At 47.5% G+C, this 144179-nt stretch overlaps 2 protein-coding genes across 2 annotated transcripts in view; both read left to right on the top strand.

Annotated features, from left to right (window-relative positions):
• LOC119462280 (thromboxane-A synthase-like) overlaps positions 1 to 11408 on the top strand; it is a 56154-nt gene extending 44746 nt beyond the window's left edge. The window contains exons 14-18 of the mRNA XM_037723623.2: positions 1645 to 1753; positions 3807 to 3895; positions 5320 to 5460; positions 9871 to 10036; positions 11331 to 11408. Coding sequence (XP_037579551.1) covers positions 1645 to 1753; positions 3807 to 3895; positions 5320 to 5460; positions 9871 to 10036; positions 11331 to 11408 — 583 coding nt within the window. The remainder of the gene's footprint in view (positions 1 to 1644; positions 1754 to 3806; positions 3896 to 5319; positions 5461 to 9870; positions 10037 to 11330) is intronic.
• A 25104-nt stretch (positions 11409 to 36512) lies between these two features.
• Positions 36513 to 126101, top strand: LOC119462279 (thromboxane-A synthase-like). Its single transcript, XM_049673235.1, has 15 exons — positions 36513 to 36622; positions 62528 to 62605; positions 81178 to 81274; positions 94238 to 94290; positions 95505 to 95601; positions 98100 to 98225; positions 100165 to 100399; positions 103096 to 103235; positions 106367 to 106499; positions 109147 to 109237; positions 109658 to 109766; positions 113594 to 113682; positions 122742 to 122882; positions 124447 to 124612; positions 125276 to 126101. Exons 2-15 carry the CDS (start codon positions 62529 to 62531, stop codon positions 125351 to 125353), a joined length of 1632 nt encoding a protein of 543 aa, XP_049529192.1. The 5' UTR covers positions 36513 to 36622; position 62528; the 3' UTR covers positions 125354 to 126101.
• The last annotated feature ends 18078 nt before the right edge of the window (positions 126102 to 144179 follow it).

Raw genomic sequence — 144179 nt, 5'->3', positions numbered from 1 at the left:
GGGCAAAACGCCGATGGCGTCGACAACAGTTCTGCGTGTTGCTGATGCTGCTGCATGTCCAAGTTTATACAGCTGATAAAGCTAATATCATTACTCCGTATAGCTCTCTACAAGTTTGCTATCGCAATCGATGCTTCGCCTTTCAGGTGAAACTGCGACAACTTTTTTATACAAATACGAATTTGGTGCCGCAGCTAAACGTCGCCTTCCCTCCCTCCCTCCGGTCCCCCCCAACGCGCTTTCGCGCGACGGAAGAAGTCGCGTTCGCTCTCTATATATGGTGATTGTAAAGGAGGAAAGAGACGCTTAATTCTGCAGCCCTTCAGGGAGCACGGCGCAGAACGCGCGTTTGCTCTCCGACGTGCGTTCGCTCTCCGTGAAAGCTTGCGTCCCTCGCGCCCTTTCACTCTCACATACAGCGTCCGGAGCGCGGCGACGATTTCATCGCCATTGACGTCATACGGAACCTCACGGCGACGGCGACGACGACGCCGACGGCAGAAATCCGCTTTGGAGTGTCCATATAATTGCTATCGCAATAAAATGTAGCGCAGCGTTATGGGGTAAGCGTAGTATTCTCAGCCCCTCAGAAAATGTGGCGTTTGTGTGCTAGAGCAATGAATGTGATTGACAGGGCATCTAACTGCAGCCCTTTTGTCTGCAAGATTGAACATGAGTAGGCGTCAACCACTGTCCCCTGCGCCTGCGCAGTGGTGTACGAATTTTCTTTTTCTTGTGGGTGTGTATACATCGGTCAGACGGCTAGGTGTATTAATGTTCGGCTGAACGAACATTAAAAAATTGCACTTCAGATGGTTATTCCCACGTGGCTAAGCATTGCAATGATTGTAAAAAAAAACTAAACAAGAAGCTGGCCTTCCACGTCTTAAACAAACTAGAATTTTGTACCGTCATAGGGACCGTAGTACTAGGGAGCTGTTTGAGACATTTTAGATAAAAACTACACGTGGGTGTGTAAGCGAACCTTCGGTGTCACTCGCTGATTGCGAGTTAGGGTTTTTAGATGGTACTGTGTGACGTCAACTTATCGATGGTTGTATGGCCAATCAGAAGTATTCATTTTTCCTCTGTATATATGTCATTTTCACCCATCAAACATTCAGTTGTCAGTCTGCGCACGTCTTGTCTGCCTCGTCTTTGTCCGTGAGGGTTAGCGCAGTTTAAGTATACCATGCAGGTTATACAAGTAGCATACATGATGAAACACATTCTCACATCCAGGATTTTTTTTACACATCCCTTCGGCTACTGATGCACTTCACCGCGACGCACCTGCGCAACTCTGTGGGCCGCATTTAAAAAAATGATACTTCAAAAGACCGCCCGAACTTACTTTCGATTAGCAATATCGAAAGGGCTTGCGCTTCGAATAGCCTGGGAATTTACTGCAATAAGTCGTAACTTTTAGCTGCATCATGACCGGGTCATGGTCAGGATTAAAACACTAGAATATAACCCTCCGCTGAGTCAAATTTATGGCAACTGTCATGATAACATTGATAAGTTCAAGTAAGACTGGCCGTGCCAAAGTGTACCAGAACATCATGTACCTTTTTTTATTGCTTCCACCGACCCATGTCTGTTTCTCTGTAATAATCATCTGCCGCAATGACTCCATTATAGGTTCGAGACTACGAGCAATACAATGTCCCTGGTGACGCATATGCTCATACATCATCCGCAAGTTCAAGAAAACGTGCGGAATGAGTTGCTCTCTGTCCTGGAAGATGACGTACGTCACAGCCTGTCATTTTTTGTTTCCGAGGCTAGTACATAAAACGCACTTGCATGCATTGCGGAAGCTTTAGCGTGCTATGGGTTAGCCACACTGTCTGTTAGAGCAGAACAGGTGCGTTTATAATTTCTACACCTACTGTTGTCAAAGTCTATCGCCTTTTCTATGCTCCAGTTATCTCGTCATAAACCTAATGGATGGTGTCTAAAAAATGGCGGCCATGACGTGCTTCCGGCTCCGTAATCAGTTTTGGTGCGCACAACTGGCAGAAGTATAGCACTGCTGTAAGTTGAGCATGTAACGCGCATAACATTTTTAGTACCAGCGGGTGAGGACAGAAATTGTCGCAGTTTCACCCGAAAGGCGAAGTATCAGTTGCGATAGCAAATTAGTAGAGAGCTATACGGAGTAAGGATAGTAGTTTTATCAGCTGTATAAACTTGTACATGCAGCAGCACCAGCAACGCGCAGAACTGTTGTCGGCGCCGTCGGCGTTTTGCCCGCGTTCGCAACGAACGCGCGCGGCGTTTTTATATAAATGCGCATTTAGTGCCGCAGCTAAACGTTGCCTCCCCTCCCTCCTTCCTGTCGCCCCACAGCCTTTCGCGCGACGGAAAAAGTCGCGTTTGCTCTTTATATATGAATAGGAGGAAAGAGAAGCTTAATTCTGTAGCGATACAGGGAGCACGGCGCAGAACGCGCGTTTGCTCTCCGACGTGCGTTCGCTCCCCGTGAAGGTGCGCGTTTCTCGCGCCCTTTCACTCGAACATACAGCGTCCGGGGCGCGGCGACGCTTTTCATCGCCGTTGACGTCATGCAGAACCTCACGGCGACGGCGATGACGGCAGAAATCCGCTTTGGGGTGTCCATATAATTGCTATCGCATTAAAAGTAAGACGTTGAGAACACTATGCGCAACCCATAGATCATTGTTTTACTAACGTGTCTCTTTCCGTACTCGTCCGCTGGCACTTTAGAAGTTATGCAAGAGGCATAAGCCTTCCAGATTTGCGTCTCTTACTCGGAAGGAATCGTCGCTGGGGCGTTGATTATGACACCACTTGTTAGGCGGTAATAGCGTGGTAATCCTGACACACTTAAATAGCCTATTTTCTTATTAGGCTGATTGACACACTAAGCAATGTGGAACAAGTCTACGACAGGAAAGAGCATCTCTTTCCTTTCCTGCTTTTACTTCGGATTGTTTCGCGTCCGATTATACAGTAATGTGTATGACACAACTAACTCAGCAAGAACTATTGATACATTTTCCTGCTGAGGACAGGGGTTGAGATTGCATAGGTTTGTCAACAGCCAACAGATAACAGCGGCAATAATGTGAGAAGGTTCAAAGAGTATTTCACAGAGATTTGGCAACAGGTACTTGACAAGGAGACACCTTGTAACATAGCACACACACCACACGCGCAACCAATGTTGTTAGTCTGGTAGACTAAGCACAAACTCTGCACATTTATGTCTTAAAAGAAAATTAAAATACCGGTGACAGGCGTTTATCGGTCAAACACTACGACTGATGTAGAAGAAAAAGGTAGAACCCTGTAGAAGAACATGTTTGTGGTCGCAGTAATTGACGTCAGAGAAAGACGATTAGCGCGAATAGTTGAACTAAAAGACGTATGAGATCACCTTCTATGGTCACGACCATGACGCAACATTGTCTTTTCCGTTTCAATGAACAGTTTTTTGTGGACGTTCTTCTTCTTTTTTCTGGAGTTTTAAGTGCCAGGACCAGTTCTGATTATGAGGCACGCCATAGTGGAGGGCTCCGGATTAATTTTGACTTCCTGGGTTTCGCATGCAGCACCTTGCTAATGCCGTCTTTATGATATACTCTCTTGGGAATATGGCGGCTAGAAAAAAAAAAGGTTCCTGAAAAACGGATGCTCACTTAACCTTTGTCGTAAACTAAGTTATCTAAGTATTACTGTATCCAATCTCCAGAAGCATTCAGGCTTACGCAAACCATAAGATGCGGTACATGATAAATGCAAGGACGTATCGCAATGCTTGCTTCTTTACCTTCCAGGAGCCAATCACGTACAGCACCATTCAGAAGCTGCCGTACCTGAACTGCGTCATTCTAGAAACCATGCGGCTCTACCCTCCAGCCTTCGCGTGAGTAAAGCGGCGTAAAACGGGAGGCTTGCTCAATAAGCCGCGTTACAAGTACAGCAACTACAACGATATTCACACCGGTTTGCGCGCTTGACGTCTTTTAAGCAGCGTTGCCCAATCGTCAAGGTCCTTCGCCTATAAAACAGTGATCGCATTACATTTTTCCTCTGATAGCTTTTTCTTCAAGTGCGACCGGGCTGTATTGAATTCACAGTTAAAGCTCATTTGCGTGCGTGTGCTCCACCATTCCTCTTCCATTTCTTCCTGCTTCTCCCTACAGTGCAAGGCAGCAAGCCAGATACAGCGTGGTTAACCACCCTGCCTTTCCCTATCGTCTATATCTCTGTTTCGTGCAATGACATATATGCTCACAACAGTGGCTCGCTAAATAACTGAGTGTTACTCATCCTGCCAAGCCAAACTAGCTTTTTGAGATGAGTGCCACATGTTGATGATCGTGATTCCAATAATATTGACACGTGTACTTGTTTATCTTTCTCGGGTGACCGCGTTGCCCAATCATCAACGTCCTTCACCTCTAAAACAGTGATCGCATCGCATTTGTTCATTGAGAGCTTTGAGATGACCGCCGCGTATTGATTATGATTATGATTTCCATATCATGACACATACCCACAACGGGGTTTCTGCCAAGAACCGTGTCCACGTGTTGATTATTATGCTGATGATTTCAACAAAACGGTACATATCCACAAAGGGGGGTTGGGCAAAACGCGGGAGGTAGATATTGTGCCAGCGCCAACTATCTCATTGAGATCATTGCCGCGTGTTGATGATGATTATGATTTACATACTGTGGAACATACCCACAACGGGGGACCGGCCAGGAGGTGGGAGATACATTTAAAACGAATGAGAAATTAAGAAACGCAAGCCTGTATAAGATTTGTCACATTGTGTAGCACGGGTCCACGAGAGCCCATGGCGTGCGCAAGTTTCCTTCACGCCAAGGACGCAAAAATGACAAGGGCAAATTTAAAGCATTTCATTGCCGCTTCTCGAAAGCTTCGTTTCACAGAGATTTCAACCTGTGTATTGGATCTACATAACTTTCTCGCTATCATTAGTGTTTGAATCATAACCCGCCGCAGAGGCTCAGTCAGCTAAGGCGTTGCGCTGCTGAGCACGAGGTCGCGAGATCGAAACCCGGCCGTGGCGGCCGCATTTCGATGGAGGCGAAAGGCAAGAACGAAGGCAAAGGCGTTGTAGGGCACGTTAAAGAACCCCAGGTGGTCACAATTAATCCGGAGCCCTCCACTATGGCGTGCCTCGTAATCAGAACTGGTTTTGGCATGTAAAATCCCAGAAAAAAATAGAAAGAAGAAAAAAAAATAAAGATCACCTGCAACAATTGCACATCTATTGTCGCCTTTTTCATTATTATATTTTTTCCTGTGGCATAGGTTTGTGACCCGCGAAGCTGTGAGAGACAAGCAGTACGAGAAGTTTCGGATTCCGGCTGGTACAGTTGTCATGACAGCCGTTGAGTACATCCACAGGGATGCGCGACACTGGGAACGCCCGGATCAATTTGACCCAGACAGGTAGGGCTGTCCTCGACTGCACTTTGATTTTTGGACAGTGCGTACAACAATTATACAAAAAAAAGCCGGCAGATCCCGCGCCCTGCGGGAATCGATGTTATGCGAAGCAGTGTGCGGGGAGCCTGCCTAGTTAACAAAACGACCATGAGAGCACCAAGACGCAGGGGGCTCTTTCATGACCTACATGACACGCATGTCATGACTATCATGTCATGAGTCCTCAGGAGTCCCCTTAGCTACACCTAAGAGACCTTAAGGGGAAAGCCTTAGTCATGCTCATAACTATGATTTCTACCATCATCCTTTAGTGTTTCCTTCACTTAATACCCACGTCCGAACCCATTTCAGTGGTTTTTGAGTGTTAAACTTTTTCACTGGGTCATTTTCATGACCTACATGACACACATGTCATGACATTTATGTCATGGCCTATGACTTATGTTGGTCATGCACTTCTGTCATACTATGCCAATTTTGGCAACTACGAAGTTAACGAAACGACCATGAGAGCACCACGGCTTAGGCGGCTATTTCATGACCTACATTACACGCATGTCATGATATTTATGTCATGACATATCATTTATGCTCGTCATATACTCTTGTCATAGTATGCCAATTTTGCTACATACCAAGTTAACTAAACGATCATGAGAGCACAAAGTCGTAGGCGGCTAGATAGATAGATAGATAGATAGATAGATAGATAGATAGATAGATAGATAGATAGATAGATAGATAGATAGATAGATAGATAGATAGATAGATAGATAGATAGATAGATAGATAGATAGATAGATAGATAGATAGATACTGTCAAAGTAGCAAATGTTTACCTAGAAATGCTTCGCATTTAAAACAAAACAAGGAATCTGTATCACTGTTGCGTAATGCAACATGCAACATGGTGTAATGCTCCGTCTATAACAATAATTAATATTTTTACAAATTGCCCGTGTAAAACGCCGACTTTTCTTTATTGTTGAGGAAAATATTTTGTTCTAAACCGCAAGGACTCGGTCTGTGCTCTGCTATTATATGAAACGTATACTGTACCGTGTAGTGCCGTATAGTACCTGGTAATGTGCCAAAGGCCTGCATGGCTAGGAGATGTGTATAGGTGAACATTTCGGCTGCTGCAAGACTTTCTGTACAAATTCAAATTCAAGTTTTGTTTGTGCAATAGACTTTCACATATTTGAATACGTGTTACATACTGGAGGAGGTCCCACAGTCGCTGGCTGCACAGTAACCTCCGATAGTTATAAACACAGTAGAAAGCATAACCTTCAACGACAAAACATATAACAAAGGAAGTTACAGCATGCAGCAAAGCTGCAACAATGCAAGTACTAATGACAAGAACATTATAATAAGTTTTCCAATGAATGGAATTAAATGCAATGAAAGCTTTAATCATTAATCAAATATACAATGCAACGCAAAGGTAAACAAGAATTTGATACAAGGGCAATGACGGGTATAACAACTGAAAGCTCAGGGGTGTGAGTAGGAGTGGACATGTTAACAAGTAATAGGCTATGAAAGCAAGAATGCAGTAAAGTTTAGTAAATGCCTAACATGTACAAAGACGAAAAACAATTCAGAATATAATGGAAAATATTTTAGTCATGATGAAAAGGTACGATAAGCAAGAACAGCCACATTAATTCTGCCTCCAACATTACAGTTTAGTGTTGTTTTTATAAACGAGTGGAATGACTGAGATGATTTTATTAGTGGTAAAATTTCGTTCAAAAATGAAATAATGAGAACAGAACAATTGGTTTACCGTAGTTAGCGCGTTTTTCTGGAGGAGGAACTTGTTACCTCACGCAAACCTATAGTATTGTTAGTATTGACGAAACTTGCTGCTGGAATGAACAAAATCGGAGCTGAATTCTTGCAAGTTCTGAACAAAAGTATACCAAAATTGTAACTACATAGTTGATTGACTGTCAGAATGTAACTTTCATAAAGTAGTTGTTTGTGGTCAGTATAGAATCGGAAGCAACATTATAGCCTGAATTTGCAATGTTTGTAATGACATCTAGTGTGAACTGTGTGAACTGTATGTATTTCCACAACACGATATAGCGTAAATAATATGACAGCGAATAAACGAATAAACCCGGAAATGTGCAGTGATCATCAGATATTGATGCAGACAGTAATACTTCTTGGACAGAAAATCAGGTCTACCTCTTCAAGTTGCTTACAAGCATGCATCGACATCACACTTCTTTGAAATTAGTGAGTTCGTTCTTTCGGGTAACCAGTCCCCTAACAATACACGAGCTTAGAGCAAGTAAGCCGCTTTTGTTGCTATTATTTTTCACATAGAAAATTGGAAAGGTAGGCCTGTTCAGGGCCGGCTATCCCAAAGTGGCGCTTTATCTCGCAATAACTGATGCGCAATATTATTCAAGTACGCTACTCCGCACACCTCGCCTGACCTAACCGAGCTCACGGACCTCAGACTGGAATTGGGTATAAGGCATCTACACCTAAACTGCAGTGCCACCAGCTCTGACACCCTGAGCTCCTCGTATCACCAGACTTTCATTTCAAGAGAAAGAGCGCGCAAAGAAAGGGACAAGGCAGAGATCTTAACCACAAAGGCGTCTGGTTGGTTAGCCTATACCCTGTGGCAGGGAAATTAAGGAATAAATCTGTCTCTCTTTCTCTCTCTCTCTGCTTCTAAAGTGGCACGAGTAGGATGTGTGCCATCTTGTCCAGGTCTAGTTACATGTGAGGGAAAGTCCGGTTAGGGAGTTTCACAGTATCCTATGTTGCTTGAGATTTTATTACACCGGAATTTGCTCGTTAGTCACAGTGGTTGTTCAGTGGCTACGGCATTGTGAGCCGAGTACGATGACACCGGTCAATTTTTAGCTGCGTTTACATGAATGCGACAGTGGCGCATCGCATCGCATTTCTAGCGCATCGCATCCATGTAAACAGTGGTAATGCGCTAGGAAGGCGCATCGCATTAATGCGCGAGGCGATGGTAGATTTACGCGCGGGAGTCGACTCACGCACGTGGTGCTACGTTCTCGGGAGAGTTAATGCGCTACATGTAAGCGGCGTCGCATCGCCTTCCCAAATGCGCATGGAAATGCGATGCGCTACTATCGCATTCATGTAAACGCGGCTAATGGACGTGTAAAAAAAACTAAAAAGAAACCACTCGTCTCCTCAGCTTTTGGTCCATGCTAAAAAACACAAGTTGTTAAAATTTCCCAGGAGGTCTGCACTACTGTGTCTCTCACAGGCCCCACGCTGCTTTAACAATTCACACACAAATGCATCAACTTCGAAATTGCTTTAGGGTTAGCGCTCAGCTGCCGCTCAGCTTCCTCGGAGTCAATGACACTATTTGTCCTTGTTTCAAATCTCTACAATACAATACATTGTTTGCTTTGTTGAAGACGGGAGAACAGATGACGGGATGGTAATGCTACTAACGTCTAAGGAAGATAACAGAGTTCAAGGGTGAATTGTTTCTTAAATTAACATATATCTGAAATATTTAGAACCAGCATTTCACCGGGATATCTAAAATGATACATCTAACCTGAAGTCATGTGTATCCTTAGCATCAATAAGACAGATCTTTAGCAATCACGAAGTGGACTTCAGTGTTGAAGGCACAGCGGTGATTTTTATTATCATTACTTTTTGATTAGAAAAAAATCCTGCGAATCACGGTCATAAGAAGCGTTCTAGGTGCAATGTCAGAAGCTGCGAATGGCGGCGCGAAATGCATGATGATGATTATTCAATTCAATTCAAATTAATCCAATTCCATTTACTGATTCTTTTTTACATCATAGGAAAATACACAAGTACACAATGATGATGACAATTTAATGTAGCTTCACGACAACAACGCCATCCGATTGTATATAATAAAACTGGGAAATCCGGTTGAACAAAAGAGAAAGCCCGAAATCTTATTGTAAATTAAGAGATGAGGTAGCAGGATGAGCACTGATTACTTCGCGACAAGGTTATGTTCACACCGAGGTATACTAGATCATTCGCATAGTATGTACCGTAAGCCGAAGTGCTTTCCCATTGACCAACACACATCATCCACGAGTGACCGTGAACGTACAGGGTAATGACGCCACTATTAAATGTATCAGTGATCCTTAAAATACGTGCGCGCGAATTTCGGCGCGATAAACTTGGCGAATCATGAAAGGGAGTTTGCTGTTGAGGCGAACAAAAAATTTATTGCGCATGAATGAAGCAAGGAAAACAGACAGAAACAGTGGTGCTTTTAGAATAACGCATTGAGAAACAAATAACAAGCTGAACAGAACTTGTGCGTTCAATCGTGTCTGTATTCGATGCCCACCAGCTGCACCCATTTCATCGTCCAATTTGCTACTTTTCCCGCAGGTTCCTGCCCGAGAACAAGTCGCGTATCAACACCATGGCTATGCAAGCTTTCGGTAACGGCCCACGCAACTGCATCGGCATGCGCTTCGCACACATGGAGCTGCGGTACACGTTTGCGCACATACTGCGGAAGTATCGGCTCGAGAAGACCGAGAATAGCGAGAAGGTGGGTGGATTCTAAACGTGCCGGGATGAACGAGCGACATCTTGCTAGGGCCTATATAATGACAAGATGGTGGCCAAGTTTCTGTTCAAGAATGCCAAGTTCAGAAACGCTTTTATTGCGTAGCCCTCCAACAAACCTATGTGACAATTACTGCATTTCAAACAAAATGTTAGACTCGATTGCCTTATTCAAGTAGTTTTCATGCATACGTTCGGATATTTTGCAACTGCACAAAGAGTCTCAAAGTTAGAACCGAAAGCATATTTATTTATTTATTTATTTATTTATTTATTTATTTATTTATTTATTTATTTATTTATTTATTTATTTATTTATTTATTTATATTGCATACACGAGTCCAAGCAGGACTGAACGGACAGAAAATGCAAATATAGCAGAGCACAGAAAGAGCGCAAGCGTTGAAAAACGAAATAACTAAATTTTCTAACACTTTCATAAATGCATCCAGACCTAAAAGATGCATATAGACTAGACATTTCTGTTTTGTTTCCCTTCAATAAAATACGAATTAAAATTCCGCAAACTGCCCATCAAAGGGAGTCTTTCTTTGTTATATATTTATTGCGCAAGTACGCCCTGCGGCACGATTTACATCCGAGGGCGACTATATTGCACTGAACTGGCTTACTGCACCTGCGCGTGAGTCACATATCTAGCGCAATAGCTCAGGTAAGCTGATTTTTTTTCTCTCAATTTAGACTACCTGTTACGTCCTGGCACCAAATATCAAGGTATCCGATTTTCCGGATATTCTCACGCTATACATACATTCTAACCAATAGGACAAAGATTTGCTTTAGCTGGTCAGAAGTGTAAACATACAGACCACATGAGAGCTTTCTGTGTAAGCGTAGTATCACAAGGACATATTTCGGTCCCTGAACTCACCGGCATATGTCTCAATAATTTCTGTCGCGTTTTTTTTTTTCTTTTTGTCACACCGCTTTCTTTTTTCTTGCTGGCTTTCCAGGTAAAAAAAAAGTGACAAATACCTTCATGAGGCTTTTCAATGCGCACCAGAATATGACACAGGACCATTTTTACAAGTTAGCGCTCTTTGGTATTCGCTTGCCGGCACCGGGAATCAAGCTCGTGACCTTGCCCTCAATGCACACTGGACCACCGCCTTATGTAACCAGGCCATATTATGCGCGTTATTTTAATCTATAAGTTGTTGTTTTTTTCTTGAATGCCATTTTGGTCCCGTCATCGACAACTGAATACAAAGCCGTGAACCGTTTGTCTCGCACAACGTTTTTTTTTTTTTCACAGCACCCTCCGAGCATAGAGATGAACCCGATCATCCTGAAGATCAAGAATGGCGTGAAGATCAAGGCTGTTCATCTGTGACTATACTGACCGATGGAAGCACCAAACTATGAGATGTCATTGTGACAAAGAAACCCTTGCGTCGCCGAACTTTCGTGTGGTGTTGGTCCATTTTAGTGCGACGAGCTTGGAGTTATGGGCACGTCAACGCATAAAAAAAATCACATTTTTACATCTATCGACTAAAAATATAGTACGCACGATTGTTAAGGATTTTGAAGCTGCAGCGGCCATCGATAGGTATACAACCATCTATCTATTTGTTACTTAACTACAGTGGCAGTTTGCAAAGCTTCATTGATGATGCGTTAGAAGCCAGCTTTATTTTTTTTCCCGAAAGCAGGATGCCTATAAATAACTGTGTTTAGCTTGCTTCATTGACGATGTTACTTTTAAATACAAACAGTTTGGGAAAAAATTCATTGTTTTTGCGTATCAGTAGTGTAATAATTTTTTACCCTGCTTTTTCAATATAACATGTGTCTACAATTGCAAGTATACATAATACGATCTCCACATCATTGATAGCATCGCGTATCTCGCCTAACCTGTGTGTCACTCACGTAACGAACGAGAATAACAAGGATTCATATTAACTGTGCAGCAACACAGGCACTAAGAAAGAACAGACGGCAAAAGCGCAAGCTCCGAACTGGTTTATTTCAGGAGAAATGTGACACGTCAGTACTCCATCGTCCTATGACCACCCTGGTGGTGAACTGAAAGCCACGACGAAAACGTCGATGGAAAAGAATCGCTATCAACTATTGACTAGGTCGAAGTTACACAATTGTTAAGGAACTTCAATCGGCATCTCAACACGTGCTGCTCAAGAAGGCAAATTGTTTATCTGACAATGTGATCGAGGGCTGACTGACACATACGTCACCCATGTTTCTGCTATGAAACGCCTATGTGATTTCTCTGTTCGATTTTTGTTTTGTCTATCGAGAGGATGCGCGTGTTCGCAAGCGAAATAACAAGAATAACCGCGGGGCACGATTCTTTGTCGGTTACAACCCCATGAAGCAAGGAGACAATGAAGCCAACGAGAAGCATCGGGAAACTGAACTGTAATTTTTATTTTATATATTGAAACGTGGAGTAACAAAGAAAGTGAAAAACTAGAGAGGGCGAAAAGACAACTTGGCGCAAGTGGAAACCAAACCCCCATTCTTCGCATCATGCGTGCAGTGTTTTGCCATTAAGTTAGTACATGCCTATACTCCTTCATCATTGGAATGACCGGAAGTACAGAATGGAAAGCCTGTGGGTGAGAATAAATGATTGAGCACTTTTCATACGATTGTCCTCGTTTCATCTATGCACACAGAAAAGCGCTCTGCACTGCGCTTGACAGGCATGACAGCCGTCTCCTACTGAAAAACAGAATTCTTGGACCGTGGAACCAGTAGACAGTAGGCCAAGTAGCTCTAAAAGTGCTGCGGTTTCTTTAAAGCATCGAGGCTGATTAAAAAAATATAGACCTTGTCAGATAGCTTCACTCTGCTTGTGCAGACATATTTTTCTTATATCCTCTCTCTCTCTCTCTTTTTGTCCTAATCGTTTCTACCATTTCCTCTTCCCCTCAGTGCAGAATAGATAATCGGAACGTTAATCTGGTTAACCGCTCTGCTCTTTATTGGATATATGCATGTGTACTTGATTAGCACTGTGAGTGTTAATAAGCGGCACTGTGGGCCAGCCTGGCTTATTGCCACCGGTGACGGATTTATGCATATGAGTACTGTACATGTGTAATCTCTTTGGAAGTAGGCCGGTGTTATACCACACCTAGAGAAATAAAGATCCGTCAGAACACATACTCGGTTTAGGTTGCTTCTTTAGGCAATTTGTTTACGCAGACCGCCATGATACTTCGCCTCTAATATTAGGCCTAACGTGACACGTTTGTGCTTCTGCTGCGAACGGCCTTGTGGTTCGAGCAGACTGATGACACATACGCTATGCTTTCATCATTTGTGCAACAAAAATGTGCGCGACGCTTGTTGATAATGTTGTTACAGTGCGTCAAAGGTAGTGGAGCCGTTTGACCCCACTACCTTTGGCCGTTAGGCTAATGTGCCGACATAGGCCTGCGTTGACGCGAGCACACCATCCGATTTGTCGTCGGCGATACGACAGATAGTCCGGGAAGAGCTCCTCCGGTGCCACGAAATCGGCCGTTGTCGTAGCGGCGACTCTCGAGGCAATGAGCCCGGACTCCCTCCTGCGTCGTGGCAACCCTCTATTAATGCAGCGAACGTGGACGATTATAGAGCTGTGCTTCCGCCTGAACCCACAAACCGGTCTCGCTTCATCAACGAGCAGCAGCGCCGCACTTCTTATCCGGCGCAGCGGTATACCGTACCACTTATTCAGGGTGCAGAGAATAGGACGATCATGACCGATACCCCATGCTCGCTGGCGGAAATGAAGGCTTTGAGCAGCGCCGTGAATTTCGGCATCCTCGTGTGTGATACAGTTGCGGGGTCCCTGGCCACATCGCCCGGTTTTGCGACCGCCGCCGACCTTTCCGAGAAGAACGTTCACGAGGGACGTACCAGTGAAATTATCGACCCTTTTCCACGTCATGGCATCTACGCCCGCCAACCAATCGTGGACATCGTCAAGGTAGCTTCCGGAACCCATCACCAGCCTCCGATCGCAGCTTAACGCCACCGCCTGCCTCACGTGCTACGCGGTCTCCATCGCCGCGGCGTCGCCTACTATCCCCACCACCGGAAAACTAGGTAGTGCGGCCGATGGGGGGTGAGGTCGCTGGATACCTTTCGCTGCCAACCGACATTCCTCTGCCAGTTTTCATGCTGAAAAACAACGTTCACGTGCTTGTTGACGATATACCTACAATGGCTCTTGTGGATACTGGGGCAACAATTTCCGTGATGAGTGTAAATTTTAAGGCCCTACTGGGACAAAAAGTTATGTTTTCTTGGAACAATATTTCCAAATTTGGGAGTGTTAGTGATGACACACAGTGCCCGGTTGGTGTTCTTACTGCGGATGTGTGTTTGTATGGCAAAGTATTTACCACTGACTTCGCCGTTATTCCTCGATCCACGCAGGTTGTTATTTTAGGCATCGATTTCTTGCAGGAGTGTAGGGCAACCGATGACTGTCGAAGTGGAGAGCTTTCAGTACAACACGAGGTTATGACAGAACTCGCCACGTCAAGAAGGTGCCTTTTGTGTTTCTGAGGACATCGTCATTCCCCCACTATGCGTGATATGCGTTCCGGTCATTTGCTCTGGTACCAACCCTGCCACATTTGATGCCGCAACGGAGCCTCTTCATTCGGCCTGTGTAAAGAAGAATGTTTTAGTTCCGCATTGTTTAGTGTCGGTAGTTGAAGGAGATTCTGTATCATGGACAATGAACTACTCGGCCCAGCCCATACTTCTCCCTTCTGGCATGACGCTCGCTCTCTTCAAAGAAGAGACACCGGCGTTACTGCCTGTACTCGAAGCTGCAGACGAGTTCCTCCATCCCTGCCCATCGGACTCGAAACTACTTCAGGTGTTGAGCAAGTCGCTCAGCACGAGTGAACGCTACACGTTATTGGATGTTCTATCCAAGCACTTGCAAGTGTTTGACTTTTCACAGAGTGACCAGACGTTCCAAATTCAGACGTCTCGAATACGCCATCGTATAAATACCGGATCAGCGCACCCTATACGACAGAAGCCGTACAGAGTATCCCCGACTGAGCTCAAGATAATTGGCGAGCAAGTTCAGGAAATGCTGCACAAGGGGATAACTCAGGAGTTTGTGAGTCCCTGGGCTGCACCTGCCATTCTGGTGGAAAAGAAAGATAGTAGTTGGCGATTCTGTGTTGATTATCGGCGGCTAAACAACGTTACCAAGAAAGATGTCTATCCACTTTAGCGTATAGATGATGCCTTAGACTGGCTTCATTCGACTTCTTACTTTTCTTCTGTAGACTTGACATCCGGCTACTGGGAAATCCCGATGCATGCCGAGGATAAGAAAAAAAACGGCGTTCGTAACACCCGATGGACTTTTTGAATTCAATGTCATGCCGTTCAGCTTGTGCGACGCACCCGCCACCTTCGAACGATTCATGGATAATATTCTGCATGGTTTAAAGTGGGAGATACGCATGTGCTACCTCGACGATGTTATTATCTTTGGGCGCACATTTCACGAGCACAACACGCGTCTCGGCATTGTCCTCAGCTGCATACAGAAGGCTTGTCTTGTGCTCAACTCTAAAAAATGTCATTTTGGTGAGCTCCAAGCCTTGGTATTGGGACATCTTGTGGACGAAGACGGCGTCAGGCCTGACCCTGCGAAGACAGAGGCTGTTGAAGGACTTGAACCAACTCAGTCCGTAAAACAACTTCGCAGCTTTCTAGGGCTCTGCTCCTATTTTAGGCGGTTCATTCCTCAATGTGTTGATGTCGCTTATCCCTTGACAAGCCTCCTGCACAAGAAGGCCGTTTTCGAGTGGACGCCTGATTATTCTGCTTCCTTTCCACATCTGAAGTTTCTGCTGACGTCGCGACCAGATCCTCCGACACTTCAATGCTTCCGCGCCAACAGAAGTCCACACAGATGCGAGTGGCGTAGGTCTTGGTGCTGTTATAATTCAAGGCTTGGATGACAAAGAACACGTCATCGCCTACGCAAGCCGGTCATCAAGCAAACCCGAGCCTAACTACACGGTGACTTGAGCAGAAATTTCTTGCTGTTATTATTGCAGTGCAGCGATTTCGATCGTACCTGTATGGGCGTCACTTCACGATCGTCACCGATCATCATTGTTTGTGCTGGCTGGTGAATCTTCGCGATCCATCTGGACGCCTTGCACGATGGGCCCTGCGTCTGCAAGAGTACAGCTTTACAGTATCCTACAAGAGCGACCAACGACATGCTGATGCTGATTGCCTTTCGCAGATTCCTATTAGCACAACGAAATGCGACACCGACAGTTTCGACCACCTCATCGCATCCGTACACCGTAATTTCCCATATGCCACAACCTTCGCAAGAGAACAACGTGATGATCCGAGTTTAGAGCCACTTTTCTCTGCCGTGAAAGAGTCGACGTCATGTAATTTTTGTGTTCGGGATGCACTGCTGTATAAGAAGAATTTCTCCGCGACAGGTGCACGGTTTCTTCTGGTGGTGCCAGAAGACCTCCGCTCTTGTTTTGCGCGTCGTGCTCGATGATCCAACTTCAGGTCATTTAGGGTCCACGCGGACACTCCATCGTGCCAAAGAAATATTTTACTGACCTGAAATGCGCGAGACAACCGAGACATACGTAGCCACTTGCGCCGAGTGTCAAAGTCACAAGAGTCCTACTGCAGCTGCGGTGCCTGTGGTGCCGCCCAGTTCACCCTTTGAGCAAGTAGGCATCGACCTCATAGGACCGTTCCCACGTTCTTCCAAAGGCAACCGCTGGATCATAGTATGTGCCGACTACCTGCCTCGATTCTGCGAGACGGCAGCACTACCCTCTGCAACTGCAGGCGAGGTTTCACAGTTTATGCTGCATTGCATTATACTTCGTCATGGTCCCCCTCGAGTGATGATTAGAGGCCGTGGCCGTCAGTTCACAACTGATGTTGTTGAAGAACTTCTACGTTTGTGCGCCTCCAACCTGCGACACTCAACGCCTTATCACCCACAGACCAATGGTCTGACAGAACGCACGAACAGAACACTTGTGAACATGATTTCCACGTATGTAAGCTCGGACCACAAGAACTGGGAAGAAGTATTGCCGTTCGTCACTTACGCACACAACACCGAGCAACATGAGACCAGTGGACACAGTCCGTTTTTCCTTCTTTACGCTCGTCCGCCGAGGTGCACATTGGGCACTATCTTTCCTTTTGGTAGTCACGAGGACGCTTGTATCGCGGAAACTCTTTGCCGAGCGAAGGAGGCTCGGCGCCTCGCTCGATTACGTACTCTAGCTTCACAAAAGCAGTACAAGTGCCCACACGATAGTCGACACCGGCAAGGCACTTACGATCCGGGTGACCGTAAACGCGGTCTCTGTCTAAAACTGCCCGCTGTCTATGTTGGACCGTTTATTGTGCTTGTGCGTCTCAGAGAGTATTATAGAATTGCGCGCCTCAGCTTCCAGTGGAAGACTGTCATCCAAGACCGACATCACGCATGTAACCCGCCAGAAGCCGTTTACTCAACGAACGCCCCACTGACTTCAAGCCCGGAGGGCTTCGTCTGTTAGACGAGCCATGTTACAGTGCGTCAAATGTAGTGGGGCGGCAGCATCAGCAGCCGCCCAACAACAGCATCAGCAACAACAACATTAGGAGAGCAGCGAGGAAGAGAAGGACGACGTGCAGTATCGGAGCCCACTTGGATCCCTGAAATAAACGCCTTCTACACACACCGTAACAAAATTTCATACCTGATGCCTTCTATCCTGGAGGCCACTCGGTCACTGCAAAGCTGTAGGTGCGCGATGGCTTTCATCGGAATTCATTCTGGCCGGCCGGATCAACGATCAGACGTGAGCCCAGGCAAAGACAACACATCGTACCGGCCGGAAACTGAAAGGAAAAAATAGACAGGATAACGTTATTCTTATTTCTTACCATGAAAAGCTTCTTCAGATTTTGGTGTAATATAAACATGTGATTCCACACAATTTCACCGAAAACTTCTGGTACGACCATAAAAAATAGATCTGAATATCTCTGTCTGCCTCTTAAACTTGGACTTTCTAAATTTGCAAAACTCTCCCAGATATACAGATCAGCCCGATAACAACGCACACATTCATCCCGCAAAGTCTTTACGAGCACACAGCAAAATTCAGACTTCTTCTAGGCACAACCCCATAGCGTCTTGTGCACATCAATAATTTAAGATTTTGACCACGCATTGTTGTTTTTGTCACAGTAGTAATAATAGTTCTTCTTGTTCTTGTCATCGTCTCTTCTTCATTCCATCGCTCATCCCAAATATGGTTAATTGATTACGCAACGGCTAGGCAAACCTAAATTTTAACAGCACAAGTAGGAACAAAATTTCACCCGCCGGGGTGGCTCGGTCAGCTAAGGCGTTGCGTTGCTGAGCACGAGGTCTCGGGACCGAATCCCGGCCGCGACGGCCGCATTTCGATGGAGGCGAAATGCAAAACGCCCGTGTGCTTGCGTTGTAGTGCACGTTAAAGAACCCCAGGTGGTCAAAATTATTACGGAGCCTTCCAATATGGCGCGCTTCATAACCAGAACTGGTTTTAGCACGTAAAACCCCAGAAAGAAGAAGAAACAAAATTTCTAGCATTGATGTCAAGCATGCATGGCGGGGCAATGGAGCAGTTGCGTGTCGCAGATATAAAAGCAACCACTTAAAGATAAGAAATCAGGGAACATGAGTAAAAAGTATGCAAATGGAAAGATTATAGTTATTTTTCTGTAAAGCCAATGTCTAACCACAGCTCCATCTGGAAATTGAGGAAGAGAGGCGCAGTGTACCTTCGACTAAACGTTTCCATGCGGGATCGTCCGTCATAATACGCACTATGTAGGTCATGCAAGAAATACAGCCCGCCGCTATAGTTTCTCTCACAGAAGAATATGTTTCCGTTGCTATTACCACAGCAGCAGCTCTGAAGAGAGAGAGAAGTGACTTTATTTGCACCCGTCAAATAGATGACGGGGTAGAGGCTTCACCTTAAGCCCACGCTCATCGTCCCTAAGCGTCGGCCGGGATTCCTTAAGACACGGCGATGGTCAGGGAGAGACCGATGACTTGTCATTGAGCATATTCTTCTTCGTTGAGTAGCAAGGACTCCCAGGATGGGTAGCAGGAGAGGTGGGTAGCAGCTCTGAAACATCATTTTCTGGTTGCGGAAATAAAGCGTGTAAAGCAATGAAAAAGTAAGGACAGTTGGTCCAGTTGGTGTGATAACATGGTGAAACAGCGCTAAATATGAGCACATAGAGAAGAAACAGCAAGACGACGCTCCGTCAAAAACATAAAAATAGTAAAGGATGTCCAACAAGTTATCAAATGTGAGGCAAAAACACGTGATCACACATTGAAATCGGCAGCTGCTTGAATGCGAAAGATGTCCTATTTTTTCAATTGTTAATACAATGAACCGCTGAGTTGCTCAGTCATTATGAAAGAGATAAATTGGAAATGCTTCACTAATCTCACGGCAAGTTTGATAAGTATGGCTGGCGAGAATGGTAGTTTGAGCGAAACGAAAGGCACAGCCACATTTCTGTTCAATTCTCCGTTAAGTTGCAGTAAGGTGAAATAGACATGGGCTACTCAATGTTCTCTTATTCTCAAGTTAAGCGAATTTGCCACTCCGGTCGAGATTCATTTTGACGCGAGGAAACGGTAGCTGCTATGTTACACCAACTTTGCATTGAACAAATAAGTGCGCACGTTTAACGCCCTGTCCGCCAACACCTCGATCCATAACCCTTATATTTTGATTGCAAGCTCTAGACAACTTGATCGATGGACCTTATTCTATGCCCGCACTTTATCAGTTTGCAATATTATTCAAACTTGTGCAACAATTAGTGCATCTGTGGAATTACAATTGGATTCTTTCATGGTGATGGTCTTGCACCTATAATGCCTTAGCATTCTTTGGTACTTCATGAACATGGACTACACTGGGGCGATCTATTTATGTATATAGGTATCTATGTTTGTATGTCTGTATCTCATCATTTTGGCGCCTCTCTGGATCACTGGGTAGTCAGCGGTGGAATGAGTAGCGCATAAGCTGCTGTGTTGAGGACACGGGGTTCGAAACCGACCATCGGATCAACTTGGGTGTAGGCGGCAGTGTGTACATATGTACCACTCTTCAACGAACCTCTTTCACGCCGACATGGGCGACTACAGACGAGGAACTGGGTAGGTACCGCTGTTCGAAGAAATTCTTTGGAGCCGACTTGAAGCGCACTGGGGTATGGGCCAGCAGGTGTGTGCCGCTCTTCAATGAACGCCTTGGACGCCAACTTTGGTAATAAGCTATATCACACTGGGGATGTGCCGTTCTACAATGATAAAAACAGATATCTTAAATTTATCCGATGCTGAGCGGAACAGAACCCACCTTACAAGGGATCCACAAAGGCAGTGACCGGACGCATTTGCAGGCTGCGGCACAAGGGCCTTGGGTATGTGCTGCTTTTCAATGAACGCCTTTCCCGCCAACGCTTTAGAGAGTTGTGCCATGAATTCACTAGGCGAGTGCAGCTCTTCGATGAATATCTCGCGAACTTGGGTCACTGAGTAGGTGCCAGTGAGTGTGCGGCAAGCGAGGACAACAATCCTCAGCGTTCACAGGCGCCGTCGCGCCACGCTTCTCGTCTCGGAAGCAACGCATGAATTTCTAGGCAGTGCTACTAGATGGCGCGGCGTGTCCATAAAGAAGAATAAATAGCCCCAATGTGAAATACAGGCGGCAGACTCAACGAAGTGCTGAACAAACAACCATTGCTTTATTTACCACCCGCTCCTTCTATGCAAACGAAGCGCACGCGCTACGAGAAAGAACCATACTGCTGCTTCAAACATTTGACCAGCATAAAAACCAGGGTACGAGATGTACAAGCTTTTTTTCTCTCGTGAAAGCTTAGCGACGGTACGCTTACAGACTTATCCCTGCTCTCAATATCATAAGCGCTTCCCAAATCTCTTTTTGCTCTCTGTACTTTTTTTTTACGGTGTGACATAGTTCCAAATTCGGTAAGCAACCACAATTTCTGCAATCACCAGCTATGTGGCTTCCATGTTTGACATGAAAGGAATAAGCACGCTCGCGCAAGAACTCATTAATACATCTATGTGTCTGTTCTGCATAGCTTCAGCAGCATCACAACGGTAATGGACTATCGCACTCTTGCACTCTCTTAAACTCTTGCTATTGATGTGTGCTCTTCGCGCTGTTTCTTCAGAATAAGCAATGTACCAACCAGTCCGAGTGAACAAAATCCTGAACCTGAAAGCCGATTTTTATGCCGTGGTCACGTGATTTTAAACATACAGTACGCAGGCAAGCAAGGACGATGACATTCTTTACCGCCTTGGAATGGTTCGATGAAAACGATAGCAAATGCTCAACAGATCGTGGCTGGTTCCGCTAACAGATATGTCTTGGCGCCAAAGATAAAGCTAAACCGAGAAACCTGGGATGGCTGTTGTCAAAAAAGAAATTCGGCAATAAATTGCAGCCTAACGCCTTCTTCAAGAAATAGTTTTAGAATCTCAACCGGAGTTCTGTTGTAATCCGTAGCCGTGTACATAACCAAGTAATCAAATACATAGCGAAAACCTTTTTTTTTAGCCAAACCGTGCAACTTATTTTCTATTGCTCTAATAATTCTGCTCAAAGAAACATCACTGAGCACAAGAGCCTCCTTGCAACCGATACACAACACTCCTGACTTTTCGATGTAGAAAGCATTGCGGCGAGTCAAGGACCATGCTTTTCAAGTGACAATGTTAGCGCACCGTTTTTTTTTTTTTCTTCTCTTTGTGTTCGTCTTAAGCACTGTCTCGTCATGTCCTGTGTATTTCACTCCTGACCATACTAAAACTCTCACAGCTTGGAGATCTACGAGCCTGCCACTAGGTGTAATCTTGAACGCGAGGGCCGGTGAAATGAAAAGTGAGAGTGCGAATGAAGAAGAGGTACGAGTGGTCGTAACTAATTAAATTGAAGGTCGATCATCACTGAAGCCAGCTCTGCTTTCACATCACTTCATTACTCGGTTCAGCAATGGAGAGGCAAATACGTGGACCCGTAAGTGACTGTCTGCCCGTCTTTCTTTGCAACACGTTTTTTCCTCAAGGCAGCATCGAACGAATGCGAATGCCTCATTCAAAATTACTTATCGAAAAAGTGACCAGCATCATGCTACTCGTCAACGTTTTTTTTTTCCCTACAGAATAAGTAGGACAAGCACATGATTGTCTGCGTACTACCTATAGGTAGCAGAAACAGATGAAACTAGAGAGTACTACAATTTAGTGTACTCTAGATGGACCCGACCCCAAGTGTACCAATGTGCTTTCCGAAAGAAGGAATCACGGCAATGATTGGACGCTAATATGAACAACAGCGTTAGAGAAATTATATTACTTGTGTATATACTCAGACTGAATCAGGGAGGCTGGGGAGTAAACACCAATGTAATCTCTATAGCATGACCTGGCAATCTCCTTCAATGTGCCAGCAGGTGAAATGAAGTAGAAACATACAAGTCTCATCGAATGCTATTTGCTATTCAGATGGAATTCGATTCCAGAATTCACTATTAAAAAGACAAAAGCCTTAGTCATGCTCATGGCTATGACTTCGACATCTACCTTTAGCCTTTTCCCTCACTTAGTAGCACATCGGAACCCATTTCATTGTTTTTTGAATGTGAATGTTTTTTTTCGCTGATTCATTGTCATTTTTTGCTGAGTCATGCTGATGACTATGACTTCTACCACCATTTCTTGCGTTTCCTTCACTTAGAACCCACGTCAGAATCCGTTTCAGTGGTTTTTGAGTTGTAATCTTTTTTCGCTGAGTCATTGTCATTTTTGTTGAGTCATGCTCATTACTATTCAGTTCAGTTCAGTTCAGTTTATTTACCTTAAAGACCCCTGACTTCAGGGGTATTACATAAGGGGTGGGTACAACATTTGACTTTACAATCGCAGCGATGGCCTAGCGGTAGAGCATCCACCTCGTATGCGGGAGGTACCGAGTTCAAATCCCGGTGCCGCCGGGAACCCACCGGTTTTTCTCATGGGTAGAGATGTCCCCTGGCCTGGTGCTCGGCTGTCGTGAGGGTCCACATCTCGAAAGAGGGCCCAATAGAGATTTCAGCTGTTGTCTCTGGGCGCCTCTTATCCAACCACAGACGGCCTTGTAGAAGAGCATCCGCCGCGGCTGTGGGAGGCAAGTGCTGCCGCCGGGTACCTACCGGTTAAATAGGTACAAGCGCGCTCCCGGCCTGGTGCTCGGCAATTATGGGACCTGAACGCTTGGAAAGGGGTGTTTGACCTCAACCCGAAGGTGCCCCCACCTCAATAGGTGCTTGGGGCGCCACATGGGAAATGACCGCCATGGGTGCGGCCCAGACACCACTTGATTTTCGTGCTCACGTTGGTTTCGACGGGAATTCAGGGCGCAGGCTCCTTTCCCAAGCGTATCACCCCTGAAGGAAGCCGAACGCCAGGCCGGGGTAGGCTTGTACCCTTTTCAACCAGTGGGTGCCCGGCGGCGGTGAGAATCGAACCCACAGCCTCCCGCAGCCATATTACTTCTACCATGATCCTCTAGTGTTTCCTTCACTAAGTGCCCACGTACGAACTCATTTCAGTTGTTTTTGAGTGTTAACCTTTTTCGCTGGTTATTTTCATTTTTGCTGAGCCGTGGTCATGACTATGACCACGGCTATGATTTTACTTCTACCATCACCCTTTTGGGTTTCCTTCACTTAGTCCCCACGTCCGAACCCATCTCAGTAGTTTTTTAGTGTTAATCTTTTTCGCTTAGTCATTGTCATTTTTGGCGAGTCATGCTCATGACTATGATTTCTACCATCATCCTTTAGTGTTTCCTTCACTTAGTACCCACGTCGTCTGAACCCATTTCAGTGGTTTTTGAGTGTTAATGTTCTTTCGCTATGTGATTATCGTTTTAAGTGGCTTTTTCATGACCAACATGACACGCATGACATGAAATTCGTGTTATGACCTATCATTTATGTTCGTCATACACTCTTGCCATACTATTTCCAACTTTGGTACCTTCCAAGTTAGCGAAACGACCATGAGAGCACCAAGACGTAGGCGGCTGTTTCATGACATACATGACAGGCATGTCATGACATGAAATTCATGTCATGATTTATCATTTATGTTGGCCACACACCCTTGTCAAACTAAGCCAATCTTGGTACTTACCAAATTAACGAAATTGGGTACCGGTCCGGGACAGTGGCCTTGGTAAACTCGGCGGTAATGCAGTTCCACACAACGTGATAGCTGGGGAAGTGAGAAGTAGTGATTCGCCGGTGTTTCCCTTGTCTTTTCATTATGTTTATCTTGTGTTTAGCAATCCATCATCCATTTTGACACATGTGCTCAACTAGTGGGAAACCACCACGCACATTGAGCCAAACCAACACGCACGTGGAGCCAGGCCTTCGCTGATAGAAGCGATTTTAACAAATTTCTGTTAATTAATTTGATTATTCATGAGTATTCCTTTCTTTTAAATTATTATGAATCATGTTAGTTTATTTTGAACCAGTTTTGATCAATTCTGCACTTGTTCTGACCCTGTTTTGAGATCTTGTTTTTGCGTGTGAGTGAGTGAAAGAACTCTATTGGAGGTCCGGCGAGGACGCGAACTCGTCGCGCACCTGGCTAGTCCCACGTCGGGACCGGCAGGTCTAGCCCACCGGCGCAGTCGCGGGCACGCCGGACAGCCTCGATTTGCTTGTCTGGAGCGGGGCTACGCAAAAGCGAGTCCCACTCCTCCTTGCTGAACTTGGGGTATCTCGACCGGCACTCCAAGAGCATGTGTGCTGGTGTGGAGGTTTGCCCGCAGGACGAGCAGGCGTCGTCGCGGTATACGTCGGGGTAAACTTCGTGTAGAACGGCCAGACATGGATATGTGCTGGTCTGTAAATGTCTAAGAGAAACGGCTTGCGCCCTATTCAACTTGGGGTGAGGGGGTGGAAAGACCTTCTAGAGATGTAAAAGAATTTCATAACCTCGTTGTGAGTAGTGGGAGCATCCCTGTGGCCGTAGGGGGGAGGGGTGTCGGCGATCCTTACATAGGAAGCGCGGTCGGTGAGGTCGCGCGCAGCCTCGTGAGCAGACTCATTGATGTTCGGGGGAGCACCCTCGACCGACCCTACGTGAGCGGGAAACCAGTGAATCGAATGATGCGTGAGAGCATCCGGACTGGAGACGCTAAGAAGACGAGCAGCTTGCTCAGCGATGCGACCCTTCTGAAAAGCCTTAACTGCCGTTTTGTAATCGCTATAGGTCTCGGACCCACGACCGTCTAGCAGGGCGAGGGCGATGGCGGCTTGCTCGGTGACTTCGGGGTCTGAAGTGCGAATCAAAGCGCTATTGGAAATCTTGCCGCTGGAGTCGACCACGACGACGGGAAGGTATTTCCATCGGTGTACTCCGCGGCGTCGACGAAGCTTGCTCTGATGTTTTGTTGCTTGATCTGTTTGAGAATCGCTACTGCTCTTGTCTTGCGTCTGCAGTCGTTGTGGACGGGATGGACGTTTTGGGGCACGGGGACCACTTCGAACATGTTTCAAATGCACCTAGGGATCGGGGTACTGACCCTCGAGGATTCCACAAGGGAGTAACTCAACTCTTCCAGGATGCGTTTACCTGCCGCTGTGGTGGGCAGGCAAGCAAGTTGCGCGCATTTTTGGGCTTCGGCAATCTCCTCGGCAGTGTCGTGTACCCCTAACTTGAGGAGATGCTCGGTATGGGTCCTGATGGGTAGCCCGAGAGCTCTTTTGACTACTTTGCGGATGAGAACGTTGAGCTTGTCTCGCTCCGCTCTGAGCCAGTTGTGTATAGAAATAGCGTACGTGAAGTGGCATAATAGGCAGGCGTTGATCAGGCTGAGGAGACTGGCTTCTTTTAGGCCGCGGTGTCTGTTTGCGATTCTTCGAACGAGGCGGAAAACGGTGTACGTCTTTGTTAGGATCTTGCGGAGAGCCGTGCTGTTCCCGCCGTTGAATTTGAAAAACATGCCCAGGACCTGAATGACGTCGACCCTGGGTATCAACCCCCCCCCCCCCCCCCCCCCCGTCACAAGTGCGAAGACTGATGCTGCTTTCGGAGGCTTGCTTCAACTCTTCGGGTCTGCCTCCCTTCTCATTTCTGTAAAGCAGAAGCTCCAACTTGGCGGGGGAATACCGAAGTCCGGTGGGTTGGAGATAGTCCACGATCACGTCGATCGCCTCCTGCAATCCTTCCAATCTGCCTTCGCAGCCCCCGGCGGACCAAATTGTAATGTCGGCGTAGATGGCATGCCTGGCGTCCTCAACGCCTGCCAACCTCTCACAACGACCAATCATACCGATGTTAAACAGTGTGGGGGAGATTACGGCGCCCTCAGGAGTGCCTCGTCCTTAGAGGGTTAATCTTGGGAGCAGGAGTCTCCAATGCGAAGCTTGACCTTCCTGTGCGTTAGAAAGAGCAGACGTAGCTGTGGAATCTGGAACCAACACCCAGGTCCGAAATGGTCTTGACGATCAAGATGTGGAGCATGTTGTTGAAAGCGTTCTCGAGGTCCAGACCGAGCAGAGCCTTGACGTCTCTGGAACGGTCGTCCAGGATCTGATGCTTGACTAGTTTCATGGCATCCCGCGTCGAAAGTCCCGCGCGGAAGCCGATCATGTTGTACTTGTAAACCTCGTTGTCTTCGAGGTACCCGTTGAGGCTGTAGAGGACGACGCGCTCCATCACCTTACCCACACAGGACTTTAGAGAAATCGGCCTGAGGTTCTCGATGTTCGGGGCTTTGCCACGCTTGGGAATAAGCACCGTGCAGGCCTTTTTCCATTCTGCAGGAACAACGCCACTCTTCCAGGACGCGTTTTTCTTGTCGGTCAGAAATATGATCGACGGGTCGTCGAGGTTTCTCAACATTGTGTTGGTGACTCCGTCCGGACGCGGCGCAGACTTGCGGTTGAGCGCGAAGATGACCTGTCTGACCTCGGCAACGGAGAAGTCTTCGTCCAGCTCGGAGCGAGGAGGCCCTCGGTAGTCCGGTAGTTGGGTCGCCGGATCCCCGTCGCGATGGATGAGCAGTTACTTCTGAGTGAGTTTGGAGACGAGTACATCGACCGTGAGAGACCTGGTGGCTTCGTGAAGGGCCCGGGCCAACGTATGCTTCTGATTTGACTTGTAGCCGCTTTCGTCGAGAAGGTGCTTCAACATACCCCAGGACTTGCCGTTGCGCATCTGTCCATAAATGAATTTGCGGAGCTCATCCCACTGCTGCTGGCATAGCGCTTTGCATTAGTCATCGATGACCTTATTGAGTTCCGAGATTTTTTTCGGAGTCTGTACTTGAGCCGTTGACCCTTCCATTGGTGCAGCAGGGCGTTTTTGGTCTCGATCAAATGGGCGAGTCTGCTTTCCATTCGCTTAAAGTCGAGATTGGTTTCCATTACCTTGGTGGCCGCGGAAGCGCCGTTGCGGATGCCTTCGCACCATTCTTTGAGGCTGGTGGGTGCCCTGGCTCTCCCGGGTTCTTCCCGAATCTTGCGAAAATGGTCCCACTCGACTAAAGTGAATTCCCTGACCCTACTCCTAGCCACCTTGAAGTGGGTCTCGAGAATGTGGTGGCCGCTGCCAAACTCCTTGGCGATGTTCTTACAGCCCACGTCATCGACGATCTTGACGAAGGCGACGTCGGGTGTCCTGTCCCGGGTGACGGAGTTGCCGATGCGCGTGGAAGAAGCTTTGTCGGTGACCAGAGTGAGGTCCATCTCGTTGGCGTCCTGCCACAGGCTGCACCCCTTAGTAGTGTCGTAGACGTAACCTCCGAGGCCGTATATACCGGGCGTTCACCGACGACGGCCAAGGATCGGTCGCTTTATTGAGGATGGTCTTGAACTGTTGGCGTGAGTCCCTGGGGTAGCTATATATATATATATATATATATATATATATATATATATATATATATATATATTGTTACGGAGCAGTGGCACATGGTGTGTCCATGAACAACGAAGACGATTGAGCTAGGAGAGCGCGCGGCTGGTTCGAGTAGCCATCTTGTGTCGCAACAACAACATCTTGTGTATGCAGCTTTGCTGCAGTTGTGTAAATACCTGTAAATACACCGTCGCTTCACTATTTCTGCCCTCTGGCAATATTGAGGACGAAGACGCTGTTTCTGCACTGTGTCCTTTCTGCGCGGTGTCCTTCTCGGCAGTTCGAAGTTGCATACTCCAAATTACGCTGTCTCATCTCGGAATTGAATGTCTATTTACATAGAGCTGGTCTTACGATGTCCCCTCTATACCACAATTGTAAGGAAATTGAAACAATAGACCACTACTTTTTATGATGCCAACGTTATTCAAACCAGACAAAGATATTACTCGAAGCTCCACTCTGCGAAATTGGATTAAGAATAAATACACCAGTATTGTCATCATTTGGGGCCTCCACCCTCGGCTAATGTGCACAGAGAAGTTTGTTGCACAGTGTTTTAATTTTAGCTGAAACAAGACGATTACTCTGCTAATTATTGTATCTTTATTCTACCTATCATATCAGTATTCATTTCACTGAAATTTGTTTCTCCAAATTTGTTAGTAACATTGTATTTATTCTGACCTTGATTGTAAATTCATTTAAAATTAACCCTTCAGTTGGTCTGACAGCTCGTTGGCACACTAGCCTAGTTATTCCAAAATCTTCTTTTTTGTTGTTATTGCTTTCTTTTATTTTGCGTTTCTCATTTTCAAAAAGAATTTTCTTTAGCTACCTACTGCCGCCCGACTCTTGACCTATCCCCCTCAGTGGATGCGAGCCATGATAAAGGATCATCATCATCAGCTGCTTCTGCTCCTGCCATCGGCTTGAACGGTTCCCTGCTCTTTCGCTCGCCGACTCACGCATTGTTATAGTGGACCTAACCTCGGGTCCCGATAACGTGGTGACCTGGACGTGATCGCAAGGCAAGCACCACATCATGGAAGGGACCACGCACGACAGACCGGCGATCGGCGCAGAGGACATCGCCATGGTGCAGATTCACCTGCCTAAGACTGTAAGCTTACGCCATGCCATCCGGAGCAACATAACCGTACCTCCTCTACCTCGCAACATGCACCCAGTGCAACACGACGTTTTGCGTGGACAACACTACTCCTGCGTGTAGTGTGTGAAAAGTGTACAACCGCGTATTGGACAACGTGTGCAAATAGTAGCTCATTGTACGATATGATAATCCATTGTACGATATCAAAATCACCTGCCAGTTACCTCTCTCTGTATCTCCCACTTCCCCTTACCCCAGTGAGGAGTAGCAGGCTAGAGACACGCTCTCCAGGCCGACCCCTCCTCCCTTCTCTTCATCAAAATCTACTCCTCCTCAGTGCACCACGCACAGCGAAGGGAGGCCCGGGCCCGGGCCACACACAGCGATACGGGACAGCCTACACGCCTACACGGATGCGGGGTCTTCTTCACTGTCACTTCTGTCACATGTCACTTCTGTCTTTAACAGATATGGTATCACAATATTTTTTTCTTCCACCGGAAGTGTTCCCTCCTCACACAGAGGGCGCTAAGCCGCATGAACCGCCGATGAACCGTCATGTGTTGAACATATGGGCTTCTATGGAAGCTTCCCTACCAGGTATATTTACCTTGTGGTCTGCCCGGCCATTAACTGTGTGAGCCGCATTGTACAGGTGTGGACAAAAGTAACCGGAACACGGGAGTTGTCGCCGAAGTGCATCTCAGTGCCCTCTAGTAGCTTCGAAGGGAAGCTAGAGATGTCATCACCAATTGGCTCAGGTCGGTGCTCATAGCCAGTTCCCACCCCTCGATCTGCGTCTTTGCCCGTGGATCAGATCGTCGTTCGCGAACTTGACGCCTCTGAGAGCATAGCTGTTTCTGCAGTTCGCAGGTGCCATACACGTCCCCGTAACACAGGCGACCGTCATCTATGCCATCCGCAACACCTTGTTAGCGAGTGTTCGGCCGCAGAAGTGACGAATGATGCTCCGAACAACGGCTAGCGAAACAGATCAAAAGGTGTGAACTGGCTATGGGCGCCCGCTTGAGTGCATGCGTGGTCTAGCGAGCGTTGTTGAATTTCGCCCCCATTGAAAATCGGTCGCCATGGCCGAGATTGATCCCATGACCTCGAACTGCCACGTAAGAAGCCTGGACTCAACGCCGCGCTGCACGGTGATCCAGGTCACCTGCGAGGTTGCTAGGCGATATCACTTCTCCATGTATTTGTGCCCATGTGGATACATGGGCAAAGAATTTGTACCTAAATTACGTCGTACCTAAATTCTATTGAGGAAGCCATGACGTTCGCGACCGATCAAGAGGAAAGCACCTGTCTGCTTCTTCTTGACGTCTAAGAGATTCACAAGGGACCGAAGTAGGCTTAACGCTGGCGGCGGCAAGCCAACGCAGACGCGCCGTTACATGCCTTAACTAGAGATTTCTGTACCCTTTTTTCTCTCGAGCCCCCAAAAGGCGGGGTGCACAGCGCCTCATTTTTAAAACTAATATTTTTTTTTTACTTACGCCTATGAACATTTTGGGCAATGCTCCTGTGCGGTCGCCGAAGGGTCATTTCTTTCTTTCTTCTGTTAACTTCCTGGTCTTTTTATGCGGTCAATACCCGTGTTGTTATTGGTTTGGTTTTGTGCTTTTAAACACTACGAGATGATCTTTGACCAGATCAGCATTCGGCAAATTCTATAATTCATAAGCATAACCCAGGTGCAAGCGCAAAATGAAAATTTTGCGGCTACATTTCCGTCGTAATAACCCGAGCAGAACGTCCGTCGAAGGGAAAGACTGCGATATGTTTCCCTTTATGTAATATATGGGCTTTTCGAGCACAGCGAGGTCACGCTATGCAAGTTCAAGGCTCAAAAAGAGGAAAAAAGAAGAAAAGAAGAAGAAAAGAAAGACGATACGTCGCGAATAGCAAAACGACATAGGACATGACTGCCGCCAGCCAGCATAAGACTGACAACGCGGAAAGCATGGACATTACCTCTCGTTCATAGGTACTTTACGTAGATTTATTGAAGCCCGTCCAAAACCGACATTGTGCACATGTGCAGTGACCTCATGAGGAAGACGCTGACGGCAATATATTTGGTTTCCTAAAGTTTCACTTGAATTAGTACGAGTTTAAATTCCTGCTCATTCAAAAGCATAGCGGTTCGTTTCGTGAAAGCTCAAGTATCACTTGCCACTTCCAGACCGTTGATTTTCAGCGAACGGACACATTATGACATCGAAGAGTTCATTTACCGTAATTATTGCCGCTAGTTGTGCCGGTATCAAAATGTAGGCTTCTGTTACACGGTTCACACTTACCGCGCATGGAATAGTCACGGGCCAAAAGGTCATTCCAGCCACATATAGCAGTTTCTTCTAAATTTTTTTCACTTTATGAGCACCACTTTTTTTTCTTTTCTTAGTCGAAGAGCTTGTATTGCAGCATGGGCGTTATTTTAAATGAAATCGTTGGTATATTGCTTACGTAGAAATTGAAGTACTGGCTTATTGAACCTATAGTCCACGTGCTAGCACCTACAGGTCTCGTGGTGCTGCGGTTTCAAATCGGACATGCAGCGTCACTGTAGTGAGTGCCGGTGAGAGAGAGAAAGCTCTTCATTGAAAATGCGAAGTGTTTAGCCAGCGTATTTTCGCCTACATGCTACTCTGCGGGCAATTGGACGAAGGAGCTAGAAGAAAGGCCCTAGAAGAAGGAGGACAGGAATGCAAAAAAAATGCTGGTCATGTGATGTTATCATCAGTATAGGGTAAGTGTGCGATGCGACGAAGGTAGATGGTAAATGCAAAATAAAATAAAATCTCAGTCTTGACGAGACGACGTGCGTAATTCAGAGTTTAGACAGCAAACCAATTGACTCAATATATAAAAACCAGAAGTCCAGAGGTTTGCACTGTTTTGATGGGCAATGCCAGGGACCCAGCATCCGTGTCAGTGTCAAGGGGCCTTGGTCGAGCTTTTCCATGTTCATTTTATGTCGATATCGCTCGTCTCTGTAAGCTGGGCACTCGAGCAAGATGTGCTCTATAGTTTCCACGTGCCACATTTGTCACAGCATGCATTTGAGGCCCGGCCATTGCGAAAAAGAAGATTGTTTGTGTACGCAAAGTTCAGTCGAAGCCGCTGACAGAGGGTCTCCAGATGCCGTGGTAGACATTCTGGTAGGTTTAATTGGAGTTCTGGGTTCATGTTGAACAAAAAAGAAAGAGGTTTAACTCTAGTAAGCCTACTTATCACGAGCGATAGGCCTGTTTGGCTTGGTTTTGCAAAGGTTATGCACACAATGTTTCAATAACGCGCACTTCCGCGCTTGGTAAGCTTCCCTATAACGTGCTAATCGGGCCTCCCTTTGCTCCGAGGTTTCGCAGCCTGCCACCTAGCTGTATCTACTGGATGATTGGATTCAGCCTGACGCTTGCGCTGAAGTGCATGCGCAGACGGGCCAGCCGGCGCGTCATCAATGGCGACACTGAGCGACCAAGCGCCAGCGAAGCAGCCGTTAAACCCTCGCCCAGTCACGTGGCACCGCATTGGTGAGGCACCGAGCGAGCGCAGCTGCAACGCCTCTCCGCAGCTGGTCACGTGGCGTGACGTCCCACCTGCCACACTTGCGTTCCGGCGGCTCGAGATCCGGCGGCTCAAGGTCATTGCGACACGATGAATGACCTTGAATGAATGACGTGGCGTAGTAGAATGAATGACGTGGCGATGAATGAATGACGTGGCGTAGTAGAGCTTTCGCTCTAAAACTTTTAATTTACTGAACATGAAGACCATCTTTTATGCCGTTCACTGTGGAGATATCACTTCGCCAAAGCTGAAGCCTCGCTAGAGACGCAAACCTGTGTACGCGGTGATAAAAAAAAATGTCAACTTCTTTCTGCTGTTGTCTTCATTGATGACACAATGGCTATAAAAGTACCACCTTGAAGTTGGCGCCGGTGTAATTTTATCAATTTCCCTGGAAATCATACGAGGCTGGTTGCAGCCTTTCGGAGCATTCGCGGTAAACAAGCACGTCTTTTCTTCGCACGTTTTCTACTTGATTATTTAGGGCATAGTCGGGTACCTTGTTTTCGTTTACTATTAGAGGTGGGCGAGTATTCTAAGTTTCGAATGCGAATCGAAGATTATGCATTAATTGTTCGCATTCGTATTCGAAAAGGAACTATTCGCTGTTTTGGAGCCAGCCATTTCGCGACATCCGATTGAATTTAAGTCCTGTTACTGTTCTCCGTTTGCTAAACAAAGCATCTTAAGTTATCAGAAGTGAAACAACCATACAAGTTGTCGAGGGAATGCAGAAACAAAGTGTACATTGTGAGTTTTGTTGTCGATTTCACCGAGGTAGCCTACATACAATCTGTGAGTATTGGTTGTAGTCTGTGAACTGATATTTTCGGCAGTCTAGTCATGTAGCATTTTTATCTTTTACTCTACGACGACAAATGATTTACAGCGAAGCTGTTAAGGGTTCAGTTTTCGATGGTCGCGTCCGGAATTAAAAAAATAAACTCACTGGCCGTATGCTGTATGTGCGAATGAAAATGTGCGAGGGACGCGCGCTTTCACAGGGAGAGAGCGCACGGCAGGGAGCAAACACGACTTCTTCAGTCGCGCAAAAGGCCGTGGGGGGACGGGAGGTAGGAAGGGGAGGTGACGTTTAGCTGCGGCACCAAATGCGTATCTCCCGACCGGGCGCAATGGGAACTGGCGACTCACTCTTCCACCGGAAAGCAGGACAGCGGCAAGGCAGTGCGGGAGGGAGGGGTTACGGCTTCTGCTCTCCGAGCAACTTGTACTTTGCGCGGCGCCGGCCGGTCACGCGCACCATATTATGAAAGCAATCTGCAACACGGCTCCTACCTTTTTATGCGCTGTGCTTTCGCCGCTATGTTTTCGTTGAAGCGATAGACCGCATGAAACCTTCGCTCGCTGCTGTTGTCGCGCTTGCTCACGCCAGCGTTTTGACAGCGGTTGTGTGCGGTCACACAAACAACGCGCAGAACTGTTGTCGACGGCAGTGGCATTTCGCCCGCGTTCGTACCGAACGCGCGCGGCGTTCTTGACGTGTTCATGAAGAACGTGCCAACATTTGCCGTACACCCTAGGGCGGTGTAGCATAGCGACCATAAGGACATGGTCCTCTGGCCACTAACTAAATGAAAACCACAGCATCATTTATATTTCTCATTCTTTAATAGTTCAACTCACCAATTACACCATCACATCTTAATAGTCATAATTGTAAATACATAATTCCCACCATAGTACAGCATCGCTGGTGTTCTATCTCCACCTCAGTGGAAGGGCTGACAGTTTTTCTGGCAACTGGCCATTTTACATGTTTTTGCTGCAGTCAAGTCCTCCAGCAGTTTTATTTTTTTAGAAGCTTTGATGTGTATATATATATATATATATATATATTGTCGGCAACCATTCATCTAGTGTACTAGTGGCAAAGAATCGAGAAATAAGGATGGTAATGCGTGCAAGCATGGTTGTGATGGTAACGATAATGAGAGTAGTATACAATATTGACTCAGTCAGGACCATGAGGGAGCAAAAGAATGACAACAATTCAGCGAAAAAAGAAGTTACAGGTCTCCGTGGCACACGCAACACAGACGCAGCGTAATCTGGTGTAGCGGCTCAAGAGTAGCTCCAATTTCGGCACCACGCACACCAGGATCTTCGCGACAAAGTCTCTTCACCTCGTTTTGATGAGGACGATCTGAACTGTCCGCCCGCCGTGAGCTGCGGCTTGTAATGCTCTCTACACAGCAGTCTGCTGAGCCCGATGATGCCTGGTTGTGGCCGCGCACGTAGCTCTACATTCGCTTCTTCAGCAGCGGTTCGTACCTTCCGAGGAGACGCCATAACGTGTACCGAAGAGGCACGGCCGCTGGAAGAGGTATCCAGAATACGTAGTGCACATCGCATGTCGGAATCGCGTTGATTGCGCGCCTCGTCTGAATCGCATCTCGTCGTCTGCGCCTGCGCACGCTGTGTTTGCACGCACCTTAACTAGATGGCGCCACCATACTGGCGGAGGCTCGGGTCGTCCAACGGCGGCGGCGGCGGCCACCATCGCGAACCGGAACGGCTATTGGAATGAGCATATAACAGGTTACGCTGTAAAACAACTGGAATGGGTTCGGACGTCGTCACTAAGTGAAGGAAACACGAAAATATGATGGTAGAAGCGACAGTCATGAGCATGACTCAGCAAAAATGAGAATGACTCAGCGACAAAAGATTAACACCCAAAAACTACTGAAATTGGTTCGGACATAAATGATAGGTCATGACATGAATGTCATGACATGCGTGTTATATACGTCATGAAACAGCCGCCTACGTCTTGGGGCTCGCATGGTTGTTTCATTAAGTTGGTAGGCTCCCCGCATAATGCTTCGCATAACATCGATTCCCACAGGGCGTGGGATCTGCCGGCTTTTTACAAAGTGGGCCAGTATTCACAAAATTTTTTCGAAATATAAAATTACAGCCGATCCTGATTCCCGACATATTAATAGCGACGGTGGCGGCTGGTTGCAAATAGCGCTTACAAACGAGCCGTTCACCATCAGGCCGGGGAATATAGAGATCATTTAATAACTTATAATGAGATAACAAAACATTATTATCTAGGACGCACGCAATTCCCATTGCCACACTCAAAGCTAAACAGGGCTCAGGCAGTCTCGCTGCGCTTATTGCAAACGGGCACATACCCCACGCCGTACCACATTAGCAAAATATATCCAGAGAGGGAGATTAGGATGGAATGTAGCGATTGTAATGGCATCATCGAAATCAAAAATATGCTCGCGGGGTGCCCCGCAACTCTTCCCAGCCTCCTGGAAGAATGGACTCCATGGGAAAAAAGAATACAAAGCCCATTGCTTCAAGACCAACTAAGGGCTGTCCAGAGGGCTCATGATGTCGCTGAAGGGCTTTGCCTGACAGTGCCAACGTGGGAGCGGCCCGCCTCGGCTCAAGTCGAGCCTCCGGACCTCTTTAAATAAAGTTTACACACATCACTCCGTATAGTATTTTACTTCCTGTGCATTGTTTGCTCCTGAAGCCTGGTACCTAGTAACACACCTGTGCGCCCCTGGGTTCCTCGGTATGACCTAGGAACGAACATGTGCTCCATTTATTTCAGGTACATTTATATCGCAGTTTTCCTCATTTTTTGCAGCCTTCCATTTCAGAGTCGTAACTGTGCGCTGGCGTTATATTTTCTGTGCTTTGCCTTAACGCGAATGTGCGCTTGTGTGCTCAGCGCTCTACGAGTGAATCCATCCTGTTTACGTGGAGCCATCGAGTTGTGCCACGCGGTACGGCGATTTCATCGTCCGACAACATTGATCGCTTCAGATACTGGGAAGACAGAGTAAGTTACCCAGGTCAAATTAACAACCCTTGTCACGATCCCCGGGCTAGAGTGTACTAGAACAGTTCTAGGTCACTCTACCCGGGAGTTGCTCGCACACTTAAGGGGAAGCTTTCGCTCGGGAGCTGCTTCCCCTATTGGAATATAGGAAAATCGGAGTTGGCCCCACGCCCCACGCGAAACAATCAATAATTTTAGACAGATAAGAGATTTTTTGAAAATTCTATTTTGTTTTTCAGGTATTGCTCGGGAACGCGTTGATCTTTAGCGGTGAAAATGATGGTCAAAGGTTTTCCTTTGCTTTTTTTTTTGTTCTTTATGTTCGCGATGAAACTGCAGGACCAGGTAGTACCATCACTGAACCATTGTAGGTTGATAAAAATTCGTGAAACTAGCTGAGTTCTCACAGAATGCAGTGTAGTTCATCTCTGCCGATAAAGAAAAATTATCTAGGCACGAGCAGATGCCGTCAAAATCCTTGCCGTTACGGCGAGCTGGCGAGGAAACGTGATGGCGGCTTCATCACCCGGCTTTTGTTTTATCGCGATAGCAATTACATGGACACTGCAGGCGAATTTTCGCCGTTGGCGTCGCCGTGATGTACCGTAAATATTTAGCTATAAGTATATAAGTATATATACGCCCTTTTGCCGTATATGCCAGGTAGATGTCATCATACTAGGCAACCGCAAAAGTTGCTCAAACCAGGTACACATTCTAAACTAAATTAGTCCTCCGAATTTTTGACAGTTGCATCGGGCAAGCAAAAGTAGTGAAACGTTTCATTCACAGCGCATGCAATTTATCCTATATCTGCCGGTTAACAAAACATGCAAGATAGTATTAGTGCTCACAATTTAAGAATGATGCAATTTCACTTGTGCCGCTCTTTACGCGTAGTGCCGCCTGTGCGACTGCCTGTGCGATGCCATTACGGGCCCTATAACGGCTGCAAAAACTCGGAGTACGCTTACGCGTCGCTTTTAAAAGTGGAACGTGATAGTGTTATTGGACGCCGTTGACACCAACAGCGACACCGTATTTTCCGCGACATGGGGGCCGATCAATATTGAGAAAGGCTCGGTTTACAACATTCCCCTCAATGTGGCCTATAGAACCACACTACAGCGAAACACCACCAGAATTGGAGGACGCCTAAGCTCCGCCGCTAAGAGTGGAACGCGATTGCATGCAAAGGTCTCTGGCTGCTTATCAGGCTTTTTTTTCTCGTATATTCAAATTACAATTCGACGCAATCACCTCTGTAGGTTGTGGTTAAGTCGTACTTTACGATTTTTTATTGCGATAGCAATTATATGAACACTTCCACCAGATTTATGCCGTCGGCGTCGCCGTCGGCGTCGCCGTGAGCTTCCGTATAGATAAAATCTTCGCCGCGCGCCGTATGCCCGAGCGGAAGCGTGCGGGGACGCACGCTGTCACGGAGAGCGAACGCACTCAATCTTCCACGCGCAAGCAAGGAAGCGGGAAGCGAGCGCCGGAGGGAGCGGGGGGGGGGGGGGGGGGCGCATTTCTACTCTGCCCACAACCACGCTCGTCGCTCGCTCGCACCGTCTCTTATCTCCACACGGCTATGACCTTTATGCGCTGTGCATTCGCCGCTCAGTTTCCGTTGAAGCGATAGACGGCACGTACCTTCGCCGCCGCAGCTTGCTGCCAGCGTTTTGACAGTCGTTGTCTGCAGTCATTCAGTGTGATCTATTCATGTTTGTTTGTGCGCGCTCACATCACAGTTAGTAATAGTCGGGCCACATTTTCCAACGCACGCTACACATGCAATGCTGCCCGGATCGGCAGTGTAGCGCTACAGGTGTGTCCCTTCGCACGCGCTGCCCACGGGCAGCGCTTCTCATCAACACCACCGTTTCACACGCGCCTTCTCGTGGTCATCGAGTCTCTCTTCATGTCGGTCTACTTACGCCGCAGCACACCTGCTTACTTAATCAGCTCATGTTTACTACAATTCATATTGCTACCAAAGCCGCTCACCTTAATTACTTCGTATGACATTGCTGTGTTGCTATCGCATTCATTGCTTCGCCCTTAGGGCGAAACTGTGACATTTTTTTAGATGAATTTTACTTTGAGAAATTCAATTCTTGTTGACTAACACCTTGCGCCACGCAAAAGGCCCGCCCGGTCAGGGTGGTTCGGGATGATATGGTTTGCATGATTATTCCCGCCAAACGCCGATGCTTACGCCGACGCCAGCACCGACGCCGGATTTTCTGCGACACGGGGCCCGTAACGCCATCGCGTTAGAAACGGCCACGCCAAGTGGACGCACGGTTATGCTGCGCTGAATCGGCTCTAGCGGAGTCGCGCCAGCTTTCTGGCTTGAGCTGCTGGCATGAGCTTCGTTCACGCACACATTGGTACCCCTGCTGAGCAGATGTGTGCGTACCACACCGTGGTGGTATACACTGTATACACCATACACCGTATGTACCGTACTGACTTCTTTGGGCTCTTTCTATAGCTACCTCATGTTAGGCTTAGCACACGAGTCCTTAACCATGGTAGAATATTCGAGTCTAATTGAACGGGAAATAGGACAGCTGCTTGATATATTACAGGGAAGCTTTTTAAACATGTGACGTACAAAGCATTGGCGTCCCTGCTGAGCAGATGTGTGCATACCGCACCGTGACGCATACACCGTATGTACCACGTATACAGTGTATACACCAGCCGTGGTCTAGTCGTCGAACGCCCGCCGCGGCTGCGGGAGGTCGTGGGTTCGAATCCCACCGCCGCCAGCACAAGTCTACCCGGGCCTGGCGTTCGCGCTTTTACAGCGAAGCTGTGTATGGCTAGGCGAAGCCAAAATCCGTCCGGCCAATGTGCGCAGAGCGCAGAAATGTGAGCCGATACTGGTGATTGTGCAGAAAGGGTCCAATCGCAATGGCACATAATCCTATGGACTCCGTGTGGTATGCTCCGGGTCCTGTAAAGCACCCTTGAGCTACCCTTGTCACACCGTCACACCGTACGCTTGTCACGCCGTCAGTGACGTCAGTGACTCGCAGCCGAGCGCGCGTGTAGCAGTTTCTCTCTGACCTCAACATACTATATTTATGTAGGCAACGCATCGTACGAACTCCCGAACAGCAGGCAGCTTACAAACAACAGCGTCGGCAGCAGCACCGTCAGAGAACTCGCTTCAGCTCAGCTGGTTAACCATCAGTACGGAATGCTTGGGTGGTGAATTTTTATTCACGGGGGTGATACGCTCAGGAAAGAAGCTTGCGGCCTACATTCCCGTTGAAACCCTCGTGAGCAAACAAAAAGTGACAGTTTCAGCCGAAAGTCGGAGCGTTGATTGCGATAGCAAATTAGTAAACGGCTAAGGATAGTAGTTTTTTCGGCTGTATAAACCGGTAAACATAGGCATAGCAACTAAATTAACAAGCATGGTGTCACGCGCGCACCAGCAATCTCACTCGATGACCACAGAAACTCGCTGTCACAACGCTGGACTGAGGAAGCGCGACAGCAACAGCGAGGGAATTGACCTCAAAGCGCATCCGCAAGAACAAAGCGCATGGCGGACTCTATCGCCGTCACATATGGCTTTCGAGATAGGGCCGCCCAGGCGGGCGCGCGCGGCCGCGGCTTACCCAGCAGCCGCCGGAGTGTATGTATGTATATATATATATATATATTAGTCAGTCAGTCCGACGTGTACCGTACGAGGGCGGTCGGCGCCTTGTGCAGGCGCGAGAGCTGTGGGCCCCTCCCTGGGTGGGGGGGGGTTACCAGTGTGCGGGAATGCGCGCGCTGTGGGCAGCGCATCGATGCATCACTCGAGGTTGAGCCGCGCAGGCCGGGTTACCACCTTTGCAGGCTGCAGGGTTGTTCGAAACTAATCCCCCGAGGGGGACGGCGGGGTTAGCGGAGCTTCTCCCAAGCGAGCACCCCTGAAGAAAGCCGGGCGTCTGGCCGGGGGTCACTTGTGCCCGATTTGTATTCCGGTGGGTGCCCGGCGGTGGGTTTCGAACGAACCACCTCCCGCAGCCGAGGCGGACGCCCTAACCACTGGGCCACGGCTGCGGTTCGTGCAAGTTAGTTTTGTGCTTCAATGCATTAGGCGACGTTTTGTTAAGAAACTAACTGGAACGCCAATGCATTTATCCGCAAAGTTCGGGAATTAATATCTCGAAACTGGTGTCATCCCGAGAATTCGTTTTAAGTTGATCCCTCTTGCGAACCGAACGGCTACAATTTGTAAATTGCAATGTCGGCCATCAGGGAATTAGTTAAAAACTGAATTACTGAATTTTTGTTCATTATTCGATTATGCACTTCAATTTCTTGGGCAAGTAATGTCCGCCTGCTTGAGTAGACAAGCTCAAGAACTAGAATTGTGCTATCTGCCACAGGCAACCTTTAAGAATTTTTGAAAGTGTTCGCTGAAACACCGTATATATATATATATATATATATATATATATATATATATATATATATATTCAGCGCATTTTTATTCAGCAGGTGAGGTGACGTAACGCTATGTCTCTCTCAGAAACCTAACAAGGAACACTGCAGGCACCATCGGTGACCATCTGTGAAGATAGCCCCTTCAGTCGCGATGTACACATTTGTGGACGTGACTTATTTTGTCATTGCTGTGCAGTTCTGGCAAGGATTATACCACAAAAATTAAGCTTAGGATAAATTGAACGTCCTTCTTGTCTCAACTACCTTGATTTTACTTCTGAGAGAAATCTATCGCTACGGAAGATCGCTTTGAAGAAGGCACTGTCCTGTTTGACGGGAAGTGTGATGTGGAAGGTTTCTGTAGCAATTGGGAAATATTTTTTCCTGCTACTATTGTTTCCAACGAATAATTAGATTGTGCAAATAATTCGCGCAAGTGATTCAATTGTTTTCATGAAGCAGCGTATCATTACTGAGAGCACAATAATGAGATGCCTCATCACTTTGTAATTAGGGTGACCCATCATACCATGCAGAAAGATTCTGCCAGGTTGACTTGCTCTTAAAGGAGTCTGCAGCACCTTGGCATAAAGTTACGTAAATTACATACATTTATCGACCATCGGTCACAATTCGTGAGTGACTGAAGGGAATAGAAGTACAAAGATCTGGGGCAAAACTGAAATCGGGAGGGCACAAGGTTTTAGTTTTGGCGCTAATCGGCATTGATTATGTATATGTTCGGTTGAGTTAGCGTAAATGTCATTTCCTAATAGTCACTTAAACATTTTGAAATGATACAATGCTAAAGACTATGACTGCGTTTGCATTTTCTCTATGCCCACAATTCTGAAGGGTGTCTTACGGCCATATTCGCACAAATAGCGCCATTCATAATAAAAGCTGCCATGTCTCTTTCGTATCTATTTTTTTACATCGGTAAAACAAAACACGCGGATAGGCGCGTGAGTAAAAACATTTTATTTTTTTAAGGCACCGCGCGAGTTCTTGTGACCATATATAGCGCCTTGTTGTGAGGAACGCGCTTACAGCTGTCATAGTGGCGCGGAAGTGAATATACAGATGGTTTGGCTGGTATCACTCTTGGTCAATACCGGCTTAAAACAACGCATATAACGCAAAAAGTAGATCAAAATTTCTACGCTTATAAATGGCTCACTGCAAGCGGCCTAATGCGTATGCGGTTTATTTTATGCGGCTCTTGCATATGTGGCCCGCATTTAAACGGCCCAGAGTAGGACCGCTTGGAAGTCGGCACGCATAACCCCAAATTTTTATGCGGCATTTTAGATCAGATCTGTCCGGCTTACTAAGCGGCTCAAATCCTATGCGGCTCAAAATTATGCGGCCCAATGGGTATTCTTATGAAATAAAATGAATTTTACAGACAGGTGCCGTCCAGAGTGGTTTTGCGCACTGTTTCATATACATAGCATAGACCCGCATTATAGGAAATTGATAACACACATCACACAAACATGGAAACAATGTGAATCGAGTCCGGGTACACTGCGTGAAACCAAGCACACTACCCCTACACCACATCACTACGTTGGCGTCGAGGACTCACATAGCTATCTGTAGACACATTTGTGCTTCCGAGGCTGTCGTTTTATGTCGATCGTTCACCGTCGGCAATAGTACGATAGTTTGTGTAGCTGTTACCGATGCTTACCGATGCTTAGGTGGTTGGTGATAGTAGATGCATTTAAACGACTAGCAGTATACGAATAGCGCTTTCAACAGCTGTCATGTGAAGCGGAAAGAATAAACGGGGTACAATTGCGGAGCATGGTAGCTGCACGAAAAGAAAAATGCTTCGACAGGCGAATGTTATTCTTCAATGCTTTCTCTTTATTCGCTATGCTGCGGCAGCAGGCGCTGTTTAACCGGGAACTCGGCTTTGCCTGGGAAACTTCCAACCTCGTTCACCAGGTTCATTTAAAACTGATCCGCCGCTAACATGCACACCTGCAACTACATTTAAGTGCGCTTGCTTCAAAGTTACGCTGTTGAGCTGCCTCGACGGCATAGTGGCAATACGGCTCGATATTCTGAAACGTCGAATAAGCGGGCGGGATTTTATCCGGCTTGTCTAAAATTGTTGAACCGACAAATATTTCCACTCACCTCCGCTGGCCTCAACAGGGATGTCCTGTCCAAAAGACTGACATATATAGCTTTTGTGAGTATCAAGAAGAATGCTCTTGAACCGATCCTATTATGCTGCTCCGTTGTAGTTAATGATTCAGTGTTTATTTTGAAGCAGCAAGGCGTGTCGGTATCTCCGCGTTTGAGCTTACCGTAGCTACTTTGCAAATATAAGAAGCTTCACTGCTTTGCACGCACTACCTTGTTTTCACATCTTCACCTGCCAGACGCATGCACGTGACGTTGCAACTAGCTTAAATGGTCAAACCTGCAGTGCAATCTAGCTTAAAGGAACGAAGGGACGAAAGAAATCGAGGCGTGGTTTAAGAAATTATATTATGCGGCTTAGCGTCCCGAAACTGCCGTGGATTATGAGAGACGCAGTAATGGAGAGCTACGGATTTCGAGCGCCACACACGCAATGGGGATACTGAGCCGACTCGCCGCAAGGGAAGAGGCTAGCCGGACTGATGGACGAGCTCGGCCTGACTGTACTCAACGAACCGGCTTCGCACACCAGGATCGGACAGTGAGTGTGCCGGGACACATCCCCCGACCTCTCCGTCTGCTCGGGCGCGGACGTGGTCACTTGGTCGAACTCTTTGGAGGACCTCGGGAGTGACCACAGAATCCTGTGTATGACCGTGGGGAGAATGAAAGCGAGGAGGACGTCTGCCGAAAGGCAAGAATCGTGGACAGGGATAGATTCTGGAAAAATAGAGAGCGAGACAAGAAGGAGGGCCCGATTGAAGACATCAGCGAATGGTGCAGAGAACTACTCGCGGACGTAGAGAAAGCCACCGATGAGATCGAATGGACGGACTGGCGACAAGAATCCCCCAAAGAAGTAGGAGACAGATCCCGCGGAGCTGGGGACGACGACGCTCCCCAACCGTCCAGAGTGGACAGCCGGCTGGCACATCTCGTTGCGGCCAAGAAATCCATGCAACGGAGAGCGAGTAAGCAAAAACTCAACAGGAAGATACGCAAGAAGATCGCCGAAATCAACCGGGAGATCGAGACGCATTGCGGCCGCCTGTGCGAGCAAGAATGGCAGGAGCTGTGTGACACGATGAACGGCAACATGAGTGCGGGACGCAGCTGGAAGATCCTCACGCACCTGCTCGACCCGGGAAGCACCAGAACGGTGACCCATACAGAGATGGCCAAGCTGCGACACAAGTACAAGGACGGCCCGGAAGCCTTCGCGGAGGAGATCGTGCAGACGCACCTCGCTCGACCAGAAGGGAAGAGTCACCCCGAGTACCGCGGGGCTCCCAACGAGGAGCTGGACGCGGACTTTTCCGTGCAGGAAATTTGAGCGGTCCTCCAGCTATTGAAGACCAAATCGGCGCCCGGTCCTGACAGGATCCCCAACAACATCCTGAGGAACCTGAACGACGACGCCATCGAGAAGCTCTGCGAGTACATCAACTCGTGCTGGCAGGAGGGCCGAATTCCGCAAGAGTGGAAGTCCGCGGACGTCATACTCATACCGAAGCCGGGCAAACCGCTAGAGGTCTGAAACATGAGGCCGATCTCCCTCACGTCCTGCGTCGGGAAAGTGATGGAGCATGCCTGCCTCAACAGGCTGACGACGCTCCTCGAGAAGCAGGACGCTTTCGGCACCCACATCATCGGCTTCCGGAAGGGACTTTCCACGCAGGAAGCCATGCTGCTGATCAAGGAACAAGTTGTGAAGGCTCCTAGCACTCACGCGTGCGCCTTGCTCGGGCTAGACCTCAAGAGCGCCTTCGACACTGCGAAGAACATGGCCATATTGGACAAGATCAGCCGACTCGACCTCGGGGCGAGGTTCCACCGATATGTCAGCAGCTTCTTGAATGGGCGCGAGGCGACGGTCAAGATCGACGGGGCCACCCCGCGAACGGTCCGAATGGGCGGTGCGGGAGCGCCGCATGGCTCCGTACTCTCCCCCATGCTTTTCAACCTCGTCATGGTCGGCCTGCCGGAGCGTCTCGACGCAATAGAGGGCATCAATCACACGATCAATGCACAGATGACGTGACAGTGTGGACCACGGAGAACACGAGCGTCGGCGAAATTCAAGACCGGCTGCAGCGGGCCGTCCGGGAGATGGAGCGGCACCTTGAAGACACGGGACTCGTCTGCTCACCCGACAAGTCAGAGATCCTACTCCACAGACCGCGCAAGAAAGGACCCCTCCCGCAGGGCGTGCTCGACGCCCGTCGTTTGGGCGTCCACGTCACGACGAGGGAGGGGACCGGAATACCGACGGTGTCCAAGTTGCGAGTGCTCGGCCTGTGGCTGGAAGAGAACGGTGCCAACCGCGAGCTGGTTGACCGACTACAGAAGAAAGTAGCCGCCGCCACGCACCTCGTGCGGAGGGTCGCGAACAAAAGGAAAGGAATGAAAGAACACAACGTGACGAGGCTGATACAGGCGTACGCGCTGAGCCATATATCGTACGTCGCCGCGTATGCCGAATGGAACAGGAGCGAAACCAACAAGCTGAACGTGGTGATCCGCAGGGCGTTCAAGACCGCCTTGGGGGTACCCCAGTACATGCCAACCCACAGGCTCCTCGAGCTATGCGTACACAACACGCTCGAGGAGGTCGCCGAGGCGCAGAGAATTGCGCAGCTGGAGAGGCTGTCGGGCACCACAACGGGAAGACGAATCCTCGACCTGCTCGGGATTCGATATCATGAGGCGCGGGGACTAAAGGAAACACTGCTACCGGAAGTTAGGGACGCCATACAGACGGAAAACATGCCGAAGAACATGCACCCGGCGCATGACGTGCAAAGGCGTAAACGAAGGACGGTAGCAATCCTCGAGGAGCACGGAAGACGAGAAGGCGTCCTCTTCGTCGATGCAGCCAGGTACCCGCGGCCCACCGGTAACGTTGATGGCGACGAGGCACGACGACCACCCCCGCCACTACAACGAAATGTGCAAGACAAACCGGGGATGCCAACACCACCATCGCTACTACTACTACGACAAAAACGGCAGCAACAACAGCAGCAACATCAACGACAAGCCGGCCGACGGGGGTGGAGCCCGTCTTCTCCATGGCGGTCATAGATACAAAGAGAAGGATCCGAGTCACGGCATCACCTAGGCTGCCGTCGGCCGAAGCAGCTGAGGAGATGGCCATAGCCCTCACGGTATTCCACGGAGGTACAGAGGATAGCCTGATCATAAGCGACTCCAAATCAGCGATCCGGAACTACACCAAAGGTTGGGAGTCCGCGGATGTGGCGCGCATGCTCAACGCCAGAGCCGGGGACTTAGTGTCCGGCACGATTACAAACAAGTCCCTCAAATGGTTCCCCGCGCATGTCGGCGAGCTTTGCACTAAACAGAGAACAGCCGCGACAACAACAACAATACTAACGGCCGAAAACACACCGGCATCCCGCCCAACCACAACGAGCGTGCCCATCTCGTCGCGAGGCAGCTTATCCGCCGCGACGCGATCACCCAGAGGGCAGCCGCCGTTGTGCGGGACACCAGCGGAGGAGTTACCAACACAACCCAAATCACGGCGGACGGAGTTGGGGGCCACGGGGACGCCGACCGCGATATCGAGGAGTTTCCGGCCTCGTACCGAGAGGTTCTTGAACACTACAGGAAAGAACGTATGAAATATTCACAACCCCACGGGTGGCTGGACAGGTCCCAGGCAGTCGACCTGAGGTGGTTGCAGACGGGCACTTTCACCAACCCCTACCACCTGCACCGCCTGTGGCCCGCGCTGCACCAGTCGCCCGCCTGCCCGTGGTGCGAGCACGAACGGGCTGATATGGCCCATATACTTTGGGAATGCCAACGCCATGAGGAAGAAGGACCAAGAGGAAGGGGGAAGACAACAGCAGGACCCTCTGAAGCGGGGCGCCTCGCTGAGAGATGGCAAGCCGTCCTCCTCAGCGAGGCGACCGAGGACCATGGAGTGGGCCGTCCAGCGGGCCAGAGCCATTGCCGAGGATCTCGAAAGATTTTTCTCCGGCGATGGACCCCTGGCAGCCTAGCCCCGGGAACCAGCAGCCATAACCGCTGGACAAATAAAGTTTATTCCTATCCTATCCTACGGATTAATTGTGCCCACCTGGAGTTATTTGAACGAGGAATAACCGTGATTTTCCCATTGCATCTTGCTCTACATTTGTATGATCAGCACCACCGCAATAAGCACTTTGTGCTATCTGGAATGCAACTGATTATCCGTGCGCAAGACAAGCCGCATTCATGCACCAATATGTTATAGCAAACGTTTGGTTTCTTCTCGGACACACCTCGTACTTATTTGAATTGAAGAATTCTTTTGGGAGCCAAGCAACATAAAAAAATCTTTTATCCTCCGGAGCACACTCCGTACACATGCCGCAGTGGTTGGGTGAATTCAGAAAGATCCAAGTGAATTTTTTTATGTATACATTGCTAACAAGAGAAAAAAAGCGTTTTCAAATGTGTTTCATTTTGGCATAATTGCTCCGTCATCGCAAACACATTAGATATCGTTCATATATGTTCAGTTATTTGTCCTCATGACTCCTGGACCTCCAGGTAACCGTCGTACCTGGAAGGTGAAAGAAATTCCAATGTTAAACAATCCCAAAAACTGCTTCACCTTGGCCCTGTTCGGGCTATGTTTTGTTCAAGAGTTGTTCGAGACCAATATAGCAGTGATATTGCACGAAACAGATCTCAATGTTAACCGCAAACTTCTGAGGCAGCGAAATAACGATCCGAGGTCTTTTATTTGACTGCCCTCATTGTGGTGTGCCTAGAAAACCCCACCTGACTGCGCCTAATTGCACCTTGTTGGTGGAGAGAACCACTGTTCAGACTGTCTTCAACAATCTTGCATTGCAGTGATATTTGACATGTGGGTTGTTGCTGTAGCGCACGGCATCGCATTGATGTGCACACATTTTCTTTCTTTCTATTCTAAATCTGGGCTCTCCTGTTTCCTTTCAATCCCTGCATCTCCCTTGCTCGGCACAGTCGCTGGTGTTTACACTGGTGAACCTGCCTGTGTTCCTATCTTTCCACCTCCTTCCTCCAAGAGCATGTGTCAGCATTATAAGACTAGGTGTCCATGATTTAGTACAGACAGCAGAACATTCGATATCACACAATTCCCATGTGAATAACTCATAAGAGATTGTGAACGACATGCGAATGTGTCCAACCTTTGAAGTTACAGCATTGCATTTGAAATTTCACTGGCATTCTTAGCCCTAAAGTCAATCCCTAATTAATCCTGAATACAATAAGCGCATACACAGTGTAAACAAAGTGATCAAGACATGACAATAGACACGCACACATAATGCTCTGAGCAATCAACTAAACAGAGAAAAATACGTTCAGTTGCATTCTTCACGTTATGCACAAACACATTTCACATATGCTTGGCCTCTTCGAAATCAACTCAGTGTGCTTGGGCTTATGGTTTATTTCACAGTCATATTTCTTCACACTTGCTGGTAATTATTAATTCGCCCACAATGTCAGCTGGCTCTCAGGGGCACTCATTTATGTCCCTTACAGTTACTGGCATACAGTTGCACTTGCATTTACACTCGTCTAAACCCAGTGCCTTCCCACCCTTATGAAATCAGCAGAAATTAGTGAAAGGCTCTCGAGTGTGTGTTTATCTGTAGTGATATTACAGCTCGTGTAAGTGCTTCAATACCATCCGCATGCGAGCAATATTGTAAATACTTGTATCTTTCTGAGCCCCACACCACTTTTGATCTGACAAAATATTAGCTTTTTCTTCGTGTGCTTCATCATAAGCATACGATGTTTCCGCACTGGAACGAACAGCCGTTCTGGGCCTGACTTTCGCTTACCGTTGCTGTGGTCCACTCTATAGTTGCACTGGAGAGCCCGGGGTTCTGCTTTCTTTGGTGGCGCTCTTATTAGTGTCCACCTCCCGCTTGAATCCTGTATAGAACAAAATTCAGTTAAGCGAGAATAAATAGAAAATGCAGAAATTTGATAACTCGAGAAGCATAAGCTCACAAGAAAGGTCTTATAGATAGGCCTTACTATATTGAGGCTAGTGGGTACCTCATAGTCGCAAATCAACACTGCATAGAAATCACCACACAAAAGCAAAATGTCTAACTTATTATGTTCTTTTGCTTCTTTCATAGTTTTCTTAGTTATGCAGCGCTGCTTTCTCACAACATTATGAAACGACGCAAGTACTGGAAACCAGATTTTTCTGTCTGCTATAAAACTTAAAACTGCTACAATCGACGTAGCATGTTACGCCGTTGAAATTTTGCCCGTAGCATAGATCTTCGCCCCTTCTACAAGTAACGAGTGTACTGCTCATCTCCGAGAGACATTGCGGCAAATCCTGCGGCTAGTGCAAACCGACACTTGGGAGCTGCTGCGTCGTCGGAATTATACGAGTATGGTCGCGTCACGCAAGCTTCGAGCTAAATTGGGCTTTGAATTTTATCGAACTGGGCGCATTGAACGGGAAAGTCAGAAGCTCAGGCAAATCGACACACTACTCAGAGGAAAGTGCGTAACAAACCAGAAAATTGTTCAAAATAAAACCGTCGTTTGACTAACTTAAACTACGAAATGCAATGAATTTATCACGCAAAGCCCACGAAAGGAACTTTTTTTTTAAAGGCACATAACGTGGTTGGACGCTACATGCGATTACAAGCGGCGCTGCAAAACGCAAGCCCTCATTAAAATTCGCGCATGAAATTTCTACAAATGGACACCTGGCTACGCAGGGAAAAAAATCGCCAGCAATTATACAATTGTAGGAAACCAAAACTGAGATTCGCCTGCAGTTATCGCTACTTCACACGCCAAAACTTCCAATGCGCGTGTTCGTATTAGTATACTACACGTTCAAATATTTAAGTCACCGATATTCGTTATCTGCTGGCTAATAATAATGCAATGGTAGAAATTAAACATTTAGTAAGCGTATCGTATGGGAATCAAAAATCAACCTACCAATTAGCCACAGGCTCGCAGCTCTACAGCGCGCACTTCTGGGCCCACCTATCCAACGCACATGGCGGCCCGCCGCCGCTAATCGCCCGTGTGGCCGTCGTACTCGCACGAGTTGTCGAAATTGCACTGACTTCTCGCAATTTCCGGTAACATATGGTGAATTTAAACATCACTGACATCATCTAGAAGCGTTCATCGACGCGACCAGATCACTTCACAACACGAACACAGTCGCATAGCGCCGCCGGTGCCATGATATGACGATAATTCCCACCGAAAACAATCGCCTCGTGAGCCGGCTTACATCATGTTCAACACCTTCCCGACCGACCTAGTCCTTTTCCCTCCTCCGCCATCAAAGCAACGCAGAGGCGACGACTTCTTTCTCTTCGTCCTCTACTTTTGCAGGGCTGCATATGAATATTGGGTCCGCTCGCGGCCGCGTACAGCGGGCCTAGCCTGTTGCCGCAGCTATTGTCGCACATAATATTGCTTGATAGTCCGTTTATGTGCAGAAGTACTTAACGCTGGAAGGAAAATATGCCGCATATGTGCCGGACGCTATATACGGGACTTGGCTAAGAGTGTAGCGTTTCAGGGAGGTTTAAAATACGCGTATAGTGGGAGAAACTATCGACGACTGTTAAAGTCAGCAATCGGTTGCATGTGTAACCTGCTGCCATATCCCCATACCATCCATCAATTTGGCTGCGAAAATAGTGAATGGAAAATTAACGAATGCAATGAATATGTGTGGCTAAGTTCGCGGACCTCTGGTGAAACTGGGAAGTGTAATAAAATAAATTACAATTCTTTCTTAGCAGTTGGAGTATGTCAATCCCATTAGCCCTCAATAACGCTGAAGGGGGGTCAATGGTCGAGAATCTGCCGAGGATGAACCGCACTGGTTTCTTTCGGCTCTTTCCAGCTGCCTCATGTTGGGCTTAGTACACGAGTCCCACACTATGGAAAAATATTCGAGTCTAATTAGAAGAGAAATGGGACAGCTGCTTGACAATATTACAGGAGGGTTTGTAAACTTGTGACGTACAAAGCAAAGCATACGGTAACCGGAGAAACAGATATTGCCTAAATTATATATTCCAAGATACTGGTTATTCTACTTGTGTATTTTTAGACCATACAATTATTCATTAATCTAAGCTACGTTCGCTCAGCTATTCTCCTACATATTTCATTATTCCAGCGCCAATAATCAAATCTGCCAGCTACTGCATCCCATCACTGTAGGGCGCGATATAGAGTATGTATCCCTCTTCCGTTTCATGGAAGACAGAAAGCCTCGACGGCGACAGCGCAGTACTGCAAGCCGTAGGACTTACCGTATCTAGCGTGGTATTAGGCATAACAAAGTGTCACCTATGTATGTTTCCTTTATTTTTACTACGCTTTTCTCTGTGGGGCGTTGCGCTCGCTTTCACAGCCGTTATCTCACAAGCCTTGCATGATATGAAAATCAGATCTCGTCCCCTTAAACAGACGGCACTTGTGTTATCAGAACAGCGGCGTACCTACACACATCGGTGCTAGCGATTTACTCTGGTGATTGGAAGTTAATCCACAGTCTGAAATCCTTACAATGCTCTAAGCAGCTGAGAAAGAGAAAAGAGATGAAACGCAGAAAGGGTAACCAGAATAACTGCCCCGTCAAATGGAAGTTCACTCATATTCTGAAATCCTGTAACATCTGCTCATCAGATGAGCAGATAAAAGGCTAGAAGGTTAAGCATGCAGAATAACAGTCCCGTTCATTGGCGTCTATGCACCGGGCATAAGGTAAAATGATAAAAAACAATTCGTAGAAAAGTGAAGACATGAAAGGAATCTATCGGCACAAGTACGATCTATTAAACGCCCAGAAAATTACTACAGTGGTCCACGACGAGCGGAAACTCCAATAGGCGGTGCTTTGCGCCGCATATCGTCTTGCCCCATAACTTTCATATCACCGTACAGCGTTTACGATGGTGCTCTGTAACGCAAGTTCTCATACTCTCTAGCAAGTTATCAAGCGTTGAAGATGGGCGAGATTCTGCACACCATAAGAATGCACGCTCATATAGTGAAGAGCCTGCATATGAATGCAGGATCTTGCGATGAAGCTTTCTGCAGTTGAACTGCATCGCCAAAACACGCAGCCTAGAGCGAGCAGTAGAAGGAAAATGTGAACAAAACTAGGGGCTCCATTATATATATATACATGCCCCATATGGGACATATATATTGGGCTGTAACCCCATATGGACCGAAAGCTTCGATTCCCACGAATTCCAACATTTACGATGAATCTGCATTATTTGTTTCCTGGATTGATGAGGTCCAACATGACGCAAGACAGACATCTACAACTACCACAATGTCCCTGCTAAGATACGAAGCATGCTTCGCTTTAAAGGCGAGGTCAACGGCGGTTAGCATTAACCCTATAGTCTCTTTTATAACCGTATGGACAAGACGAGTCGGCGTTGTTTATTACTCACTGCTCCAGGTACACCGATGTAGACAGGAAGACATAAAACGGGAAATCTCGTATTTATACATATCTATGATAGCTTTGTTCCGTGGACCATTGCTTCTCGAAATATATAGCTCAACATTCTTCATGCTTCTCTTTATTTTTTATACCGGAAGCCCAGTGCACTCAACGTCCATTTTTACTATCAATGTCACCCTTTCAAAATTGACTGAAATGCATGTTGCACATCCTGGAAGTGCTCAGGCCCGAATGCATGCGCGAACTCACTCGTGAAACAGTCGACAGCCGGAAGTTACACATTTGATGAGGTGAACTTTGGGTGCCTTTGTCTTCGTAGATAGAACTCACCTAATCCTCGAAGAGGCTCCAAATTTATACATATAAGGTATTAAAGCATTCTGCCTTTTCACACGCATTTCAAGAGCACAGTTATTCATACCTAGTGTCTTCTTTCTTGCGTCGATACGAAACCTGGTTGATTTTCAATAACTGTTTCTTATAGTTAAACCATTCTTTGACTGTGTCCGCCAAGTATTGTTTTCAAGGTCAGCCGCAAAAGGCCCCGCAATAGTCCTCGTGGGAGGTTTGGCTATACACAAAAAAAAAGGTGTAAAGTGCCGTCTAGTAAGCGTTCCACCACGAGATTTTACAAGGTGCCTAGGAGAACCCGTGATCGAAGCAACTGAAATCTTGCGAGACCATAGGGCGACAAATGGATGACAGTGTTCAAAGGTAGTAAGGCGTGCAAGCAGAATAACATGGTTGTTTAGAAAGGATCAGCTGGTGTACCAGGTTTTCTCATTAAGGTAGGTTAGTAGAACCGATTGATAAGAAGATAATTCCTTAATGTTGGCAATACGGCACATGCGACATAAGGCACAATGCCCTCCTGAGACGACGAATATAGCTATGGTACATAATCGCTCTTCAAGGTGGTTTTTATTATCTACTGTTACGTTATGAACGTGGAAAACAATTTTTTAAAATTTAAATACAGTGGTTACATGCCGAAACCTGTGTCTCCATGTACGTTAAAAAAATCACTACCTCCATCATCTCCTCATGTTTGCTATGGTAAAACTGCATGTCATTGCCTAAATGAAGAGATGAGGATGGACCTACGTGTAGTACATTGCCATGTTGCTGCTGGGTCCGGTATGTTCATGCAATATCAGGGATTTCGAAACCAACCTCAAGGTTGTTTGGACCACCTGGGACGGCACAGAGGTCTAGATCAATTTAGTGTCAAATTTCTCGAAAGCGGATGACAATTATATGAGTTACACATGAACCGTACTTCATACCGAGAATGAATATGTTGCGTAATCAGTTCCGAACGAATTTCGAAAAGCCATTGTGCAAAGGGTCTAAGGAGGATATTAGAACGACCTTCCCGCCCACATCGCCATGTTAACAAATTGCACCCAGTTTAAACCATCGATAAAGATTAATCACTTAACATGTTAACTGAGAGCCGTTCCTTTCTTGGCAGACCCCTAATGCAATTCCCCTGGGACTCTTGAGGTATGGATATATAAATAAAAAATTGCCGCGTATCTGCGTGCTTCGCTGCAAATGTCGTCGAAAGACGATAGTCTTCTGCCGGCCGTACTACATGAGTGCTGGTCTGATCCGCGGCCACCCGTGATGCTGTTCTCGTACCATTTCCGTCCTGGCATGATAAATGCAATGGAGGTTTGTTTGAACAGATTTCATTTTACCGCATTATTTCATCAAGCAGCCATTTATGTTTTGCCCTGCCTCAGACAGCGCTTCCTTTATGTTGAATCGGCCGCATCTGGCTGACATTGATAAAATTGAGGAGGCGCTGCGTGAGACATGGACGCCATCTGGCAATACATCGGGAAACATGAGCTTGTGCAGAGGGTTTCCTTCCTACATGGCAGAGGGCGCTCGTCGGCGCGCAGTCGGGGAACGTCGTTCGTCGGCGCGCATAGCATGGCATTTTCAGCGCAGCTTAAGAAACTAGGGTCTTTAGAGTTACGTATCTATGTATTTTATATTAAAGGAACACACCTCCTAATACTTACCTAGTGATGTTGCGCCTCAGATATGCGTAATATTTACTTTGTGATCGATAATGTTCGCAAGTATGAACAGCCGTACCAGTTTAAGTAGTGTGGGCGGTAAGCAAGTGGTCCAACTTTGGCCGGGTGGCTGAATCAGGTGACAGACAGACAAACAGACAGACCAAATTTTCAGCGTTTAAGTTCCCCAAGAAAGACTATCGTCTTTAAAAATATCGAAACCAAGGGAGAACCTGCCTTTACTGCCACAGCAGTCGCATTCGAGCGGTCGTCGTCACCGTGCTGACGCTGACAGTTGACGCAACAGTTCACGTTGCGGCCTGTGTCGCTTAGCCGACCGATCTCACTCTGCCCGCGCCGCCGAACGGATACGCGGCCTACGAGCCGTTATTTGGAGGTACCGGGATCTGTTGCGTATGCCAGGGCGAAAGGCGAGCATGCGAGGGCAAGGCAGCATGTGATGGCTTCTGCAGGTCAAGTTATCGGCTGAGTTTTTCAGGCATGACGCACTCAAGGGTTTTAACAGCGAAGTTGTTTCAGCCATCCGTGGTTTGTGGTTCATGTCAAGAAACTATCAAGAAACTTTGTTGCCGAGGCAGGATTGGAACCCGAGTGCCAACGGTCCCAAGGCGGGTATCGTAACCACTAGGTTATACAGCCACGCTTGCAGAACATGCATTTATGCTAACCATATGATTGCGTTCGGGCGTCGTCGTCTTCGTCCACAGCTGGCACGTTGGCACGGTCGTGCTCTGCGAGGTGAAGAAAAGGTTTTGCGTGCTATGAGAGTGAGAGAGAGAGAGACGCGATTAAGGAGCGGGTTTGCTGGAACGCGTTGTCGGCATTGCAAAGCGGTGGAACGCGGTGTCGCCATTGCAAGGCGCTGTCGGTGTTGTAACTGCGCTATGCAACGCACCGGGACGGCCCTAAGTCCGAGAAGCGTTGCGCGGCCGTGTGCAAGGTTCATCATCATCATCATGAACCTATTTATGACCACTGCAGGACGAAGGCCTGTCCCTGTGATCTCTAATTACCCCTGTCTTGCGCTAGCTGATTCCAACTTGCGCCTGCAAATTTTCTAACTTCATCACCCCACCTAGATTTCTGCCGTCCTCGACTGCGCTTGCCTTCCCTTGGTATCCATTCTGTAACTCTAATGGTCCACCGGTTATGCATCCTACGCATTACATGGCCTGTCAAGCTCTATTTCTTCCGCTTAATGTCAACTACAATGTTTGCTCTCTGATCCACGCCGCTCTATTCCTGTCTCTTAACGTTAGGCCTAATATTTTTCGTTCCATCGCTCTTTGTGCGGTCCTTAACTTGTTCTCGAGCTTCTTTGTTAACCTCCAAGTTTCTGCCCCGTCTGCTAGCACCGGTAGAATGCAATGATTGTACACTTTTCTTTTCAACGAAAGTGGTAAGATCCAGTCAGGATTTGGTATTGCCTGGCGTATGCAATCCAGCCTAATTTTATTCTTCTGTAAATTTCTTTCTCATTATCAGCGTCCCCTGTGAGTAATTGACCTAGATAAACGTACTCCTTTACAGACTCTAGAGGCTGACTGGTGATCATGAATTCTTGTTCCCTTGCCAGGCTATTGAACATTAGGTTTGTCTTGTGCATATTAATCTTCAACCCCACTCTTACACTTTCTCGGTTAAGGTCCTCAATCATTTGGTGTAATTCGTCCCCATTGTTGCTGAATAGGACAATGTCATCTGCAAACCAAAGGTTGTTGAGATATTCGCCGTTGATCTTCATTCCTAAGCCGTCCCAGTCTAAGAGCTTGAATACTTTTTCTAAGCATGTAGTGAATAGCATTTGAGAGATTGTGTCTCCTTGCCTGACCCATTTCTTGATAGGTATGTTTCTACTTTTCTTGTGGAGAACCAAAGTTGCTGTGCAATCCTTGTAGATATTTTCCAAGATATTCACGTATGCCTGCTGTGCTCCTTGATTACGCAATGCCTCTATGAATGCTGGTATCTCTACCAAATCAAATGCTTTTTCATAATCTATGAAAGCCATATAGAGAGGTTGATTGCACTCCGCAGATTTTTCCATTACCTGATTTATGACATCGATATGATCCATCGTAGAACATCCCTTCCTGAAGCCAGCCTGTTTTCTTGGTTGGCTGAAGTCAAGTGTTGCGCTGATTCTAATGGAAATTATCTTCGTGAATATTTTATACAATCCTGAAAGCAAGCTAATGGATCTATAATTCTTCAACTCTTTAACGTCTCCCTTCTTATGGATTAGTATAATGTTGGCGTTCTTCCAGCTCTCTGGTAGACTTGAAGTCGGGAGGCATTGCGTATAAATGGCCGCAAGCTTTTCAAGCATGATATCTCCACCATATTTGAATAAATAGACTGTTATTCCACCTTCTCCAGCAGCTTTTCCCCGGGTCATGCCTTTCAAGGCCCTTCTAACCTCATCGCTAGTTATAGAAGGAGCCTCTGTATCCTGTTCATCACTACTTCGAATGAAAGTAGCTTAGCTACTACGGGCACTGAACAGGCCCGTATAAAATTCTTCCGCTGCTTTTACTATGTTATCGAAATTGCTGATGATATTACACTGCTTATCTTTTAGCGCTTACATTTTGCCCCTTCCTGTGCTAAGCTTTCTTCTCACTGATTTGATGCTGCGTCCATATTTTACTGCTCGCTCAATCTTTCCCACGTTATAATTTCGAATATCCCTTTCTTCTTATTGATCAGTTTCGACAGTTCTGCTAATTCTATCTGATGTCTCGAGTTTGACAATTTCATATTTTGCCGTTTGTACAGCGAAGCTGTTAAGGGCTCACTCTTCGATGGTCGCGTCAGGCAATAGAAAAAAATTATACCATCTTCCCGGGGGGGGGGGGGGGGGGGAACCCTGAGTAGTATGCGAAGCAGCCATGGGGTTGACTCAAGGTAGTTTTATCAGCTGTATAAACTTGGACATGCAGCAGCACCAGCAACGCGTAAAACTGTTGTTGACGCGGTCGGCGTTTTGCCCGCGTTCGCACCGAACGCGCGCGGCGTTGGTGACTGTTGCCGGTGCCTCTGGGGCGCCTACCGTCGCGTCTCTAACCTAAGCTGCTTCGCATTATCGCGCGCTTAGCCACAGCTGTTGCCATTCGTTGCGCAATCCGGAGAGGAAAGGAGCGTCGGAGAGGAGAGGAGGAATGCCGAGAGGAGAGGAGATGAGACAAGGAGAGGAGAGCAGGGGGAGGAGGAATCGCGTGCGCAGTAGTGGTGTGGACGCCGCACGGCTGAGGAAGGGAGGGAGGGAGTGACATAGCCCCGACCATAAGCTGCTTCGCATGGCGCTGAGCCGTGCTCCCTCAAGGGCTGCAGAAGATAGCGCCAACCTTTCCCTTTCCCTCAAGAACCACTTACCATCCAAAAAACTCCCATTGGCCGTATGTTGTATGTGCAAGTGAAACTGCGCGAGGGCGAGGGACGCGCGCTTTCACGGGGAGGCGGGTGGTAAGTGGTTCTTGAGGGAAAGGGAAAGGTTGGCGCTATCTTCACGGCGGAGAGCAAACGCGACTTATGTGCGAGTGAAAGCGGGCGAGGGCGAGGGACGCGCGCTCTCACGGGGAGCGAATGCACGGCCCACCGCTCCTCTTCCCAGATGAAGGGGAGCGGTGGGCGAGGAGGGCATCGAGGTCACCCTAAACTGTACGTGTGCGTGCCCGCTCTCCACTGCGGCGCATGCGCGCAGCTCTGCCGCCTCTGCATCCCATAGCCCTGCCGGCCATCACGTAGCCTGCGTTTTGACAGCGGTTGTACAGTGCCTAGAATATGCTTAGCGGTTGCGTGCGGTCACACGAACAACGCGCACAACTGTTGTCGACGGCGGCGGCGTTTTGCCCGCGTTCGCACCGAACGCGCGCGGCGTTGGTAACGTGTTTATAAAGAACGTGCCAACCTTTGCCGTACCACGGCCGCTGTCGGACGCGGTTATGGCTTCGCTAAAAGCCAGACTACAGAACACGGCGGCGGGCAGAGCCATCCTCCACCGGACAGGAACGGCTTCTGTGCTCCGTGCCCTCGATGGTCAACGATCACTCCCGCCCGAGGTCAAAAGCAAGATCAAGGCGAGACCCATCCCGAAGCACAGAGTCATAAACTCCACGAAGGGCGACGCAAGGCTCGCGTCGACAGAAAGCGCCGACAATTCAAGGGGGACCCGTACGTAACGTACGTGGACGAGGCGGCGTACTCTACAGGGGGCCTCTTCGCGGTAGCCGCCGTGAATGAGAGAGACAACTCCTTGACACACGCCACCACCGTCAGGGCAGAGACCCCCAGCTGCGGCTGAGACCATAGCCGCGATGCTAGTAATAAAGCAACAAGACAGGATGGGCGGGGAAGTTCATGTCGTTACCGACTCGCAACAAGCCTGCCGCAACTTTAGTCGTTTGGCCACGTGCTCATCATGACCTTCATCGTCGCCATGGGGCGAACAAAAACAAAAATTTGCCCGGCATCAGTATTTCAACTTAAGTTCCTGCGGCAATGTGCAGTTGGCAGCCCGACAGGCTGAGGACCTCGGCAATTTTATTACCAGGTTAAATTTGACCACCTAAGGTGCGCTTATGTATAGACATGAATCCAAGAAGACGAGCGTTAATTTTTTTCTGCAATGCAGAGAGAGCCGCTAGGAATCAAATCTGTGACCTGGTTCGCAGCAGAATAAACAGCGTAATCACTGAAACACTGCCGTGCGTTGCGTGCTGTTAGCGATCTCAAGGGTGCCAGCATAAAAGACAGCAATGCCAATAATGCCGTCGTTGTGATATCTGCACATAATATATTTTGTTGCACTAACTTTTTTGTTGTACACTGCTGCGCTCGTGGGGCGACATCGAGCATTTTGCAAACTGCAGTCTGAACATTTACAATAAACTCTATCGTTCCTCTTGAGGCTGTATCAGGAGCGCGACGTGCTGCGGCTGTTTTTTTTTTTTTTTTTGTAAATCATTTCCGCACACGTTATACCCTAAGCCTTTGCCCTCATCTCTTTCGCACATGACAGAGTAAAGCGCGGCCAACAAATAGCAAAAACAAAGAAAAGCAATACGCCGTTTATGACAGAAATTTAACCCTGAACGTTCCCGGAACTAGCAACCTAGGTCACATGAAATCCAATATATGTACACTCTAGGTAGTTTAAGCATCACGTGGCAGGATGGAAAGGTTCGTAGGATCCATAAAACAAATCTTCTTGATCGTTTTTTGTTTTGTTTACTTTCACACATAATCAGTTATTCGCAATTCGTGTGTCGCTGTTTTTTGTGTTTTTTTTTCCTTTGACATCTTGGCAGCATTGACGCAGGTGTACATATCGTGGTCCGCGCATTGGCAGGCAGACAAACTTAGGGTTGTTTGCAGTGCACGTCCAGCTTACGTCGTGTCGTGCCTTGGGTCGCCATTCCTCAAACACAATTTTGTCCAGCTGCTGATTGGTGCGTCTGGTACAACGTAGTTGAAGCCCTTCCAGGTCCATTCGAATACCTTCAAACCCATCAGCGGAATCTTTGGAAACTTTGAATACTGAAGAACGCTCGACGGTAAGCTCAGGAGTGAATATATATGAAGGCCAAGGGTCACCCTTCAAAGCACTCTTGGCGTTAATCACTACGTTTGCTTCTATAGGCTCACATTAAGATTGTCAGTTCTTTTTTTCTTGTCCGACAATGTCAGCGCAACTGTGTAATCCTTCATCGGTACCGAGGCAAAGCGAGACATGGGACAAAAGGCCACGTTGTGTTAATTGTGTCCGCATTGTGTGAAGTAGTTGTCGAGAAACTTTGGCGTGTGGCACCATTGTAAGCGATTTTTTTCTCACGAGATCTCAGAAGACTGACACCGTTTCGTATTGCCTTCATACTACGAAACCGCATCTAGGTGGTGCTTTAACTCGAACACTTGTCTCAACTTGGGGCAGTATTAAAAGCGACACAAACAAAGAGCGGTAAAGTTTAATCTGAATTAGCGAATGATGCTTTTAAGTTCGATTAACAGCACAAAGACATCAGAGGGGACAGAAGAGAGAACAGAGCGCTGTGTTCTCTCTTCTGTCCCCTCTGATGTCCTTGCGCGGTTAATCAAACTTTAACGCATGTTTTACCAACAAGCCCAATCTTACACACTCAGTAATTTGGGCATCAAAAATAACAAAGCGCTGTTCTTACTACGAGAGGAAGTCTTGCAAACCATAAAAGGCACATAAAAAATCCCCAGTCCTTCCCCTGTCGAGAAAATGGAGGTAAGCGAAGCTTGTCGTGTGTGTATGTGACTTTCGTGGTGATTTTTATTATCTCTCTCTTCTTTCTCTCTGTCTTTCTCTCTCTCTCTCTTTCTCTCTTTTTTGTCCCTGGTATGTGCCATTGAGCTTGGACGGTTTCTGCACTATCGCCAGGATCGGCCCACTTTTCAGCGTGACACCAGCACCGCCATCACCACCATCCACCGGCGACACTTGTGAGCCTATAAAGCTTCGCTTAACAAAAAAAAAAAATGAAAGATGCGTTTCAACGACACTCCTGAAGTGGCCGCAACTCCTCGACGTGATGTCACAAAATTTAATGTCTGTTCGGGCCCTTTTACTTGTTTACAACAAAAGACAGTATTCTAAAGCCACTACGGATACAGCCTAGCAAGTTTCGAGAGCTTATACTGCGCCAAGCCGGCCTCAATAGAAGAGATTGCTTTGAAATCCATCAATCAGGATAACGACTTGGGGCATCTCAGGTCTAAGTCCTGTTTCTCCTATTCTGTCTTCCCGCAATGGGTTCTTTTGCCCTTTTACGTCATGTCACACTGACGTTCCGATGCAGCGTTTCCGGCGCGAAATTTAAGAAAGTTTCGTCTTCGTATACATATTAGTAGCCACCCTTTCTTTTTGCCAGGAGAATACCAATATAGCTATGAAATACTTTACCACTCTTAAGAAAGGGAACCGAGGAGCCCGATTTTTATTACTCATATCATAAGAAGCCAACAAACAATGAAAATGGATTTTGTTTTCCATTAAGTTATCGTTTCTTCAATTCAATTAGTAATTACAAGTAATTTCCCTGGGTTGTCCTTGGTGTCATTGAATTAGTAATTACATGTAATTTCCTTGTTGAAATTTATTGTCTTGTCCTTGGTGTCATTGTTTGTTGGCTTCTTATGATATGATTAATAAAAATCGGGCTCATCAGTTCTCTTTATTCTGATTCATTACGTAACGAGGGCTTGAATCCGGCCACATTGATGCCTTCAGGTAGCATATGTGAGTTTATTGACCAATTGCATTCACCCAAAAAGGTCACGTACTCGTGACGCCTGTGGCCGAAAGTATCGTCCACATCCGCCGCCTAGGTTTGTGAGTGGTGGCACTGGCTAACACTCCCAGGCTTAGTTCTAGTTGTAAGAGATAAATACCCCAGAAAGTGGATGGAAAAACGGCGCCGTGGTAGCTCAATGGTAAGAGCATCGCACGCGTAATGCGAAGACGTGGGATCGTTCCCCACCTGCGGCCAGTTGTTTTTTCATCGATTTTCATTTCCATTATTTCATTGCTTCTTTAATTCAATTGGTAAGTACAGTTAATTTCCTCTGTGTTGTCCTTGGTGTCATTGTTTGTTGGCTTCTTATGTTACCACACTTAAGTGATTCAGCGGTGCTCTTCAGCGCTTTTGACGTTTTCTCCATTTGTCATTGCTTTTCTGTGTTTTATGTCGGCAGAATGGAGACGCTAAGCATTCACGTCATGACGGAGCTCATCATCACCACAGTGATTCTACTTTTCGTGCACTGGCTCATGTGAGTAGTTCGACGGTTTTAAAGCCGCAACGTATGCCGTTATTCTGATCAATTTTAATCACGATTGTGCTAGTACCTGTCACGGTTTCTCATTGGCTGAAACGTTATCGTGCGCCGCACGCGGTCGCGGGACGGAATACTCACCACGACGGCCTCGCTACATTACTTGTTCGGGTATCAAGTATTTAGGCGTGTATTTTTGCGTGCCCGGTAAAGTCGGGTCGAACCGTCTTGTCGGGTAAAACCCAATCGTTGGGTTCGCGCGTAAGCGCTAATGGTTCGGGCAGAGGGAATGTCGACTGGGTCAAACTAACTACGATGGAATAGTCGGCTCGCTCGACTCTCTCGACGCAATTTATGTATGCATGGCCTATTCGGTCGAGGTCGACCCGACCTCCTACTCCATCCGCTTGCGTCGAGTACACGCCAGCGAAGCCCCCATCCCCCGTTATCCGTATGCGTTTGTTTGTTTGTTTTTAGTGAAATGGCGCTACCCACTCTGGGGTATCGGTCTTGAACTGACGGTACGAGGGTTCACAAATATGATAAAATTTGAGGAAAATCGGTAAAAAGAGGAATAATGATTGGAACGTTTTAAATAAATGCTAACTGAAACACGGATATGAAACGAATAGTGGATAACAATATTACAATAAAGTGGGCATACGAAAAAGGAAAATAAATATAGCATTCAGTTCTTATCGTATCGCACAGAAAATTGAACCTCGCATTGGACCCGCCGCGATTGCCCAGTGGTTACGGCGTTGCGCTGCTCAGCTCTAGGGCGCGGGTCCGATCACAGCTGCAGCCTCCGCATTTCCATGGGGGGCTAAATGCATAAACACTCGTGCATTAAGATTTAGGTGCACATTAAAGAACCCCGGGTGGTCTAAATTAATCCGGAGTCCCCACTACGGCGTGCCTCATAATCAGGGGCCCTACAACGTAGAACTACAGTCAAACCTCGATATAACAAAGTTGTACTTGCAGCGAAAAACTTCGTTATATCGAGATTTTCGTTACATTGAGGTTTCGTTAATTCAATAGAACTCAGATGGGGAAATAAAAATAGTTCGTTACATCGCGAATTTCGTTAAATCGAGGTTCGTTATATCTACACGTTATACGTTATATCTAAACGTATAACTACAGTCAAACCTTGATATAACGAAGTTGTACTTGCAGCAGAAAACTTCGTTATATCGAGAATTTCGTTATATTGAGGTTTCGTTAATTCAATACAACTCAGAGGGGGAAATAAAAATAGTTCGTTACATCGCGAATTTCGTTAAATCGAAGTTCATTATATGGAAGTTTGACTGTATACCTATCTGTTTTTATTCCAAACTCCTGACTGCAAACTAACGGAACCGCCGACACAGGCATTGGGCGGTGACCCACAGTGTTGTTTGACAGCCCAATCAAACGCTCTCCTCGTTTATGGGAGGGCACCTTTGTTTGCTTGCAAAGCGAACAGCATTGCTCACCTTGACTGTTGGCTGACAACAGGCGAAGAGCCAGCAGACATGGAAAGAGGGCTTCGGTGGAGCGAGCTAGCGGAGTGAGAGAAGATATCCGGGGGAGGAGGGAGGCTGTTGCCGGCGTCTCCGATTAGTCCGCTCCCCCTTGCTTACCTTGCTGTGGATAGTATGCCGCTAAAACCCATCCTCAGCGAATATGAGTTGGCAGAGCGATGTCGTATGCGTAGCCAAAAGGGCCCTACAACGTTATACTGCTACGAAGTTTTTTTATTATTATACGCAAACAAATAATACTCCCCTGCAGCTCCGAGTAACCATTGCCAGAGTTGTCGGCGGGCAGCCATCCCCTGTTCCTTTCGGAACGGGGCAGTCTCCTGCTATTCCAGAAAACGTTCAGTTTTGTTCGGCACATTAGTGCATCTTTAATGCGTGCGCGTCACTCCATTATACAACATACTATATTACTTGGGTCACTGGGTAGTCCATGGCCGAATGGATACATCATGGGGATGCTCTGCTGAGGGAATCGGGTTCAAAACGAACGTTCGGACCAACTTGGGTAAATGGGTATTTGTGTAAATAAAAGCCTTAAGTGCGCGATGGTGGTATTGAGATTCAGTCCCCCAGCATATACAGTCGCCAAATGCTCTAACCATTAGGCCACAACCGCACGCATACTTTTATCGTGCCAGCACCAACTAACTCTTTGAGATTATCGCCTCGTGTTTATAGTGATGATGATTTCCATACACACATGCCCACAACGGGGGATCGGCCATGAAGCGGGTGGTACATATCGCGTCAACGATAACTAACTCTTTCGCTGCGGGTTTATGATGTTGACGATTTACATAATGTGGCACATACCAGCATACCAACATTAGCCAACACGCGGGCTTTACATTTATAATAAATAAGAAAAAAACAAATACTGGGCAATGTAAGACTTGTCACATTGCGTAGCTGGGGGCGCGAGAGCACATGCTGCGCGCCCCAGCTTTAGTTCGGGGCCTCCTGTTTAAATACATGGGAAACGAGAAATCGTTTTTTCTCTGCAACCAGTGTCCTTTTCTTGCACAACCCCCTTAGGCTAGTGCAGGCGTTTATCCTCTGTCGAACAGTGTACGTGGCCCCGTACCTTCGGATAAGGAAGAGCGATCTAAACCACATGGACGTTATCATTCGAACGGCTTATAAAAAGGCGCTCGGTCTGCCCATGAAAACATCTACGGAGCGTCTGCTACAACTTGGAGTACACAATACGGCTGATGAATTGATTAGCGCCCATCTTACAAGCCAGGTAATGTGATTAGCCACAACCAAGACTGGTCGCAAGGTTTTGGAGGATTTGAACATCTGCTTTCCACAACAAGTGGCTGGACAACAAGATGTTCCTCGGGAGTGGCGGAACAAATTCCTCACGCTTCCTCTTCCTAAAAACATGCACCCGGAGCATCATCAGGCCAGAAGAGTGGCAAGGAGCAAGATGATGAACAAGTGCTATTCCAGAACAGAAGGAGCCTTCTTCGTGAACGCTGCGGGCCCTGTAAAGGGGATATCGACAATCTCAGTGGTGCACCAAATGCAGCTTGTAGACGGGCTTTCAGTTCGTGACGGGGAAACCTTGGCTGTGGAGGAAGTGGCGATAGCCCTAGCCGCGACACACTCCACGTCAGAATACATTATTACAGATTCGCAGGCGGCTTATAGAAACTATATGCGTCGTAGGATCACGCCGCTGGCATGCAAAATTTTTAGTCAAGCTAAGACTCGCGCTGCACCTAAGCAGCTGATATGAGTACCAGGTCCCGAGGGGGTTGAGGGAAACGAGCGTGCACATGCTTCAGCCCGAGCTTTTCTTCCCCGGTATCCTTCTACGTCCTCCTTTGCTGACTTTGTCTCCCCCTCTCCGTTAACAACATACTCAGAGATACTACAGCATCTGCGCCTTGAGAGGCAGACACTGCCGGGGTACGCTAGAGGTCTTAATAAATCGGAAGAGTGTCACCTCCGTCGGCTACAAACTATGTCATTTAATAATACATCTAGGCTTCACGCCATAGAGCTCGAGTCTTTTTCGGCGCAGTGCAAATTTTGTGGCCAAAAGGCAGACTTATACCATATGGTATGGGCTTGTCAGAAAAATAGCAGTATTGCCATAATAAATCAGCCAACGTGGGAGGACTGGGAGGCGGCCCTGTCTAGCTCGGACCTCGAGGAGCAACGAGCCCTCATCGAAAGAGCACGGGCAGCGGCTTTTGCCAACGGTGTCCCGGACTAGGGACCTGACCATATCTTCCCGTAACCCAAGGTTTACTTTCTTATTTTCAATAAAAGTTTTATCATCATCATCTGCAACCAGTGCACAAAATTTGATAAGGTTTGCTGCATTTTAAAGAAAAAGTGAAAACCTAGTGAAATTGTGAAAACCTAGTGAAAACCTAGTGAAGTGAAATTCACCGTTTGCGGTGAACTTGTCATTTAGGTCGTCAACTGTTTAATAAAAATTGACAAAGATCGTAAATTTCAAGAAAACGAAACTATCAAGTTTACAGCTCTGTAGCTCATCCATGAGAAATGATATCAGCATTCTGTAAACTACACCTAATAGTACGTCCAAGACGGACAAAATTGATTTATTATACATGGCTCTCAAATTGACCACTAATTTCTGTGTAGAACATTTGCGAAACCCTTGTAAACAATGTAACAAATTCACGTAAGATATAAATTGACATAAAAATTTGTCCGATTTGGATGCTCTATTGGATACAGTTTACAGAACTGGGATATCTGTTTCAGGTGCAGAGCTACGAGTTTGTTAACTTCATGCTTCTATTTTTTTAGCTTATCAATTTTTGAAAATTATATTTAAGAAATTCAAATCATAAATCAAAATTTCGATTCCAGCAGTCACGAGAATTTAACTTTCTCTCTCAAATGCAACACATTTCATTAAAATCGGCCCAGGGGTTATCTCAGAATGTTCTGAGAAACGTATTTCTGCGTTTTACATGCATTTGAATAGGCAACATCTGGGTTGGGCCCGAGCTAAAGCTTCCTCTTAAGCCAAAGACGCAGGAATGAAATGAGCAAAATTACTTTTCATTACCCGCTTCACAAAGGTTTCGCTTCACATAGATTCCAAGATGTGCGTCGGGTCTGAAGATTTATTTTTATGTGTATGAAAGAGCTAATTACTGAAACTGGGTGCATTAAAACGGATGTATACAAAGATATCAGCCAGAGAGACTCACCTCCCTCTTCATTACTCAAGTTTTACATCACTGCGTGCCATTCAAGAGCGATATTGAAAGAGCCACTGGTCAAGACATATCCATTCTGTGTGAGCCCAGACTGGTAATGTCATTTATGTATCCGTCGCCAGGACCTGCAGCCATTAAACTAGACTTCTGCGTATTGAGAATCCCCCTTGGTTCCCAACCCCCCCCCCAAAAAAAAAAATAAAAAAGAACATCCCTTGTGCACTTAATGGACGAAACTGCGCAGAATGCAAATGCATATTGTGGCCCATTTTCAGTACGGCTCTCTTGAAACTTCATGATGCTATTATTTTGGTATTACTTCTAAGCAGTCGGGTCATCAGCAATGGCCGACTTAAATTTGGTCATAGCAATTTGCACCGTAAGTTTATAGATGAAAGCGTATAATGGCATATGGTGATTAGCTAGTAAATCTGTCGTAATTTGGTGCGACTCTAATGCTTCGCCTTCGTTTACACAAGCTGAACACGAGAACTGATGCTGCCGCACACCGATTTCCTTATTCCGCTACGACTTAAGTGAAAAAAAAGGCGGTGCTATAACAAAGTACATCGAAGATTCTAATGAATCTCCCGGTATAAGTCAAGACGAATAGCGTTTATTTCAATCGCGTTTTTCAGGTATAAGCACTGGCGTAGCGTATTTCCCGTCACCGTAGCTATGCTGCAGCTCTGGCGTAACCTTTCGACCGACTGTAATAAATGTCTTCTGGTCATGAAGCCCGCCGTGGCACAAGCACTCGCGCAAGACGGATCATGTCACAAGCCAGTGCTTTTACCCTGTCGTAAATCTCCTATGCAGTCCTAAATCGCGTAGCGTAGTAAATCTTTTTCGTAAACTGTCCATTCGTGGCACTTTGAAATGAAAGTCCCGGAAGATTTTTTATTGGCAAGGGTGCAGTAAAAGCTTAATGATTTGCGATACAAGTTTCCCGTCGCCTTCCCCCCGCGGTCCAATGTTCGTCGTGAATGCTTGCAAGCAAGCACGCAAGCAAGCAAGCATGAATTCATTCATTCATTCATTCTTACATACATGCATAAACACACACACACACACACACACACGCGCACGCACGCACGCACGCACGCACACACACGCACGCACATAAGGGGCAAGGCAAGCATAGAGTTCTTGGAATACTACATAGAGGAAATTATGGTGCCACCGTCTATGTGAGTTTCCTAACGGGCACTGTGCCGCTTTGGGAACGCTGGAAGCTGAGCGTGCGGATCTTTATCTCTAACACCATGGCTAGGGCTAAAGCGCGGTCATAGCTGCACAGATAAAGCTTTCCTAAAATAATATCGTCGTAAAAAGTTTTCATTTACGAGCACTACATCCTTCAATATAGTTTATTCACCTGTACAGTGCATAAACAAGTGAGGAAAAACAGAAAAATCAGACGACAAAGGGCCGCACAGGAAGCACAGGAAACCTTGTCGCCTTTCCTCCAACTAGTTACGTTTCATATAAGTATACAGTACTCGCAGCATGAAGCGCGACAGTAGGACAAATAGTGGGGAAGTCGCGACAGTCGTACCAGTCGGATTTCTGGTTTCTTCTTCTTCTTTCTGGGGTTTTACGTGCCAAAACCAGTTCTGATTATGAGGCACGCCGTAGTGGAGGGCTCCGGAGTAATTTTGACCCCCCTGGGGTTCTTTAACGTGCACTACAACGCAAGCACACGGGCGTTTTTGCATTTCGCCTCCATCGAAATGCGGCCGCCGCGGCCGGGATTCGATCCCGCGATCTCGTGCTCAGCAGCGCGACGCCTTAGCTGACTGAGCCACCGCGGCGGGTCGGATTTCTGGTAAGACGCAGACCCGCTCGCCGGCGATCTGAGGTAGTAATCCTGCTCCGTATACCCTCTCACTCTCGCGCTATACCACAATGCGACACCATGCTCCAAGGGGCTACCACGGGTGGCGCTGCATGTATGGGTGGCTATACCCTTCACGCTGTCGCGTTTCATTTCGTAAGTTCTTATATCCAAGCACAAGTCCTAATGACTCTGTGCAACATAAAAAAAAGGTTTTTTACGCGCAGTTTCAGTAAAGAATGAACCATTGTGACAGGCGGAACGGTGCCTTCAGGGTGTCCTGGCTCTCTGAGGACGATGCCAATAAGAAGCCATCCCATCGAGGCATTCCTATGCATAAAACAGCGGCGCAGCGGCAGTTTTGGTGATATTGTAAGAAGCTATCTAAAGACAAATTCGCGCGACAAGCGCTTCCTCCGCGTCGACTACGACGTCCGTAAAAACGTGCCTGCATTCGAATGGTCCGCGCGCTGGTCCCATTGACATTTTCATGCCCACAGGGCAAAAAAAAGAAAGAAAAAGTGTGTGGTAGAAGCTATGAGAAAGCGAATGATGTGCGTTAAGGCGCATGTGCCCAACGGCAGTTGAACGCAAACGACCTCTCTGAGTAGACATATGGGCTCGTAAATCGCAACGTGCAGGATACTTTTGTCACTTTTAAATTGCCAGAGTCATCGACCTCTGTTATATGGGCTTTACAACGATCCTTATGTTCAAAGACATTCTGTTTGCTTGTGTTTTTTAATGCGAAGCATTTCTTGGCGAACATTTGCCACTTTGAGAGTATCTAAGTAGCCGCCAACGTCATGGCGCTCTCATGGTCGTTTCGGTAACTTTGTATGTACCAAAATTAGCATAGTATGACAAGAGTGTATGACGAATAGCAATGCTGTGTCATGACATGAATATCCTGACATTTGTGTCATGTAGGCCATGAAACAGCCGCCTACGTCTTGGCGTCCTCATGATCGTTTCGGTAACTTGGTAGGCTGCCCACGCACTGCTTCGCATAACATTGATTCCCACAGGGAATGAGATCTGCCGGCTCTTTGTTCTTCTTTTGTGTGTGTGCGTGCGTAATCGGCTTTCTGCGTTTAAGTTTTTTTCTTCTTTTGTCCACCAATTTTGTTGTACCAAAGCACGTATCGCCCACTTTCCCACCCTACCAAAATCGCGACCAGGGATTGTAGTATGTGTAACTTTAAAAAATAGAAAAAACCGATTTCTTCGGGTGAACTCAGTTATTCGGAAATTCTCACGGCACCGCCACTTTATCTGCTCCAGCAACGTCGCAATGATAGCGGCCATGAACGAAGTTCGTTCTGTTAAGTAAATCGCCCGTATACCCTCGCTTTCATTTGCGAGGCGCATTCTCGATTTTAACCAAGTCTCTTGTAGCCGGTGCTAATAGATCTGCGTCCACTAAGCATCAAACTCTATTTGTAGAAAGCTTGCACGTGACGTCAAGAACGGAGCTTTTCATCATGCTGGTCCTACAACATGGCGGCTGGGAAGACGTCCGTGTATCATATTCACTGCCGCTTACAACCTGTTTCGATGTCATAGAGGCGCTGTCGGAACACTACTGGAGTCTGCGCCAAAGCCACGGCAGCACCAGCACAACCACCGCGCGAGACGCCAACGAAGGCACCTTCTGACTTTGCTGGTCCTTCATTATGGCGGTCAGGATGACATCAGTGCAAGCCATCTATACGATCGCTGACATGCGAAGCAGCAGCGATGGTTTGTTCTAAAGGACTAGGCCGGTGTGGTCGAGACGAAAATTCGCCGCTGGTCACCGTAGTGACGAGCGGCATCCCTAGACAGAAGCTTGCCACTCATTAAAAATTATGCAGAAACTCTACTGGAGTTGTCTAAGTATGCATAAGCATACCGCCAAATTTCAGTTTTCCCAACCGCAAATTGCAAGTTGGCCTGCACCCAAATTTCAAGCTGGCCCAACAACAAATTTAAGTTGGCCTACCCCCATATTAAAGGTTTCATCCCCCCCAAAAAAAATTTCCGTTGGATCCCATGCATTTTCTATGGAGCCCTCTGTATATCTATCATCATCATCAGTAGCCTATATTTATGCCCACTGCAGGACGAAGGCCTCTCCCTGCGATCTCTAATTAACCGTCTTGCCCTAGCTCACTCCAACTTTCACCTGCAAATTTCCTAACTTCATCACCCTACCAAGTTTTGTGGTCCTCGACTGCGCTTCCCTTCTCTTGGTATCTATTCTGTAACTGTAATGGTCCACCGGTAAGGGCAGGGTAAAGTACAGTGACCATAGGTTAGTGAGATCTATAATTTCTCTTAATTTGAAGAGAGAAAGAGTAAAATTAGTCAAGCAGAAACAGGCCAATCTAGACGCAGTAAGGGCAAATTAAAGCAGAACAATTCAGGCTGGTGCTCGCAAACAAATATGCAGCTTTAGAACAGGAAAATGAAGACAACATGAAGCCGTAACTAGGCTGAACTCAGAAGCAGCAATTGAAGGGGGAGGTAAGGCACCAAGGCAACTAGCAGGTAAGATCTCCTAAGTAACAAAAGACCTAATGAAGAGACGACAAAGCATGAAAGTGTCAAACTCAAGAGATCAGATATAATTCGCTGAACTGACAAAACTGATCAATAAGAAGAAAGTAAGGGGTATTCAAAATTACAACGAGGGAAAGATTGAGGACGCCGTAAAATATGGACGCAGCATAGCTGCAGGAAGAAGAAAACTTGGCATAGGACATGGCAAGATGTGTGTACTGAAAGATAAGCAGGGTAATATCATAAGCAATTTCAATGACATAGTAACAGCCGCGGAATAATTTTATACTGACTTGTACAGTACCCAAAGCAGCCAAGCTACTTTCATTCGAAGTAGTGATGAACAGGTTACAGCGGCCCCTGCTATAAATAGCGATGAAGTTAGAAGGGCCTTGCAAGAGATGACCCGGGGAAAAGCGACTGGAGAAGATGGAACAGCAGTCTATTTAATAAAAGATGGAGGAGATATCACGTTCGAATAGCTTGCGGCTCTTTATGCGCAACGTTTCACGACTTCAAGTGTACCAGAGAACTGGAAGAATGCCAACATTATACTAATCCATCCGAAGGGAGACGTTAGAGAATTGTATCTCTATAGTGTAGCACGATCGAGACGGGTGCAGGTGTGGGAAAGAACGTTTATTCAAGAAAGCCGTAGATTATATAGCCCCGAGCAAGGGGGCGTATGTTGCTGCACTTGAGCGTGTGCATGGCTTTGCACAACGTTATCGCTACGTCACATATAGGTATGCATAAATCAGATCACACGCGTATTCTCTCTGATCAATTTTGTAGTTTTTTTGTTTGTTTCAATTGTTCCTTATCACTTATAAAGCTGCCAAACATCTACATTTACGCTATTATAACGATTAAATCTCTGAACTTCGGAAATTACGCATTTCTGTGCAGACATAAGGTCCGTCACTTTTCGCGTGACAGACAAATTTTGCAGGGGTACTCGCTAAACAATGCTCACGCATTAATAGTGGGCTTTAGCATCCTGAAACTGCACAGTAGGCTGTCAGGGACGCCATACGTGAGGGTTCCGGATATACGTGTGACCACTTGGGGGTTCTTTAACGTGTACCTAAATCTAAGTAGACGAACGTTCGTGAATCCGCCGCATATGTTCGTCCGAGTGGCATATAGGTAACCGAGCCCTGAGCTGTACGAGAATATATGTTATGTTCTGCGCGCTTACTGGGTAGAACGCGGGGTAAAGGCGTATATACACAGACAAGCAGAAAGAATTTGCGCAAAGAAACCTGAAAAAAAATTGGGCTCCGATCCACGCTGGGGAGGTGGTTGGTTGGCCAGCTAAGCTGTGGTATCACCTGACCCGATACACCAATGCCTTGAACGATTGAGCAATGTACTAATGAAACGATTGACAGCAGGACAAGCCTCTTGAGCACGGACCACTGAGTCCTGCCAAGCCTGAGCATGACGCCGTTGTGCATATTGATATTGCTGTTCCATGCGTCGCTCATGTGTTCACGCTGCTCTTCGAGATTCTCAACTTTGCGCGGCCTTCTAATAGCGCTATCACGACACAAATGAAATTAATTGCTAGGCAGGTTATTCCTTTACATATGAAAGTGTAGTGACGTAATGCTACAGTTCCCGGCAACTGCAGCTTGTGCAACCATAATCTTCACCGGTTTTTCCGTAAATTGCTTGGGCTGTGCAATACGATTCGAAGCCAAAACCCTGTTCGTGGCGTTCAGCCGTCACAGTCAACATCGCCAGCGTCATTGCCATTGCCATCACAAGATGGCCACCAACCACGGATGGCGACAAAGCGACCAGAGCTCCTTTCTCGCGTTTGCCGGACCCAAAAAGTCCCCAGAAAGAAATATAGGGACTTTTTGTTAGAAAATGTTGCCTCTAAATGTTGCTTACTTCTTGCTTCTAAAATCTACGCTGAAAATCTTGCTTCTAAAAAACGACGCGCTTTGTTCCGTTTAATGGCCGCTTAGACGACGGAACGGAATCATAGCGGCCGATACTGTAATGGCGAAGCGTCCGTTTTTTTGTTGTCAGTGTTTGGCCCGTGTGACTGCGGCGCATATAACATAAGGGTTGTCGCTTTGAAGTGCGCCTCTGGCGCTCTGCCAGAGGCACAGCCATCGGTGACTAGACGAGTGCGTGCCACATGGACATGCTTTGCGTATGCGCCGCCCAGTTATGAACAATAACTTTAGTATAAACTGCAAATGAATCGTTACACAAACGAATTCACGGTAACAACGTGTGATTATTAATTGGTCTGTGGCCGCCAAAGCCAACGTTTATAGATACTTTTTCTATAAACGTTGGCCAAAGCGACATACCTAAACACCACCGAACGCGCTTCGCGTCTTGTGATTTCGCTGCTTCAGACAGAGGCAAAATGTATACCCGCCCTAGACATTCGAATATATTACATGCAACTTAAGCGCACCACCATCGCAGACGAAGAGCTCTATTTCATCTGCAGAAACCAAGTCACTCGTTCTGAAGAGTTTGACGCTTGCCCGAATCACCTACAAGTATACACTGATGCAACTATTGTCAAAGTAGATGAAAGCCGCTGCGCAGCTGCGTTCCGTATTACCTCTGTGAAAGTTGCATGGTCTGGCCGCCTAGAGTGCCTGGCCTCGTCGACAGTTGTGGAGGGCGCGATAATGGCTGCTGCTCTGGACAAACTAAAGACTTAGCCAGCACAGAATGTAGTACTTCTTACGGACTCGCCACTAGCATTGCTACAACTGGTCTACCGTCCACCAAGTTCCCGCACAAACCCCTAGCACTCGTGAAAGACCTCAGCAACAAAGACTTCGTGTTGGAGTTTTTGTGCATTCCCTCCCGCTTTGGTATTGCTGATGATGAAAAAGCTGACGCTCTTGCATATACGCAGCGCTTTTTCATCCCCTTAAAGGCAAGGCCCCAACGAGTAATCAAGTTACAAAATCTGACGTCCGTAATAAGTTTTGGTCACTTCGGTTCCCACCACATGCGCAATTTGTAACCGAGCGATTTCGTCGCGAGGAATCATCGCTTATGTATCGAATAAGTATGGGATCTGCTCACACACCAGCATGGTTAATTAAGACGGGCCGTACCGATTCTCCGAACTGTACTTCGTGCAACGATACAAGAGACGTCGAACTCATTTTGTGGTCGTGCACAAAATAACGACATTGCAATGAACGCTATTTTTAGAGATCGTGCAAAAGAAGGACCCTTGGCATGTGTGCCTGCAACACATTGTGCTCCCAGAAGGGTCCGTCATAGCTCGCAAGGAAGCGTCACCTCTTCTTCTTGCACTCCTAAAAGATACCGGTTTGATGGACATGTGGTAACGTACGGCAGCGACATTGTAACAGACGCCTAGGCGGAACAATGGCCGGCCACGATCACTGGGCTAAACTTGCCTGTTGCTAGAACCCACCACCCCCACTACCACGCCACGTACAAACGCCTACTATTACCTACAATGGTACAATTGTCGGGTGAGATCATTTTTATCATGCAGTTCTAAATACGGATAGTTGACGGGCTTAACAGGTGCTTTTCATATGCAATGCGTTTCGACTAGTTCTCTTCTTTAATAACTTCTTCGCTGCAAGAGCGACCATAAAGCATGATTATGATTACGATGACTGCAGTAGAAAAAATAACGACCAGACCGCAGTGGTGATAAGGAAAAAAAGGAGGCAGCACGGTCACGGTGCAACCACTTCAACAACGCACTTCTCAATGGATGGATGGATGCCGTAACACTGCTAAACGAAAATAATATAGTTACACTTGGTGGCTTTCCAGAGTTTGTTAATTACTGCCAGCGTCCCTTGGGACGACGGGAGGTGGACATTCCTATATGTACTTGTACTCATTGCAAAACAATGGACAAAAAATAACCACCAGTAAAAACCGAACGATGCAACTCAGTTTCACAATGTTTCAAGAAAACACCACGAACTCCGGTGAAAGCAGTAATACACACACACTCACTCACGTATACTGATGCATCCAACAATACACAAATATAAGCTAATTAGTCATTGTAGTTATGCAACTTCATAATGTAATTTCGTGAATAACAGGGGCATCAGTACGAATACAATGAGCAGATATACTTTTTTGACACCTATTCAAGTGGCTGTGACAGCTAACGCTGCCTGTGCATTGCACTGTGAGCGAAACTATTCACGTTTTGTTTTGTGTCTCTCCTTCCACTTCGTTAGTTAAAGGATTTGACACCCATTGCGGTAGATCAGTGACAATGGCATTCCGCTGCCGAGTTTATCGGGTTCAGTCCAGGCCGTGGCGGTCGCATTCCTATGGGGGCGGAATGCAAAAACGCCCACGAGCCGTGTATTGGGCGCACGTTACAGAACCCGAGGGGGTCAGAACTAATCCGAAGCTCCCAATACAGCGTGCCTCATAATCAGATCGCGGTTTTGCCACGTAAAGCTGCAGGATGATTTTTTTTTATGATTCGCCATTTTGTGGTGTTTTTTCTTGTAATCCTGTCCCCCTTCCACTTGTTTCCGAAAGCAGTGAACGTGAAATTTCTCGCAGAAGCTTTACCTTCGCCGCATTTCCAATTTTCGCGTACGCTGAGCCTGCCCCAAATCTCGGCGCCAAGGCCGAAGGTGGCATCTGCTATATATCCGCCATCTGGCTTCGCTGCCATTACGGCGGGCGCCGAGCCGAAGCTCCGCAGACTCTAACCCAGCGCACGGCAGTATGCGTTGCAACAGCCGGTTGACTTCCGGCCGTAAGTCATGCCAACTAGTATTGTTTACGCCGTTTCACCTGCAATTCCTGAATGTTTTCCACGAATTTTTTTTTTAATTTTGAGACGCGAATTTCCGTGGGACTGCAGTTTCCTTGATATACCGGGGTGAACTAGCTGAATATTTACTTGCGACTCTCGCTGAGCCAGAGTTCAATCGAGCGGGGTAAATGCCTGTCGTAGTTTTTTTTGTCGGTAATGTTGCCATACCACCGTTAAGAGAACAATTCCTCCAAGCCACCACGTCGCCATGTGTGGGTGCCTATCACTGTCCACAGCTATACCGACGGGCCGTTAATCGGTCGTGCCAGGCGCTGGCCGACGTTTTCCTTATTGTCCGATGTTTCGTATGGCAGCTAAAAAAATGTTACAGTTCCGCCCTAAGGGCGAAGCAATGAATGCGATAGCAACACAGCAATGTCATACGAAGTAAGGTGAGCGGCTTTGGTAGCAATATGAATTGTAGTAAACATGAGCTGATTAAGTAAGCAGGTGTGCTGCGGCGTAAGTAGACCGACATGAAGAGAGACTCGGTGACCACGAGAAGGCGCGTGTGAAACGGTGGTGTTGATGAGAAGCGCTTCCCGTGGGCAGCGCGTGCGAAGGGACACACCTGTAGTGCTGCACTGCCGATCCGGGCAGCATTGCATGTGTAGCGTGCGTTGGAAAATGTGGCCCGACTATTACTAACTGAATGAACAAGCGTGGTGTGAGCGCGCACAAACAAACATGAATAGATCACACTGAATGACTGCAGACAACGACAGTCAAAACGCTGGCAGCGAGCCCATACGCCGCAGCGGGCGAAGGTACGTGCGGTCTATCGCTTCAACGGAAACTGAGCGGCGAATGCACGCGCATAAAGGTCAGAGCCGTGTGGAGATAAGAGACGGTGCGGACGAGCGCGGTTGTTGGCAGAGTAGAAGTGCCCCCCCACGCGCTCCCTCCGGCGCTGGCTTCCCGCTTCCTTGCTTGCGCGTGGGTGATTGAGTGCGTTCGCTCTCCGTGATAGCGCGCGTCCCCGCACGCTTCCGCTCGGGCATACGGCGCGCGGTGAAGATTTTATCTATAGGGAACCTCACGGCGACGGCGACGACGACGGCGATGGCAGAAATCCGGTTGAAGTGTCCATATAATTGCTATCGCAATAAAAATGCGCCGTTGCGTCGGACACAACCGAGTACGTAGAGATGTATGTTGTTGCAACATTTGCGGTAGCAATAATAAAAAAGTGGTCGCAGTTTCACCTGAAAGGCGAAGCATCAATTGCGATAGCAAATTTGTAGAGAGCTATACGGAGTAAATGATAGTAGCTTTATCAGCTGTATAAACTTGGACATGCCGTCGGCGTTTTGCCCGCGTTCGCACAAAATGCGTGCGGCGTTGCTGACTGTTGCCGGAGCCTCTGATATAAATAGGCACTTGGTGCCGCAGCTAAACGTCACCTCCCTTCCCTCCCCCCCCCCCCCCCCCCACCGCCTTTAGCGCGTCGGAAGAAGGCGCGTTTGCTCTACATATATGGTGATTGTAAAGGAGGAAAGAGACGCCTACTTCTGCAGCCCTTAAGGAAGCACGGCGCAGAACGCGCGTTTGTTTTCCGCCGTGGGTTCACTCCCCGTGAAAGAGCGCGTCCCTCGCGCCCTTTCACTCGCACATACAGCGTTCGGCGGCGCGCGGCGACGATTTCATCTCCATTGACGTCATACGGAACCTCACGGCAACGGCGACGGCGACGGCGACGCCGACGGCAGAAATCTGCTTTGGAGTGTCCATATAATTGCTATCACAATAAAAAAATTGCGCAGCTTGCACTAGCGGCGCAAGGCTAAAGAAACAGCGGAGCTGATCGGCACCTAGCTGGTCCTGGCCTTACGGGTTATGCTTTTCCGGAATTTATTGATTATTGATCGATTATCGATTACCTATTGTTTGGCTATCGATTGGCTATCGCAAGGTATTGGCCACGTATTTGGGCTAGGCTAAGCGCTATCAAGTCGCCCCCAGCATTTTCCGGAATTTCTTGATTATTGATCGATTATTGATTGTTATCGATTGGCTATCGCAAGATATTGGCCACGTATTTGGGCTAGGCTAAGCACTACCAAGTCATTCCCAGCATTTTCCGGAATGTATCGACTATCTATCGATTGGCTATCGCAAGGTGAAGCGAGGCACAGCTGTGCGCGGTGACGTCATCGCTAGCGTGGCGGCGGAGGTGCTAGGCCTTCGCCTGCGCAGCTGTGCGCAGTGACGTCATCGCTAGGTGAATGTTTGCGAACGCTACGCGGGGAAACGAAAACCTTAAACAGCTCCTCTGTTAAAAGGCCAGGCCTGTACTCAGAAAAAGCTCACAGGCTAGGATTGTACGTAAGAGAAAATTCCAGCCAATCCCGATGCTGCACATACTAGCGCTGGCGGCCGGCCGACGGCAAAGGTCCCTCACATACAAGGACCTTTAAGAATGCGGGACCACAGGCCTAGGCCACAGGTCGGGGTGGCTGCCAAATTGAGGGAGCTCTGGAGAAGGGACGTCAGGCGGCTTCCTGTGCCTGTTCGCCTGGGTGCTAGCCGCGTTATTGTACTCGTGTTCACAAAATTTTAAAGGCACGAAAAAAGACAAGCAACTAAATAGGTAAATAAACGAGTGAAGGCAGCTCCACGTAGGTGAGAGCTGCACTTCCTTGATTTTGGAGCAGCTTATCCACGACAAAGCCATTACCACATTTGGTATCTACTGCGCTTTCATCGCGTTAGCCACTGCAGGGTTAATGACCTCCAGTCGGCATGTGGGCGCTATTATGAAACGTGGCACCATTGACACACAGAGGCGCCTGCATCTTTCGGTCACCCGACAGTCCGCTACTTACCTTTGCCACATATCGCAGCATCGAAAGGCAACAGAGCTTGTACTAGACCGAAGAGGAGGCGGGTCGATGGTTAGACGGTATATACATGAACTGGACAGTCAGATCAAAATAATTTTTCCTGCCAAAAAGTGCCGTCGTATTGACGGTGAAAATGTTTTATTAACTGCATACAGGTATGTCCTCTACTTTCAATAATTGCCATCTATTGAGCAATGTATATGAAATAGAGTTTTAGGGACGGGGCATTGTCAAACGTTTATCAACAGTACGGCCTAATGGGAATAATATACAGAGAGTCCGATATGTGTTTCCCCGCTTCCCGTGCTTTCACAAGCTCTAATGGCTCGTATAAAGTGAGTGGTGAGACTGCAGGTCCACGTGGAACCGGATGGTGTTTACTTCCGATAGTAAGTTATGCTTGGTGTTTGCATCCGTTCATCTCATCTTCTCTGACGCCTCTGGTGTGTCGTATGTCAAATGGTGCAAAACATAACAAAGACAATAGGGGCGGGAAAAACGCCAAGGTCTGCACAAAATTCCCTCGGAGTCAACAGTTATCATTACTGATGGCTGTCATATGGGGATACAAAACTTAACCACAGCAAGCTTTGAGAGATAGAGAGCGTAAAAGGGAGAAGGAAAGGCAGGGAGGTCCCCCGGTGTATAGACGGACCGGCTACCCTGGGCTGGAGAAAACTGCGAGGCTTCACAAAGGCGCTTAGTATCTGCGCCTAGCTGACGCGAGTCCATCAGCGTGCACATGGTATCACAAAAATGCACCACAGCGAACTTTCAGATAGAGAGCAAGAAGAGAGGTAAACAAAGGGGGGTTTATTGGTTTATAGACCGGTTGACAACTCTATGCTCTGGATGAAATTCTGAGGCTTCACCTAGGCGCGTAGTATCTGCGCCTAGCTAGCGCAAGTCCGCAGCGGCCACCTATCGTAAGTACCTACTCCACGGCAGCAAGTGTAATACCCGTGCCACACGGAGAAAGTAAAGTGCACTTTGAGCGAGTGCACTTCAGCGCGCTGAGTGTCACTTTGGCGGTGCGCTGCTACACGAGAAAGAAAAGTGTTCTTTCAAATTGATGGCCATGGCAACCGGGAGTCAGACGGAAAAGTATATATTTAATAATATAAAAATGTGTGCACAAAAACAGTTTATTATTGTTAGAAACAACATTTACAATCCACCTTTATAAGCGCCGGCAACGAAGGCAACTTGACCAGCAACAGTCAAAACTACTCGATCCGCCAAACAACTGCGCAGTCATTAACCGGCGTTGTCGCGAACAGCCCGAGAGCGAGAGTAGTTTTGTGCTGTTCTTATTGCTTTCTTGCGGTGTGGCACATTTTATTATCTTGTAATTTTAGCAATTTAAAACAATGTTATTAAAAATTACTCCTGACTCTTCTTTCAATATCACTTTATGTATCTTCTAAGCATTGCTAACGAGGCTACACACTTCGCCGCCGCGAAGTGAGTTCGCCGAACACACTCGCCGGCGAGTGCACTCTGCAGTGAGTGTCACTAAGCGTTCCCGTGTGGCAGCCTGCGAATGACACTAGCCGCGAAGTGCACTCGCTCAAAGTGCACTTTACTTTGCCCATGTGGCACGGGTATAAGACAAGCCTGAAAGTGGTATCGCTAGTATTTTCAGCAACAGGCTCGATGCGAAAAACATTTTTTTAGCTGTTCTTTTTCTCGATTCACCCCTCTTGTGTGCTGTTTAATGTATACTTTTACATTGTATTTTAACAATGTGCCCATGTTTCTATCGCTCTTGCGCAGGAAGAGGAGAGATCATTTCAACTTCTTCAAGAAATTGGGTATACCGGGACCGACACCAAACATATTTTTTGGAAACATATTAGAAATGTACAGAAAAGTAAGTTCCAGTTTTTTTTTTCCTTTTTTTGTGGCTAACGAAATATCAAGTCGCTAGCTAATGTGCACAAATCCGCTGACAATTTTTTTTTACAACAGCTAAAAGACGCACTACAACAGTGGGGCCAGTGGGAGAACAAAGGTCGTTCTTAAGCGTCGGAATTTGCCCCGGCTGTGATATCGGAGGCCATAGTTTAATACAGGTGTAACATTTAGCATGCGGAATAAAATGCAATATTTAGGGTTGAACTTGGCGCAGCTTTGAGTTGCATTTGTTGACTTTCAGAAAGCTAATGACTATTGTGATGCGAAATATTTGGCACAGTCTGGGAGAAAAGAAGTGTCCATACGGGTAAGACCAGGTAGTCAAGGATTGGCATAGTCATGGCAAGCTACAGCAAGCTTCGCCATATCAACTTTTTACAGATCTTTTTTTTTTTTTTGTATGGTGCTAAGTACAAATGAAGGAGGAGGAGAAAAATATTCTTAGGAAAAGCTGTATGTCGATGAAAATGCCTTTGTTAAATGCTGAAACAAATGCAAGACAATACTGGCACTTGAGAAGATATTGCCAAATGGTGTGGCACAGCAAGGGGACTGAAGAAGAAAGAACGAGGTTCGTCTCGGCATCGCGCATCGATGCCTACGCTTCGTAAAGTGCAAACGCCTGGATCCTCATTCAGCGTGTATTCTACAGCAGGGTATACCTGACAATTTCGGCTGGGAGTACGCAGGGTTAAAATGCAGTACATGACCTGGCTGCATGGGAGCGTGCTTGGAAAAGTATTTAACAGAGCGAAGTTGTCGTCTTGCCGTCAAAAAGACAAATCATTTCGACGAGACTGGCTCAACAATGGTGAAAGAAGCACGTAGGGGACAGTCGCCAACAAAATGTATACAAAAATGAAAAGATTGGACAGAAGTGTCAGAGTTTGTGCGCGACAGCGGGACAAAAGAGGAAGTGGACGGCCAAGCTCAGTAAAGCTGTTGATTCAACAAGTAAGTCCGATGGAAAGAAGAAATCAGTTACTAAGAAGAAACCACAAACATTCACCCGGTATAAGTAGCTGAAGTGACAATGTTGAGTCGAGCAAGTCGATTGGTGAGGTATGAAACGAAAATTAGCCGTTTGGAAGTTGACGCCATCGTGCACACTGAACACAGGCAAAATATTATTTTGGGTGCTTCTGTTCTCATGTCTTCTCATCATCTTTCTGCAGCAAGATACTGGCACCTCTCTTCTTCACCTCGACTCACTTGCACGCAAGTCTCCTAGGTGTCCTGATCTCGAGAGAGTAGAACAATTTGCAACAAAGACATTGTAGAAATGGCCAAAAATGAGAATGTTGTAGTTGAGATCCTCGAACAAACGGTTTGGCTACGTAATGATTGAATAAAAACAGGACTAGAGATGAGCGCGAGAGAAGCCACTGAATAATAAACTTCAATGCACGCAAAAGAAAAGAGCGTGGACTAATAGGAAGCGGCATGGCATCTCGGCGTTAAACTCAAGGTTTTGGTGTTGAGGAAGTATATTGTCACGAGCGGCGATCCTATGGTCGGTGCTTGGACAATGATGACGACGACGGTGTGGCTATCTGGTGTGCACGCGCTAGCCTTACCATTGCTGCAGCGTCGTGCGCCTTGCCTTGTAAATACAGGGTGTTTCAGCGAACACTTTCAAAAATTCTTAAAGGTTGCCTGTGGTAGATAGCACAATTCTAGTTAATGAGCTGGTACACTCGACGAGGCGGACATTACTTGCCCAAGAAATTGAAATGCATAGTCGAATAATGAACAAAAATTCACTATTCAGTTTTTAACTAATTACCTGATGGACGATATTGCAATTTACAAATTGTAGCCGTTTAGTTCGCAGGACGAATCCACTTAGAACTAATTCTCGGGATGACACCAGTTTCGAGATATTCATTCCCGAACTTTGCGCAGAAATGCATTGGTGTTCCAGTTAATTTTGTGCTTGAATGCATAAAGCGACGTTTTGTTAAGATACTAACTGGAACGCCAATTCATTTCTCCGCAAAGTTCGATAATTAATATCTCGAACCTGGTGTCATCCCGAGAATTAATTCTAAGTGGATCCGCCTTGCGAACTCCACGGGTACAATTTGTAAATTGCAATATGGGCCATCGGGTAATTAGGTAAAAACTTGAGTAGTAAATTTTTGTTAATTAGTCAATTATGCATTTAATTTTTTTGTGCAACTAATGTCCGCCTCGTCGAGTATACCAGCTCATTAACTAAAATTGGGCTATCTGCCACGGGCAATCTCAGACAAATTTTGAAAGTGTTCGCTGAAACACCCTGTATATTCATTGTATATTGTCACGACTAAAGAAGACAACGAAGTGAGGGACACAAGCGCAAGCATGTCTCTCTCCGAAGAGAATAAAGTTGGCGCGGCCACTTATTCTTGGGCCTTGAATATAGAGCTTGTGTTTGTTGTTGCACCGTCGTCCTGTGTGCTGTTCTTCGCGTCTTGCGACACTGGTGGAGGTGCTGGGTACTCCCTGATGCCCGGGACTTCTGTGCGGAATACAACGCCCAGTTCAAACCCGCAACCAGTTCCTACAGCGGACACTCCTATCCATCCACCGCTACAGTCGCCGACTGCGGGGCCTCAGCCCGGAGGTAATCCTCTTGGAAAACTCCCTACCAGCCGGACCACCACCGAAAGAGATGGCAACCACAGGACCTTCTCAGATGACTCTGCAGCATCCTCAGACTCCCGAGGCATGTCATGGCGACGCTTACGAGGACGTCGAAGATTGGCTCGCGCAATACGAGCGAGTCGCCAAGGTGCATCGGTGGAAGAAAAACTCGCACGCGTCTACTTCTCCCTGGCGCTCGTACGTGGTAGGAGAAAGCCACACTGACTTCCTGAAATAAGTTTCGGCAGCAGCTTTCCACCATCTTCGCAAACAACGATCGTCGCGATTCTAACTAACTAATCGAGTCGCGCATCCAGAAAACCGAATGAGAGCGTCGCCATGTTTGCGGAGGACATGACCCGCCTGTTCCGCCGCGCTGACCCAGAGACGCCGGAAGCAAAGAAAATCCGCCATCTGATGCGAGGCGTCAAGGAACAAGTTTTCGCCGGTCTTCTTCGCAACCCGCCGACAACCGTTGCGGAATTCATCTCGTTGCCGACCCTTCCATCGCCCAAACGAGGCCTCGAGCAACGTTTCTGCTCTGGCTGCCGGCGGTGAGTATTCCCTTCGTGAGCTCATCCGGGAGATTGTTCGCGAAGAGATTCGCAACCTCCTTGTGGCTCCACAAGAGTCAGTCGGGGCTTCTGTAGCAGAAATTGTGCGACGAGAAATCAGGCAGGCATTCTTGTTACCCGAATAGCTACCGGACCAACAGTCTGTGAGCTACGCATCGGCTGTTCGTCGTCCCCCTCCAGCAGCAGCCTACAACTCATGACCAATGGCTCGTCCTTTCAACGAGCCGCCATCCCCGCCGTACAACGCGGAGCCACTGACCGCTCAACCTAGTGTGCCTGTGGAATCATCGGCCTACTTCCCTCCGCAGGCAACTGCAGCTTGGCCGCATAGGACGCCCACAAGTCGACCACTTGTTCGCAGAACGGACATGTGGCGCACCGTCAACCACCGTCCTTTGTGCTTTCATTGTGGAGAAGCCGGCCACGTTTACCGTTTTCTGTATCGTGACCCCGGATACCAGAGCTTTCCACTCACCTTCCCTCGAGTTCGCTCCGAAAACAGGCGCTACAATGACGACATTGCTCCACAAGGACATCCATTCACTCGTCGACCCCGCTCTCCTTTGCCTGCACCTGGCTCCTCGCCGCAAGGTCGCAGTTACGCCGATGTAGTCAGAGGCGGCAGGTCCCCTAGCCCTCGTCTGGGAAACTATCAGGAGCGACCTCGCCGCAAGGTCGCAGTTACGCCGATGCATAGCCTTCTATATAGGAGGCTATGGCCGATGTAGTCAGGGGCGGCAGGTCCCCTAGCCCTCGTCTGGGAAACTAACAGGGACGACCTTTTTTTTTTTTTTCTGGGGGGGGGGGGGGGGGGGGGGGGTTGCCGTTCGTCGAAATGCTAAAACACCCCCACACAAATCTGTGCGATCGGACAGATATTTTTGCCTCTGCCGACCCCAAGGGAAGTCGTAAGTGCCGACCTCGCTATTTTCTTAGACGGACACCCAGTAACCACGTTAGTAGATACTGGGGCCGATTTCTCTATAATCAGCCAGAAACTCGCCGATAGCCTTAATAAAGTCAAAACATCATGAACTCGTCCCCACATAAGAATTGCGGGAGGTCTATTGATGACCCCAACAGGCATGGCCAGAATTGATATCGGTAGCTCGACGTTTGTTGCCACTTTCATGATCTTGCTGGAGTGCTGCAGAGACGCGATATTGGGAATGGATTTCCTGCACGAATACGGCGCTATTATAAACATTCCGTACAGGTCGGTCAAGTTTTGGATGAACGCAGATTCGGTCGTACCCTGTGACGATCAGCGACGTGCGCATTTACGTATCATTGATCACGATGTCACCATCCCTCCGCACTCAAACGCTCTTGTACTTGTAACATGCGACTCGCCATGGTGCTCCAACATGATCGCCGAAGAAATTCCTGCTCCGCTGCTTAGTCATGGCGTATAAGTTGCAAGAGGCGTAGTTGACATAACTCGTGGACAGACGGACGTCCTACTAACAAACTTTCGCCCTGAACGCCGGCATCTTACAAGAGGCATGGCAGTCGCGTACGTGGAAGAGCTCAATGAGGTTACCGACTGCATGACTCTTGAACAAGAGGATTCCGCCGGCCTACCGACCGCGCCTCTCTCCATTGATGTCTGCCCAAGTTTGCTACCTAGATAGAAAGACTCCTTGAGCTTATTGATGAGTTTCTGAACTGTTTCTCTTCGACGTCCAAAGTTGGCCAAACGCCGCTGACCAAATACCGAATCATTACAGACGAAACTGTCCACACCCATACGGCAAAATTCGTACCGGGTGGCAGCGCGAGAACGTGAAGCGATAGAAAACCAGGTGCAGAAAATGCTTCAAGATGACGTTATTCAGCCGTTGAAGAGTCCCGGGGCATCGCCGGTAGTGTCAGTCAAAAAGATGAATGGCAGCTTGCGCTTCTACGTCGACTGCCGCAAACTCAACCAGGTCACTAAGAAGGACGTTTACCCGCTACCCGCATAGACTATTCTCTCGATAGACTAGGGCATGCACGTTATTTCTCCGTCAGTGGATCTAAGAAGCGGCTATTGGCAAATAGAAGTAGAAGAAAGAGACCGCGAGAAAACAGCATTCGTGACACCTGATGGCCTCTATGAAGTTAGGGTACTTCCCTTCGGCTTATGCTCCGCACCGGCAACATTTCAGCGGCTAATGGACACCTTTCTACGTGCTTAGTATATCTAGACGATGCGATTGCATTCTCTGCGACATTTGACGAGCACTTGAGGCCACTGCGTGCTGTTTTTCAAGCCGTACGGATCCGCTGGCCTCCCGCTTAAGCCGGAAAATGCCATTTTGGCTACGAAGAGCTTCTTTTTCTAGGCCATATTGTCAGTAATGAGGGCGTACGGCCTGATCCGGAAAAGATAGCTGCCGTTGAACAGTTTCCTGTGAAATCCGAAAAAAAAAAGGCAGTGAGACAAGTTTTAGGCTTATGGGCATATTACCAGCGTTTTATTCAGAGCTTTTCACGCATTGCGTCGCCATTGACACACCTCACCAGAGAAGACGTAGCATTCGTATTGGATGAAGATCAGCAGAAAGCATTCGACGAGCTATGGCAGCGCCTTCAAAATCCACCGGTCCTGGGACACTTCGATGAAGAGGCTCCAACAGCGGTTCACACCGATGCCAGCAATATCGGTTTAGTAGCTGTACTTGTACAGTGGAAAGACGGCGCTGAAAAAGTAATAGCTTATGCAAGTAGAAGTCTTTCCCGCACAGAAGAAAATTATTATACCACAGAAAAAGAGTGTCTTGGGGTGGTTTGGGCGGTGATCAAATTTCGCCCATATTTGTACGGCCACTCGTTTCATGTTGTCAGTGACCACCACTCACTCTGTTGGTTGAAGAACTTAAAAGGCCCATCAGGACGACTGGCGCGCTGGAGCCTTAAACTTCAAGAATTCGACATGGCTATTGTGTACAAGTCGGGCAAGCGGCATATGGACGCCGACTGCCTTTCTCGCGCCCCATTCGAGCCTGCAAGTGCAGACGATGACGATACTACAGCGTTTGTTGCAGTTGTCAACACGACTACGCTCGCCCAGTTGCAACGCAAAGACCCAGAATTGGAGCCCATTATTAGCTTCCTGGAGGGTCACACTTCTACTCTGCCAAAACATTTTGGAAGAGGACTTCCGTCATTTTGCTTACGCAACTACGTCCTCTATAACGTGAATTTTTCTCCAAACGGAAGCCCTTACTGCTCGTCGTCCCACCATCTCTCAGGAATGAATGAATGAATGAATGAATGAATGAATGAATGAATGAATGAATGAATGAATGAATGAATGAATGAATGAATGAATGAATAAACTTTATTGTACTAAGAGTGGTGTGGTTAATCTCGGGTGGAGCCCTCTTGTAGAGCCCCACTGGCCGCGGCGGCTCGCCGGGCCTGGTCCAGGGTCGCCAGTTGGCTTCCCAGTGCCAGCTCGGAAAGTCGTGCTTCCCAAGACCACGTTGTGAGTGTCTGTGATGAGCTCACCAGCCTGGATACTGCCTCGGCTGGGCGTTCCGTACACTGATATGTAATGTGTGTCAGTGTGGCTGTGTGGTCGTTGCACCAGGGACCTCTGGAAACATTGCGTGCAACCTTGATATATGCGGGTAAGTGTTGGTTTGAAGGCGGCGCCAGTGCCTGGCTTCTTGGCTGCTTAACTTGGGATGTAGAGGATTGTACTTCCGTCTGGTCAGGCGTTGGTCCTCCAAAATCTGTCTGCTCGTGATGGGATCTCCATGGTGGTATGCCACGCTGACTGAGGACCATGGGGTCGTCTGGTGCCCTGGGCACACAGGCCTGGAAGGCAACGAGGAGGCCGACTGCGTAGCTCAGACTTGCTGGACGAGCCGCAGAAGACTCTTCGAGGCCCCTCACAAACCATCTCTCAGGAATGAAATATTGCACACATGCCATGATGAAGCAACATCCGGCCATTTGGGCTTCACACGAACGTTCTGCAGAGTGATACAAAAGGTATTACTGGCCAAGATTGATGGCGACCGCTCAACAGTACGTCCGGACATGCCTTGATTGCCAGCGGTGAAAAGTGCCAGCCGTCTAACCTTCAGGCTTCCTCCATCCTATCGAAGTACCCAGAACTCCATTTGGACAAGTCGGAATGGATCTGCTAGGCCCATTTTCAACTTCTGCTACGGGACACCGATGAAATATCGCAGCCACAGACTATCTCACGCGCTACGCCGAAACTAAAGCTCTACCGCGGGGAACGGCCAGTAAAGCAGCTCGATTTTTTATAGAGAATGTCGAGCTGAGACATGGTGCCCCCAGGGTAATAATAACTGACAGAGGAACTGCATTCACAGCCGAGCTATTTGGCACAGTTTTAATACTTACCGGCACATCTCATGGGCAAGCAACGGCGTACCATCCGCAAACGAATGGACTCACGGAGCGCCTCAATAAGACACTTGCGGATATGCTTTGCATGTATGTTGATGTGGAGCATAAAAACTGGGACGAGATATTGCCGTATGTAACCTTTGCATACAATACGGCTCAGCAAGAGACAACGAGAATGACACCATTCCGCCTTCTCCACGGTCGCGATGTCACAATCATGCTCTACGCAATGTTGCCGCATGAACATGGATGCGATGGCGTCGAAACTGATACTGACTACATTACTTCGCGTGCTGAAGAAGCCCGACAACTTGCACGCATACGTATTCGTCGGCAGCAGGAGTACGATGCATGGTGCTATAAACTTCGCCACCGAAAAGTCTCCTACGAGCCTGGAGTGAGAGTTTGGGTCTGGACTCCTGTTCGCCGTCGTGGCCTTTCAGAGAAACTATTGAGGTGATACTTCGGTCCGTATAAAGTCATCCGACGTCTCTCTGACGTCAACTATGAAGTCGTCTTCGATAGCCCACATTCCTCAAAGCGTCGACGGCATACACCGGAGGTTGTGCACGTCGACCGGATGAAACCTTATTTGTCCGAATAAAATCACTGCAGCATACGCGTGAACAGATCCTGGCGTCGTGACGATAAAGCATCGGGACGATGCTTTCTTGGAAGGGAGGCTGTCATGACTAAAGAAGACAACGAAGTGTGGGACACGAGCGCAAGCATGTCTCTTTCCGAAGAGGATAAAGTTTGCGCGGCCAATTATTTTCGGGCCTTGAATATAGAGCTTGTGTTTGTTGTTGCACCGTCGTCCTGTGTGTTATTTGTTCTTCGCATCTTGCGACAATATAGTATCTCCCCGTGACATCTTTGGTGGAGGGGCTGAGTAAGTTCGCTACAACACCGGGAACTTCGCAGCGGACGGCGCGCTGCTGCATATGGTGCACGGACGCTGCGCGACGACCGTGCACCATATGCTCCGTCATTCCGTCCTGAGGCCGCAAGTGCTGAACGTCCTCATAGGGAAAACCGGACCAGCCGCTCACCATCGCCCCAGCGCCGTCAGTCCCACCCGCCCCAACCTCGCCGCTCTCGGTCTCCATTTGACCGCCACTCGGAAAACAAGCGAGTGCAACCCCCGGAGGTGACACTGCATTTAAGACCTGGCCTAAAGATCTTCTGATTGTCCCTCCTACCCGGTGCGACCTTCTTGAAGTTCTGGTTGATGGTGTGGCAGTCACAGCTCTTGTTGATACCCGAGCGCAAATTTCTGTAATGAGCTAGAACCTTCGACGCCGCCTCCAGAACGTCCTGACGCTCGCGGCTTCACGTACCGCCCCAGTAGCTGACGGGAGTACACTGCGGTGCTTGGAATGTGCACTGCACGCATCATCATTTATTGTCGCCACACATCTGTTCCTTTTGCTGTCCTAGATCAGTGCCCCCATGACATCATCCCTGGAATTGACTTTCTGTCGACCCACACTGCCCTTATCGACTTCTCCGCGGGACTTCTCCGGCTAGAACTTCCTTCGTGCTCCGACAACGTCGTTGCCGGCCGAACCCGCCTAAGCTCCGTAGAGTTTCTTCGACTGCCACTGAAAGTCGCAATATACGTCCAGCTTTCACCTTTTCCGCCGCTAACCGATGTGTTGTCTTCCCTACGTTGCCTTGACTATTCCTGGGGTCGCCATGACACGCAACGTCAGGTTCCCCTATACGGTGGGCACTGTTACAAACAACCGCGCCTCTTTTCCCATCCTCAATTTTGGCTTCTCGACGCAAGTTCTTCTTCGCGGCATATCACTCGCTCATCTGACGCCATTGGCCGACCACACGGTTTCTGCCCTGACCACTGAATCTCCACCGGATTTTTCACTGCCGTCATCACAGTAAGGTTTGTCCAACGACCACTTCACACGCATATCAGGAGACCTCGCTCCGGCACAGTCCGCTGCCCTCCGTCGCGTGCTGGTTTCCTACAAGGATATTTTTTACTTTGGCGACCATCCTGTGGGGCACAATTCCGTTGTCACCCATCGCATTCATACAGGCGATGCGAGTCCCATTCCCCAACGGCCATACCATGTGTCAGCTCCAGAGCGTGCTGTCATACAGCAGGAAGTTGAGAAAATGCTGGGCAATGTATAATTTAGCCCTCATGCAGTCCTTGGGCCCCTCGCGTTGTACTTGTGAAAAATAAGGACAATAGCTGGAGATTCTGTGTATACTACCGCCATCTCAACCAGATTACCAAGACGGATGTGTATCCTCTCCCGTGTATTGATGACTCGCTCGACTACTTGCACGGCGCCAGATATTTCTCTTCCCTCGACTTGCGCTCAGGATACTGGCAAATCGTTGTAGACGACAAAGATCACGAGAAGACTACCTTCGTGGCTCCTGATGGCCTCTATCAATTTAAAGTTGTGCCTTTTGGCCTATGTAACGCTCCTACTACTTTCAAGCGAATGATGGACTCTCTTTTTCGAGGCATCAAGTGGTCCATATGCCTTTGCTACCTAGACGATGTTATCGTTTTTTCGACTACTTTTGAAAACCATCTCACTCGCCTGTCCCCCGTGCTCGATGTTTTTCGCCGCGCTCATATTCAGCTTAACTTGTCCGAATGTCGCTTTGGGCACCGCCAAATCTGCGTACTCGGCCACCTTGTTGACGTTGCTGGCGGGCAGCGTCAACAGGACGTCCGCAGTTTTCTTGGCGTGTGCTCGTACTTCCGTCGTTTCGTCCAGAGCTTCGCGGAAGTAGCCCGCCCTCTCACTGGCCTACTCAAGTAGGATGTCGTTTTCACTTGGGGTCGTGAACAAGCGGATGCCTTTTCATCCCCCGTTGCCATCCTAACAAACCCACCTGTTCTATAGCACATGACGACCCGTCAGCCGGCATGGACGTTCGTACCGGTGCCAGTGGCCACGGTATAGGCGCCGTCTTTGCACAACAGCAGCACAGCCTACACCGCGTGGTCGCCTACGCAAGCCGTCTTCTGTCTCCGTCGGAGCAAAATTACTCCATCACAGAACGCGAGTGCTCAACGCTCATCTGGGCCATCGCAAAATTCCGACCGTACCTGTATGGCAGGCACTTTTCATTTATTACAGACCACCATGCACTTTGTAAGTTTGCTGGCTTTCCCAGCTCAAGGACCCCACTGGTCGCCTTGGCTGTTGGGCACTCCGCTTGTAAGAATACACATTTTCTGTGTTCTACAAATCTGGACGGCTTCACCATGACGCCAGCTGCTTGTCGCAATACCCGGTTGATCCCCCTGATACACTGGAAAATGAGCTTGACACCTTCGTTCTGGCCATTACAAACTTCGTCAACATAGCTGACGAACAGCGCCGCGACTCATCTTTGCGGCCTATTATAGACGGTCTATTTTCAGGAGTCATGAAGGAAGTAGTGGCCGAATACTGCACCAGGGAGGCCAATTCCTGTTCTGGTGAGGGAGTTGACGCTTAGTGGGCCTTCCTAATTTAGTTGCACATGCACTAGTAAGCCCCACTAGCTCTCGGCGATATATATTTGTTTTTGCCGGTGTCAGGTGCCACTCCATGCCTGAAGCGCAGTCGAGGACGGCAGAAAACTAGGTGGGGGGATGAAGTTAGGAAATTTGCAGTCGCAAGTTGGAATCAGCTAGCGCAAGACAGGGATAATTGGAGAACACAGGGAGCCATCGTCCTGCAGTGGGCACAACTATAGGCTCATGATGACGATGATAGACAGTCTCAACCCTCCACACCCTGACCCTTCCCTATACGGATGTTTGTGCTGCACGACACCTTACACCGCTACAACGCCCGACCTGACGGGGTTGAGCTCTTGCTTGTTGTTCCCGCGCATCTTCGCTCTGCTGTTTTGAGCCAGCTTCACGATGCACCGACCGCCGGACACCTAGGCGTATCACGCACGTATGATCGCATCCGTAGGCGCTCCTTTTGGCCTGGTCTCTACCGCTCTGTGCGACAGTACGTTGCGGCTTGTGACCTCTGCCAGAGACGCAAGTCTTCTTCCCTACTGCCTGCAGGCAGCCTTCAGCCCCTCCATATTCCTGATGAACCATTTTTCCGGGTGGCACTCGATCCTCTAGGGCCTTTCCCCGTGTCAACCACTGGTAATAGATGGGTTGCAGTCGCTATACTGACTACGCAACGCGGTACGCTGTTACACACGCGCTTCCCACCAGCTGTGCTACTGATGTAGCCGATCTCATTCTTCACGATGTCCTCCTGCGCCACGGTGCTCCTCGTCAGTTAATCACGGACCACGGCCGCTGCTTCCTGCCTAAAGTAGTCAACGACATTTTTCGTTCCTGCTCGACCAATCACAAGTTCACCACTGCTTACCATTCATAGACAAACGTCCTTACTGAACGCCTCAACCGTACTCTCACAGATAAGCTTGCTATGTACGTGTCTGAGGACCACCGAGACTGGGACATCGACCTGCCTTTTGTGACCTTCGTCTACAATTCTTCCCGTCACGACACAGATGGCTACTCACCTTTTTATCTACTGTTTGGCTACGACCCACCAATGCCCATGCACACCATACTCCATTCTCACGCAGACGCATCCACTGCCTATGCTCGTGATGCTCTTGCCCGTGCTGACATCGCCCACCAGGTTGCCCGCGACCGCTTATCGGCTTCACAGGTCAATCAAAAATGTCTTTATGACCGCCGACACCGGGAGGTGAACTTCCCTCCATGATCGCTCGTCTTGCTGTGGTTCCCGTCACGTCACGTTGGCCTATGCAAAAAACTCCTCTCACGTTATGCTGGCCCTTACCGCGGCATACGCAATGTCCCTAATGGGACCGATGAGATCGCTCCGCTAAATCTCAAGTCAGCCTCTGCAAAAATCGCGAGTGACATAGTCCATGTCTCCCGCCTTAAACCGTACCACTCTCGGCCGGAACCCTAAGTGCTTCTGCCGCCACCGGCGGTTAATGTCATGAGCGGTGATCCTGCGGTCGGTGCTTGGATGATGACAACGACGACGGTGTGGCTATCTGGTGTGCACGCGCTAGCCTTTCCATTGCTGCAGCGTTGTGCACCTTGCCTTGTAAATGTATCCATTGTATATACAATCTCCCCGTAATAATATGAAAGCCGTACGGTAAGTCCAAAGCATGCGAGCAGCAGCCACCCAACGGCTGACAAAATATTCTCGCCTTATCTAGCTCCTGCGTGCATGTAGTAATCCTGAATCAAGCGACTTCTACCTTTTTTCAACTCCTGTTAGTGCCGTTTAAATGTTTGTCGTTCTCTTTAAGCAGAAATAGACTTTATAATTGTTATATTCATTTGTTTACAGTCGCCAGCCAAAGCTTATCGTGAATGGATCGACAAGTACGGCGATGTTGTTGGGTATGTTTCGGCAGATATACCTCACTCCTAATATTTTCGCTGCTTCTATCAGAATAGTTGATCGGGTTGAGAAATTCTAGATGGTACAAGCTATGGCATGAACGCCTTTGTTCCAAGCACGTATTGAAAGATACTTGGGTAATATTAAAATCTGTACGTTCAGACATCCTTTCATGACGTACTAGGAGGCAACACCACATTTTTTTTCTAACAAAGCTTTAGCGTAACAGAGACGCACTAAATCCTACGTACACCAAAATATCAGAAAATGCATCCGCTAAGAGCCACTCGGGTGGATAGATGCGATCAACCACAAAGCTCATAAAAGGTCCTATGTTGCATCACTCTTTCTTTCAAAAACAGATGCCCTCAGAAAGGTTGCTATATCGCTGCCGATTTGCCAGCAAAATAATAAATAAATTCAGGGGAATTTCATTTTCCTGGACGAACTTAGGTGACCCCAGAAGCAGAGTCTGGTGTGTGCACAGGAATAACAAAAGTAATCATTAAAAAGCGTGAAAGTAAGAAAGTAGTTGACAATGGTGTAAGTCTGCACGACTAGCGCTTTCACACTGTTCCTTTCTCGTTTCCGTCAGACGCTTCCTCATGCTACACTTGAGCGAAAGATATGTGAAAACATAGGTGATGTGCTTCTTAGTTCCATGATTCGGCGTCGGCTATATTACACCTACAAAGGTTTAGTACAGTCGAGGGCCACATAAATAATTGTACATTTTCTAGGGTTCTATATAACTGCTTGTAAAACTTGCACCCTTTTCATAAAGATGAGATCGGCGTGGTGCACGTCTATAAGTCCCTCACTAATGTTGCGATTGCCGGTCACGTTTATAATATCCACGGCGAACTTTCTCCTAATGAGCAGTGAAATTCTTCACTGAGGATGTTCCAGTACTTCAAAGTTAACTTAACCAATAAGTCTGCTCACAAAGTTCGCCGCGACGTGGAGTACTTCGTTTCTGTTGCGTAGGAACCTTCATGCAAGCGCTTGAATGTAAGATCCCTAGTGTTGGCGCGGGGGCTGTACCTGCTACCTCGGTACTTGTCGTTTCGTGAGGTGACAAATGCGGCACTTGTTATACCTCGTGTGAAGCTCTGTGCAAACGAGATGCTTTGAACGTCGATGAAACATTCTTTAGAAGACCACGCCATCAGGGTGGCCTCTAGTGAGCGCGTTCTCTGTGAATGTTTCCCAGGTACTTCAACGGACACCGGCCGGTCATTCTTACGGCAGACTTGGACCTTCTAAAGAAGGTTCAGATCAAGGATTTCCACGACTTCCCCGACAGAAGCGTGAGTCATCGGTTCTCACGATTATACTGCTATGAAATGAAGTATGGGCAAAAAAAATTAGTTCGTAAGAATCTTTCGGTATTCACAGGCGCATTTGCTCTATAATTATTTTACTCAAGGCGCTGCCGACCCGAGTCCCGGCGAACCATCACAGGTGACTTTGCGAGCGCCTATACCAATCCAAGCCATGCTTGCTTTAGAGACACGCACATTTCATTTTAGTTTCTTTATTTCTTTATTATATCTTTTTTTCTATTTTATTAGCCGATCACTTGTGCGTAGTTTTTACTGCTTGTTCACAGCGCTATCCGGTCACTAGGCATTTTCATAGCATATTTTATAGTAAGAAGAAATCCCGCCAATTCTTTTGTCGTATAGTTTCGAAATAGGTACGGGCAATAAATTGAAGGCAATAAATCTCGCTTCGCAGTGAGGTCCGTTTCTAAACTTCTACGACACCATCAGAAATCCACATCTTGCGTATAGGTGGAAGTTCAAGCATGCACGGCGGTATTCCTCGTACAGACGCGGAGTTGGTCATTGCTTGCGCTCTACTAACAAGCTGAACGACCGGTTTCGTCACTATGCTTTTTTCATGGGGTGCGATCAATTATTGTTGTTGGTGGTGATTAATTATTATACAGGAGAAAAATACACTGACAAACCGCTTCTCTTGGAAGATTCGTTGTTTTTGTAAAATGAACACATATATTCGTCCACTGCATCCCTAGTAAGTGACCATAATTGGAACAACTGGAGCGCGACAACTCCTCACGGCTGCACCGTCTAACAGATATTAACGCGATAGCGTTTAGGGCCCCGTGTCGCAGAAAATCCGGCGTCGGCAACCGGCGTGTGATCGCGAGTGGCGGAGAAAATCATCCAACCACATCGACCGCGCTGGTCCTCCACATGGTTTAAGGTTTTGGTGAACAAAAATTGAATTTCTCACAGTGAAATCCGTCAGAAAATTGGTAAAGTACGACTTTACCATTTGGCGTCGTACACGCCGTCGGATTGTAATTTGAATGTAAGAGAAAACCTAATTCTGCTGCGAGGAAACTCAAACACGAACCCCTCTTTCCAGCATTTCTACCAGACCTACGCGCGTCGGGGCAAGAGCAAACAATTGATAAAATAATAAAAAAAAGTACTAGGCCCTTCACATTTCAAAACAAAACCACTTATATTGCCCCTGGAAAAACGTCTTTCCAGCAATGCATTTCAGTTTAATAGTGAAGCCGACTTTAAAAAGATCGGTGTAAGCTTGATCTTTGTAAGCTGGCTTTCCCACGTTCAGTGTTGCAGTGAATGAAGCCTACTTTCCGTATGCGAACGATGCGATGCGAACGGGTCTCGATAACGCTATCACGTTCTACTCTGAAAGGCGAAGCTTAAGCGTCCTCCAATTTTTGTTTGTCTGTCTGCTTGCGTATTTGCGTGTGGGCGTGCGTGTGGGCGACCTTAGATTTATGTAAACGCCTTGAAATAACCGTGCGCAGCCCATCTTTCTTTTTTTTTAGTCCTTACAGGAACTTTCCGTGCATTTCTCTTGTTCACGTATACATCGATCTGGAGAACTGACTGGGTCCGGTTCATCAGTTTCCTCAACGTCTTACGGAAAGCGTTGCCAGAAGTGCGTAGGTCCCAATGTGAAGAGATCTGTGCTGTGCCGGCCGCGAGTTTGTACGCACATTGATCTTAGAAATATGTTGCCCCTGAACGGGCACGCCACTTGAAGCGCGAGTGCAATGGCCCACAGCCCTCCATCGCCTCTGCTAAAGTGAAGAATCTCAGGGGGGCGGCTTCGTAAGTTACTTTTGCGCTTGAATGCATAAAACGACGTTTTCTTAAGAAAGTAACTGGAACGACTATGCATTTCTCCGCAAAGTTCGGAAATTAATATCTGGAAACTGGTGTCATCCTGAGAATTCGTTCCAAGTGGATCCGCCTTGTGCATTTTGCTAGAATTTGCTAGTTGCAATATGGGCCATAAGGTAATTAGTTAAAAACTTAATTAGTGACCATTTCTTAATTAGTAATTTATGCAGTTACATTTCTTGTGCAAGTAATCTCCACCTTTCCGAGTAGACCAGCTCATGAACTAGAATTGTGCTATCTGCCACAGGCAACCTTCAAAACGTTTTGAAAGTGTTCGCTGTAACACCCTGCATATGCGCCGGATACCTCCGCTCGATACTGCATTTCCCGCATTTCAATACGCGCCCCCTCGTCAAGGAAACTAGTAAAGGAACTTGAGTGATATCTTATTTTTCTGCACGTTGAAAGAAGTTTCTGCTTTCCTTGGCATGTGGGCGTGTGCGGACGTCCGCTCTTGGAGAGTGCGTGCAGATATTTATGCATACGTGCGTGTCTCTGTGTGTTTCTGCGTGCTGCCTTTGAGTTGGTGCAGTGGGTGTCAAAAAATGTCGAATTTTTTTTCACGAGCCATTTATTTATTCACCCATGCATGTTTATTTTTGTTGTTTTTTACGCAGCTCTTGGTTCTACAAAAACGGCCAGGTGGGCCCATTGAGAAAAGCCTTATCCAGCTCACTTCGACCCGTTGGAAAGAAGTGCGCAGCGTTTTGACACCGTCGTTCACGAGCAACAAGCTTAAACTCGTGAGTACTTGATTCTACCCGTGATTTTCACAGCTGCCTTGCACCATCTCTGTCTGTGGGCAGCGCAGCTAATGCAACAAAATGTCTGGCGATGTGCCAAAGCTTTCTCAGGACTATCGGTAAAGCCGCGTCGTAATCTTCAGCTCTGAAAGATTGCGGCTTTCTTTTTTTTTTGACGATAAGGTACTTCATGAAGACATGGAAGACTTCTAAGCACAGTGAGGACAAACTAACAGAAGGATAACAGAAGGTGTAGATGCGAGCGGCGTCGGTGGTAGTGATGTCTTGTGATGCTGTATTTAGCCAAAGCGTTCAAGTCTCTTATTGCAGGGGTCGAACCCACCGCGCTTATTTGTCGGTGCAAACGTGTTTGTGTCGATAAAATCGTCACGAAGCCGGCGTTTTTATTTTCTACTGCATTATGATTCACAATGGAGCTACGAGATATCGCCACCAACACAGCTAGTACCCGATAAGCTCATTGGATTTTCAGCGTATGTGAACGCTGTTACGTTCCCACTGTTTCTGAAGCATTATAAAGTACAATTATGAGCTACCCCTCTTTATCCCTGAGATGAGACATTATCCATGCTTTGTGGACGCAAAATATGGCCATGTCGCAACGAGTTGGCCTGAAAAAAATCCGAAAGCTAACGGAACTACAAATGCAGACTAAAGAACTGGAGGACGCTTAAGCTTCGCCTTTAAAAGTACAACGCGATAGCGTTATCGGGACCCGTTCGCATCGCATCGTTCGCATACGGCAAGTAGGCTTCATTCACTGCAAAACGGAACGTGGGAAAGCCAGCTTACAAAAACCAAGCTTACACCGATCCCTTTAAAGGCGACTTCACTATTAAACTGAAATGCATTGCTGGAAAGACGTTTTTTCAGGAGCAACATAAGTGGTCTTGTATTAAAATGTGAAGGCAGTGGCATCTTCTTTTATTATTTTATTAATTGTTTGCTATAGCCCCAACGCGCGCAGGTCTGGTAGAAATGCTGGAAAAGGGGTTTGTGTTTGAGCTTCCTTGAAGCAGAATTAGGTTTTTTCGTACATTCAAGTTACAATCCGACGCCGATTGGTAAACAATCCGACGGCGAATTCGACGCCGAATGGTAAAGTTGTACTTTACCATTTTTCTGACGGATTTCACTGCTAGAAATTAAATTTTTGTTCACCAAAACCTTGCACCACGTTGAGGACCCGCGCGGTCGATGGGGTTGGAAGATTTTATCCGCCACCCGCGATCACACGCCGGTTGCCGACGTCGAATTTTCTGCGACATGCGGCCCTAAACACTATCGCGTTAAAATAGTCCAGAAGCGGGCTTTCGCTTTTTGAGCTTTCTGCTGCGAGTTAAGTCTATCACTCTCCAAAGGTCGTGAAAGCGTGACGGTGGGAATCAAAACAAACAGGAAAGGCAGGGACGTCTACCGGAACAGAAAATATAGTTTAGCACGTTACACTGCAAACAGGCACGTATTTATATAAATATACGAATAAGAGAGAACAACACATGCACAGCCGTCGACACCAATCAGTAGAACGGCTCAAGACAACCTCTATCTTAAACCGTCGATCAGCACTAAGCAATCTGCCTAATTATTTTTTCGTTAAGACGCGCAGCAGCGCCTACGTTACCCTCGGCTGCGACGACTGCCGAGGTTGTCGTGCCTGAATTATCAGTTCTAAAGAAAAGCGTTACCGCGACTCTGCAAATTCTTTCGTAGCTCACTAGCAAAGAACGCAAGATTGAATTTTCTGTATTCGCAGCATACCGCACAATTGCGAGCGTAACGTTCAATGACTACGCAATGATTACGCTTCCAGTTAGAGGTACTTTATAGATTTACCACTCTACCGTAAGAGAATAGATGGAATCATCTTACGCGGGCACCAAAACGTTGCGTGCACACCCTATGATCGCCGTTGCAGATGTCTCCAGGAGTCATCTCAGCCGTGGAGAAGCTGGTGACGAAGATCGACCGCAAGGCAAAGACGGGAGAGGAGTTCGATGCGGCCGACATGTACGCTGCACTCGCCCTAGACGTGATCTGCAAGAGCGCCATGGGCATCGACTACAACCTGCAGGACCATCCGAGGCACAGCTTTCTCCTCTGTTGCCGCATGCTGTTCGGATGCGCCTTCAACGCCTTGGCCGTGCTGTTCAGTGAGTAGGCAAACGGAGAGGGCTTCATAACCACGTTTACCCATGCATTCCCAAGGGTCACTGAAACTTGACAACTATGGGCTTGTCCAGCTGCGTCGTGCACTCAAGTATGAGGTACATCAGAACTTGAAACATTGTTGACTAGCGCAAAAAGGAGTTCAGACGACCACGAGAAGCACACAGGGCACAACGCTAGTCTTCAGACATGATTAACTAGCACAGAAAAGACATCGGACGACAAAGAGGAACACACAGGACACAGCGCTTTTATTGAGACAATATTAACTAGTGCATAAAGGACATCGGCCGATCACGAGAAGCACACAGGACACAACGCCTGTCGTGAGACATTATTAACTAGCGCAGAAAAGACGCCGGACAACAACTAGAAACACACAGGACACAAAGCTAGTCTTGACACATTGTTACCTAGCGCAAGAAAGACGTTGGACGACAAGAATTTTGTACAGTACTCGAGGTTATCGTGACGCATCAGAATGGCGCAACTTCCTCGCTTTGCAAGCGCTTTTATAGCATTTCGTTTTACATCTCGATATCGCCCTGGCTACCATTCAACTAGGGCAGGCCTCAAGGTTCGGCCACCATAACAATCAGTGACCCCTGCACAAACGTGCACTATCCCGACTGAAGTTTGCCAAGCTCTTGGCAGTCGTCTGCATTCCAATGATCGGGCAGTTATAGAGGAATGTGCACGTGGTGCACAAACGGAAACTCGGGAAACTCAAGAGAGCGATCTATAAGCGCACACACACTCATCATTTTATTGCGATAGCAATTATATGGACACTCCAAAGCAGATTTCTACCGTCGGCGTCGCCGTCGCCGTTGCCGTCGCCATCGCCGTCGCCGTGAGGTTCTGTATGACGTCAATGGAGATGAAATCGTCGCCGCGCGCCGCCGAACGCTGTATGTGCGAGTGAAAGGGCGCGAGGGACGCGCGCTTTCACGGGGAGTGAACGCACGGCGCAGAACAAACGCGCGTTCTGCGCCGTGCTCCCTTAAGGGCTGCAGAAGTAGGCGTCTCTTTCCTCCTTTACAATCACCATATATGTAGAGCAAACGCGCCTTCTTCCGACGCACGAAAGGCCGTGGGGGGGGGGGGGGGGGGGGGGGAGGGGGAGGGAAGAGAAGCGACGTTTAGCTGCGGCACCAAGTGCCTATTTATATCAAAGGCTCCGGCAACAGTCACCAACGCCGCACGCATTTTGTGCGAACGCGGGCAAAACGCCGACGGCGTCGACAACAGTTCTGCGTGTTGCCGGTGCTGCTGCATGTCCAAGTTTATACAGCTGATAAAGCTACTATCATTACTCCGTATAGCTCTCTACAAATTTGCTATCGCAATTGATGCTTCGCCTTTTAGGTGAAACTGCGACAACTTTTATTGCGATAGCAATTATATGGACACTCAAAAGCAGATTTCTGCCGTCGCCGTCGCCGTCGCCATGAGGTTCCGTATGACGTCATTTGGAGATGAAATCGTCGCCGATGATAAGTGGTTCTTGAGGGAAAGGGAAAGGTTGGCGCTATCTTCTGCAGCCCTTGAGGGAGCACGGCTCAGATGATAAGTGGTTCTTGAGGGAAAGGGAAAGGTTGGCCGAACGCTGTATGTGCGAGTGAAAGGGCGCGAGGGGCGCGTCTTTCACGGGGAGTGAACGCACGGCGGAGAACAAACGCGCGTTCTGCGCCGTGCTCGCTTAAGGGCTGCAGAAGTAGGCGTCTCTTTTCCCCTTTACAATCACCATATATGTAGAGCAAACGCGCCTTCTTCCAACGCGCGAGAGGCCGTGGGGGAGGGGGAGGGAAGGGAGGCGACGTTTAGCTGCGGCACCAAGTGCCTATTTATATCAGAGGCTCCGGCAACAGTCACCAACGCCGCGCGCATTTTGAGCGAACGCGGGCAGAACGCCGATGGCGTCGACAGCAGTTCTGCGTGTTGCCGATGCTGCTGCATGTCCAAGTTTATACAGCTGATAAAGCTAATATCATTACTCCATATAGCTCTCTACAAGTTTGCTATCGCAATTGATGCTTCGCCTTTCAGGTGAAACTGCGACAACTTTGCTTATTGCGATAGCAATTAAATGGACACTCTAAAGCGGATTTCTGCCGTCGCCGTCGCCATGAGGTTCCGTGTGACGTCAACGGCGATGAAATCGTCGCCGCACTCCGGCCGCTGTATGTGTATAGTGCCTAGAATATACTTAAGTATATTCCAGGCACTATAGTATGTGCGAGTGAAAGGGCGCGAGGGACGCGCGCTTTCACGGGGAGCGAACGCACGTCGGAGATCAAACGTGCGTTCTTCGCCGTGTTTCCTGAGGGGCTGCAGAATTAAGCGTCTCTTTCCTCCTTTACAATCACCATATATGGAGAGCAAGCGCGACTTTTCCCGTCACGCGAAAGGCCGTGGGGGGACGAGAGGGAGGTAGGGGTGGCGACGTTTAGCTGCGGCACCAAATGCGTACCAAATGCGGCACCAAATGCGCAGGCAAAACACCGACGGCGTCGACAACAGTTCTGCGCGTTGCTGGTGCTGCCGCATGTCCAAGGTTATACAGCTGATAAAACTACTATGCTGACTCCGTATAGCTCTCTACTAATTTGCTATCGCAATTGATGCTTCGCCTTTCGAGGTGAAACTGCAACTTTTTTTCTCTCTCTCTCGTTAACAGCTTCATTTCCTGGTTCATTCGACGTGCTAGAAAACATCAATTTCCGCCTTCTGCGCTACCAGAACAACGGCGTCCACCCATTCGAAGAGGTGCAGGGAAAGTGCAAGCGAATTGTCGAACAGAGACAAGTGGACTCCTCGGTAAGTTCATGGGCACATCTGAGGCCCTGGCCAATTCGCTATGTCTTATAGGTACACCTTCCATGCACGGCTTACAGCCAACACCATATCGTAGAATTATTTGAAGCGCGAATGCTTTCAGACAGATTCATTGTCGTGTTCTCAAAAAGATGCGCGGTCATCTAAACCGACAAGCGCAATACGGCAGTCACCGTTCGCTGCATCCTTTGAATGTTGTGAATGTCGTCGCTTTGTAATCCTGATACCCGTGGGGCCATGGTCCAAGAATATTTTTCTCCGAAGATGGTATATCATAAGGTCGGTTTGACACGCTCCGAAGAACATCGCGTTCGCCGTTATATAACAGTCAGAAAAACAACGCTCACACCTGGGCTTTGGCCTGTGAGAGGTTTGTGAGTGGTGGCGCTGGCTAACACTCCCAGGGTTAGTTCTAGTAATAAAACATAAATACCCCAGAAATTGTATGGGAAAACGGCGCCGCGGTAGCTCAATGGTAAGAGCATCGCACGCGTAATGCGAAGACGTGTGATTGTTCCCCACCTGCGGCCAGTTGTTTTTTCAACCATTTTCATTTCCATTAATTTATCATTTCATTATGTCAATTAGTAAGTACAAGTAATTTTCCCTATGTTGTCCTTGGTGTCCATGTTTGTTGGCATATGATTAATAAAAATCGGGCCCTCGGTTCCCTTTCTTCTGCGCTGAGTGAGAATGTTAAGCCCCATTTCGTAATTAGGCAACTTTCTCATATCGCGCAATGACTGTCTCTTATTTATTTTTAGGACTTTGCTTTTGTGACGACAATTTGCTACAAGCAATTGTACCGAAATTAAGCTCTCGTTAGAATTACAAAGCACGGAACTGTACCGTTACGCATCCTCCAAAGTGCCGCTGTTGGCATACTTCCAGACGCGTTTGTATATGAACAAACTGAAAACATCGGCTCTTTCTTTTTGCGTTTAAAATGTACGCACTAAACTAGCATGTAAGATTTTCACGGTTTCCTTGCAACTTTTAATTGCTCGCGTCTGATTTGTGTGGTGTCCGGACGCCCAGATGCACACCTGTACACCTCTGATGTGGTAAGAGGATGCTACAGCCCGGTAGCCAACCTCTACACCATCCTGAAAACAAGTTTTCGCTTCAAGTCTAGGCACTGACCACATTACCGATAAACTGAACTCTAAATACAGTATGCATGAAAATGTCTGTGATATTTTAGCGCTCCTGGAATGGACACTTCGCTAGAGACCTGTGTTCATTAGATCCAACATTATTTTGAATACTAAAATTAAGCACAAATAATGCAGAAGTAATACAAAATTGAATACGAATACAACGGGAATGTAGTTTGAATGGTCTCAGAATTCGACTAAAATAATGTCCTAGTACTACGCTGGTTAAACCCCTTTTGGAAGATTTTTTTTTTAACAAAAATGATTCACGTTGGCTTCTACGGGCACAGAACATCGTCATATTTTAGATATATTCTAAGAAGCAACGGCAGAATGGTTTCGAATCACACCGTTTGGTGCATCATTGTTGCTGGATATCTAGTTATGACACCGCACATGACACCCGGGATTCGCTTGCATTTCCAGTTTTCGTCCGGTGAAGAACTCAAGAAAAACACAACGCGACGAAACATCTACAGAGCATAGATTTCTACAGAGAAGCTTTGCTAACCGCAAGCTTCGAACAGCTCTTTCTTTTTCTTTTCCGCACCGGGTTCGCAGAATACCGGAAACCTATTTTATACCTTCATAAACAGACAGCGGAACTAATTTTCCGAAACGTATGACCTAGGATAAAAAGATGTATTGAGTGAATAAGGCCAGCGCACTGTATGGCCAGCCTGCAGTGCAAGTACGCGTCGACCGTGGTAATTATGTTGACGTGGTGTACGCATGCATGCATACGCAACACACGATACATGCACGCATACAAGCACATTCATACGTACATCCACACGTACGTACGTACGCACACACACACACACACACACACACACACACACACACATCAGAATCACATTCCAACGCACAAGTTCGAAACTACATCAAACTAATCACATTCTTTAACTTCTTAATTACAAATCTTACGGCACGTGTTTACAATGTGAGGTTGAAGTAAATCCTCATAAAAGCACAGTTCCGCGTTTCTGCATTTCAAGATGGCCGTGTAGACCGACATAATGGTCGCACGCAGAACCGCGAAGTGTGGCTCACGATACAACTCGCTCATGACGTCGTCGGGCGGCGTAAAACAAAGCTTCGCCATAAGCTCACGATAAGGCCGCTAAGGCGTTTTATAGACTACGCGCGTACAGTGGGGGGAGTTGCGCAAAGCGCCAGTCGGAATCAGCTCATGGGAAGAAGTGCGGTGGCAGCTTCATTTTACGCCACGCTTTTATGACAGTGTCCTGCTATCGCTGTTCGCCTTTGCTACGGAATCAGGAATTCTCCGCATGGTTACCCCATGCGGGGAAGCATTCCTCGGTGGCTGGCCCTGTCCTCATCTCCCAATTCGTGAACTCCATTACCCTTAATATGGCGATGAGCCATGCCTCTCTCAATAAAAACTTTACCATACCATACCATGTCCGCTTTTATGTCGCCCAGTAGTGTGGACAGAGAGCCGCGCTTTGCGGCGCCGCGTGCGTAATCACGTCACCTGAACGAAAAACTTGACGCCAGTTATTTCGGTCTACGTGGCCTTATTTAAACACAAAAGCCCGTAACTGGAATTTCGTAGCGACTTCGTTTGAACTTTCCACGGTAAAATGTACCGTAAAGTTTGTAATTAACAATTTAATTATAGTGACTAGTTTGAATGATGAATAAAATGTCTTTGCTTTTCTTTAAAAATAATGTCTACCAGGGCAGAAATTTCATCTGTAGTGACGCCATCCGAGTAAAATTTGTGGGCTTCTTTTTAGGTGTTCGAGTAAGCAAATACAAGTGTGAATTGAAACGCCTGCTCATACTTGCTTTGTAGCTCATTCCGCTGACGTGCAACAATGGCTGTGTATACGTTGTTGGTAAGGCACACGACACTATAGAGTGGGCGAAAAAAAAATTTGCTGTTCTCGACGCTGAAAAGCACTTTGTATTTCACATCTCTCCCAAAAGCTTCGTCGAAAGGACTTGCTGCAGCTGATGATCGATGCGAAGGATTCGCGCGTCGACCTAGGTTCGGTAACCAACACTCAACTCACCGCTGGCGAAGACAACGACCAAGAATTGCCCAACGGAGCCGCAAAGCGTGAGGTTTTTTTTTTTTTCAGTAACTGTATTTAAGTCACTGTTTCACTTTTCACTTGTTTTCTCGAGGGCGTTCTTGGCTCGTACATTTGTACACAACAGGCGGTGAACACGGAAATTACGCCATCGGCATTCCGTACTATAGCTGCACAATTACAGTGATCCCAATGGCAAGAATGAGAAGCAAGATTACGTTGTATTACAATAATTTCTTGCCACTATAAGGTTGCTATATAAAAGAAAACGATGATAAATATTGCCCCCCCCCCCCCTCCTCCCTTGTTGGGTATCTTAGTTCTTCCCTTGAAAGCCTGTGATCTGTCCTCGCCATTACTAAGTTGGCTGCATGTGTGCAGACACTACAGTCCACTCTTAAAGTAACCATAAAATTACTATTCAAACAAATATAACTTGAGATTATCCGCGTATAAGGCAAGGTGCTTCGAGTGTCGCGTTAGGTTGACTCATATTGGTATAAAACTTATTGCCGAGGCCTCCAGGTCAAAGCTGAGATGCAACCAAGCTCGAAATAATAATTTACTGCTTCCTTTAACAATGGACCGCACTGTATATAGAACGGGTTGCTTGAAGACTGCGGTATTCTTATAGCACTTTATCCTGTACTATCTGTACTAAACTAATGGCCTTGTCCGCCCTGTGACTTGTTCTATAGCTCTTGTAGTAAAATACTATTACACTTAAATAAAGTAACTTGCGGTCCCTGCGCCGGGTTGTTTTAGAGCGTTCTGAAGTGCCTTGAAATGCGCCTGCGTGTTTGGCACTCTCGAGCAACCATGGCCAGTGGAGTCCTGGAATGAGGACACCACCCACTCGTCCTCAAGATCAACGACCTCGATGGTCTAAATAAATGTTTCTCTCTCTCTCTCTCTCTCTCTCTCTCTCTGGCACTCTGAAACGAACTCTCAAAAGCGCACTCAGCTTGGAGCGATATGCTGTGCTGCCTGCAGTGCTATTTCTTTTTGTATATAGCTTAATTGCGCCAAATGAGGGATTCTGCATAAATCCAATGTTTATATCACTGTAACTATACTATTTACTCATCATGTATCATGTTTTTTGTTCGATTTCTTCTGTACTATTTGTATTATTTTGCTTAGTTTCCGTATGTTGGCCCATATACGTCAGACAATGCTTATTGTATGCGGTTTGTCACTGTCTCTCAAACGGGGCTGCGGACCTCGTCAAACTTTAATTACTTTTTTGCCCATTCTCTCCTTGCTATATTTCAGCTCCATCTAACTTTCAGATCCCTGCCTTCGTGCAGGGTAGCCAAGCGTACGTCTGTCTTATCACCTGATTGCCTTACTTTCACTAAGTCTTTCGCTTTATTGAAAAAAAAGTACTCTGTGCACTGCAGCATAGTCTACAGCCGTCCCCAGTCCGTTGTGGTCGAAAAAGAAGCCAAAACGAAAGGTTGCGCTGCCATCAGTTGCCTGTCACCGAGCTGCCTGGCCGAGTACTTGCCGTGGCAGTCAATCCTAAGCATGCTCTCGCCCTTCCGCCATTTCATTTTGACATTAACAAACTGTGGCTCCTGAAGACAAAAGAAGGAAGAATCCCATCCTGTATGCAGGGCCCATTCGTATCGATTCGCAGCCCTGTATATGTGCTTAGCCAGAAGTAGCAAGGTCTTCCAATAACTTGTAATTATTTCTCACCATAGCTCCGAAACTAACAAAATCTTGCACATGCTTCACGCGCATAACGAGACCACTAGACGCCTCTAGTTTGTGTTTCTCAACCAAGCGAGTTGATCATCCAGTCACCATGTGTGTCCTGAAGCTGCACGCGCTGTCTTCTGAAAGCCTTAAACAAATTTGGAGGACGCTTAAGCTTCGCCTTTAAAAGTGGTACGCGATAGCATTCAAGTATCCCTGGCTGCTTATCAGGCTTCCCGGCAACTGCAGCTTTTTTGTCCAACTTGGCCTCCGCGCGCGGCTGCCGAGGAGGCGAGCGCCACCTGGACGGTGTTTTTGCAAGAACGAAACCGCGGCGCGCCGCTGTTTGAATTGTAGAAATCCTGGAAAAGGGGTTTGTCTTTCAGTTTCGGCGTAAGAGAGAATTTGTTTTCTCACATGTTCAAATTACAATCCGACGCTATCACGTGTTTGGGTTGTGGTTAAGTCGTAGTTTACGATTTTTCTGACGGATGTTACTTTGAGAAATTCAGTTTTGTTTACTAACGCCTTGCGCCACGTGGAGGGCCTGCGTGGTCGGGGTGGTTCGGGATTATTATTTCCGCCAACGACGCCGGCGCGCCCACGCCAAAGCTGGATTTTCTGCGACACGGAGTCCTTAACGGTTTCGCGTTAATGTTTGCTGCGAACCAACATTTGAGGTCAACTGCAGTTTGCTGACTTTGTGAATGTTACTCCATTCACAGAAGCACAGTTGAATCTGATTGGCCCTCTGGCTTCTCAACGGTCGAGGCGGCATTTTTCGCACTAATTCGTCTGCTGATAACCCCTCCAGCGCTTGTTATACAGCAAATAACCACGCGCGTTCTTTCGTGATCATTTTTGATCTGCCATCTTTCCCGCTGCCGTAACATCCCTGATTACGATGCGCTGAAATCGCCAGGCACATTATAGCCTCAATACGAAGTTGCGGTCTTTTCATTCAAGCAGACGCTGCCAACGGGAAGCTGCCCATCATCAACAAGGCGGTCCTGGACGATGACGACATCACGCAAAATGCGTTCGTCGTGCTCGTTGCTGGGTGAGCTGCATAATTTATGCTTATTGCAAACTCTATCGACAAGTCCTTAACAACATGCGTCGTAGTGGCATCGCTAGCGTAAGACGTAACATGCTCGCACACTTCCCCTCGTTTAGGTTGTCATGTCAAATTGGCTCTCAGTCATTAGTTTCGTTAAGTCACTCACTTCAATCATCATCCTTGAGTCTAATGTCAATCATTTTGCCTGAGCGGCTCGGAAATTACCTGCGCCTTGAAGCTGACTAATCAAAAACGATACATCTGAACGAACACACTAATGAAATAGCATGCTACTACTAGAACATGGCGGCGAATTAATCACTTTCTTACAAAAGAGATGCGAATCACGTGTTTTTGTTTTGTATACGTGCCTACCTCGTTGATTCATTTTTTAAAGCATTTTTCACCCCTGCTCCACAGGTTCGAGACCACCAGCAACACCATGGCCTTGGTGACGCATATGCTTGTTCACTACCCGGAAGTACAGGAGAAAATGCGAGAAGAAATTTTCTCGGTCCTGAATCCCGACGTACGTCACTGCCTCACTTATCCCTTTTTAAGATCGCAAAGGCATGTCTGATTGCCTCAATCGCAACAAAACGAACAACATTGGACAAAACCTAAACTGAAAACCTATTTTAACAAAACTTTTTGCACGCAAACAATTGGTACATAACACGGAACAGTTTACTGTAAAGTTAGAATTTCTACCGGAACATGTGCGTTGGTCCTTCTCGCCCCAAGCTGGAAAACCGCTAATGAACTATGCCTCAACCATTCCAGGCTTGTGTAGAATGGCATAGTCATTTCATGTTTCCGGTCAGCGTTGTTGAAGCCATGTTACCACACTGTAAACATTGTGTTTCTTGGGCAAGTTGATCGGTTGAGAAAGGCGGGGTACCCGCTCGCTGTGATGCTGGCGTCATGCGCTAGACTAATGAAAAACCTTAAACACGATAAAGAACTATGCACCAAAAAAATCAAAGGCAGAAAGAATTAGCTTCCAAGGTTTCAGTGATTCCGTATGTGCATGGCCTTTCACAAAGACTTTTGGTGGCTGGGAGTTACGAAGTGGTGTTTTCGGCTAAAAACAAAATAACATGTGTATGTTCTAGGGTAAAAAGTAGGTTCGAAAGTAAGGATGATGCAAAGAAAGAATATAGTCTTGAACATCCGCGTGTATAAATGTAGGGCAGACTGCGAGATGCATTAACACGAGACTAAGGGAACACTTGTCCAGTCTGAAAGGTCGCCCTAGTACGCATTTGGCCATGCATATTTAAGAACCTGCCTGCTCACCTTGTCTTCGGAGCACCGGCATATTGTTTAGGCATCGAAATCAAACCGCGAGAGAAATTGTGGAAGCGCACTGGATTGCAAAACTAAAGGAAAAATGCATCACTCATCCTTCTGTTTCATTGCTATATAAAGAGAATTCGCTCTTGTCATCATATCTTTAACGTATTTTCATCTGAAGTGTTTGTTTTATGCGCATTGCTGTTTTTATGTTGACTGAGTTGCGCTGATCCGCGGGATTTATATTACAAGTGTTGTGATATGCGCTATTGATCTGTTCTGTTGACTGGATCGCGCAGATCTGTGGGTTCTTAAGCAAATGGTTCTTCGAAAATAAAACCAGTTGTTAGAAAGCGCTCGTCCTTCCATTGCCCCTTTTCTTCCTCATTGTTTGTTTGCACGCAAAAAGGTTTTTTTTTTTTTGATGAATCTGTTCCAACTAGGCCCACTCGCAGTTATGCTTCTGAAAACCTACCTGCTTTTTTGCTGTTGCCAAGCAAGAACAGAAAGCTTTTGCCACGAAATCTTGGTTGAGTCTACCTTCGCTTAAGCTTCACAAAAAAGGAGGGTGTTGAGTTAGCGCCGCTATACATGTTTGAAGCAATAACCTTGACAACCACGGAGCAATATATGTTCGTTGCGCTTTAGTGAAGGCGACAACATTTCATCCAACCCTCTAATTTTCCTCATTCGCCCGTGCTCTAGAAAAAAAAAGTTGAAGCAGAAACTCCACTGGAGTTATCTAAGTATGCGGAAGCTTTGTGCCACTTGCTCATTTCCACGCAGCACGGTGTCATTATCCATCTTATCAAACTTGATCCGACCAGCTTACCAACCAACTTACCAACCTTTATCGGTTGTCGTCAACCTTATCGGACTCGATTCTACCCTTATCAACCCTTATCGGTCGTTATCAACCTGGTTCGGATGCTTGTTTTCAGCTTGTTCTTTATGGAAATGTATGCTGTTATGCGTGTTGTGTGGGCGATTTCAATGAATGTACGTATGCACCGTTCACTTCACTCTGCTGAGCGCTTGTAGCCTCAGCCTCAGAGGGGTATGAGCCATTGCATTCGTCTAACGTGAAAGACGGTCTGGTTTCCTCGTTGGATAGACATGGAAATACTTACGCCTTTAAAAATAACTCCACTTGGTTATTGCACGGCTACTTACATGTTGCTTTTGCAGTGATGCATCACTACATTACAATGCATAGCGAACCATGAGACGACGACAGCGCATTAGCCATCTGCACTGTCAGTAACGTAGCTGAAATGGCAAACTAGCAAAGCCTGAATACCACGGCATTCCCGAAAAAAAAGTGATTCACGAGTTAGCTGCGCAGCGTGAAATCAGGCTGTAGACTGAGCAGATGCGTTCTTTTTTTTCCTACTCTTTTCTCCTCGTCTTCTCTGCCGTTGCCCATGCATCCCCCCTGTGCAGAGTAGCCGACCGGACAGTTATTCTGGTTAACCTCTCTGCCGTTATCTCTTGTATTCTCTCTCTATGCGAGTGTGCAGTGTGTATTCCAACGTTGAGCTGTGCGTTTAATTCCTCGTGGATAATCTGATATCCAGACATTTACTCTTTGCCGAAGGAGAGAAGCCGCAGAAAGATAAATTCTCGTTATTCTAATGAAACCCCGCGTCCAACTGTAAGCACGCCGAGTTAAGCACGTCATTGTCTCTAATGCCCAGTAGTAATAATGTCACAGCACTTCCGAACAGTTTCCAAAATACACTGACTTTGGCACCGAACTGACTCCGAGCTTTAAAGTGGGTCCGGTTTTCAGTCACTAGAACAACCAGGTGTGTTCAGGTGTTCAGGGCAATGCGAAACATCGCCCTCTGAATTTTTGTCGCTTTAGAGCACCGGAAGTACCACAGAGTACCCATCGTATTTTGCTAATTAACCGCCTCATGGTCACGTGCACAGGATGGGCAGGCGTCGTCGCGATAGGAGTGCGGGTCGAGATACCCCAAGTTCAGCAAGGACGAGTGGGACTCGCTTCTGCGTAGCCCCGCTCTAGACAAGCAAATCCTGGCTGTCCGGTGTGCCCGCGACCGGGCTGGTGGGCTAGACCTGCCGGTCCCGACGTGGGACTAGCCGGGTGCGCGACGAGTTCGCGTCCTCGCCGGACCTGTAATAAAAGTTATTTCACTCACTCACTCACGTGCAATGTGCCCGTGTGGAATATCGTAATCTTAGTGTGCCACCCTCTCAGAAAAAGAACAGTCAGCGCCCAAATAACCCGTTTCCAAAGCGACATCGCAGTGCTTAGTAGATAGCGATCACACATCAAGTCTCTAAACTTTCTGGATGGTGGCGCCGAGAGATCTCCTTTTCTCCCGAAGATGGAAAATAAAAATGCGTTACGGTGGATTAAATACAAAACTCAATGTCAGCAGTGTACGGCCGCTCGATAATTATACGACGATGCGCACGTGACGAAAAAAGTAAGGTAATGCCAGTTCTCCGGATCCCTAGAGCTCTCGGCGAGAAATCTAGCAACAACTGCGAACGCTGGCCCTCCACGTCCACACCCATTGACGGTGGCGCAACTCGACGGGCCACACCCTGTTATGTTTTCATCGAGTGGCCGTGGCAGTGGCCACACTACATTTGGGGCGCTAGGCTTTTGTAAAAGATTGCACATGCTTTCGCGCGTCTTTTTTATGGGAGCTCGTCCACGGCGTACGCGTGGGGAAAACAGGGGAAAGTATTATAGGATTTCTCTGGGCTTTTATTTAGGAGAAACTTATGCAGTGTGTCCAATTGAGCTCTATCACTTAGTGTGAAAATTTTGCGGACATCTCCTGATCGCTATTGATGTTCCTTAAACTGAAATAAATTCTGGGGATTTACGTGCCAAAACCACGATTTGATCATGAGGCCCGCCGTAGCGGGGGACTCCGGAATAATTTAGACCACCTGGGTTTCTTTAATGCTCACCCAAGGCAAGGTGCACGAACGTTTTGGCATTTTGTCCCCATCGAGATGCGGCCGCCGCAGCCGTATTGATGTTCGCGGTGCTAACATCTCGTTCATTTACGCTTCCAGGAGCCCATCACGTACAACACCATACAAAATCTCCCGTATATGAACTGCGTCTTCATGGAGACAATGAGGCTCTACCCTCCGGCATTCGCGTGAGTACAAACTATGCCTATACTCTGGCAAGCCTCGTGATTTCGTATTTGTGGTCCAGTTATGTCTTTACAGTACAGTCGATGTACGCTTTGCCTACTTTAAATGCTCGGCATTCTTATTGTCACGGCTAAAACATGTCTGCGTACCGCTTGTGAGATTGATGCGCCGCTAAAAAGATCAAAGGATGATTATGCGATTGTGCTAGGCGTTCATAAAATTCAGCTTTTACGAACTACGGCACTGCCTCTCTCTATTTGTTTTGTTTCTGCATTTTGTCATCGCATAATCGTAATAACCAAGATTACATGGCAGTGTGGAGCGGATATGGGGACTTAAATGGGGGGCAGCAATGCTTTTATATACATGTTAATGACAACGTATCGAAAACTTGATGTCCAGACAAACTAAGCAGTGTAGCGACTGCTGTTTGTTGAAACTAAAAGGCTGCACAATGTTTCTAGTAATTGGATTCGCTCAGATTTAGAAAACAACGTTTGCTATTGCTAGAATTGTTAATATTCTTGATATGACATAAAAAAGTGTATGTATGGTTATTACTTTACCGACTATTCCCGGACAACAACAACAAAAAATAATGGTGGATGCAGAAGAAGGAGTAGTTTAATGATTTGAAAATGTAGAGAGGTCGGCCGGAAAATGGAACATCTGGCCTGCTACTCTACGTAAGGGAAGGGGAAGAGGGGAAGAAAGAGGGTCACAATGGGGGATGACAATGGGAGGAACAAGGTGAAAGGACACATTGCATAAATATAACAATCGTGAGTCCAGGCCCGTGTCGCCTAAGAAACGTGAAATAGCACGCATTGTTTCTATCGTCTGCCAACTCCGTGGCCATGCGCCCAGCAAGAGGTGTTCCGACAGTGGTCCATTGTATAAATGCCTCAAGGTAGCTGCCAGTGTCAGTCTTGCGCGCGCATACTCAGGGCACACCACGAGCAAATGGTCTATAGTCTCTATAACACCACACACTGAACAGTCCGGGGAGTCTGTCCGTCCAATGATGTGCAAGTATTTGCGCGTGAAAGCGACGCCTAATCGCAGTCTGTGTATCAGGCATGTATGAGGGCGTGGGATTCCACGCAGAACAGGAAATTGCATATCTGGATCCAGCCTTTTAAGGCGGACGTGACGAGAGTCTGGCTGGGCCCAGTATGTTTTCGTCGCACTCCTCATTAATTTCGACAGGAGGCATGTGATGTCCGGTCGAGAGAACGGCACTACAGTTCGCAGGCCATTGCTGAGGGCGGGCTTTGCTTCAGCATCGGTCATCTGATTACCATTGAGCCCACAGTGTCCCGGGGTCCATTGGAACACTATGCGGTGGTGTTTTTCTTGAGCGCATGAAAGTAGCTCGGTGATCTGTAGTACCTGCAGACCTTGATATGCGGTGTGGCGCAGGTAGCATCCCAAAATTTGCAGCGCGGCTTTTGAGTCCGTGAAAATGCACCATTCTTGAGGTCTTTCCCCGCAGATGTGGCGAATCGCTTCCCGAATAGCCACAAGCTCTGCAGCGGTTGATGTTGAATTGTGATCTAGAATGAAACTTCGAGTCATCTGCTGGGCTGGTATCACCACAGCTGCTGTCGATGCATTTGGTGACGCGGACCCATCTGTGTAAACATGAACATAGGTCTGGTATTCTGACCAGATGTACGCCAGAGCCAGTTGTTGTAGTCCGCTAACGGGAACTAATGATTTCTTTAGTATGCCGGGGACGCGCACGCATACCGCAGGTTGAACCATCACTCACGGTGGTTTGACGGGGTGATATGGAAGGGCATAGCCTGATGTTATGTGGGCTAGATGGCAGCAGAGTGCGTTTGTGAAACTGCTGTCCGGCCGCTCATGTAGAACCGACGTCAATGGATGGCAATGGTGTCGTGTTAGTAACCGTAGATATACTCGAAGTGGTTCGTGGGACAGGTATACCGATAATGGGCATACGCGGGCTTCCTCAATTGTGCCTTTGTTGGAGGCTCGCCGTGGCAAGCCGAGGCATATCTTGAGTGCCTGCGCTTGAACGCTCTCTAATGTCCGTAAACAGGAAATACTCAAGTTTGAGAGTATCGTGAGGCTCTATCGAATGTAGCCTACAAATAGAGACTGATAAAGTCGTAGTAAGGAGCCTTCCGTGGGGCCCCATTTCATGCCTGCTACGAAGCGAAGAACATGGCAAAGCAGATTAAGTTTTTGCTTCAAAATATTTACATGTCTTGACCACGACAAACCACGGTCAATGATAATGCCCAAGAATCTGTGGTGGGAGACATAAGGTATTATAACACCGGTAATGGAGATCGGATAGCGGCAGACGGATTTGCGCGTGAATGCCTCCACAGCACATTTCTCAGAAGCTATGAGCAAACCCTGACGCCGTATGTTCGTGAAGTAGATGATACAGCACGTTGTAATCTCGCACGTAGTTGTGGGCGTCTTGTACCAGAAGCCCAGATGCAGATGTCATCTGCATATGCACTGATGTGGATGTGAGCTGGAAGTTCGCTCACCAGGCCAATCAGTGCCACATTAAATAATGCTGGGCTGAGAACTCCTCCCTGAGGCACTCCACGGCAACCCTGATGACGATTAGTCTCTCCGTAAGGCGTGGACATGTAAACGAAACGGCCGCTGAGGTAGCTCACAATCCAAAGGTAGAGCCGGCCGCCAACGCCCAAGTCATCTAGGGAATCGAGAATGGCTTCATGTAGGATGTTGTCGTAGGCCCCTTTGATGTCTAAGAAAACAGCGGCGACAAGTCGGCGTCGACGTTTTTCATGTTCCACTGTCGTAACGAGGTCAATGACGCTGTCAATCGAAGAACGACCCCGCCGAAAGCCGGTCATCATGTTCGGATAAAGATCATTTCTCTCCAGAAACCATTCGAGTCACGCCAGGACCATTCGTTCCATAACTTTTCCAACACAGCTGGCTAATGCAACTGGCCGGTATGAGGTAAGCTCATAAGGAGTCTTTCCAGGCTTCAAGAAAGCAACCAGGCGGCTGACCTTCCACTGCTCCGGAACAATACCGGAAACCCATGTGTCATTGTAATAATTGAGCAGCGCAGTGCGACCAGCCCTGCCAAGGTGAGAGAGAGACGAGTACGAAATCCCGTCAGGGCCGCGGCAGATGAATGGCCACACGACGCAAGAGCAGCCTCTAATTCAGGCATCGTAAAGAGCAAGTCGTAGTGGTCACTGGGGGAAGGAGGCGCAAATCCCTCGAATTGAATTGAGGCTGGCCGAGTTGTGCCCACAATCATTTTACAGAAGGCGTCCACTACCTCTACATCAGTGCGACGTTGGTAAAGGGCTAGAGCACTGAAAGGGTACCTTTCTTGTGGGGGGAGAACGCAGGCTCCTGACTACATGCCAAATATGTGACAGCGGCTTGCGAGGATCCAGTGATGAACAGAACTTTCTCCAGCGCTTCCTTCCTAATTTCTCGAGATGGCGCTTTATTTGTCGTTGAGCTCGGCGACAAAGGGCGGGATCGTACGTGGATTTCGTCCTTCTGTATTTCCTTTCAGCGCGCCGTCGGACTGCGCGCAACCTCTCGAATTCCACGTCGATAGGAGACCCCGGCGTAGGTGCACATATGTTCCGCGTGGCCTCACCGAGGGCGGACATGATCAAGCCTTCTATTTGGGTTGGTGACTCGAGATCCGCACAGGAATTCTCCACGAATGTCTTAAAAGTGGGCCAGTCTGTGCACCGCACATGAGACGAAGGGGTAGGTGCGAACTACTTCACACAGATATACGTTGGTATGTGATCACTGCCATGTGTTTCCACATCACTGAACCCGCTAATAGAGGACTGTAGTCGTGAGGAAGCAAACGTCAGGTCCAAGCAGCTACTATAGGACGTGCCACGCAGAAACGTAGGAGAGCCATCGTTAATATTGACGAAATCATGGGAGTGCATAAAGTCGGACAGGGCTTTGCCTCGGTTATTCATTACTGCACTTCCCCATTGGGGGTGATGAGCATTGAAGTCGCCCACAAGATGAGGAGCTGTACAACTCTGGATTGCTGAAGACAGGTACGAGAAATCAATGTGATCTCTGGGTGGAATGTAGCCGCCGAGTAACGAGAAGACCCGTCCTTTAAGCGTTAACGTCAAGCAAATGTAGTGGTTCGTGTTATGGGGCTGGAGGACATGGCGGTAGTGTGAGATATCTCGGCGTATGCACACTAACACCTTGCTGGTTTCATCAGCTTCTCGAGACCACATCAATACATATCCAGAAAGGCGGAAAGCAGAAGGCACGTTGGGCTCACATATCACAATCACAGGGAAGCGGTATTTCTGGACGCGCTGTCGGAAGTCACTGAGGCGACCACGCAGTCCTCGGGCATTCCACTGCATAACTACACTGCGACGTATGCGCATCGACACAGAGGAGGGGCTGTGTGGTATTGGCTAACCAATAACTGCAGTGCCGCCAAAAGCGGCTCAATTGCGTCCAAAAACTGAACAACAACCCTTGCTGTTGGCGTATTGAGGCCTGAAAGCAGCGTGCGCATGGAGTGTGCAAGTTGTTTCAGAAGAACGTTCACCTGCTGGCCTTCCGGCTTGTCCATATTGTCTGCTGGAACGGCATGGAATCTTGGACGCGTTGATTCGGCGGCCTTGGATGGCAGAGCAGGCCATTCAACGTCAGAGGAGGTGGATAATATACTTGCAACTTTCTGAACAACCGTGGTAACACGGGGCGCTGCAGCAGGCGGCGTCTTATCATTCTGTGGCTCAAGACGTTGAGGCAACTGAGCGGAGAGTTGCTTTGAAGGTGGCTGAGCCAAACTAGTGGTGTGTGACTGGGCGTCGGCGTCGGGAACGACGTTTGCGGCGACAAATAGACGCGGCCGCTTCTTGGTGACTTGAGTTGTCTTTTGCCATCTTCTTCAGGGTGAGCCTCTCGTTCTTCACCATAGGACAGTCTTTAGCCGTCGCCTCATGAGCACCGAAGCAGTTGGTACACTTGACAGTCTCCGTCGTGCAAGTATCATGCTGGTGTGAGCCGCCGCATCGACGGCAGGATATTTCGTTTCTGCAAACAGCACTCACATGGCCAATCTTGTTGCATTTGTGGCATTGAACAGGCCTGGGAACATACAGACGGACAGGATGCCGCACGTAGCCCACCTTGACGTGGGATGGGATAGAGTCGGTTTCAAAGTCGGCGGATGCAGCACGCTCGTTGGAGTCAATGTAAAGCAAAGCTTTCGTGCACCGTCTCAATAAAATTCAATGCAAAGGGACACGTGCTGCGTGCAAATTATACGAACCGGAATGTGAAATGTCGGAATGTGAAACGAAATGTTTGTGAAGCGGGTAAATAAATGCTGTATAACTTAACTGCGTCCGAACATTTGCATTTACTTTAATTCGGTGCAGCGTGCAATCTTATGTAATGTTTGTGTTTATGCACTACACTGTCACAAGCTGCGCCGAAATGCAAACAACAGTTCTTACGAAAGTGAAAATTCCCCAATGTGAAAATTCGACGCCGAAATGTCATAAAGAAGCAGGGCGTGTTTGAGGTTTGTTGAGGGAATATTGAGGAGAGGTATAAGCAGCGAGAAGGGCGAAACATATGTAAATATAGTTAAAGCTTCTGTGCCGCTTCTATCAAAGTGGTACATACTTAGTGGCACAAGAATGGTGAAGGCCAAATATAAAAATGTGACAAAAGTAAAGAAGTTGTTGAAAAATCGCACGCTATTCTATTATCAGGTCTCCGCAGTAAAAAAAATACATATGAGCCTACGTTATACTTACAGGTTTTATGTAATAAGTTTACTGCTTAAAAATGCAGAACTGGGTGCGTCCACCTGCACTACTTCGTTGCTCAAGTTTCCGTGCCATAGAAACCATAGCAACCCATGGCCACATGCGCAGCTTTTTTTAAGAAATGTGGTAGCCCACATTGAGAAAACCAAATGAGTCATTCAAAATCACGCGCCATTCCATTAAGAGGGCCGTGTTCTTTAGAGATACGAATGAGACTATGTACATTATGTGTGCAGGTTTGTGTAGCCATATATTGTATTATTAGGCAAGGCAGGAGTGCACTTCCTCGCACTACTTTGTCAGTTAGCATGCAGTGGTTATAAATGTCGGTGTTATTACGTTATTATTACAATAACGAACATGTCCCGAGAGACAACGACCGGCCAACCGGCCGGCGGACGCAAATCTATATTGAGCTAAGCACCGAAAGAGTCGCCTTAAAATGTCTGACAACTCGGTCTAGCCCGAACTCGCTGCTCCTGAATGACGCACGCGGAAAGCTATGAATCACCGCTGGATGTCTCGATTTACCGAAGCCTTGTTGTTCCGAAATTCCAAGAACAGTTATATCGACAACCTCACGCCTGCAAGTGCACGCTGCATGCTATGCACTGTGGACGGCTCTTTTTCAGCGTAACCTGCTGATACAGTATTTCGGTCAGCGCATTCTTGCCTCACCCTAATGCGCAGGGATACTTCCCAACTTTGCACAAACACGACAGAGTGGTCCCAAGAAGATCGAGACTCTAAATGATTAACAGTGGGCGATCAAGATAAGTCTCCGATCGGGGCCAATGTTTCGACAAGGGACCTGTCTTTATCAGGACAATCCCTGTTTTCCTTCGCGGGTTTCTAATAGCCCCCTCTCTGCCTACGGCAATAAGCCTCAATAAATATGAAAGAGTAAAGTGGCGCTGCAAGTGCTTCTCTAGGGTTGGTAACAGGTAACTCGGCCTATCATTCGGCCTATATGAGAGCGAGAGAGAAAAGAAGAGGGGAAGGTAGGTACATTCACCAATGACGTGTCCGGTTGGCTACCCTGCACTTGTAGAACGCGAAATGGGGCAGAATAGATAAGAAGTAAAATGAAAATGAATAATAATAAGTCATTGTGAACACATTAGCAGAGGAGCGTCCGCTGTCACAAGCGTTCCTACAGTCCATTCGCCTTCGAGAAGTGCAGAAAGCCTTCCTCCGAGAGTGCTCCATTATCCAATCCGCTCAGTCTAGCTAGTAGAGCACATCGCTAGGTGTCAGAGGATGGGTAGCGGCTCTAAATGCGCTCCATTGTCCCGTTGCACCCACATAGTTTGCACGCCGCACTATTGGCATTCCTATTAGGAATGAATAGCGTTAGTAAATGACTGAAAATAAAAGCAGCGGTAAGGAAAAGTCGAAAGTAAAAAAATAAATCGGCAGACTTGAGCAATCCCATTCGCTTATAGTTCGTATAAGACAGCAGCGGGCTCTCCCGGCTGACACCGCCATTTTCTTGGTGTTGCTGGTCAAGTGGCACATCCCCGTCGTTAGGGATCGTCATCTTCTCAAAAGCATCTTCTGTGCGATACGTACGTCGTCGTCTTCGTCCGCGATAGCATCGTCTGCCACTGCCTCCGTGATTCCTACACAGACGCTGCCCTTTTTTTAAAAAGTCTCTGATTCAGCGGTCGAAACGGCCTCGCAGGATTTTATACCTCCTTAGTGCTGAAGGCTCAAGAAGCCTTGTGGACGCACGACGTAATCAACAATGTACTCGGCGGCAGCTTCTTAATGTGCAGTCATGAGGAAGCATCACTGCTTGGTTAACGTCGCTTGTACTTGCATAACAAGGCGAGATCCCCAAACTCCCCAATGAAACTACGAAGTCCTGGGTGATTCGCACCTACGCTTTACGAGGTATTTAGGGTGGATTGGTTCAAAAATGTTACCGACTAGGCGATAATGATGTTGGTGTTGATTACGGTGATGATAATGATGATGACGATGACGACGAGTCAAAATTGCCATAAGGGAAGAAGCATAATCTGTAAAAGAGTAACCAGGCTTGCAATGGCAAGAGAAAGGAAAAGATGACTGTCGGCGGTAATGCGTTTAGCATTGAATCAATATAGCGATGCCACCTGTTGCCATCGTCGAAACGACCTATGTATGTATGAGGCGTGTGCTGCAGCGGGATTCGTCTTTCGCTAAGAACACTCGGTGCCACCAAGCGCCGCTGCTGCGAAGCCTGTGCATGCCCTCCGAAATTCGTGGCGCGCCGGTGCGTGCCAACGCTGAGAAACGCATCAAGCGACAGCCGGCCTCCTCTCTCACGCTTCTTTCTTGACACGCTGCGCCGTCTGGTGGCACCGCCGAGAAGTGCGCGCGTGGCCTCCGAGAGGAGAAGCGTGACGTGCCGGTGCCTGCGGACACTGACAATTGTTTCCTTGCTTGCCGCAGATTCAGTGGCGCATATATACTCAGTGACTCATGTTGGCGAGAAGTTCATTGGAGTGCGACACATACCTATAGTGCATTCATGGCGCAGCTCACCAAAGCGTCGGCGTGAAAGGCGTTCATTGAAAAGCGGAACATACGTACCCAGTGCATTTGTGGTGCAGTCTGCTGAAGCGTCGGGTTGCTGTCCTTGAATCCTTGCGACATGGATTCCCCTCAGCATCGGAGAAATTTACCGAATATGTTTCCTCACTGTAGAGCTGCACATTCTCAGTGGCACTTACCTAGTTACCAAAGTTGGCGTCAAAGACGTTCATTGAACAGAGGCACGCACCTACTGCAACATACTATAGGTGACCCAAGTTGGCATCGAAGAGGTTCGTTGGAGACCAGCACTGACCGAGTGGCACATATTAAGTACGCCAAGTCGGCGTCCAAGCGTTTCTTCGAGAAGCCGTACCTACCCATTCTCGCATCTATATTGACCCATGTCGGCGTGAAAGATTCATTGAAGGATGACACGGTTGTACACAACGCCACATACTGAGTGACCCAAGTTGGTCCGATGGTTGGTTTCGAACCGTGTTATACTTCCGCACAGCAGCGCTATGCGCTACCCATTCCACCAATGACTACCCAGCGACCTAGGTAGGCGTGAAAATGGTTAGATTGGTTAGATACAAACACACGTAGATATATATGTAGATACACAGATAAATATCCCCGGAATGTGCGGGATGTACCCTAGTAGTTAATGCATTAAAAGCATTCTCGCTCATGATTCTAACAATTTTTATCGCGCCCAGGTTCGTTACACGAGAGGCCACTGTGGATAAAGAGTACGGCAAGCTTCGCATACCCGCCGGTACTGCTGTAATGGCAGCCGTTGAGTACATTCACAGGGATCCACGACACTGGGAAAACCCGGACAAGTTCGATCCTGACAGGTAAGAGGTCTACCGGTGCCCTATTTGCGATGCTTGCTCGAAAACAATAAACGAGCAAGTTAGCGAGCCTCTATTTGTCGGTAAATTACCGTGAGCCTCCAATTTTCGCCCCACGACAGGCATATCGATGTGCTTTCGCTTAAACGGCCACTCCCCAGAAAGTATTTCCGACGTATTTGCAGCGTGTCGTCTCTTCGGCTGTATCACTTCGCGCGATTACTGTGCTTTAATTGAGCATTTGATGTGTTGCGTTCGTTCGCTGTTTTCACTCAGAACCGCACGAAGCGCATTCTGTATAGTCGTGCGGCGGGAAGGAGGCGTGGCGGTTTCGTGACGAAAATACGTCAGAAATACGGCGCATGTGGTTGGTACTTTAGCGACAAAGCTTGACATCAGAAACGACCTGCCGCTTGGTGCGATGCTAAACGACCACGTTCGAGGACTCTGCACGAGTTAACATCACGCAAGAAAGTTCACGGCACATGTTAGTCAGAATTCCTAAAAGATAAGGCCCTCGCAACGTTTTAAGGATCTAAAGCTGCTATCACCACTCATGGCTCGTATTTTCTACTGAAATAAAGAGGGCAATGTGACACTTATGCGAGTCAGAGGCGTTTCATATGACGTCTCTCTGCAATGTTGGCGTTTCACTTGTGGCAGGAATCCCCACACCGAATTGTATTCCTTTTGTGATATTTGTTGCGCAGGGGTCATTCTAAGCCATCCTGCAATGATGAATTTGTTTGTGTCGGTACCTTTTGATGGAAAGAACATTCCTTGCACCGAGCAATATTTCATTGCGGAAACACTAATAAATGAAACTGTGTGATGTTAGTGTCTTAGAAATGTGTCCTCTAGAAACCTAGACACCGCAGACGCAGGCCGCACACTCAACCCCACCCATTTGAGACTAAAATCCACATTTTACAACAACAAAAAAAATCTCTATACAATTCGCTGCATATCCAGGAACGCTACGGCCGTATGCCGTTAGGTTTATTGGACAAATTAAGCATTTTTCATCACGAGCACTCGCTCCCGCTTACTGGTTCCAGTGGACCCCACTCATGAATACGTACTTTACTCAAAATCAGGTGAACTCATTCACACACGTAGTCTCGTAGACTCAAAACCGCATGTAATCACATGTTATCCAGACTTGCGTGAGCTCTTTTATACCTACAGACGTTCCATGTACATCGGTCTCACTCTCAGACTTATGTTCATTCTGGTTCACTTCTGATCATTCACACTGAAACTAACGCCTACTCAGACTCCCCTAGATTCAGTCAAAGACTCATGCCACCTAGAACTCACTTTAATTCACTCGATAATTATCCTTCATTCATACGCACCAGAGCTCACTAAGATTTAGACACACGGGTTACTAATCAGCGAGCTTGAACCCTTGTTGTTGAAACAGCTCAGTCACAGCCCGACTAGACTTGTGATGCCTGAGTCTATATTCATGAGCTCCCCAACTTACGCCTAAATTTGATTTTTGGGAACTTGACGGAGCTAGGGCAAGCTCAAAGCAGCGATTTAATACTGCCCTATGGCGCAGGTTTCTGCCGAAGAACAAGTCGAAGATCAACACCATGGCCATGCAGGGCTTCGGAAATGGTCCGCGTAACTGCATCGGCATGCGCTTCGCCCAGATGGAGCTGCGGTATACGTTCGCGCACATTCTAAGGAAATATCGGTTCGAAAAGACGGAGAACAGCGAGGTGGTGAGTGCTCTTCGACGTTTCTCGTGCAGGCTGACAAAGTACTTTGACATCTTTATATTATCTTGTTGCGTAGCCAGAAAGGGCGCAGTCTCTCGTTTGGCGCTGTGCTTCCGCTAATCTTAAGTTTCTTCCATGATGATTGTTTGATAACGAACGTTGGTTTTTTGGGAAACGCACATCGCGCTTTCTCTCATTACAGCGGAAGCATTATATTGAAAGGAAGTCGAGGTCAGTGAACTGATTTTATCGACGAAAGCCCTTTTCCTCTTCCAAACCACAATCTCTATCTCTCTCCCGCACGCCGGCATTGTGGAAAGGAGGTTAGATTGCGCACCGCATTGATGGAGAGAGGAGAGGGTGAGGGGTGTAGAGAGGAAGCGCGCGTCGGTGTGCTTAGTTCGTCCGGATCACGTGGTCCCCTCGCGGTGCGTGTCAGTCTCAACGAGATGCGCCGCTGTTCGACTCGCGCACCGGCGTCAATAGGGTGCGCCGTATCACGTGACCGCGTCCCGTCGTGCGCACAAGGTCTCGACTGGCTGCGCCGGACTGCAGGAGATAGTAATTTGCTAAAAAAAAAGTGTTGTAGCATTCAATGGGCTTTCTTTGTTCAGCCTGCACACCAACGCCCAACAGAAGCTGACATTGTTTTACTTTCTATCGCAGGACCCGCCCAAGATAGAGACGAATCCAATCATCCTCAAGATCAAGAAAGGCGTGAAGGTCAGAGCAGTGCCTCTGTGACCAAGCGACAGACGTACGGACCTAAAATTGCACGACACATCGATCTCGATGTCACTGTTCATGTGTGCACGTTTGGTTTCTTTTCTGCGATTCGGACTCTACATGGGTGCCTGTGTGCTGGTGTCTAAGGCGTCAATACAGCAAGCGGAAGTGCTCAAGCAACTTTTTGTACCGTACCTGTGGACCGAAGGGGTAGTTGGACGTGTGGCACCTAACTGGACAATGGACCGCATTACTTCGCGGCTCGACAAATAGTCAAACACCTTTGCCTTAATAGTCATTTGTGACGTCTTCAACCGGGATCACCTCACTTGACCATAGGCCAGTGCTTGAAGGGAAGTGCATCATGACTTTCTTTTTTTCGTCGTTGGCACGGCGCAATTCCACAACTGGCTATAATAGCGTTTAACGCACTCAGAGCTCTCCTTTAATTAGGTGTGTACTTGTGTGCCTGATTTTTCGGTATGTGGAGTCGACTAGAAAATGTTACGGATCATGGAACCTGAGAAAAAGGTCAATATCTTCGCATCCTCACAACGCAGCCTGGTATTTGCGTTTCCAGCCTCTGCTAGTATTATACGAACAACATTGTGACGTGTGGTTTTACTGGCTACTGTTATAGGCTACTCAGAAATTGAACGCTTTCTGAGATCCCGTGGACCGTAAATTTTAGTGGTCGACTGTACCTAGCGACCGTCTTTTGAGCTCATAAAAGTACGAACGGGTTCGAACGCAGAATAAAAGGTTACCAACTCCCTTCCAGCCTCTGCATGCTTGCCTTCATTGTACACGTATGAAAGCATTAAAAAGGTACCGTACAAAACTATGAGATTATGTACCATGTAGACGCGAAATTCGAAGCGAAGAGGCCCAATTTATCGTTCCTAAATACGTCGGGCCCGGTATAATGTGAGGAATGTGTTTGGTTCCATTCAATATTTGTTTATCGGCCACCGTTCACAACCAGCCGATACTGGCGATAACGTTGGCGGAATGCCCCTTGGACCACTGACAAATAGGAATTGAAATGCAGTAGAATATTTAGACTAGCCCGGCCCAGTGTTCCAGTACGACACGAACCGGGCAGGCATGGAAATTTCGAGTCGGGGACATGTCAGAGCCTCCGTTTTTCATAGACCCGTTCTGTTTACTGCTGAATTCATTTGGATTTTTATCCCGCAACAACTGCTTCCATTCTTGAGTACCTATAGCATGCATTTAAAGGGAACACGTGGCTGTTAATTAAAGCACAAAATCCGACGACGCTTAAGCATTTATCATCATGAGTTGTGAATGCGAAAGCATTAATTATTGTGCAATTGAACGCCGCTGAGCGGTCCTTCGACTTATGAACTCCTCGCCGGCAAGCGATCGTGTTTTGACTTGGACTACTGAGGCGCAGTTAGAACGCAGGCGAGAGCTTGCGCGCACAAGGAACGCGCGGAATACGCAGGCTTCCGAGAGTGAGAGCGAGGGTGACGTGGCGTCGCGGCGATCCCCTCTCCCCTCTCGCAACACCTGGCGCGCTAATATGGGGCAGAAGTAGGACCCTTTCACCCGCTCTGCTCCCTCGAGGCGCGCTCGTGACGTAGCGTCGCAGCCAATGGGAATTTCTGGTGCCGTTCCGCTTGACCAGACGAAAGACGCCGGCTTTTTCGCTCAATGAGCCATTAGACACTTTCGCATCGAAATAACTGCGATATTTCGTAAACACTGAAGAAAAAAGCGGTTCATAAAACGTGCTAGATGGGCATCCATGCAGAAAAGTACCATACACAGACTGTGGACAACATTCTATGCATGCAAGTATATCTTATCGCATGCAGAGGTTGCGTGCCCAGGGACAATATCTGTGCCCCCCCCCCCCCTCCCCTTGCACTTCCCCATGTCGGATTTTAGGGTGACAATAAGTAGAGCGAATTGTGACAGAGTGCACAGAAACGTGGTCTATTGATCGGCGGGGGACACGCGCAATATCAGCCGGTATTTCTGAGTAATCTGTGCCAACAAAGGTGTTCATTACATACCCAGTAACAATCGTAGCGGTATTTATTACCACTAGCAAATGTAAAGATGTCTATTACGATGAATTGGCTGTGCGGCCTAGCAGTTATGCAGCCTTTACCTAGCACGGCTGCGTCAGAGAGGCAATGTGCAAGCTGCAGCACAACGGTTCGTGGTCTCGCACGGTGCATTATGGCACGGCTAATGCGAGTGTTAATCTTGTGCCTGGTGGAGCTTTGCCGCACCACACGAAAACCTTCGCCAAACTCTATCGGCCATGGTCTCGACTTCTGGTGCGCCATATGCGCCTCTTCGAGAGAGGACAATGACAACCATCGGCTGTCCACCACCAGGGAGCACCACCTCAACAAAGAGCACTTGGACTGGACTCGTCATATAATAGCTTTATTGTTCTTTTTCTCATAAATACTTCCTTACGTATTCACTTATATCATGTACCTGAAACACCATAAAACAAGGCAGCGATATAAAGCTTCTTGTGATACAAAACATCCTTGCATGTTTCATGCATGTTTCGTTCATGTGTAGCAGCTTACAGTGTGGGCTCGCTCATCGCCGAACTTCTATACAGTATTTGTTGAAGGAAGACGCAGTGCGGGCATTACGCAGACGAAACGAGAAGGCACTTGAAATGCATATTATTTTTTTTTTCCAGAGAGTAACAGGCGACGCGAGCGGTGTGGGTGAGGAGGTGTTTCAGTGGGGCTACGTACCGTCTCTAAATAGCTTCACATGGCCACTCACTTACAAACGTGTGAACAGAGAAGATACCCTGTGAATCCCACCACAAGCAGATGGCCAATTAGTGAGCCTCGCAGCACACCATGACACGCTTTGGAGACAGTAAGGAATACGGCTGGTGTAATATGGTTACGTGCGTAATATACCTTTTAATGCGTTCGATGGTGTTCATGTGGTTTCTGCATTCGTCTATCATCCTCTATCGAAGTCGTCTATCGGAAGAAAAAAGTCTACTGACCGCATCAAGTGGCTGTGCAAGGGTCGCTACGCTTCTTGCAATCCGCCAGTCTGTGTGAGCGCCTATAATAAAAAAAAAAACACCTTTCCGCTATCGCGCGCGCTCGTGCGTGCGTGCGTGCGTGCGTGCGTGCGTGCGCGTGCGTGCGTGCGTGTGCGTGTGCGTGTGCGTGCGTGCGTGCGTGCGTGCGTGCGTGCGTGCGTGTGCGTGTGCGTGCGTGTGATATCTTGTGCCACTCTCTTCCCAAACTCCCTTCCCCTCTCTCATTTCAGGGTGACAATTAAAAACTTTTAACCGGTAAACCTCCCTGCCATTCGTCTCTGTTCATTCTCTCTCTCTCTCTCACTCTTCATTGTGGATTTATTGCAGCAAGGAATCAACAACAACATCTTTCTGCACAAGCGGTGAGAACTGAGAGGTTTAGCTCTTGATTTGAGAAATTGTAATTCGTAAACTAAACTCTCCTCTCGAAAGAACCCCAATGCTGCCGCAAATTACTTATCTTTCGAATGCATAAGAACTTAGAACACACCGTTCACCGGATGCGCTGTGCTGTAACGATAACAAGGGCATTAAGCAGACTACGAACTAACTACGGACCACCATTTTGAGGTCTATAAAGCATTCCTATAAAGCAGCTCACGGTGGTCAAAATTATTCCGGGGCCCTCTACTACGGCATGCCTCATAATCAGAACTGGTTTTGGCACGTAAAACCCCAGAAAGACGAAGAACGTTCCCTACATGCACTAAATGCTGCGATAGTCCCATTACTGAATTTAGTCAAAGGAACTGGGGTAAGTAGGCAGAAAAATGCAAGAACATTTTTACATTTCTAGTGTGCTTGATTGCTGACCACCAGCTCCCCAAGTGATTGATCGTGCATCTCAATTTAAGGGAGAGATTTTTCAATCCTTTTGATTGTAACATATGCAGAACATGTGTATACGCAATCAAATATCGAATGCGTTCTTACAGTACATTGGGAATCTATTTTTCAAGTGCTGCAAATGTGCACCGCATGAGAAGTTGAAACATTTTTTATCACCCTTAGAAGACCTTAAGTTCAATAATGTCCTCCAACACGTGGTATTCTTAGTAAAACTTTTTCACTACTCATTCGTCTCGATAGGTTTGCTCAGAGAGTAATTGTGGAAAGATAAAGAACATGCAACTACTGTGACGGATTATCTGAGTATATTGTCAGTCATCACACGATATAAGTTACAATCTTCTTGTTTTGCAAACGAAAAAAAAATGGTGATGCTTCCCTTCGTGAATATGCGTTACGCGCTAGCGTATAGGTGCCATTCCTATATAATTGCGATAGGAATCATATGGACACTCCAGGCGCATGTCTACCATCGTGGTCACCGCGATTTTCGGTATAAAGTCCAAGGGCGATAACATCGTCTCCGCGTGTCGTATGCTGTAAGTGCCAGTGAAAGCGTGCGACAGTGAGCCGAATCGCGCACAAGGGAAAAAAGTGTGAAGGCAGCGCGGGGTGGAGGGGGGAGCGGCTTGTACTATGGTAGCAAGTGCGTAATTTGTGCAGCGGTGCGCGCCGTATCTTGAAAGCTACCTGAAGATGCAACGACTTCGGGATCGGTCGACTCGCGGTTGTCCTGCCGCCGCTGGCATTGCTGCTCCGTCCTTCTCGCACGGAGCTCGGCCACTCGATAACCAGACGAACCCGGTACCTCCATAGCGCGCACACAACCCGTATCAACTGCCAGAAGAGGTCAACCAAGCTCACTTCACCTACCCTCCTCCTCTGCGAGGTTTCGCCGCTATTCTCATTCCCCGCTTCGCTCAACACCACCTAGACTTTCCTCTAGGTGGTGTTGCTTGCCGCGCGCTTATTGCGCCCCTTCGTACTTTACCCGTCGCGCAATTTTATTCTCCACCTCCAAGCGCCTTCCTCGTCCGCTTCCTTCGCGGCTTCACACTGCCCCTCGATGGCCCTCGGTGCGCATAGCCATTTACGCTTGCTCGTAAAAATAAGGGGGAGGGTGGTGGGGGGGGGGGGGGGGGGGAACGGATTCTTGATTACCTTTCCAGCCCTATAATCTAGCCCTGTAGTTAAACCATTGCCGGCATGCGCCCGTGTTTCTTTTACGTCTGTATGTGTCTACGTGCAACGCCGATTTGCAAATGGACAGCCCACCACCACAACATTGTCTACCCTGCCAATTCCGGACTGACAGGCAACCAGTTTTGCATCTCAAAACAAAAAAGGTGGCCTACTGAAGTTACACTCCCGAGCTGCACTAACCGCTTTAACAGAGACAGTTACCGTGCGTATTTGCAAATGACACAAAAAAACAGGACACCGAGAACAAATAAAGAAAAAATACACTTATGCGCACTCCCATGTCAAAGTTTAATGAAAGCGAAGACAAACACATTGTCTTTCACAGAGTGCTCCGTCTGTACCACTGTACAAGAGTGAATTTATTCTTCCTTTAAAATCTTCAAGCTAGGAGGTTACGTTAATCTACATTCTTTCTACTGGTTACCTTGCCATGTTGTTTCGCGTTCTTCCTTCTGGTAGTCATTGTACAATGTTTTGGTGGTTGCATTGCGCTGCGAAATCATCTGACCGTGGTTTGTTAAAATATAGTGTGCTCACTTTCATTCAACTTTCGGTTGCGAGTGTCCTTGCTCAGTGTATTTTGCGCTTTTCTCAATTATGCATCGAAACGAACTCGCTTAGTTCCCTACCTTGTTACGGTTCCGATGACAGAACGTGGGCCAACGCTAGGCACGCATAGCGCTGCGCCTCAGTTTAGATCGCACAGAACGAATCACTGTATAAACAGATAGCGCCTTAGGGGTTATCTACTCACGTCCCTCGTGGCGCAACGCACACATCCATCCAAAGAGGGGAGGTGTGCACAATGGGCATGACGTGTTCGGGTAGCAACACTTTGTTTATTCTGATTGCATACCCTAGCCCCGGCGGTGCACACGAATTGAGCATGTGCAAGTGCCCCGCGCATTCCTTTGTTCGACGGCCCTTAGCACAATCGTAGTGTCATGTTCACTCGCACTCATTCAGGTAATGCCCATGCAACAATGAAACAAATTTTGTCTTTTTTTCTTTTCCAGCGCGAGGGAGGGAAGATTTGGCTGTGGTGGTGGCATTTCAGAAAGGATTAGCTTGGGGAGTGTTAGCCTTCAACAGCACGACCGGTGCTACTCGGACCTGGTTGAAAACGACATGTTCACACGGGCACACGTTCAACTGCCATGCGTGAATGAAAGAAGGGGGGCGAAGAACTACCTCACTGATGATGATGATGATGATGATGTGAATTGTTTAATGGCGTGAGGGCCAGGTCTGGTCGAATAGTGCCATGTAAGTGATTATGAGTATTCAATGGAACAACAACTTCGTTTCACGCAAGCTTTGGGAGAACAGTTGTCGTGAACACGTGTGTGCTCATGTCTGACACATTTTCTCTCCATAACAAAAAAAAAAAAAACGCGTTGTTGCCTCACGAAACCGCACAGCGAATTATGAGGCAAGCCGTAAAGTTTTGGTAATTTTGACCAAGTGTGGTACTTTAACCTGCACCCAGAGCGTTGTACGCGAGCGTTTTTGCATTCCTCCTCCATCGGAATGTTTGCAACGCGACTGGGAGTCGATCCCCCGACCGCGTACTCGGCACTAGAACGGCATAGTAGTGCGCCACCACGACTGGTTGCTTGCTCATAAGAAACATATTTGGCGGAACGGGTACGTATGAGCTGCGATGCTTTATCCTTGAGTTGGAGCTAACATGTGTGTTGGGGGTTTATCAGGCGGGGCTAGTCAGGTACTATGTACGATACAAACTCGTCCGCTTGGTTCGCTCTTGGTTCGTCCGCTCTATTCAAAGCAAGTAATTTATTTTGTTTACAGGAATCACCCTGAGAAATGTGAAGTCAATTTGAGCATTTGTTGACGTGATTTTAATCTTTGCCTGGATTTCCGCGAAATTAGGAAACAATGCTGTGCCGCTTACGCTTGGGTGTTGCATTCACCAACACGTGTTTGATTGGAATGGCTGATAGCACCGAGTATAATCCCTGCGGTGTCGTTGAGACTATATAACACCTACTATGCTACTGTCCATCTTTTCAAAACGAAAGACATGACCTCTGCAACGTTCTCAATAGGCTAGATAGAAGACCGTTCACTTTGAGCAAGATCATGGGACCTCGAATATCACAGCTGCAAAAGGCCACAAAAGCGCTGCTGCGATTTTTAAAAACTACAGGACTGAGTGACCGTCTATGACCCGGACTGATTGATCATCAGTGATAGAACAGAGATCTGTTGCTACGTCGGCGATATCAACAGTGGACTTTCTATTCTTCTCTTAATCTCTCTCTCCCCTTTTTCCTTCCCCCAGTGTAGGGTAGCCAACCGGGCTCAGTTCTGGTTAATCTCCCTGCCTTTCATTAAATAATTTTCTCTCTCTCTCTCTCGTCCACTTGGTTAACTTTTTCCTTGTCGGACAGGTTAGTTCAGAGCTACATTAGCAAATTGGATGCACAACGAACTCCCTATTTCTTTCTCCCATTCACTCAAAAGCGTTCTTTGAGAAACAAAAGCAGGGAAGTTCATCGATCAGACAACGAACTTCTCTCTCGTTGCATCAGCCACAGTTTATCACTCATTTTCTTCCTACTATCTGCCCGAACAAGCCCATTATCTTTCTGCAGCTATCAGAGCCTGCTCACTCCAAGCGCAACTCCTGAATTAGACTGCGTCCTCTCGTACTTAGCACTGCCGTGGTGAGTGCAAGCACTATCAGCGTATATAGCGCATGTTAGTTTCCGCATTGTGTGGGGTGCACGAACGTATGATTAATGAGGCGGCCTCTACACTGATTACCGTCTGCTGTTAAGCTATGACCTGCATATGGCCCCATCAAAAACATACAAGCAGTAATTGAGCCTTTGGTTCACATAAATTATATACCTTGGCATAAGAATGCTGAAGAAACGACGCAAGAGTAACTTGGACGGCCCCTGTGAACGTTCCGCTGCCGGCTGTTGTACACGGAGACCGCATTCAGGGAGGCGGAAAGCAAGAACACTCGTCCACCTTGCTTTGGTGGACGTTAAAGAAGCCCAGGTTGGCATAATTTGCCCAGTGCATTACACAACGACGTCCCTCGTAACCCATTCTGCAGTTTCTGGACGTACAAAACGTACCAAATTTTCTTTTCAAAGCAAGTAATTTACTTTGTTTACAGGAATCACCCTGAGAAACGTGAAGTCAATTTGAGCATTTGTTGACGTGATTTTATTCTTTGCGGCGTCGGCCATTTTTCGACACGGCGCAGTTTCGCCAAGGTCACCGCCAACATAGACACCTAAGGCCTCCGCCTTAGAAAGCCCAAATTAACATCTCATCCCTACTTAGTCTTCGACTCAATGTGTAGAATTGACAACTCGTTCCAAGTTTTGAATGCGTAGCGTTCTTTTCCGAGTCTGACCAGATTTTGCGGTGTATTTCGGCTCGCCGTTTTCGTGGGTCAACGAGCGGACAAATATGCGCAGTCAAGGATCTGAAGTAGTGGATGCTTCGGTTGGTGTGGCATTAGCTCATCGCGTACATGCGAGCGTCTTCTTTTTCGACGGGAGGCCTTGATGCGCGGCGCGAAGTGAGCGTCAAGTTTCGCTCTACCGGTATCGTATTCCGGCGTCGCGCCCTTTTGGACGCTAAGGTATTTGCTGTAGTTAGAAACGCGAACGAGTCTCGCTCTGGTTTAGCTGGTTCGGTTTCGCGTCGGTGTTTTCTGCGCAATAGCAAACGACAAAACGAGTCTCGATCCTCTAGGACCTTCACCTGTTCGATGCCCGTCGGCGACTCGTGCTGCAACAATTCTGGCCGAGTGTGCACGTTAAAAGTTTCCGCCAAAATGCTCCACCCGAAGAAGCTGCTCACCCAGGCTAGAGTGTACAAAAATGGGGGAGTTGGTCCAGCGGACGACGTGGCAAGCGTCGAGAGTGATGCAAAAAACGCTGAAATTGCAGCGGCGCTGCCATCGCCGTAACCCAAAGCTCCAGTTGTTTCGGTAGCGTCCATTGGCTGAGGCGAGCTCACGGGCAAAGTCGCTGTCGTCTGTGGAGCACACCGTCGTTCTTGCGTCGCTTGCGTTGTTTCCGTCGCCCTTTCTCTGTTCTCATTGCAGCACGTAGGTGGTGAATAAAATCACTCTTTCCTAGTATCGAAACTCGATACAGCTGAGTGAAACGCCTGTCCACGCTCCATGCTGCTGAAACCTAACGCCTCCTGAACTCAACAGCGCGACACAGCCACCCTCAGCTGCAACCAGGGCTGGGCAAAGATGCTTTGAAATTGTATCACGATACGGCACAAGATACTACCGCAATTATTGTGTCCGATAGGGTACCTTTCATTTGTATCTTAAGATACTTTGATAAATTAGTAAGTGTTTATTATAGATCTATAATAAACATTATTATAAACATCAGTGTAAGACCGAGATCAACTAAGCTGTCAAGCTTGGTTGTCAGACCTACACTCAAGCTTGTCAATCTTGTCAAGTTTATCAAACGTGACAATCCAGCTTGTCAAACGTACCTCGTCGTTTTCATACGTACATAGCCATCATCATTCCTGAGCTTCTGTTTCTTCGCGCATGAGCTGGGGCGAACAGGAGGAATTTTTGAAGAACGATAGGAAGCAGTTTTCCCTCCAAAAACTGCAACAGTTAGTTTTCCGAGTGTTGGTCCGCAAGATGGGAAGCGGGGCGAAGCAGGGATGTAGAGCGCCGATAAGGCGAAGGAGAACGACGTCTGGCCGAATGGGAACTGTGAGGCAGATTGGGTGCAGCTGGAGGAGACGGAGAACGCTGCTGAGGGAACGAGTACGATCTGGGGTAGTAGGCGTCAGGTCGGCGGGTACTGCCTCTCTCGTGCTCAGCGTAGCCTTGTCTTTCATCCTGCTGGCGACGGTGGCAGAAGCGAGATAGATGGCCACAGTACAAACAAACTCTGGACGAGGTGGACGCCACTGAGGGTAGGATGGCGCAGCAAGTGTTCTGGTTCCCATCGAAGCCAAATGGTCATAGGTAACGACAGTATGCACAGAGGTCACGCTAGGGGTTGGTAGCGAAGCAACATCCGCGTAGGTAGGTGTGGGGCGCGCTACCGGAGCAAGATGCGTCGTGAGTGTAGTGATCGCTGTCAACTCTTGCTTTACGACCTCGCGCAAGTGGAAGGTTGGGACACAGGCAACAGGTGAACGCTCAGGCCTTGGGCTTGAAGCTCTTCGCGGATGATAGTGCGGATGAGAGCACGCAGATCAGAATAATGGGGAACCTGTGGATCGCTGCTGTCCTTTTGAAGACGAAGAGACTGCAGCTCGTCTAGGTGCTGACACGTGGAAGTGATGTCTCGGACGGAAGCCGGATTTTGCACGATTACGGCGTTGAACGCGACAGAGCCAATGCCTTTTAATATGTGTCAAAACGCGTTCGGCTTCCATCATGCTAGCGTTCGCCCGGCGGCACAGAGCCAAAATCCTCCATGTATGAGGTTTAAGACTCTTTCGGAAGTTGGAGGCTCGTGCCCAGCTTCTGTTTGGAGACTTCTGCACGGCCAGACGAGGAAGCGAAGATTTGCCGCAGCTTGGTGGTAAAGGTGGACCACTCCGCGATGTTGGATTCGGTTTTGAAATACCACGTCGTTACAACACCGGTTAAATAAAGTGCGACGTGCGTCAATTTCTGGGTGTCGTTCCACTGATTGCAAGAACTCATGCGGTCGTAGTTGTCGAGCCATTCGTCGACGTCATCACCACAGAGTCCCGCAAAGACAGGGGGATCGCGTTGAAGGCTGGTCACAGTCAAAGAGGGCACCGCAGGTGGAGTTGTCAGTGTGCTAGGGTTAGAGGCGCCGAAAAAGCCAGTGTGGGAGGTGTCCATCGTTGTAGGGGTAGGCCGGCGCATGCGGCGACCGGAACGTAGCTCCAGGGAGGACGTGAACGCGAGAGGACGTCGGGGTCTTGACGTACCTCCACCACTTTTAAAAGACCGAGACCAACGTGTACACACTGATTATGCATGATTATACCAAACAAAAGAAAAATAATTATTCACGATTCGGCATCTTTTTTTTTTTGCCATTAGCCCTTCACAATTGGTCTATAGCTTTCGGGCTGCGTCCGAAGGGTTCCACATAAAGAACATTTCGAGTTAGGAAAATAAATAAAGAAATACGTGGAGAGTTAGCCGATATGCCTGTCATGCAAACCAGCGAACTTCCGCAAAAGCTCGCGCGTAATTACCTGCCTTTGATGCTTATCACTAAATAATATAGATAATAGATGCATCTCATCTACACATATCGAATAGATAATGAGATAAACTCGCAGATCAAGCTGGCCCAATACAATTTTGCCAACACTTCATCAGTATAGGTTCGCTTCCAGATCTCGAATGAAATCTCGCACAACCGCGCTTTCCATTCTTCTTCTTTGTTTGCTCTTCATTGTAATTCTACAAAAATATGGAACAGATACCAGTGATACATTGCGTGCGACTTCATATCCGTACGAAGTCCGCCCAGTATACAGCGGCTGGTCGCTCACTATTAGGAGCATTGTCGGAACGTAATCAACCCAGTGGTGGGTGCAAAGCCCGCATCAAGAGTTAATGAACGATGTGTGCATTGAGAAGCACGAGCAGACCGGACAGCGTGCATACCTACGGGCTCGTGTAACGGGTGTCGAAATGCCCTCGATATCTCCGCACCTCCCTCCTCTCTTATCTGCTCGGCGTGACGTCACCCTTTTCGAGAGAGCACCGGTTTTCGTTCGAGACGGCTACTGTAGCGGGTACAGTTGTACCCGGGTGCACCTCTTCAGTGCGGAGAGTGTGCTGACGTTAAAAAAAAAAACACGAAAATAGAAAGAGCTGGCAGAGATGCTCCGACAGCACAGTAATGAAAAAAGAGAGAAAGGGACAACATAAAGCGAGAGAGAGTGTGCAACACAGCAGGAACCCTCACCCATCCCCCCCCCCCCTCTTCTTTATTTGTTTCTTACTATATTCGTCTTACTCCGGACGTTCATATATGACATCGCCGACACAGCTGGTTCTTTAGTCAAACGCGGGCTCAAGGAGGCAACAATAGTCGGTCCCCTGGTTCCGTTGTCTGGGAGCTGATCTGCACAGCGCTAGCACGGACTGCGGTCTCGCCAGCAAGCGTGGACGCCAGAAGACTGCCAGAAGCTTTCCCCGACATTCATTTTTCCGTAAGTGCCAACAGCTATGAGATTAGCGGAGCCAATGCCAAAACTTTCGCAGCATAAAATTTGCAAAGGAATGCTTATTCTTCTGACCACTGAGCCTGGAATTTATGTGAGCAATGCGTCGGGAGAGTGTGCGCAGCCGCTTTTTATTCGATGGCAGAAGCATCGGTTTCTGGCAAAATCTTCATTCTTCTTGGATACTGTGGTTCGAAATTTTTTTGCGGTTCGAGGGCACGTCCATTCGCTTCGTGCAAAGACGGTCTTTCATTCCGAGTTTGCAATGTGCAATGAGTCATCGTAATAGTGGCCTGAACACGGTAAGGCAAGGATCAATAAGTGAACAGGAATATGTCGTGTAATTCTCTCCTTGGGCTTTCCTACGAGTTAGGTGGCTGGACTTTAAGATTGAGTGTGTGTTTCACTTATTTATGTGGCTTGATTTCCAGATTATGTGTGTTTGACTTATTTACGTCAGTTGAGTTTAGAATGTTTTTACGTAATTTTTTCACACCTTGGTTTCACCGTGGTCTTTTTTTTTTGTAATTACTATGGGAAGACGAGTAGCCGGCGCCAATTAAAGATGCGATCTCCTAAACATTTTTTTTTTCATGCGCGTCTATCTCGGTGCTTGGCGGTTTCCGGGCTTCATAGTTTCGTCCGACTTGTCAACTTTGGATTCAATATGTGGGTTTCTTAACAAGTTATGTTCGCTCATTTTGCACGTGCCATTCGCTAGGTACTGCTGGTCTTGAAGTTGGAAAGCTGCGGTCAGACACAAGTCCGTATATGCGCAAATTATTTTTCTTTCTTTTTTTCTCTCGTTTTGTTTCATTGTTTCTCCCACATAAGATTAGATTTCTAAACCAATCTACAATGAACGGCTACGGGCAGCAGTTAACTAGAACGCCTGCTGTAAAAATACCCCCACTGCAATTGCGAAGTTGCCGCAAACGTCACTTTTGGCTGTCTACCTCGACCATCGATTCTGCAACGATGTTTCTAGGCATCTTAATGCAGCGTGCATTTCGTGCCTATGCCTTTACCTCCGCGTCCTGTTTTGGGCGTAAATCATACAAGTGACGCAACAGCATGCTGTTAGGTTATTTACCTCATTGAGTGTGAGAAGAAATGGAATTTTGACCCAAATGTGGAAACGGGTAATACGCGCAGCTCAAGGGGAGAATTTTACTACAACACAGCTAGGACTTGCACCTGACTTCAAGTTTAGACAAAACTGACACCCCTGCGACACGTCATTCAGCTCTGGTAGTGCTAAGGCAAGCATGAGGCTGATGGATGTTCTCCTGATGCAGTGATAGTGAACTTGATCGCAGCTGCTAAAGCTTTTCTGTAGTTTGCTGCGTTCGAGCACGAAAGCACCGTTCCACACGAAGCATAGGCAGGAGAAATACGACGTTAAACATCCGGAAAGCTTATTTCAAATTCCATAAATGTGTTCAAGTAAGATTTATGGTATACCGAAAGTGCGCACGCGTGACTCGCAAGAGATGAAAGATGGGAGTTGTGGAGCTTCACATCCAATTCGTGACAGCCAGTCCTGTCTGCGACGCGGCCGTCAGTATACCACTGAAAATGACAGGGTCGCATTTTATGAAGAGGACAGAAAGCTGGGTGACTTGGTATTAGCTCGTGGAATTATGCTTGTGCGAAGCGCCGGAACTGAAGGCAGCGGAGGTTCATTTCTCGGTCGTCGTAGCATATACAAATGCTTGAGGCAGCGCACCGCTTACGAGTGCAGCGGCAGAAGTGAACAACTACCTCAATCGCGTGTTTAACAATGGTTCTTGCAAAACAAAACAACAAGGGAAGAGCGACTGCGAAGGGTCAGAGGGATCTGGCGCTGTAATGTAAACTCTCAAACCGGAGATTCCGTGGCTAACACTGCTCCTTGTGTGTTTAATGTGGCACCTGCAGGATTCGTATCCGCGCCCTCTGAGTTGAGAGGTGCCTCAATAACGCAGTGGCTCAATAGTGCAAACTTGACATCAAGTTAAGAATATGTCACGCATTCACATGACCAAATGAATCTTTTACTATAGAAGCAATGCTCAAGACTATATAGTCTTTGCTTGAACGCCACTCTGAATGGCTGCGTAATTCTCGTCACTTTAGCGGGTGCACCAAGTGGCGGTTCGGGTAATCGGTGACATGTTGAAGCATGTAGTTATCCGGAACGTCGGATGCACCAGTTAGGAACAACCCTTCCAAAGTTGTATGCAGCTAGACAACAAAAGATAACACACTCGATCTTGCAGCAGCCTCGGCTCTTGATTCATTCTTCAATTTATTTATTTATTTATTTATTTATTTATTTATTTATTTATTTATTTATTTATTTATTTATTTATTTATTTATTTATTTATTTATTTATTTATTTATTCCAATGCCCCAAAGGGACTTTGGTGCTATGACAGATGTCGTAGAGGAGGGTTCCGGTTTGATTTTGACCACTTGGTTTTCAATAACGCGAACTAAGTACGCGAGCGTTCTTGCATTTCGCCCCCGCCGGCACCGGGAATCGAACCCGAAACCTCGTGCTCAGCGTCAGAACCCCATAGCCACTGAGCTGTGACGGCTGCCTAAATAGGCTCTGCTCCATGACACTTCCACCTTCACTGATGCTTACTGTTTGTGAACGTTTCAGGCGCACAGGATGCCGGGAGCGCGATTGTCGAGGCAACCTTAAGCGAAGCAACACGTCGTAAACTTGGAGGCCACATGATTGGCTAACGCTGGTCGGCACACTCTCCGCTTGATAACATTCGTAAATGGCAAGTGTAGCGCACATTTTGGTGATATATATATATATATATATATATATATATATATATCCCCTGTTGCAACTGCAAGACGATGGGGACCTCATGCGCACAGTGCGAAGGTATAGCGCAAATTGTGCAATGCGCCATTACACATGTTTGCACATGGATCGACACAGGGCGTAACGGAGCAGGTTGTACCATTTCTTCGCCGAAGAACATTAAGATGGTCGTCGCGATGACGGGGGAGACGACGGTCGGCGCCGCCGTGGTCGTTCGCCATGCTCCTGTTATCGCAACCACAACAGGGCGCCTTACACAACGATGTTGGTTCATCTGGCAACGCTTTGCAGAACCCCTACGATGCTGCATAGCCAATTAAAATCCAGATGGTTCGCGTAACATTTACTCCCGCAATGCATGTGATCTGCTAACCGATAAGGGTTGATAGGGGTCGGATCAAGCCCCGTAAGGTTGATAAAGACCGATAAGTGGTTGATAAGGGTTTATACTGGTCGGATCAAGTTTCATGAGATTGGCAATGACACCGGGCTGCGTGGAGATGAGCAAGCTGCGCAATGCCTACGCATACTTAGATAACTCCAGCGGAGTCTCTGCATAATTTTTTTACTAATTGATGAGGTTAAATAGTCCGTGGGAAAACCTGGGCTGCCGCCAAAAGGCGCTGTAGCAATGTCCCAGGAATAATTAGTACCATTTGGGACTCTTTCAAAAAATGATTGAAGAGGAACGCTTAGTCTGTTTAAAATCATGAAGCCTTATTTCACGGGTATATTTTAGTTTCATTTCACAGCTACAAGTTTACTAAAGCGGAGAAAATGAAGCCCGCAGTTCTATAACTTCCCGAACAAACCCGTGCGCTCACGTTGCTTCATGGACTCTAAAGTAATCTAGCCCATTTTGGACATCCATGAGCTGGAAATGTTCTAAAGAATGTACTTCTTTTATTATCAAAGCAATGTTCCAAGACGTCATGGGAATCGGTACATTGTGGGAACTTCAAAGTGGTGTCCCTAGCAATCGTTTATTTCTGCGCCTTTTCTCGCTTGCAGAGTTTAGGCGCGAGACTTAATATTTTCGGTGGTCGAGAAATGTATTACGGGAAATGGTGACTACGCTTAGCTGAGTCTTCTGCATTGTTGTTTATTTAACGCTCAGTAAAATATAAACACACAATCGCTTCTACACTCCCACCACGTCGAAATGTGAGCGCTGGGACCGGGAAGCGAACCTAAACCTCGGGCTGAACAAAAATAACACAACAAAAGAAGTGGCTTCAACATTTTTTTGTTTTGTTTTGTTTTGTTTTGTTTTGTTTTGGACCTGAATGCTTTCTGTGTTTTGAACATTATCTTTGGTAGTTCTCACTTTCGAATAGCGCGCGTTCGCCCTGATAGTGGACAATTAGAGTAAAAGTACACACACGTATATACTTTATCAGGAAGTAAAAGATTCCTTGAACCTGTAGGTCCATTGGCGACAATAGTCATTGATAACCTAGGAATGCACTGGAAAATACACCGCTATCCAACTCAGAGATAAAATTTTAATGATAAGAAGGGCAGCGCGGCCGACAAGAGGTAAGCTCACGACGAATCGTCGACGCTAGCGCGATTAGCATTGGAGCAACGTGGCCACCCAAAGTGCCGAATCGAAACGTTTTTCGTTCCGTTTTTCAGGTCCTGTTCAGCGAAAACAGTCCAGTTTTGGTTGAACTGCGCAGTGAAGAAATAATTTAATCCGGTACGAACTAGTGCAAGTTTATTTGCATAAGCAAAGAATCATTACAGGAAACAAGCATAAATTTATGTTGTAAAAAAAGCTCGACGCTGCTGCTAAGCTGCCCGGAAAGAACACGCTAGAAAGATTACGCTTCCAGCCGAACGCAGTTAATATGTAAAAAAAAATTAAGCAGATTCAACATAAATGGTAGAATCTATGCGAAGCGAAGCTTTATTGAGAGAGAGAGAGGATAATTTATTAAGGAAACGCAGAGAGGTCCTCCAGCCTGCTACTGTTTATCTTCAGAGGAAAGAGAAGGAGGGTGGGTTGAGAAGTGATGAGGAGGATAGGCCGTATAGGACGTGACTGATATGCGTTCATTTCCGAATGGCCCATTCACAGCCTTAAATCTAAGCCGGCATTAAGTAAGAATTCTGAGAGAGCTCGCTTTGTTGATATTATGTCCGACGAAGGACCCAGTAAGATTTTTTTTTTTTGCTCAGCTGTTTTTTGTTAATTGGCACTAGCGAAGAAGCCTTGTGAATGCCGGCGCTGAGCCCGTATTCCCAAAGGAAGTATCCGGCCCCACAATGTAGCAGTGGGGCATGATCGCGCTCTTTAGGTTCACTGACGTTTGGTTTATGCTAAATATGAGAGTAACCTTGCGGCATACAATGTCATCGCGGATATAAGGCATTCACGGCACCTGCGGTCGCAAGGCACTGGCGTCTTCAAGCAGCCGCAGCAGTCGGCGCTTGTCCAGCAGATAGATCTCGAAAGGTCTCTGAACCTTCGAAGACGCACCCAACGCAGCGAGATCTCGGCGCGGGAGGCAAATGCAACGTTCGCGACTGTCGTCGCGTCTAAGCACTCGAAGCTTTCTTGGGCAAGAACCTGCGCGCGTTGTACTCGCACGTGCACTCGGTGCAAAGCACTCGAAGAAGTGTGGTCGGAGGGGTTGTTCTTCAGTCGCTACACTTGAAGATCGTCGTATTGGTTTTTCTTTCCGTCTGTGGCGAAAGAAATGGAGGAGCGATAACCCCGCCGTACGGCATTAAATAACGATGGTCGACGAAAATAGAAAAGACAGTTTGATACTGGAGGTAATTCATTTCCTTTTTCCTTGCCTCTTAGACTCGAACTCTGACCACGCACTTCGACTTCAAGGTACCTAATTCTAGGACTCTATTTAACACAGTTATATTACATTCTTCAAAAACGAGCTTCAGCATATTTGCGACAAATTCACAAATTCATTCGTGTCGCACTCGGCGCTCGCACCTCTCTGGACAGCCGCTGAACTCGGGAATCCTGCTTGAAAGATATTCTTTGAGTACTCATTCTATTCAGTTGAACAAATAAAGCATGTCCGATAAAGCGATAAGTAAAGATATAATCGGTTAATTTGCTTATTAAAAGGTGATGACTGTCGCGTATTTTTATCCCTACATATTTCCCCACAACAATGTCCCTACTTCACTGCTTTTAGAAATCGTTTCCATCGTTCGCTGAAGTCCAAATATACTGTTCTCGACGGGCCCCGTTCTCCGGTATTTCGACCCAGCCACCCCGACCGAGAGCTGGTCGAGAGGGCCGGTCGAGCCAAGTCGACAAATGGCTACTTGAATAAGGATCCACACCATACACTAAACAGCTCTATAAATATGTTTATCTCTCTCCCTCTCTCTCTTTCTCTCTCCACACCGATGCCAGCGGCATGAGCATCGATGCAGTCCTAGTTCAACGATACGACCGGAAGGAGCACGTCATTGCCGATGCGAGTTCCACGTTAATCAAGCCTGAATGCAATTACACCGTGACTGAACATGAATGCCTAGCATCCAATTTTGCTGTGCGCCGTTTCCGCTTCTATGTGTGTGGCCGTCCTCTCACAATCACCACGGAACGGTGGGAGGCGGTGGGAGGAGGTAAACTCAATTCTCCCCTAATTCCTCAATTCGTCAATCCGACCACGCGTCTTCGATTACTGATGCAAACGCATTTGCTGCGATAATGTTGTCT

This window comes from Dermacentor silvarum, chromosome 8, assembly GCF_013339745.2.
Source record: "Dermacentor silvarum isolate Dsil-2018 chromosome 8, BIME_Dsil_1.4, whole genome shotgun sequence".
Lineage (NCBI taxonomy): Eukaryota > Metazoa > Arthropoda > Arachnida > Ixodida > Ixodidae > Dermacentor > Dermacentor silvarum.
The sequence above is the reverse complement of the archived record's forward strand: the minus strand, read 5'-3'. Positions and strand labels throughout refer to the sequence as shown.

Excerpts from the sequence above, each read along its gene's own strand:
- LOC119462279 (XM_049673235.1), top strand. The coding sequence starts at position 62,529 with ATGGAGACGCTAAGCATTCACGTCATGACGGAGCTCATCATCACCACA. Across the intron at positions 109,767-113,593 it reads TCTCGGTCCTGAATCCCGAC|GAGCCCATCACGTACAACAC; the intron begins GTACGTCACTGC and ends TTACGCTTCCAG. Across the intron at positions 113,683-122,741 it reads CTCTACCCTCCGGCATTCGC|GTTCGTTACACGAGAGGCCA; the intron begins GTGAGTACAAAC and ends TATCGCGCCCAG.